General features: G+C 48.3%; 4 protein-coding genes across 6 annotated transcripts; 3 read left to right on the top strand and 1 right to left on the bottom strand.

Moving 5' to 3' along the window:
- The first annotated feature begins 10,660 nt into the window (after positions 1 to 10,660).
- On the top strand, positions 10,661 to 19,728 carry LOC144480404 (stereocilin-like). The gene is made up of 7 exons (XM_078199810.1): positions 10,661 to 10,798; positions 11,987 to 12,045; positions 12,409 to 12,532; positions 14,748 to 14,839; positions 15,972 to 16,107; positions 17,392 to 17,578; positions 19,634 to 19,728. Exons 1-7 carry the CDS (start codon positions 10,727 to 10,729, stop codon positions 19,726 to 19,728), a joined length of 765 nt encoding a protein of 254 aa, XP_078055936.1. The 5' UTR covers positions 10,661 to 10,726.
- LOC144480468 (stereocilin-like) lies at positions 19,571 to 42,478 on the top strand. The gene is made up of 9 exons (XM_078199920.1): positions 19,571 to 19,724; positions 23,100 to 23,277; positions 25,533 to 25,702; positions 30,091 to 30,246; positions 32,186 to 32,328; positions 34,901 to 35,049; positions 36,674 to 36,771; positions 40,424 to 40,571; positions 42,306 to 42,478. Exons 2-9 carry the CDS (start codon positions 23,127 to 23,129, stop codon positions 42,398 to 42,400), a joined length of 1,110 nt encoding a protein of 369 aa, XP_078056046.1. The 5' UTR covers positions 19,571 to 19,724; positions 23,100 to 23,126; the 3' UTR covers positions 42,401 to 42,478.
- Positions 42,479 to 51,550: 9,072 nt separating this feature from the next.
- Positions 51,551 to 66,449, top strand: LOC144480447 (putative G-protein coupled receptor No18). Its single transcript, XM_078199878.1, has 3 exons — positions 51,551 to 51,560; positions 59,607 to 60,812; positions 65,515 to 66,449. The coding sequence occupies exons 1-3, from the start codon at positions 51,551 to 51,553 to the stop codon at positions 65,646 to 65,648; spliced, it is 1,350 nt and encodes a 449-aa protein (XP_078056004.1). The 3' UTR covers positions 65,649 to 66,449.
- Positions 66,450 to 69,249: 2,800 nt separating this feature from the next.
- On the bottom strand, positions 69,250 to 115,897 carry LOC144480489 (creatine kinase U-type, mitochondrial-like). 3 transcript variants are annotated; one of them, XM_078199980.1, is made up of 11 exons: positions 115,548 to 115,897; positions 107,129 to 107,493; positions 103,673 to 103,843; positions 97,079 to 97,277; positions 90,526 to 90,621; positions 89,568 to 89,789; positions 88,024 to 88,109; positions 78,393 to 78,516; positions 75,719 to 75,853; positions 70,469 to 70,594; positions 69,250 to 69,487 (listed from the first exon to the last, which is right to left on the bottom strand). In XM_078199980.1, exons 2-11 carry the CDS (start codon positions 107,221 to 107,223, stop codon positions 69,371 to 69,373), a joined length of 1,371 nt encoding a protein of 456 aa, XP_078056106.1. In that variant the 5' UTR covers positions 107,224 to 107,493; positions 115,548 to 115,897; the 3' UTR covers positions 69,250 to 69,370. The 3 variants fall into 3 exon arrangements, with proteins under 3 accessions (XP_078056106.1, XP_078056104.1, XP_078056105.1); XM_078199978.1 differs by lacking the exon at positions 107,129 to 107,493; XM_078199979.1 differs by lacking the exons at positions 107,129 to 107,493; positions 115,548 to 115,897 and having other exon boundaries at positions 103,673 to 104,880.
- Positions 115,898 to 143,838: the final 27,941 nt, after the last annotated feature.

Here is a 143,838-nt window from a genome sequence, read left to right on the forward strand (position 1 = left end):
CCCTCCTCAGGTGCATCAGTGACGGGGTGATCGATACTCAGGGTGGGGTGAGTGACTTCTCCATGATCCTATCGATTGGCAGATTACAATGTCTTTGCCCCTTGACTGGGGCAGCGAGCACATCATTTATTCCAATGTTTTTCTCATTCACACTTGGTCTGTACAACCTCCCGCACTGGTTTTGGATCATCCTGGGAGACTACTTGCCTGTGAGGTCTCGACCTCATGCTGTGGCCATCGCAAGTCAGTCATGATGGACCAGCTGGCCCAAGCCTTATGTTTCTAAGTTTTAAACGCAGTATCAATGTAAGACACTCGTTACAAAAACAGAAAAATACTCAGCAGGTCTGGCAGTGTCTGTGGAGAGAGAAACAGAGTTATCAGTTTGAGTGCCCCTCTGAACAGGCTCTGAAAAACAGTCAAACAACGCAAAACATTAATTCTGTTTCTTCCCCATGGACGCTGCCAGACCTGCTGAGTCTTTCCAATAGTTTCGCTTTTTATTTCCAGCTTCCTCAGCATTTTGCTTTTGTATAAACCATTCAGTCGTCAGCTTGTAATTTGTTTATCAGTTGTCTTTAATTATATACAGGGAGAGGTGTTAATTGGGGTTTGACTTGAGCAGATCATAAGACATAGGAGCAGAATTAGGCCACTCGGCCCATCGAGTCTGCTCCGCCATTCAATCATGGCTGATATTTTTTCTCATCCCCATTCTCCTGCCTTTTCCCCATAACCCCTGATCCCCTTATTCATCAAGAACCTATCTATCTCTGTCTTAAAGACACTCAATGACCTGGCCTCCACAGCCTTCTGCGGCAAAGAGCTCCACAGATTCACCACTCACTGGCTGAAGGAATTCCTCCTCATCTCTGTTTTAAAGGATCGTCCCTTTTGCCTGAGGTTGTGCCCTCTGGTTCTAGTTTTTCCTACTAGTGGAAACATCCTCTCCATGTCCACTCTATCCAGGCCTCGCAGTATCCTGTAAGTTTCAGTAAGATCCCCCCTCATCCTTCTAAACTCCAACGAGTACAGACCCAGAGTCCTCGACCTTTCCTCATGCAACATACAGATATACAGAGATTTGCTGAAATTGGGATGTGGTGGGGTTAGGAGGTTTCTGCTTGCAATGTTTCACTCTGCAAATAAATGTAAGACTGAGTAAAGACTGACTCCAGTAGCATCCTTCATTAACTGGGTGGCACAGTGGTTAGCACTGTTGCCTCACAGCGCCAGGGACCCGGGTTCAATTCCTGGCTTGGGTCACTGTATGGAGTTTGCACATTGTCTCCGTGTCTACGTGGGTTTCCTCCGGGTGCTCCGGTTTCCTCCCACAGTCCAAAGATGTGCGGGTTAGGTGGATTGGCCATGATAAATTGCTCCTTAGTGTCAGGGAGACTAGCTAGTGTAAATGCATGGGGTTGTGGGAATAGGGCCTGGGTGGGATTGTAGTCGGTGCAGACTTGATGGGCCGAATGGCCTCCTTCTGCACGGTAGGGATTCTATGGTCTAACCGGCTTTTGGGAATAGAAAAATAGTCCGTGTGACGTTCCTCCTCGCCCCAAAACACAACCTCAAGAAAAACTACTCCCTCTGGTGGGGAGGAGCCAGAATAATATTAAATTAGGGCCCAGACTGTTCGGGTGTAATCTGGAAATCTTTCAATGAAAAATCTGAGGCTCAAGGTTATTTAGAAATTTGCAAAGCCAGGGTATTCAGGGAAGCAGGGCAGGTAGATGGAGTGAAGATACAGATCAGCCATGGCCTAGTTGAATGATGTGGAGTTGCCGGCGTTGGACTGGGATAGTCAGAGTAAATAGTCTCACAACACTAGGTTAAAGTAAGCGCTGCTCCGTAAGCTCATGCTACCAAATAAACCTGTTGGACTTTAAGCTGGTGTTGTGAGACTTCTTACTAGTTGAATGGAGATTGGGCTGAATGGTCTTCTCCTGTTCCTATCTCCTTCTCAGCAACTCCATGCAGAATAATACTGGTCCCTTTCCAATTCCCACACTCGTTGCTCGCACACCCTCCTTGTGAATGTTTACATTGTGCAAATTCTCAGGAATTGTGGAGTAGCAAATTCCACTCCTGATCTCCAAGGTGGATGTGCTTTGCAACCACTTGTACGTCTTTCCCAGAGATATTTTCACAAAGGCGCTGTCTAAGCGTGCCAGCTTGTGTCCTGTGCGCTCATTGTGCGACTAAAGCAGGTGGTGATGGCAGCAAAGTCCACGATAGAAGCATCAGGTTGTGATGGATGGGCTGAATGGCCATTTTTCACACCGCTTGTGTATGTTTTGTGATCAGGTTGCACATCTGTTGGCAACTCACCTCAGGAAACAGAACATGAGTGTCTGGATACCCCAGAATCTGGAAGCCCTGGGCGGAATCCTCTCTGTGCTCGGAGTCAACTTTCTACAGAACCTGTCAGCTCATCAAAGGTCGATCGTTGTCTCCAGTATTGACCCACTGTCATTATCCACGGCACAGGTAGGTTCGGGTATGGGCAGTGTGTGAATGAGTGAAGGTGGCAGCCCTTGGTAAGTGGACAGTTAAGAGTCATTAATAGCCACTCAAACACTTTATGATGTGTAATGTAGGAAATATTGTAGCATATTTGTGCACAGCAAGATCCCACTATGTTTATTGGTGACATTGATTAAGCAATAAATTTTGGCCCTTTTGCTCTTGTTTTAAATAGCGCCGTGGGTTCTTTTCTACCCACCTCACCAGGGGAACGAGGCCTCAGTTTAAAGCTTCATCATAAAAGTGGCACCAGGAGCGCCAGCCTGGGGTCACTCATCTGGAGTGAAGCTTGAAATGATGACCTTTGACTTGGAGGGGAAGGGGCTGGAACCGACTGAGCCATGGCTGACAATGTGCAGAGAACCCTCCCCGTGGGGCAGCTACTGAGGACAAAACGGAACACCCTTTCCATAACAGCTCGCATGTTAGTCCCTGGTGTGTGCTGAGTCCTTGTTCCTGACTGCTCTGATTGGGTGTGTGTGTGTGGGTATGTGTGTGTGTGTGTGGGCGGGCGTGGGTGTGTGTGTGTGGGCGGGCGTGGGTGAGTGTGGGCGTGGGTGAGTGTGGGCGTGGGTGAGTGTGGGCGTGGGTGAGTGTGGGCGTGGGTGAGTGTGTGTGTGTGGGCGTGGGTGTGTGGGCGTGGGTGTGTGTGTGTGTGTGGGCGTGTGTGTGTGGGCGTGGGTGAGCGTGTGTGTGTGGGCGTGGGTGAGCGTGTGTGTGTGGGCGTGGGTGAGCGTGTGTGTGTGGGCGTGGGTGAGCGTGTGTGTGTGGGCGTGGGTGAGCGTGTGTGTGTGGGCGTGGGTGAGCGTGTGTGTGTGGGCGTGGGTGAGCGTGTGTGTGTGGGCGTGGGTGAGCGTGTGTGTGTGGGCGTGGGTGAGTGTGTGGGCGTGGGTGAGAGTGTGTGTGTGTGGGCGTGGGTGAGTGTGTGTGTGTGGGCGTGGGTGAGTGTGTGTGTGTGGGCGTGGGTGAGTGTGTGTGTGGGCGTGGGTGAGTGTGTGTGTGTGGGCGTGGGTGAGTGTGTGTGTGGGCGTGGGTGAGTGTGTGTGTGGGCGTGGGTGAGTGTGTGTGTGGGCGTGGGTGAGTGTGTGTGTGGGCGTGGGTGAGTGTGTGTGTGGGCGAGTGTGTGTGTGGGCGTGGGTGAGTGTGTGTGTGGGCGTGGGTGAGTGTGTGTGTGGGCGTGGGTGAGTGTGTGTGTGGGCGTGGGTGAGTGCGTGTGTGGGCGTGGGTGAGTGCGTGTGTGGGCGTGGGTGAGTGCGTGTGTGGGCGTGGGTGAGTGCGTGTGTGGGCGTGGGTGAGTGCGCGTGTGGGCGTGGGTGAGTGCGCGTGTGGGCGTGGGTGAGTGCGCGTGTGGGCGTGGGTGAGTGCGTGTGTGGGCGTGGGTGAGTGTGTGTGTGGGCGTGGGTGAGTGTGTGGGCGTGGGTGAGTGTGTGGGCGTGGGTGAGTGTGTGGGCGTGGGTGAGTGTGTGGGCGTGGGTGAGTGTGTGGGCGTGGGTGAGTGTGTGGGCGTGGGTGAGTGTGTGGGCGTGGGTGAGTGTGGGCGTGGGTGAGTGTGTGGGCGTGGGTGAGTGTGTGGGCGTGGGTGAGTGTGTGGGCGTGGGTGAGTGTGTGGGCGTGGGTGAGTGTGTGGGCGTGGGTGAGTGTGTGGGCGTGGGTGAGTGTGTGGGCGTGGGTGAGTGTGTGGGCGTGGGTGAGTGTGTGGGCGTGGGTGAGTGTGTGGGCGTGGGTGAGTGTGTGGGCGTGGGTGAGTGTGTGGGCGTGGGTGAGTGTGTGGGCGTGGGTGTGTGGGCGTGGGTGAGTGTGTGTGGGCGTGGGTGAGTGTGTGTGGGCGGGTGTGCGTGAGCGTGTGTGGGTGAGTGGGTGAGCGTGTGTGGGCGTGGGTGAGCGTGTGTGGGCGTGGGTGAGCGTGTGTGTGGGCGTGGGTGAGCGTGTGTGTGGGCGTGGGTGAGCGTGTGTGTGGGCGTGGGTGAGCGTGTGTGTGGGCGTGGGTGAGCGTGTGTGTGGGCGTGGGTGAGCGTGTGTGTGGGCGTGGGTGAGCGTGTGTGTGGGCGTGGGTGAGCGTGTGTGTGGGCGTGGGTGAGCGTGTGTGTGGGCGTGGGTGAGCGTGTGTGTGGGCGTGGGTGAGCGTGTGTGTGGGCGTGGGTGAGCGTGTGTGTGGGCGTGGGTGAGCGTGTGTGTGGGCGTGGGTGGGCGTGTGTGTGGGCGTGTGTGGGCGAGTGTGTGTGGGCGAGTGTGTGTGGGCGAGTGTGTGTGGGCGAGTGTGTGTGTGTGGGGGCGAGTGTGTGTGGGCGAGTGTGTGTGTGTGGGCGAGTGTGTGTGTGTGGGCGAGTGTGTGTGTGTGGGCGTGGGTGAGTGTGTGTGGGCGTGGGTGAGTGTGTGTGGGCGTGGGTGAGGGCGGGTGTGGGCAAGTGTGTGGGCATAATGGGTAGTTGAGGGGTGGGTGCGTGTCTTTATATATAGAAGATAATGTTGCCATGATGTAATGCAGCTGGAATGGTGAAGTAGAGGGATTGGTAATAATTACAATCCAGCCTCTCTGATGAGCAATGATGACCCAATAAGTGTCACCACCTTGGAGGCAGAGAGATGAGGAAGGGCAGTTAAATATGATGACGAGACACCTCAATACTGACTCAAAAATGTTAAGTAGCAACGGAATACAAATCTTAACTATTCTTTATTAACCTTTTAAAGGTTCATCAACTTGTGTCGGACATGATCCTGGATATTAATGTAAGTATTTGTATCAATTTCCCATGAAACACTCCCAGGACAGGTACAGCACGGGGTTAGATACAGAGTAAAGCCCCCTCTACACTGTCCCCATCAAACACTCCCAGGACAGGTACAGCACGGAGTTAGATACAGAGTAAAGCTCCCACTACACTGTCCCCCATCAAACACTCCCAGGACAGGTACAGCACGGGGTTAGATACAGAGTAAAGCCCCCTCTACACTGTCCCCATCAAACACTCCCAGGACAGGTACCGCACGGGGTTAGATACAGAGTAAAGCTCCCACTACACTGTCTCCATCAAACACTCCCAGGACAGGTACAGCACGGGGTTAGATACAGAGTAAAGCTCCCTCTACACTGTCCCCATCAAACGCTCCCAGGACAGGTACAGCACAGGGTTAGATACAAAGTAAAGATGCCTCCACACTGACCCCATCAGACACTCCCAGGGTAAAGATAATTGATTTGATTTATTATTGTCACATGTATTAGTATACAGTGAAAAATATTGTTTCTTGTGCGCTATACAGACAAAACATACCGTTCATAGAGTACATGGGGAGAAGGAAAAGACAGTGCAGAATGCAATGTTACAGTAATAGCTCGGATGTAGAGAAAGATCAACTTAATATATATTCAAACGTCTGACGGCAGCAGGGAAGAAGCTGTTCTTGAGTCGGTTGGTACGTTTCCTCAGACTTTTGTATCTTTTTCCCGATGGAAGAAGGTGGAAGAGAGAATGTCCGGGGTGCGCGGGGTCCTTGATTATGCTGGCTGCTTTTCCGAGGCAGCGGGCAGTGTTGACAGAGTTAATGGATGGGAGGCTGGTTTGTGTGATGGACTGGGCTACACTCACAATCCTTTGTAGTTTTTTGCGGTCTTGGTCAGAGCAAGAGCTATACCAAGCTGTGGTGCGATCGGAAAGCATGCTTTCTGTGGTGCATCTGTAAAAGTTGGTGAGAATTGTAGCGGGCGTTCTGAATTTCCTCAGCCTTCTGAGAAAGTAGAGGCGTTGATCTGGGCACCTCGAAACTTGAAGCTCTCGACCATTTCCACTTCATCCCCGTTGATGCAGACAGGGGCATGTCCTCCTCTACACTTCCTGAAGTTGCCGATTGTCTCCTTTGTTTTAAGAATTGAATCAGAGATAATTCAATCCTCATTCAAGGTCACACAATCTGGTTAAAGTTTTCTCATTTATTAGTTGTTTTTTCTGTTAAGTTGGAAAATTAGCAGCAATTTGGGAAGCAGTGAATCAGATTCTCCAGGGCTGTGTGCCCAGGGAGTGTTACAGTTTCACCACAGTCTGAAGGCTGGGAATATAGTTGACATAACTATAGTTTATATAGTTTTATATATATATAGTTTACATAGATAAATATATAGTTTGCATAGTTTTATATTTCTATATATAATAGGGGAATATTAGGGGGGGCTTCTTCACGCAGAGAGTGGTGGGAGTGTGGAATGAGCTGCCAGATAAAGTGGTAAATGCGGGGTCACTTTTAACATTTAAGAAAAACTTGGACGGGTTCATGGGTGAGAGGGGTGTGGAGGGATATGGTCCAAGTGCAGGTCAGTGGGACTAGGCATAAAATGGTTCGGCACAGACAAGAAGGGCCAAAAGGCCTGTTTCTGAGCTGTAATTTTCTAATGGTTCTATGGTTTCTATATCTGTATATATAGTTTACCTGGGAATTTTCATTCTAAATGTGGGAAGGAATTTATAGGGAAAAGATCATTGCAAAGTAATGACCAAAGCACAGCGGCAGTCAGTGTGTGTGAACTGAAACTTCAGATATGGTAGTGATTATTTATTTGTGTCTTGTTGAATATTTCTAGATAACTGTGGATATCGTTTGCCAGCTTGCTCGTTTTCTGCCGGGATTCAGCCCCTCAGTCCTGAGGAATGTTCCTGCCTCGGTTATAGCCAGTGCTTGTCCCTGTTTCACTCCATTTCTGTCCCAGCTGACCGCGACTCAGAAAGCTGTAGTACTGGACGCTCTCCGGGTAAGAGCCTGCGCAAGTGTGCTTCCTGACTCTGCTCGACTCCATCTCCATCTCTGCTTGCTGGTGGAGGTGAGGGAGCAGAGTATTAATGAATTGGGATGTTAGTTACCTCCTTATATTCTAAATCGGTGTAGCTGTGGACCATTATAAATGGAGCGTAGAAAAGCCAGATGTTATTTAATGGAGAGAGATTGCAGAACTCGGTGGTCCAGAGGGATCTGGGTGTCCCGGTACATGAATCACAGAAAGTCTGTGTATGCAGGGAGAGCAAGTGGTAAAGAAGGTAAATCAAATGTTGGCTTTTATTGCAAGAGGCATGGAATATGAAAGTAGGGAAGTTGTACTGCAGCTGTACAAGGACATTGGTGAGACCACATCTGGAATACTCTGCGCAGTTCTGAAAAAAATATATAATTGCATTAGATGTGAGAGCCCTTGACATCAAGGCAGCACTTAACCACGTGTGGCATCAAGGAGCCCTCGCAAAACTGGAGTCAATGGGAATCAGGGGAAAACTCTCTGCTGGGTGCAGTCATACCTGGCACAAAGGAAGATGGTGATTGCAGGTCAATCATTTCAGTCCCAGGACATCACTGCAGGAGTTCCTCGGGGTAGTGTCCGAGGCCCAATCATCATCAATGACCTTCCATCCGTTAAAAGGTCAAAAATGGGGATGTTCGCTGATGACTGTCCAATGTTCAGCACCATTCGCCACTCCTCAGATACTGACGCAGTTCATATCCAAATACAGCAAGACCTGGACAATATCCAGGCTTGGGCTGACAAGTGGAAGGGAAAATGTGTGTCACACAAATGCCAGGCAACGACCATCTCCAACAAGAGAGGATCTAACCAGCTCCTCTTTGACATTCAATGGCATTACCATCGCTGAATCCCCTACTTTCAACATCCTGGGGATGACCAGAAACTGAACTAGACCAGCCACATAAATACTGCAGCTACCAGGAATACTGCGATGAGTAACTCACCTCCTGACTCCCCAAAGCCTGTTCACCATCAACAAGGCACAAGTCAGGAGTGTGATGGAATACTCTCCACTTGCCTGGATGGGTGCAGCTCCAACAACACTCAAGAAGCTTGACACCATCCAGGACAAAGCAGCCCCGCTTGATTAGCACCACATCTACAAACCTTCACTCCCTCCACCACTGATGCACAGTGGCAGCAGTGTGTACCATCTACAAGATGCACTGCAGGAACTCACCAAAGATCCTTAGACAGCACCTTCCAAACTCACGACCTCTACCATCTAGAAGGATAAGTGCAGCAACCACCTGGAGGTTCCCCTCCAAGTCACTCACCATCCTGACTTAGTAAGAAGTCTCACAACACCAGGTTAAAGTCCAACAGGTTTATTTGGTAGCACGAGCTTTTGGAGCGCTGCTCCTTCATCAGGTGAGTGGAGACCTGAAGAAGGAGCGAGACTCCGAAAGCTCGTGCTACCAAATAAACCTGTTGGAATTTTAACCTGGTGTTGTGAGACTTCTTCCTGTGCCCACCCCAGTCCAACGCCGGATTCTCCACATCATCCTGACTTGGAAATATATCGCTTTTCTTTCTCTGTCATTAGGTCAAAATCCTGGAACTCCCTCCCTAACAGCACTATGGGTGTACCTACACCTCAGAGACTGCAGTGATTCAAGAAGGCAGCTCATCACCACCTTCTGAAGGACAACCAGGGATGGGCAATAAATGCTAGCATAGCCAGTGATACCCACATCCTGTAAATTAATAAAAGATAAGAGAAGCTGTTTAGAGAAGATTCATTCGACTCATTCCTGGGAGGAATTGTTTATCTGTTATAATTCAGGTCAGAAACTCCAAAGTGTTTTCTGAAGTCCGCCTGGATCATAAGGTTTGCAGTTTGAATTTGGCTAGGGTGAATGTGAGATGTTTCACTCCAGGTATGATTCAACCGACCCACTCGGAACTTTTCGTAAAGTTTATTTAAGAATACAGTTAACAAGTATAGTAAGAAAATTAGCAATAACCTTTACCAATTACAATGATATTGTATAAACCTTAATAGCTAAATACCGTTCCAATCAAACAAATCCCAGAAACAAAACCCTTGCCACAGATTCAGCACAGAAAATACGACTGCTCACGTGATGCTGGAACTTAATCCTTTGGTTGAATGCTGCAGTTCGCTTGCGAAACACACAGACAAGCTTGAAGTCAAAACAGCTTCCCAAAACACCAGGGAGAGAGTGAGGGGCTCTAGGTACTAACTAACAAACCACCAACAGCAGAATTTTCACTCCAGGAAGGCAAGAAGCTTTGCTTCCAGCTAGCCAGCAGAATTTCAAAATACCAGGGAGAGAGAGGAAGACTCTAGGTACTAACTAACAAACTACCAACAGCTGAATTTTCCCTCCAGGGAGGTAAGAAGCTTTCAGCTAGCAAGCAGAATTTCCAATACCAGGGAGAGAGAGAACACTTTCTAAACTAAAACAAAGTAAATCATTGGATTCCTTTGTGGAGGAGCTACCTGACTTTGACTTGTCAATCAGTCTTCCCACAACACTTCAATAAACAGAACCCCATTTAAGCAGCAATATAAAGGACTTCTAACCAGACACCTCAGCAACAATGAAAAAACCCAAGTCTGCTTAACTGCAGAGAACATGATTTACAAAAAAATTTCTTAAAGGCACACTAGCGTCACATATCTTATGAAGAAAGTTTGAACAAGTTGGGGCAATACCCTTTGGAGTTTAGAAGAATGAAGTGTGATCTTACTGAAATGTACAAGATCCTGAGGGGCTTGGTGGGGGGAGAATGTTCCCATTTCTGAAGGAGACAAGAACAAGAGGGCATAGATTATGAATAAGAGGTCTCTCTCTCTGAGGGTCATTAGAAAGTGGTGGAGGCTGGGTCATTGAGTTTATTCCAGGCAGAGTTAGAAGATCTTTGATAGAAGGGGAGAGGGAAGCGGATGAGGGCGGCACGGTGACGCAGCGGTTAGCACTGCTGCCTCACACCTCCAGGGACCCGGGTTCGATTCCCAGCTTGGGTCACTGTCTGTGTGGAGTCTGCACGTTCTCCCCGTGTCTGCGTGGGTTTCCTCCGGGTGCTCCGGTTTCCTCCCACAGTCCAAAGATGTGCAGGTTAGGTGGATTGGCCATGATAAATTGCCCTTTAGTGTCAGAGGACTAGCAGGGTGAATAGGTGGGGTTACGGGAATAGGGCCTGGGTGGGATTGTTGTCGGTGCAGACTCGATGGGCCGAATGGCCTCCTTCTGCACTGTAGGGATTCTATGCCACATGGTTACCTCATACCGCGGGTATGCCGCGTATATTCACAGCAGCAACTAACTGCCTGCTCCTTTTAACGATCAGACTGGCCTTTTGTTGCAGACTGTGAAGAGTGATGATGGGCGACAGTTTGGCCGGCTTGGCTGCCTGATTCCATTTGTCCCGCTGAAGGACATGGTGTTTGATGCTGAATCTTTTCTGAGAAACCGCAGCCTCTTTCAGAATTGGAAGTGGTCACCACAGCAGGTCAGTGAGTCTGACAGCTTCCTTATCGCCCGAGGGTGAAGGAGATTCTTCCTGTACACTCTGCTCTCTGTCCCCCACTTTGCTTCATTTAGCACCATGTGACAGCAAAGGAGGAATGCTAATTATTTATCTATTGTGATTGTATCTCCATTTTATTCTCTCCCAGGAGATTCCTTGGTTTTTGCTTGGGATGGGCAGCATCCGAATGATGACCCTAGGGCACAATGGTTGGCACTGCTGCCTCACAGCACCAGGGACTCAGGTTCCAGGAAATTCGGCATGTCCGATACTCTCGCCAACTTTTACAGGTGCACCATAGAAAGCATTCTTTCTGGTTGTACCACAGCTTGGTATGGCTGCTGCTCTGCCCAAGACCCCAAGGAACTACAAAGGGTCATGAAAGTAGCCCAGTCCATCACTCAAACTGGTCTCCCATCCATTGACTCTGTCTATACTTCCCGCTGCCTCGGCAAAGCAGCCAGCATAATTAAGGACCCCACGCACCCCAGACATTCTCTCTTCCACCTTCTTCTGCCAGGGAAAATATATAAAAGTCTGAGGTCACGTACCGACTGACTGAAGAACAGATTCTTCCCTGTTGCTGTCAGACTTTTGAATGGACCTACCTCGCATTAAGTTGATCTTTCTCTACACCCTAGCTATTTCCTTCTCTATGAATGATATGCTTTGTCTGTATACCGCGCAAGTAACAATACTTTTTACTGTATACTAATACATGTGACAATAATAAATCAAATCAAATCAATTCCGGCCTTGGGTGTCAGTGTGGTGTTTGCACGTTCTCCCCATGTCTGCGTGGTTTTTTTTCCCAAGGCAGCGGGAAGTGTAGACAGAGTCAGTGTAGACAGAGGCTGGTTTGCGTGATGGATTAGGCTACTTTCACGACCTTTTGTAGTTCCTTGAGGTCTTGGGCAGAGCAGGAGCTATACCAAGCTGTGATACAACCAGAAAGAATGCTTTCAATGGTGCATCTGTAAAAATTGGTGAGAGTTGTAACGGACATGCCGAGTTTCCTGTCTGGGTCTGTTCTGTCAGAGAGTTGGTGCAGACACAATGGGCCGAATGGCCTCTTCCTGCACTGTAGGGGTTCTACAATTACTGTGTTGGGCTGGGTTAATGGGTCTTTTCCTGCAGAATAAACAGCCGGAGTTTTTCTCTTCATTCCAGGCCCAGTTTATTTTCAAGAAGATTCAAGCAACTTCAAATATAACCGAGCATTCCATCCAGTGAGTAGAGTTACTGTGAACGTTTATGAGAAGGATTTAATGATGTTTGATCATTTTCTGCGACCTTTCCCCATCATATTAAACATTCCGGGTTGCGGGGTCGGAGTGCACTTTGTTCAGACAGACTTGTGGCCCAAATGTTTGACTTTAGATGTCATGTCTGAAAGACGGCCCCTCTGGCAGTGCAGCACTCCCTCGGTGGTGTTCGTGTGGATTTTGTACTCTAGTGGTGTGCGATTTGAGGTGATATTCCCACCAGGGAGCAGGCCTCTGTCACAGGGGGGGTATCTGCTCCGCTCTCCTGGGGGTTGTTAATCAGGACTTTAATTTAATGCTTCTTTTTTCTCTCTCTTTTGTCCTCAGGGCTTTGGGAAATGTGGCCTTGGGTACAGACTGTGGAACTCTCCGGAAACGAACCCTCGATTTGGAATTTCTGGAGCTGGTCCATTTTCTCAGTGAACTCCGTGGGGAAATCAGGCAATCGCTGGTACGGTTAAAATCCCCCTCTGGGCTGCCCTGTTGCTATCCAATCACGTTATCACCCTGTCATATGGGAAGTGAGTTCTTCCAATTGGTTCAGTGGGTTATCAGACCATCCAATAAGATTCTGAGCCAAAGACCTTGGTGTGTCCAAACATTTGCCTTTGAGATATTTCTAGTTAAACCCAGACCATCAAAGTCTAGACAAATGTTCTGTGTTTATTCACTCACGGATTTGTCTTGTTTGAGTTTCAGGAGGCCTCCAGGTTTGCGAAGGGCTCCCTACTTGACTGGTGAGGCCACATCTGGAGTACTGTATACAGTTTTGGTCTCCTTACTTGAGAAAGGATGTCAGACACTGGAGGGGGTGCAGAGGAGATTCACTAGATTGATTCTGGAGTTGAGAGGGTTGGCTTATGAGGAGAGACTGAGTAGACTGGGGCTATACTCATTGGAATTCAGAAGAATGAGGGGAGATCTTATAGAAACATATAAGATTATGAAGGGAATAGATAAGATAGAAACAGGGAGGTTGTTTCCACTGGCGGGTGAAACTAGAACTAGGGGGCATGGCCTCAAAATAAAGGGGAGCAGATTTAAGATTGAGTTGAGGAGGAACTTCTTCACACAAAGGGTTGTGAATCTGTGGAATTTCCTGCTCAGTGAAACAGTTGAGGCTACCTCATTGAATGTTTTTAAGGCAAGGATAGATAGATTTTTGAACAGTAAAGGAATTAAGGGTTATGGTGAGCGGGTGGATAAGTGGAGCTGAGTCCACAAACAGATCAGCCATGATCTTATTGAATGGCGGAGCAGGCTTGAGGGGCCAAATGGCCTACTCCTGCTCCTAGTTCTTATGTTCCTATGTATGTTCTAGCAGGAGCAGGAGTAGACCATTTGGCCCATCGAGTCTGATCTGTCACAGTCATGGCTGATCTTGGGCTGCACCTCCATTTTCCCACCCACTCCCCATATCCCTTAATTCCTGAGTAATCAAAAATCTGTCTATCCCAATCTTCAATATATTCAACAATGGAGTAGCCACAACCCTCTGAGGGAGAGAATTCCAAAGATTCACAACCCTCAGAGTGAAGGAATTTCTTTCTCCTCATCTCAATCCCAAATGATCAGCCCCTTATCCTGAGACAGTGCCCCCCCGTGTTTTAGATTCCCTGACCAGTAGAAACAATCTCTGTGTCCAACCTATCAAACCCCTTCAGAATCTTGTACTTTTCAATGAGATCACCTCTCATCTTTCTAACCTCCAGAGAATATAAACCCAATTCACTCAGCCTCTCATCACGTGTCAACCCCCTCATCCTGGGAACCAGTTTAGTGAATCTTCAGCGAACTGCCTCCAACGTCATGACCAGGATGGTAAGAGTGTGCAGTTTCTCTAGTCCCCCAGTTCCCACCATTAGATTCAAAGTTTAATTCACTCACAAAATGGTCAATTATTTACCTTCGCTGCTGTTAGACCCAGAATACATGGATTCTTCCAATAAACTGAGAATGATTGGTTTATTATAAAACAAAATCTTTTTAAAACAAGTTGCAAGAACTGGCTGACGCATAATTGTAATCTGGAAGTATAACTATCTATTGCTTTTTAAAATACCCCAACATGCATAAACACGCACTGAAATCATGTGATTTCCCAGAAAAGATCATGCGGGCGGCATGGGGGCACAGTGGTTAGCACTGCTGCCTCAGCGCCAGGGACCCAGGTTCAATTCTGGCCTCGGGTCACTGTGCGGAGCGGAGTCTGCACTTTCTCCCCATGTCTACATGGGTTTCCTCCAGGTGCTCTGGTTTCCTCCCACAGTCTGAAAAATGTGCAGGTTAGGTGGATTGGCCGTGTTAAATTGCCCCTTGGTCTCCAAAGATGTGTAGGTTGGAGGGATTGGCCATGCTAAATTGTCCCTTATTATCCAAAGATGTGCAGGTTAGGAGGATTGGCCATGCTAAATTGCCCCTTAGTGTCCAAAGATGTGTAGGTTAGGGGGTTAGTTGGGTAAATGTTTGGGGTTATGGGAAAAGGGGCCTGGGTGGGATTCTCTGTTGGAGTGTCGGTGCAGACTCGATGAACCGAATGGCCTCTTTCTGCACTGTAGGGATTCTCGGATCTGTAACCTCCTCCCTGTCTCCAGGTGGGATTTCCAAAAATCCCTCTTTCCTCGTGGTGTCCCTTTTGAACTAAACGACATGCTTTATCTTTCCAGCGAAAGTGTATTGTCAAGGAGCTTGGACGCAGGCCGGGAATACTACACAACAATGTCCTCCTGCTGGGGCCAGAGATGATCGCCAATTTACCGTGAGTTTTTGTGCATTTTATCCTCGCCTCTCGATATCCTTTACGTCTCCACACATTTTCATTTCCATCTCGATGATCTTTCACACCCACGCTGGCTCCGAGCTCCCCAGTTAGTCTCTGCTCCCTTTAACCTTTCCTTCCCATCACATGCTGAGCTAACTCCCTCTTAGGCGCTGTGTGAGAATTGGTATCAATAGTCTCTTGTACTAAAGTGTTTACATTCTAGTAACCCTTTAGTGTGGGAGCAAAGCAAATTCCTCTAACCACCTCCTCTTTATTTCTTGAGCTATTTTATTCAATCCCCTCCATGATCCCCGCTTGTGGTAAAGGAGATGTAACATTTACTGTTCCATCCTCAGTGTAAGCACTGACATAGCTTCTGATTTGATGTTCGAAATTGGGGGTTAATGTGTTCCAGGGTGTGGGGAACACAGACTCTCTGTCTCCCTCCTGTGTGAGGTTACGGGGATAGGGCCTGGGTGGGATTGTTGTCAGTGCAGGCTCAATGGGTCGAATGGCCTCCTCTTGCGCTGTAGAGATTCTATAATTCTATGAATTTTGCTTGTTGGGCGTGACAAAACAGACTTGCGTTTACATAGCGCCCTTCACCACCTCAGGATGTCACATGATGCCAATGAGCTGCTTTCTGAAGTGTATGCAATGTTGTAGTCCAGGTAGTGGTCAATTTGTGCACAGCAAGATTCCACAAACAACAATGTGATGCTGACCAGATAATCTGTTTGTGGTGATGTTAGTGGAGGGGTAAATATTGGCCTCAGGACACTGGGCGAAGTCCCCTGTTCTTATCGGGGCCATTGGACCTTTTACATCCACCTGAGGGTGCAGACGAGATCTCAGTTTTACACCCCAGCTGAAAGATGACACCTCCAGAGGTGCACAGCCCCCTCAGCGCTGTCGCCGGGCATGTAAGGCTGGACTTTGTGCTTTAACACCCGGAGCCTCTGACTGAGGACACTGGCAAACCTTACAGATGGAGATTGCCCTGACGATTCGAGCTCAGCCTCAGCACTTGATTATTGCCTGCCTGGCGTGTACCACCCAGTGTACCGACTTACACATGTGCAGATTCCAATCTCCCATTACTGTTCTCTCTTTCTTTGTGTGGTTACAGCTTGAAGATGTTGAATAGTCTTCCGAATGACTCATTGCAAGCTATCCTGGATCACGTGACAAGACACACCGCATTTCTCCTAACACTGCTGCCCCATAAGCGCAGTTTCTTGGCGGAGAAGTCCCTCCAACTCCTGGTAGGTTTCTCCAATCGTTTCCTTCGTGAAAACTTTTTGACTCCTCCAGCCACTCTTCATTCTCCTTTTCCCCCCGCTCTCCTGGAGGCACTGACGCTTGCTGGAGTCCATTGGATAGCTCTTTCAAAGGAGCAGCATCGCCCCTTTGGGCCAAATGGCCTCTTACTATACTGCAAGATGCTATCACTCTCACAGCTGCCAATGGCCCTTTCATCTCATGAATGTCCCGCCTGGAGAGTTTCAGCCAGAGACAGGGTTCCTATAAGACCATAAGACATAGGAGCAGAATTAGGCCACTCGGCCCATCGAGTCTGCTCCGCCATTCAATCATGGCTGATATTTTTCTCATCCCCATTCTCCTGCCTTTTCCCCACAACCCCTGATCCCCTTAGTAATCAAGAACCTATCTATCTCTGTCTTAAAGACACTCAATGTCCTGGCCTCCACAGTCTTCTGCGGCAAAGAGTTCCACAGATTCACCACTCTCTGGCTGAAGAAATTCCTCCTCATCTCTGTTTTAAAGGATCGTCCCTTTAGCCTGAGGTTGTGCCCTCTGGTTCTAGTTTTTCCTGCTAGTGGAAACATCCTCTCCATGTCCACTCTATCCAGGCCTCGCAGTATCCTGTAAGTTTCAATAAGATCCCCCCTCATCCTTCTAAACTCCAACGAGTACAAACCCAGTTTCTGAGAGAGTGTCACCGGGCGGAGTGACTGAGGGTGCATGTTTTACCGGATTGTGAACACCAAACGCAAGAGTGTGAATTTAAATCTAAATCAAGACAAAAGATTGGAGGCAACCAGATTTCTCAACTGTGAGCTTTTTTAAAAAACAGATTAATGTTTAGATTCACTTCATTGGAAGAGAGCTGGACAGAGGGTGGTGGGTGCCTGGAACTCGCTGCCGGGGGAGGTAGTGGAAGCAGATACGATAGTGAGTTTTAAGAGGCATCTGGATAAATACATGGATAGGATGGGAATAGAGGGATATGGTCCCCGGATGAGTAGGGAGTTTTAGTTCAGTCGGGCAGCATGGTGGGTGCCGGCTTGGAGGGCCGAAGGGCCTGTTCCTGTGCTGTAATTTTCTTTGTTCTTTGTTTTAGAAGTTTGATTGGGAATGGGATTGGAGGTCGTAGCAAGTACATTAAATGGGTGGGGAGAGTCAGTGATGGGGGAGAGTGTACATGGGGATGTGGGAGGGGGTAAAATGGGTGTGGGATAACTCCATCTCATATTCCTACATCAATTGCTACATTTTGAATAAAATGTCTGCTTGCTTGTTGACAGGGGATTGGTCCAACGGATGAGATTTCAGGAGAGGCTTTGGATAATCTGGGACCACTCATTGCTTTTGTTGATGAACGTCTGGTCAGACAAATAAACCACCTGGAACTGCAGCTGAGGCTGGACGAGGTCAAGGGTTACTGCATTCCTGAGGAAAATAAGAACTCATTGGGTTGGATGTTGACCCGAGGTGATGTGCTAGGGTAGGAACAAAACATGCAATGGAAATGCGAATAATTACCAGAAGCATCCATCAGGATTACTGCACCTTATCCAGGGACATCGACAGGAAATTTTGAGTTAGACCTGCCTGGAATCCTCTCAATTAAATAGTCTGATACTCATCGAACTGTATCCCAGTACAGGTCACAGTTCATACGGAAGGAGAGGGGGTAAAGTGGCTAACGGAACCGCTAAAGTTGATTTGATTTATTATTGTCACATGTATTATTACACAGTGAAAAGTATTGTTTCTTGTACGCTATATAGACAAAGCATACTGCTCATAGAAACGGAAAGGAGAGAGTGCAGAATGTAGTGTTACAGTCATAGCTAGGGTGTAGAGAAAGATCAATTTAATGCGAGGTAACTCCATTCAAAAGTCTGACGGCAGCAGGGAAGAAGCTGTTCTTGAGTCGGTTAGTACGTGACCTCAGACTTTTGTATCTTTTTCCCGTCGGAAGAAGGTGGAAGAGAGAATCCAAAAGAGAAACATAGAAAACTACAGCACTAAACAGGCCCTTCGGCCCCACAAGTTGTGCCGAACATATCCCTACCTTTTAGGCTTACCTATAACCCTCCATCCTATTAAGTCCCATGTACTCATCCAGGAGTCTCTTAAAGGACCCTATTGAGTTTGCCTCCACCACCACTGACGGCAGCCGATTCCACTCGCTCACCACCCTCTGTGTGAAAAACTCCCCCCTAACATTTCCCCTGTACCTACCCCCCAGCACCTTAAACCTGTGTCCTTTCGTAGCAGCCATTTCCACCCTGGGAAAAAGCCTCTGAGAGTCCACCCGATCTATGCCTCTCAACATCTTATATACCTCTATTAGGTCTCCTCTCATCCTACGTCTCTCCAAGGAGAAAAGAGCGAGCTCCCTCAGCCTATCCTCATAAGGCATGCCACTCAATCCAGGCAACATCCTTGTAAATCGCCTCTGCACCCTTTCAATCTTTTCCACATCCTTCCTGTAATGAGGCAACCAGAACTGAGCACAGTACTCCAAGTGGGGTCTGACGAGGGTCTTATATAGCTGCACCATTATCCCCAGACTCCTAAACTCAATCCCTCGATTGATAAAGGCCAGCACACCATACGCCTTCTTAACCACCTCCTCCACCTGCAGGGCCGATTTTCGAGTCCTATGGACCCGGACCCCAAGAAAATGCTGGAAAATCTCAGCAGGAGCTGACGTTTTGAGTCCAGACGACCTTTGACAAAGGGTCATTTGGACTTGAAACGTCAGCTCTTTTCTCTCCTTACAGATGCTGCCAGACCTGCTGAGATTTTCCCGGGTTTTATCACTTGGTTTCAGATTCCAGCATCCGCAGTAATTTGCTTTTATGTGGAAGAGAGAATGTCCGGTGTGCGTGGGGTCCTTAATTATGCTGGCTGCTTTGCCGAGGCAGCGGGAAGTGTAGACAGAGTCAATGGATGGGAGGCTGGTTTGTGTGATGGATTGGGCTACATTCACGACCTTTTGTAGTTTCTTGCGGTCTTGGGCACAGCTTAAGCCATACCAAGCTGTGATACAACCAGAAAGAATGCTTTCTATGGTGCACCTGTAAAAGTTGGTGAGAGTCAAAGTTTGAAAGTGTAGAGTCACTCAGTCATTGATTTTCAAGTTAATAAACAAGACCAATACTACAACAACTTGCATTTGTATAGCACCTTTAACACAACGAAACGGCGCAAGGTGCTTCACATCTAATAAAACCTGACTCCAAGTTGCGTTTAGAGATATTAGGACAGGCGACCAAAAGGTTTGTCAGAGAGGTTTTAAGGAGCAATTTAAAATGAGGAGAGGCAGCGATGGAGGTTTAGGAAACAAATTCCAGAGCTTTAGGACCCAGGCAGCCAATGGTGGAGCGATTAAAATTGGGGATATTTAAAATCCTGGGATTGGAGGAGCGCTGGGATTGAGAGGGTTGGCGGGCTGCAAGAGATTGCAGAGGTATGGAGGGGCAAGGCCATGGAAGGACACACTTAATGAAATCTTAATGATTCCTTTGTCTGCAGGGACGCTTCAGGCTGGACTCTTCCTCAGCTGGAATACGTGGATAGACTGGTCTTCATCCTCGCAGCTGAAGATATTCACAAACTGTCAAAGGTAGAGATCACTCAGCCTGGCTCTGTGAGAAAATACAGAAGGATAATAATCATCGAATCCCTACAGTGCAGCAGGAGGCCATTCGGCCCATCGAGCCTGTACCGACAACAATCCCACCCAGGCCCTATCCTCGTAACCCCACATATTTGCAGTCTTAATCCCCATGACAATAAGGGGCAATTTATCATGGCCAATCCACTTAACCCGCACATCTTTGGATTGTGGGAGGAAACCGGAGCACCCGGAGGAAACCCACGCAGACACGGGGAGAATATGCAGACTCCGCACAGACAGTGACGCCCCCCCAAGGCTGGAATCAAACCCGGGCCCCTGGCGCTGTAAGGCAGCAGTGCTAACCACTGTGCCACCGTAATACTTGGATTCTGAGCTGTTCTATAACTCATTCAATAGATTTGTCCCTTCCACAACCTCAAACATACACTCCCTCCACCACCAATGCGCAGGAACAGCAGTGTGTACTATCTACAAGATGCACTGCAGCAACTCACCAAGGGCTCCTTAGACAGCACCTTCCAAACCCACGACCATTTCTATCTCGAAGGACAAGAGCAGTAGATACATGGGAACACCACCACCTGCAAGTTCCCCTCCAAGCCACTCACCATCCTAACTTGGAAATATATCACCATTCCTTCGCTGCTGCTGGGTCAAAATCCTGGAACTCTCTCCCTAACAGCACTGTGGGTGTACCTACACCACATGGACCGCAGTGGTTCAAGAAAGCAGCTCACTGCCACCTTCTCGAGGGCAATCAGGGATAGGCAGTAAATACTGGCTATGCCAGCATTGCCCTACATCCAAGAATTTAAAATTCTCATCCTTGTTTTCAAATCCCTCCCTAGATCCGTAACCTCCTCCAGCCCCGCAACACATTCAGATCTCTGCACTGCTCCAAGTTTAGCTTCTTGAATGCGACCATTCTTTCAGCTATCTGGACCCTACACTCTGGCATTCCCTCCCAGACCCACTCTGCTTCTCCACCTCCTTCAAGCTTTCCTCCTTCAAGATGTTTCTGAAGACTTACCTCTTTGACCAAGACTTTGGTTGCTGTCCTATTACCCCCAGGTGTTACTGTCAAATTCTGGTTGCTACGAAACGATGTTTCATTACATTTATGGTGCTATACAAATACAAGTGGATTTTTAAAATTTGTTCATGAGATGTGGGCGTCGCTGTCTGGGCCAGAATCCATTGCCCATCCCTGAGGGCATTTAAGAGTCAACCACATTGCTGTGACTCTGGAATCACATGTAGGCCAGACCGGGTAAGGACGGCAGATTTCCTTCCCTAAAGTGTGGGGAGAAGAATGAGGGGAGATCAAATTGAGGTGTACAAGATGATAAAAGGCTATGGATAAAGTCGACGTGGAGCTGATGCTTCCTCTTGTGGGGCATTCTAGAACAAGAGGTCATAGTCTTAGGATAAGGGGTCGCAAATTTAAAACAGAGTTGAGGAGAAACTACTTCTCCCAAAGGGTTGTGAATCTGTAGAATTCGCTACCCCAAAGTGCAGTGGGTGCTGGGACAGTGAGTAAATTTAATGAGGAGTTAGACAGATTTTTAATTGGGAATGGGTTGAAGGGTTCATAGAAATCATAGAAACCCTACAGTACAGAAAGAGGCCATTCGGCCCATCGAGTCTGCACTGAACACAATCCCACCCAGGCCCTACCCCCATATCCCTACATATTTTACCCACTAATCGCTCTAACCTACACATCTCAGGACACTAAAGGCAATTTTTAGCATGGCCAATCAACCTAACCCGCACATCTTTGGACTGTGGGAGGAAACCGGAGCACCCGGAGGAAACCCACGCAGACACGAGGAGAATGTGCAAACTCCACACAGACAGTGACCGAAGCCGGGAATCGAACCCAGGTCCCTGGAACTGTGAAGCAGCAGTGCTAACCACCGTGCTATCGTGCTGCCCCGGTTATGGGGAGAAGGCAGGAAAATGGGGATGGGGAGAAGGCAGAAAAATGGGGATGAGGAGCATATCAGCCATGATCGAATGGCGGAGCGGACTTGATGGGTCGAGTGGCCTAATTCTGCTCTTATATCAAATGAGCTTATGATTTTATGACCTAAAGGACATTAGTGAAGCAGATGGGTTTTTCCAACAATCAGCAATCGTTTCATGGGCATTAGTGGGTTTTTATTTAATGTTATTGAATGTTTATTTAATTAAAATTTCACCATCTGCCATGGCAGGATTTGAACCTGGGTCCCAGAACATTACCTTGGGTCTCTGGACTACTAGCCCAGTGACAATACACCTGTGCCACTGCCTCCTGCCTTGGCAATTAACTAATTTTAACAGCACCCTCAGTGACACTGGCACTGAGGGAGTGCCGCACTGTCAGAGGGTCAGTGCTGAGGGAGTGCCGCACTGTCAGAGGGTCAGTGCTGAGGGAGTGCCGCACTGTCAGAGGGTCAGTACTGAGGGAGTGCCGCACTGTCAGAGGGTCAGTGCTGAGGGAGTGCTGCACTGTCAGAGGGTCAGTGCTGAGGGAGTGCCGCACTGTCAGAGGGTCAGTGCTGAGGGAGTGCCGCACTGTCAGAGGGTCAGTGCTGAGGGAGTGCCGCACTGTCAGAGGGTCAGTGCTGAGGGAGTGCTGCACTGTCAGAGGGTCAGTGCTGAGGGAACGCCGCACTGTCAGTGGGTCAGTACTGAGGGAGTGCCGCACTGTCAGAGGGTCAGTACTGAGGGAGTGCCGCACTGTCAGAGGGTCAGTACTGAGGGAGTGCCGCACTGTCAGAGGGTCAGTGCTGAGGGAACGCCGCACTGTCAGAGGGTCAGTGCTGAGGGAACGCCGCATTGTCAGAGGGTCAGTGCTGAGGGAGTGCCGCACTGTCAGAGGGTCAGTGCTGAGGGAGTGCTGCACTGTCAGAGGGTCAGTACTGAGGGAGTGCTGCACTGTCAGAGGGTCAGTACTGAGGGGGCGCCGCACTGTTGGAGGGTCAGTGCTGAGGGAGTGCCGCACTGTCAGAGATACTGTGTTTTAGATGTGACATTAGAGTGAGCCCCCATCCTCCCTCTCTGGTGGATACAAGATATCCTTTAGCTCTTGTTTTGAACTGGTTGGGAGGGCTTGCCCCAATACAGACAGCTTCCCTGATCATTATCACCTTTGTGGGATCTTGCTGTGTAGAGATTGCCTGCTACGTTTCTTACATTGCAGCCGTGGGGTACACTTATAGAAGTACTTCATTGTGTGTAAAGCACTTTGGGATGTTCTGAGGTTATGAAAGGTATGCAAGTTCTTTGCGGTTTCCATAGTAACTGCTGGCACTATAATGGTACTGGAGTTTTATGTCAGTATCGCTGATGATTTTCACCCTTTCCCCACAGGATGTACTGAGCCCGGAGGTGGTAGAGATGATTCTCCGCAGTGAGGGGCGCTGGGGAGTGAGCCAGGTGGGCAGGGTGTGCCGAGTCCAGCAGGCCCGCTCTGCACACACCATCCTGCTCAGCAAGAAGCTCAGCTTGGCAATGAGAACAGTCAAGAACATCGTGAAGAAGCGCAGAGGTCAGTAACACCCGGTGCCCAGAGAACCTGAAACCGGGCAGTGTCTGTCCCCAAAAACCCCCCAAAACTAACATTGTGCCTGTACCCCAAAACCCCCAAACTGCCAGTGTCTGTCCCCAAAACCCCCCAAACTGACACAGTGCCTGTACCCCAAAACCCCCCAAACTGGCACTGTGCCTGTACCCCAAAACCCCAAACTGACAGTGTCTGCAACCCCAAAACCTTCCAATTGGCACACTGTCTGCACCCCAAAACCCACAAATTGCACTGTCTGTATCCCGAATGTGAAATTGGCACAGAGTCTCGGATGGAGAAAAGGGGAATAGAATCATAGAATCTCTACAGTGCAGGAGGAGGCCATTCGGCCCATCAAGTCTGCACCAACCACAATCCCACCCAGGCCCTAATCCCCATAACCCCATGCATTTACCCCAGCTAGTCCCCCTGACACTAAGGGGCAATTTAGCATGGCCAATCCACTAACCCACACATCTTTGGACTGTGGGAGGAAACCGGAGCACCCGGAGGAAACCCACGCAGACATGGGGAGAACGTGCAGACTCCGCACAGACAGTGACCCAAGCCTGGAATCGAACCCTGGTTCTGAGAGGCAGCAGTGCTAGCCACTGTGCCACCGTGCTGCCCTGGATACTGGCCTGGTTATTTGTACTGAATTTTGAGACATTTCTGCAGAAATTGGAAATGTGCGAATGAGAAGTTAGAAGAAAGCAGGGTGAGGGTCAGTGATTATATCCTCCACACACGGTGAAACTGCCTGCCAGCATCACTGAGAGTCACTACTCACCGAGTGAAACCTCAGATTGTACTTCCGCAGGAGAGAGTGTGTCAGGGAGAAAGCTCCGATAAAGTTGTTTCCAAATTTATGTTGACGTTCTGAGGGTATGGACATCGGTTGGCATTTGTTACTCTTGGGAAGGTGGTGGTGTGCCACCTTGACCCAGCACCATCCATGTGGTATAAAACCCTGGAATTGGCACACTGTATCCCTAAACTCTCATCAGGAGCCATGAGATAGAGTTGCCGGCGTTGGACAGGGATGGGCACAGTAAGAAGTCTCACAACAGGTTAAAGTCCAACAGGTTTATTTGGAATCACGAGCTTTCCTTCATCAGGTGGATGAATGAATGAAAGGGGCGGCACCGTGGCACAGTGGGTTAGCACTGCTGCCTCACTGCGCCAGGGACCCAGGTTCAATTCCGGCCTCAGGTCACTGTCTGTGCGGAGTCTGCACGTTCTCCCCGTGTCTGCGTGGGTTTCCTCAGGGTGCTCCGATTTCCTCCAACAGTCCAAAGATGTGCGGATTAGGTGGATTGGCCATACTAAATTGCCCCTTGTTGTCAGGGGGACTAGCTGGAGTAAATGTCTGGGGTTGTGGGGATAGGGATTGTGGTCGGTACAGTAAGAAGTTTAACAACACCAGGTTAAAGTCCAACAGGTTTATTTGGTAGCAAAAGCCACAAGCTTTTGGAGCCTTAAGCTCCTTCTTCAGGTGAGTGGGAATTCTGTTCACAAACAGGGCATATAAAGACACAAACTCAATTTACAGAATAATGGTTGGAATGCGAATACTTACAGCTAATCAAGTCTTAAAGGTACAGACAATGTGAGTGGAGAGAGCATTAAGACAGGTTAAAGAGATATGTATTGTCTCCAGACAGGACAGCCAGTGAGACTCTGCAAGTCCAGGCAAGCTGTGGGGATTACAGATAGTGTGACATGAACCCAATATCCCGGTTGAGGCCGTCCTCATGTGTGTGGAACTTGGCTATCAGTTTCTACTCAGTGACTCTGCGCTGTCGTGTGTCGTGAAGGCCGCCTTGGAGAATGCTTACCCGAATATCAGATGCCGAATGCCCATGACCGCTGAAGTGCCCGGTCGGTGCCAGACTCGATGGGCCAAATGGCCTCCTCCTGCATTGTGTGATTCTATGATGAAGGAGCAGCGCTCCGAAAGTTTGTGATTCCAAATAAACCGGTTGGACTTTAACCTGGTGTTGTGAGACTACTTATTGTCTTTTCGGGAGGGAGTTCCAGGATTTTGACCCAGCGACAGTGAAGGAACGGTGATATATTTCCAAGTCAGGACAGTGAGTGGCTTGGAAGGGAACTTGCAGGTGACAATGTTTCCATGTCTCTGCTGCCCTTGTCCTTCTAGATGGTGGTAGTTTGCAAGAAGTGCTGATAAATGAAGCAAAAAGATGCAGAATGTGACATTTCCTGTGCTTCCATTACAGAGGGCATCCCAAATTGCATTGATATCAAAGCCACTTTTCCCAGTGCCTGGAGCAGTGGCCAGCTGGCTGGAATGGCGGATTATGAATTTGCCGACTGTTTGGAAATTCTCACCGGCGATCGGGATCTGCCTGTAGAGTATCTGAAAATCCTGCTCACCAGGACCAAGCAGGTGAGTGGAGAAAGGTCAGAATATCCCAGCAGCTTAGCACGGGGTGGAGGGAGAGAGTTTGAGTGTGTGGTGGAGCCTGCAGTAGGGTGAGAGTGGAAATTGTAATCAAGCACAAAAGATCAAAGACTGCAGAGTGAGGAATCAAACAGCCAAGAGGAGTGTTAGTGAATGATACAGAACCTGAACTCAAATAGGGCACATGCCTTTTAGAAACTGCTCCATCAATAAGACCACAGTCATCCCACCAAACTCCCAATCACCCATTGGTCACAGAACCCACGTAAAGCATCAGTGATAGGTAACTGATGGAGGGTCAGAGCTGTGTCAGTGTGTGAGGGTCGGAGCTGTGTCTGAGAGGGTCTGTGTCTGTGCCTGTCAGGGTTGGGTCTGTGTCTGTGAGGGTCAGAGCTGTGTCAGTGTGTGAGGGTCGGAGCAGTGTCAGTGTGTGGGGGTCCGGTCTGTGTCAGTGTGTGAGGGTCGGAGCTGTGTCAGTGTGTGAGGGTCGGAGCTGTGTCAGTGTGTGGGGGTCCGGTCTGTGTCAGTGTGTGAGGGTCGGAGCTGTGTCAGTGTGTGAGGGTCGGAGCTGTGTCAGTGTGTGGGGGTCGGAGCTGTGTCAGTGTGTGTGGGTCGGAGCTGTGTCAGTGTGTGTGGGTCGGAGCTGTGTCAGTGTGTGTGGGTCGGAGCTGTGTCAGTGTGTGAGGGTCGGAGCTGTGTCAGTGTGTGAGGGTCGGAGCTGTGTGTGTGTGTGAGGGTCGGAGCTGTGTCAGTGTGTGGGGGTCCGGTCTGTGTCAGTGTGTGAGGGTCGGAGCTGTGTCAGTGTGTGAGGGTCGGAGCTGTGTCAGTGTGTGAGGGTCGGAGCTGTGTCAGTGTGTGAGGGTCGGAGCTGTGTCAGTGTGTGAGGGTCGGAGCTGTGTCAGTGTGTGAGGGTCGGAGCTGTGTCAGTGTGTGAGGGTCGGAGCTGTGTCAGTGTGTGAGGGTCGGAGCTGTGTCAGTGTGTGAGGGTCGGAGCTGTGTCAGTGTGTGAGGGTCGGAGCTGTGTCAGTGTGTGAGGGTCGGAGCTGTGTCAGTGTGTGAGGGTCGGAGCTGTGTCAGTGTGTGAGGGTCGGAGCTGTGTCAGTGTGTGAGGGTCGGAGCTGTGTCAGTGTGTGAGGGTCGGAGCTGTGTCAGTGTGTGAGGGTCGGAGCTGTGTCAGTGTGTGAGGGTCGGAGCTGTGTCAGTGTGTGAGGGTCGGAGCTGTGTCAGGGTGTGAGGGTCGGAGCTGTGTCAGTGTGTGAGGGTCGGAGCTGTGTCAGTGTGTGAGGGTCGGAGCTGTGTCTGTGTGTGAGGGTCGGAGCTGTGTCTGTGTGTGAGGGTCGGATCTGTGTCTGTGTGTGAGGGTCGGATCTGTGTCTGTGTGTGAGGGTCGGAGCTGTGTCAGTGTGTGAGGGTCGGAGCTGTGTCAGTGTGTGAGGGTCGGAGCTGTGTCAGTGTGTGAGGGTCGGAGCTGTGTCAGTGTGTGAGGGTCGGAGCTGTGTCAGTGTGTGAGGGTCGGAGCTGTGTCAGTGTGTGAGGGTCGGAGCTGTGTCAGTGTGTGAGGGTCGGAGCTGTGTCAGTGTGTGAGGGTCGGAGCTGTGTCAGTGTGTGAGGGTCGGAGCTGTGTCAGTGTGTGAGGGTCGGAGCTGTGTCAGTGTGTGAGGGTCGGAGCTGTGTCAGTGTGTGAGGGTCGGAGCTGTGTCAGTGTGTGAGGGTCGGAGCTGTGTCAGTGTGTGAGGGTCGGAGCTGTGTCAGTGTGTGAGGGTCGGAGCTGTGTCAGTGTGTGAGGGTCGGAGCTGTGTCTGTGTGAGGGTCGGGTCTGTGTCAGTGTGTGAGGGTCGGAGCTGTGTCAGTGTGTGAGGGTCGGAGCTGTGTCAGTGTGTCAGTGTGTGAGGGTCCAGTCTGTGTCTGTGTGTGAGGGTCGGAGCTGTGTCTTGAGGGTTGGGGGTTGTGTCTGTGTTAATTTGTGTTTTACTGTTCGTGCCATTTGCCCAATTTCTTGAAAGCAAAGCACAAATATTGACTTTGCAAAATGACAGGAAGTCCAATTTGGATCCATTACGCTGTGATTGTCGGTGATAATCTGGCCACTGGGAACCTCAGGAATGTACCGACTGGGGGTTAAGACAGTTACTTCCCTTTAAAGGAGTTCTGTTTATGAGACGTCAGTTCTGTTATTTGAGCAGCAGTGTGGAGCTGTGTGAAAAGGGATGGATTGACTGAGTGCTCAATGTGCTGCCCTGTTTTATATCTAACAAAGCTCATTCCAAAAATACTCTGTGTTCTTCACTAAGAAACAGCAGGTGCTCAGCTTTTAACAGCTGAGGCCTATTGGACTCTCAGTACAGCACGCACCCAAAATAGTCTCCGTGAAGCAGAGATCCAGCAATAGATAGTCAGTAAGCAATGTCACATTGAGGGAGGCTCGTGTTATCTGGCCCGGAGTAGCTGCATTGACAGTCACGGGGGAATCTTCATTCTTAGCCAGTCTGCTGCCTGTTACTGTCAGTCAGTCACGGGACACTGTGGACGTGATGCTGCAGTTTTACAGAGCCAGGCTCCTTCTCAAGTAACCGCGGTTACATAGAAACTAGAAGCAGGAGGAGGCCATTCGGCCCTTCGAGCCTGCTCCGCCATTCATTATGATCATGTCTGATCATCAAATTCAATATCCTGATTCCCCCCATATCCTTTGATCCCTTTCGCCCCAAGAGTGAAATCTAATTTCTTCTTGAAATCAGACAAAGTTTTGGCCTCAACTACATTCTATGGGAGTGAATTCCACACATTCACCACCCTCTGGGTGAAGAAATTTCTCCTCACCTCAGTTCTAAAAGGTTACCCCTTACCCTCAAACTATGACCCCTAGTTTTGGACTCCCCCACCATTGGGAACATTCTTTCTGAATCTACCCTGTCTAACCCTGTTAGAATTTTATAAGTTTCTATGAGATCCCCTCTCACTCTTCTGAACTCCAGCGAATATAATCCTAACCGACTTAGTCTCTCCTCATGTGACAGACCTGTCATCCCAGGAATCAGCCTGGTAAACCTTCGCTGTACTCCCTCTATAGCAAGGACATCCTTCCTCAGATAAGGACCCAAAAGTGTACATAATACTCCAGATGTGGCCTCACCAACGCCCTATACAATTGCAGCAAAACATCCCTATCCCTATACTCAAATCTTCTCGCTATGTAATAGGCACTTTTGTAACAGAAGCAGAAATTCCTGATAAACTCAACAGGTCTGGCAGCGTCTGTGGAGAGAGAAACAGAATGAATGTTTCAAGTTCATATGGCCCTTCGAGCAGCAGTTCTGTAGAAGAGTCATACAGACTTGAAACGTTAACTCTGTTTCTCTCTCCTCAGATGCTGCCAGACCTGCTGAGTTAATCCAGCACTTTCTGTTCTTATTTCAGTTTTGCTGCATCTGCAGTATTTTGCTTTGGTCCCCGCAGTGGGTTCTGGGCATCACAACTCAGGAAGGGTACATTGGCCTTTGAGAAGATGCACCACAGATTCATCAGAGGATAAAGGGTTAAATAATGAGGGCAGTTTGCATCGAGGGGGCTTGTGTTTCCTTGAATATAGAAGATTAAGGTTTGATCTCAGTGAGATGTTTTAAGTTATTAGGGTCGATGGTGAGAACCAATCCCCCCGATGGAGGAATCCAGGCCAGGGAGGGGGGCAAGAACCTTAAAATTGGAGCCTGGCTCTTCAGGGGGGATGTCAGATAGCACTTACTGACACACAGGGATGGAACTGTGTAATGATGTTGCAGCAGAGGCCATGGAACCAATTCTAGAGGGAATTAAGATCTGCCATGATCTCATTGTATGACCGAATGGATTTGAAGGATTGAATGTTCTTCTCCTCTATTTGTAAGACTAAGTTCTGGAATCAGGCCAGTTCCAGGATACTGGCCCAGTGACCAGTTCCTGGCCAAGTCTGGATGGTGAGTGACATGGAGCTGAAGGTTTTCCCATGCAGATGCTCCCCTTGTTTTTCGAGGTGATTGGGAAGTTTTAAGCTTTATTAGTATCACAAGTAGGTTTCCATTAACACTGCAGTGAAGTTACTGTGAAAATCCCCTAGTTGCCACACTCCAGCGCCTGTTCGGGGACACTGAGGGAGAATTTAGGACGGCCAATGCACCTAACCAGCACGTCTTTCAGACTGTGGGAGGAAACCGGAGCACCCGGAGGAAACCCACGCAGACACGGGAAGAACGTACAGACTCCACACAGACAGTGATCCAAGCCGGGAATTGAACCCGGGTCCCTGGCGCTGTGAGGCAGCAGTGCTAACCACCGTGCCGCCCTGAAGTGCTGTGGGAAAATTGTGATATTACATTGCCGCCTTTCTTTGTTCCCAGTTATACGGCTCTGTTAGATCGATGAAACCATGGCAGATCCTGCAGCTGGGCCGAGCAGTCACTCAACTCAGCGACCGAGATTTTCAAGATGTGGATGTGTCAGACCTGGGCGTTCTGTCCTTCCTGGGGTCAATGGGTGAATGGACTAAGAAACAGGTAACGCTGGCCTTCTCTTGCACACTTACACTCCTCTAATTGAACCCCCCCCCCTACCCTGGCCCCTAGCTTTCTACCTCACCTTGCTCCTGGCGGTGTTGGATGGCTATTTAACCAGGGAGGGCCTTATTTCTAAGCCCGGTCCCCTCTGCACGTACAGAGACTCTGGTTTCTGGCGCTAGTCCCTGGACAGTGATCAGTTAATGTATATTTTTGCTTCTGCCCTGAGGCAGGGGAAGTAATTGCTGTATCTGATAAGTGCCCTGGGTAAGATTTGAGTTAAGAATGGTGATTGAATCTGTCATCTGACATGTCCCCAGAAACACAGCCGGTGGTGCGCGTCCTCCCTGAGTTCGAGGAGCTGTCTTCTCTTTAAAAACTGAGAACTGAGGAGACTGAGGAGAAAGTTGAGCTATGATTGGAGTGAGATGTTGCACTGTCTGCCCCCCCACCAGATCCCACGACTAATATTGTGAAGAGGAGCAGGGGAGTTCTCTCTGATGCTCTGGCCAATATTAACCCCTCATTCCACATCACCTCTGCTCATGATCACATTAAGAACCCCACGCACCCCGGACATTCTCTCTTCCACCTTCTTCCGTCGGGAAAAAGATGCAAAACCTTGAGGTCATAGAATCATAGAATCCCTCCAGTGCAGAAGGAGGCCATTCGGCCCATCGAGTCTGCGCCAACCATAATCCCACCCAAGCCCTATTTCTGTAACTCCACATATTTACTCTGCTAAACCCCTGACACTAGGATCAATTTAGCATGGCCAATCAACCTAACCCACACATCTTTGGACTGTGGGAGGAAACCGGAGCATCCGGAGGAAACCCACGCAGACGCGGGGAGAATGTGCAAACTCCACACAGACAGTCACCCGAGGCTGGAATTGAACCCGGGTCCCTGGCACTGTGAGGCAGCAGTGCTAACCGCTGTGCCACCGTACCGACTCAAGAACAACTTCTTCCCTGCTGCCATCAGAATTTTGAATGGACCTACCTCGTGTTAAGTTGGTCTTTCTCTACACCCTAGCTACGACTGTAACACTACATTCTGCACTCTCTTCTTTCCTTCTTTATGAACGGTATGCTTTGCCTGTATGGCGCGCAAGAAACAATACTTTTCACTATATGCTAATACATGTGACAATAATAAATCAAATCAATCAAATCAAAATCATTGCTGTTTGTGGGATCTTGCTGTGTGTAAATTGGCTGTTACATTTCCTACAACAGGGACTACGCTTCAAAAAGACTTCATTGGCTGTAGAACACCTTTGGATGCTCTTGAAATGCAAGTTCGCTCTTTTTGGAGTCACTTTCTCCTTTTAAAGTTCTAAGTGTCTGGGAGACTGGCTAATTTGTCTGTCAACCCAACTCATTAAGGAACAGCCTTTCAGTCCAAGGATTTTGGGTTGAAGCTTTATTCCAGGACTTGAGAGCGTAATTGAGGGACTGCTGCACTGTCAGAGGTGCTGTGACCAGAGTGAGATATTAACCTCATAACCCTGCCCACCTGTTCAGCTCGGTGTTTGAGATTCTGCAGTGGGGGATGCACTTGGAGTTCCTGCCAATATTCCCTTCTCAAACCACAAATAACACGTTCGTTGGTCGTTCATTTCATCGCTGCTTGTGGGATCTCACTCTGCTCACAATGGCTGCTGCGTTTGCCAAAGCTCAGAGCCAAAGAATTATATTTGAAATGCTTTGAGACATTCCTGAGAGAGGGACAGAGGCGATAAGCTGCTGTTTCGATTCAAATTCCTTCTGTTGGCCCAGGGCCAGGAAAAGGAATCGGAGGAAATCCTCTGGGTTTTAAAAAAAGCCAAGTGGGCGCTCACCCTGTCAGAGACCCAAATTCCTCCCCGCCCTCCCTGTCTCGCGATGGGTCCATCAAAATGTCGATTCTGATTATTGTTCCTTGTGTCTTACAGAGGAAGGTGGCATTTGGCAGTTTCCTGCAGCAGAGCGGGCAGCCAGTGCCCAGGCTTGAGGCCACCACACTCACAGCCCTGGGACATTTGATCTGTGGAATGTCAGTCTCAGAGATGCAGAGGATCAATCCGGAGGAATTCAGGTCAGATATCCACCAAAACAGCCTCCGTCATGGTGATGGAGATGCATGAAGTCTGGTTCAGGGGCGGCACGGTGGCACAGTGGTTAGCACTGCTGCCTCACAGCGCCAGGGGCCCGGGTTCGATTCCGGGCTTGGGTCACTGTGCGGAGTCTGCACGTTCTCCCCGTGTCTGCATGGGTTTCCTCTGGGTGCTCCGGCTTCCTCCAACAGTCTGAAAGACGTGCTGGTTACGTGTGTTGGCCATGCTAAATTCTCCCTCAGTGTACCCGAACAGGCGCCGGAGTGTGACGACTAGGGGAATTTCGCAGGAACTCCATTGCAGTGTTAATGTAAGCCTTACTTGTGACTGATCAATAAACTTTACTTTACATTATTTCAACTTCAACTTCCTTCGTGAATGAAAGTCTCTTTGCCCCTTTTATGGTACTCTGTATCCCTAACAATAAAACCGAGGACTCTGCATGCTTTATTCATAGAATCATAGAATCCCTACAGTGCAGAAGGAGGCCATTCGGCCCATCGAGTCTGCACCGACCACAATCCCACCAGACCCTATCCCCGTAACCCCACATATATACCCTGCGAGTTTCCTTGACACTAAGGGGCAATTTTCCATGGCCAATCATGGAATGTGGGAGGAAACTGGAGCACCTGGAGGAAACCCACACAGACATGGGGAGAATGCGCAAAATCCACACAGACAGTGACCCAAGCCGGGAATTGAACCTGGATCCCTGGCGCTGTGAGGCAGCAGTGCTAACCACTGTGCCACCGTGCCGCCCCCTCTCTCAACCTGTTCTGTCACCTTCAATGAACATGTACACCAACGTTCCTCTGCTCCTTCACGCCCTTTATAATTGTGCCCTGCTATTTTTTAAATGATCTCCCCCCATTTTCTTCCGACCAAAATGAATTGCTTTACATTTCTCCGCATTGATCTTCCTCTAGCACCTGTCCATCTATTCCACCAGCTCATTGATATCCTTTTAAAGTTCAATACTGTCCACCTGTTCACAATCAATCCAAGTTTCCAATCATCTGCTAGTTTTGAATTGTGCTCAACACCATAAGATATTTGGGGAAATAAATATTGATGTCTTGAGGAGTATACATATGACAGAGAAGGAGGTGCTGGAAGTCTTAAAGCGCATCAAGGTAGATAAATCCCCGGGACCTGATGAAATGTATCCCAGGACGTTGTGGGAGGCTCGGGAGGAAATTGCGGGTCACCTAGCCGAGATATTTGAATCATCGATAGTCACAGGTGAGGTGCCTGAAGATTGGAGGGTGACAAATGTTGTGCCTTTGTTTAAGAAGGGCTGCAGGGAAAAGCCTGGGAACTACAGGCCGGTGAGCCTCACATCTATAGTGGGTAATTTGTGAGAAGGTGTTCTGAGAGCCAGGATCTACAGGCATTTAGAGAGCCAATGACTGATTAGAGTCAGTCAGCGTGGATTTGTGAGTGGAAAATTAGTCTAAAATTAGAGGGCTTAGGTTTAAGGTGAGAGGGGAGAGATACAAAAGTGTCCGGAGGGGAAATTCTTTCACACAGAGGGTGGTGAGTGTCTGGAACAAGCTGCCAGAGGCAGTAGTAGAGGCGGATAAAATTTAGTATTTTTAAAAGCATTTAGACAGTTACATGGGTAAGATGGGTATAGAGGGATATGGGCCAAACGTGGGCAATTGGGACTGACTAGCTTAGTGGTAAAAACTGGGCAGCATGGACAAGTTGGGCCGAAGGGCCTGTTTCCATGCTGTAAACCTCTCTGACTATATAGAAGCAGCATTAGGACATTTGGCCCTCAGCAGCCTGCAGTAAGAATCCTGTTGACAATATACTGGTCAGTGTCACTGTGAGCTAGTATACTTTCTCCAGTACACCAGCATCTATCTCATTCATGTATACCTACAGCAGAATAGCACGATGGCTGCAGCATCACAACCAGACTGTTCCCTCACACAATCCAAGAGTCCGAGACACACAGCCCCAAACTGAACCTGACAACAAACTATCGTCAGCCTGTGCGAAATCCCGACTGCAATAAGAGCAATGACATGAATTTGAGTATCAGGCACAGTGGGACTAGAATATCCAGTCCTGTGTTTAATGGGACAGTGTAGGGGAGCTTTACTCGGTATCTAACCCCGTGCTGTACCTGTCCTGGGAGTGTTTGATGAGGACAGTGTAGAGGGAACTTTACTCTGTACTTAACCCCGTGCTGTACCTGTCCTGGGAATGTTTGATGGGGGACAGTGTAGAGGGAGCTTTACTCTGTATCTAACCCCGTGCTGTACCTGTCCTGGGAGTGTTTGATGGGGACATTAGAACCAAGAATGTGAAGCTTTATTTTCACAACACTAAACTTGAATAATTCATAATCAAGTAAATAAAGTATGATGTCAGCGAGGTCTTTCCTTTGCTCAGTAAAACAGAAGAAGTTGTAACAGCTGACTTGCTTTGACACAATGCTGTTTCTACACTGTGTAATTGACTTTTCAATATTGTGCTGTTTACACACGATGTAACTGACTTGCTCTCACTGTTTACACATGTTTCTTCTTTCTGTTCCAGTAAGGCCGTCTTATTCATTGGTGCTTTGAGACTGAGATGCTCTGAAGTTCAGATGGAGGCACTGGCCCAGCTTACCACTCATCCCCAGGCCTTTGGACAGGTCAGCACGTGGGGAGCTGAAATCTTCACTGAAATTGGCTCGATTGCAGGTAACAAGGATTGGATTCTTATTCCCACAAAGAGTGGAATATTGGACACCATGTGACAGCTGTGACATCCCCTCCACATCACATTCCCTCAAAACCATCAATTCATTGTTCTCAGAGAAGAAACTGACCCATATTAACGTATGTTAGAGCTACGCTGTATCTATCCGTGGGCTGTACCTGTCCTGGGAGTGTTTAATGGGGGACAGTGTAGAGGGAGCTTTACCCTGTATCTAACCCCATGCTGTACTTGTCCTGGGAGTGTTTGATAGGGACAGTGTAGAGGGAGCTTTACTCTGTATCTAACCCTGTGCTGTACCTGTCCTGGGAGTGTTTGATGGGGACAGTGTAGAGGGTGCTTTACCCTGTATCTAACCCCGTGCTGTACCTGTCCTGGGAGTGTTTAATGGGGACAGTGTAGAGAGAGCTTTACTCTGTAACTAACCCCGTGCTGTACCTGTCCTGGGAGTGTTTAATGGGGACAGTGTAGAGAGAGCTTTACTCTGTAACTAACCCCGTGCTGTACCTGTCCTGGGAGTGTTTAATGGGGACAGTGTAGAGAGAGCTTTACTCTGTAACTAACCCCGTGCTGTACCTGTCCTGGGAGTGTTTAATGGGGACAGTGTAGAGAGAGCTTTACTCTGTATCTAGATCTTGCCTCGGACAGAGTTTGGTGAATATCAGTGGCAGGGTGAGTTGGGTGACCTTTCCCCGCAGCTATGCAATTTGTTTCTCTGGAGGAACAGAACAAAGCTGCCGGTCTCTGAGAAACGTCTTAGCGGAGATTTTGCAGAATTTAATGAGACATTTACCAGGATGGAGAATGTAATCGCTGAACAATACTGTCAGGGCAGTAGGGCAAATATGGAAGTAGGATAGGAAATATTTCTTTACACGGTGGGTGTGCCATTGGTTAACAGGTTCGTCGACCGCAATGGTGGCATGCTGATTGGCTAGTGGGATTGCGATCATGTGAGCTAGAGAGCCTGTTTTATCACAGGAAGTGGTCACGAAGTGGATAATTATTGGCCTCCTGAGGGCCGCGTTTGGGGTGAGGATGGGAAGGTCACCCGAGGCCTCACCTACCCCTCTTCAAATTGCAGGAAACATTGAGGCATGTGGAGGGTGATTCTGAGAGCATTATCCTCCCCTCACCCTTCCTGCTGGGGGCAGTAAAATTCTGCCCAAGTGTTCGTGACAGGAAGTACCATCAGCGCCAAGCTAGACAACAATGACAGGTCGATCGCACGGTCAATAGCACCTGTCGGAGTTTCACTGTCTCCTTTGAAACTTGCTGGGCAAATTTCAAATTCTGTTCCACTTCCCCAAGGCAAACATCAATTTCAAAAGATTTGAAGTTGGAAATAAAGGACCTTGAATTTCTATAGCGCCTCCCACATCCACAGGACCTTTCCCAGTGCTTTCCCCGCACACACGAATGTTGCATTCCAAATGGCTGTTGTTTTTGCGACAAGCAGATTGTGCACAGCAAGATCCCACAGCAACAGTGGACTGAGCTACAATGGCCACTGTCATCAGGCCAGCTGATTGGCTGCGCATTGGATGATGCTATGCAAGGTCAGAGGTCACTGCTTCTCGAACTCATTGGCTCTCTTTCCATTTACAGCCGGGTTACCCGATATCGCACTGTCGTCACTGGTGGAGCAACAAATTGAAGGGATCACGCCTTCAGCCATCTCTCTGGTCGTCCCCAGCAAATTAGCAGTAAGTCTTCAAATGGTAAACTCGTATTCTCATTGGAAATAGAACCGGGTTAAAAGACAGACTTTCATTTGTATAGCACCTTTCGTGACCTCAGGATGTCCCAGGGCACTTTGCAGCCAATGAAGTACTTTTGCGGTGCAGCCACTATTGTCGTGTGGAAAACACAGCAGCCGATTTGTGCACAGCAAGATCCCACAAACAGTAAAGTGCCAATGACAGGATCAGTTGTAGTGAGGTTCAGTCAGTTGGCATGAGGCTCCTTCCCTTGCACATGCTCTGCCTAGGTCACGCCAACCTTCAAACCCAATCATTCTCATCAGCGAACCTCCTGACTGTATTTGTGCCATTAATGTATTAAACTGTGCCATCAATGTCCTCAATAACTGAGCGTGCAAGGCTTTCTGGAGTATTGAACTCCAACGATTCCCAATCCACTCAGTGAAGAAACATCTCTTCTCACTCCTTGCTTATTAGTAAAGGAATCGGAGGACAGATAAGGATAGTTTTTTTTACCTTCAGTGAGTTGTGATCTGGAAAGCGCTCCCTGAAGGGCGGTGGCAGCAGATTCAACAGTAACTTTCAAATGGGAATTGGAGAAATAATTGATGGGGAAAAGTTTACAGGGCCATGGGGATAGAACCGGACAGGGAATGGAATTAATTCGATAGCTCGACCAACGGACTGGCATTGGCACAATGGGCCAAATGGCCTCTTTCTGTCTTGTATGATTCTAAGATTCTGACAATTGCCCAATCATCCAGGTCCCTTCCACTCTGACTGAAGGGGGTGAAAGGTTATCAGGGATAGGTGGGAATGTGGAGTTCGGGTTAATCAGATCAGCCACAATCTTATTGAAGGACAGAGTGGATTCTCAGAATCGCACAGTGCAGGAGAGACCCTTCAGCCCATCGAGTCTGCACCAACACAGGAGAAACACCTGACTTCCCACCTAATCCCACTTGCCAGCACATGGCCCATAGCCCTGAATGTTATGATGTGCCAAGAGCTCATCCAGATACTTTTTAAAGGATGTGAGGCAACCCGCCTCCACCACCCTACCAGGCAATCTCCTCTGCACCCTCTCCAGTGCAATCACATCCTTCCTATAATGTGGCCAGAACTGCACACAGTGCTCCAGCTGTGGCCTCACCAAAGTTCTATCCAACTCCAACATGACTTCCCTGTTTTTGTAATCTATGTCTCGATTGATAAAGGCAAGTCATAGGTCATAGAGGTTTACAGCCTGGAAACAGGCCCTTCAGCCCAACTTGTCCATGTCGCCCTTTTTTTAAAAAAACCCCTAAACTAATCCCAATTGCCCGCATTTGGCCCATATCCCTCTATACCCATCGTACCCATGTAACTGTCTAAATGCTTTTTAAAAGACAAAATTGTACCCACCTCTACTACTACCTCTGGCAGCTTGTTTCAGACACTCCACCCTGTGTGTGAAAAAACTGCCCCTCTGGACACTTTTGTATCTCTCCCCTCTCACCTTAAACCTATGCCCTCTAGTTTTAGACTCCCCTACCTTTGGGAAAAGATATTGACTATCTAGCTGATCTGTGTCCCTCATTATTTTATAGACCTCTATAAGATCACCCCTCAGCCTTCTACGCTCCAGAGAAAAAAGTCCCAGTCTATCCAGCCTCTCCTTATAACTCAATCCATCAAGTCTCGGTAGCATCCTAGTAAATCTTTTCTGCACTCTTTCTAGTTTAATAATATCCTTTCCATAATAGGATGACCAGAACTGTACACAGTATTCCAGGTGTGGCCTTACCAATGTCTTGTACAACTTCAAGACATTCCAACTCCTGTATTCAATGTTCTGACCGATGAAACCAAGCATGCTGAATGCCGCCTTCACCACTCTGTCCACCTGTGACTCCACTTTCAAGGAGCTATGAACATGTACCCCTAGATCTCTTTGTTCTAACTGAGTAAGTCCTGCCCTGGTTCAATCTACCAAAATGCATCACCTCGCATTTGTCTCAATTAAACTCCATCTGCCATTCGTCAGCCACAAGTGTCCCATATGCCTTATTCGCCACCCTACTAACAGGTCCTTCCATCTTCAGAGATCTGTGCACAAACACGCCAAGGTCCCTTTGTTCCACAGAACTTCCTAGAGTCATGCAATTCATTGAATACTTTCTTGTCAAATTACCCTTCCAAAGTGTTTCACCTCTCACTTTTCAGGGTTAAATTCCATCTGCTACTTGTCTGCCTATTTGACCATCCTGTCTGTATCTTCCTGTAGCCCAAGACAATCCGCCTCCCTGTTAATCACCCGACCAATCTTCGGATCATCCACAAACTTACGAGTCCTACCCACCACACAGTCATTTATGTTGTTTATATAAATGACGATTAATAGGGGGCCCAGCACAGATCCCTGTGGTACACCACAGGACAATGGTTTCCAGTCACTAAAGCAGCCTTCTGTCATCACCCTCTGCCTCCTACAACTGAGCCAATTTTGAATCCACTTTATCAAATTACCCTGAATCCCATGTGAATTTGTCTTTTTTATATGTCTCCCCTGTTGGACCTTATCAAAGGCTTTTGCTGAAATCCATATGAACTACATCGACTGTACTACCCTTGTCTACACGCCTGGTCACCTCCTCAAAAACTTCAATCAAATTTGTTAGGCCTCACCTCCCTCTGTTGAAGCCATGCTGACTATCCCTGATCAAACCTTGCCTTTCCCTGATGAAGCCTTGCCTTTCCCCGATCAAACCTTGCCTTTCCCTGATCAAAGCTTGCCTCTCCCAGATCAAAGCTTGCCTCTCCCAGATCAAAGCTTGCCTCTCCCAGATCAAAGCTTGCCTCTCCCAGATCAAAGCTTGCCTCTCCCAGATCAAAGCTTGCGTCTCCCAGATCAAAGCTTGCGTCTCCCAGATCAAAGCTTGCGTCTCCCAGATCAAAGCTTGCCTCTCCCAGATCAAAGCTTGCCTCTCCCAGATCAAAGCTTGCCTCTCCCAGATCAAAGCTTGCCTCTCCCAGATCAAAGCTTGCCTCTCCCAGATCAAAGCTTGCCTCTCCCAGATCAAAGCTTGCCTCTCCCAGATCAAAGCTTGCCTCTCCCAGATCAAAGCTTGCCTCTCCCAGATCAAAGCTTGCCTCTCCCAGATCAAAGCTTGCCTCTCCCAGATCAAAGCTTGCCTCTCCCAGATCAAAGCTTGCCTCTCCCAGATCAAAGCTTGCCTCTCCCAAATCAAACCCTGCCTCTCCCAAATCAAACCCTGCCTCTCCCAAATCAAACCCTGCCTCTCCCAGATCAAACCCTGCCTCTCCCAGATCAAACCCTGCCTCTCCCAGATCAAACCTTGCCTTTCCAAGTAGAGATAGATTCTCTCCTTCAGAATTTTCTCCAATAGTTTCCCTACTGCTGATGTGAGACTCACTGGTCTGTAGTTCCCTGGTTTACCTCTACAACACTTCTTAAATAGAGGAACCACATTAGCTGTTGGCCCACTCGAGGGGCCGAATGGCCTACTCCCGCTGCTATTCCAGTCTGATTACAAATTGCGAAAGAGGTTTCTCAGTTGCAAGACAATGGAAGGTGCTGTTTGGTCTCTAATATTCTGCTCTTGTCTCCTGCCCCCCCCCCCCCCCCGCCCCCCCCCACCCCCTCTCCCGGCAGGTTGTGTTCAGCACCAATCAGCTGTCCTCCTTCAGCAGCGCCCAGGCCTCGGCTGTAACCAGCAAGCAGTTTGAGAAGCTGAGTCTGGAGCAGAGGCGGGCAGTCAGCGCTGCACAGTATGATGGAGAAATTCATCAGGAACAGAGAGGTACGTGCGATACACCGATCCCCAGGGTTTGACCAGCTTGGGCACACTCTCAATGATCCATTCTCAGGATGTGGGCATGGCTGGCTCGACCAGCATTTATTGCCCATCCCTAATTACCTCTTGAGGAGGTGGTGGGTGAGCTGCCTTCTTGAACTGCTGTAGTCCATGTGGTGTAGGTACACCCACAGTGCTGTTAGGAATTTGACCCAGCGACAGTGAAGGAACAGTGATACGTTTCCAAGTGAGTGAATTGGAGGGGAACTGGCAGGTGGTGGTGTCCCCATCAGTCTGCTGCCCTTGACCCTACAGGGGGCAGAGGTCAGGGGTTTGGAAGGCGCTTTTGAAGCTTGTGTGGAATCTAAAATTCAGGAATCTGTCACTGGAGCCACATTGCATTGAAAATCAATTTCTGGATCCGATCTGAGGTTTACCACTGGTCCGTGTCCTGAGATATCCATCTGGGAATGTCGAAACTCATCCGCACAGCGCGGATATAAAGCCCACTTTTCTTTCACTTTGTGTCTCTTGCTGTAGAAGGTTTTGATGAATTAGCGTGGTGATTTAACAATGTAGACTGAGGGATAAATATTAGCCAGGACACGGAAGAGACCCTTCATTGAAGTAGTGATCTTTTACATCCAGATCTCAGACTAACATCGCTAGCTCCCGCAGCATTCCCTCAGTACTGCACTGTGGCGTCAGCATGGATTACGTACTCCAATCTCCAGGGTGAATCTTGAACCCACGCCCTCAGATTGTGTTGCTGACATTCACTGAGTCCACCAGGAAAATGGCCACTCCCAGGACAGATGGAAGGCAATAGGAGCTGGACTAGGCCTCAAGCCTGCTTCATCATACAGTCACCTTCGACTCCGCACCATATCCCCGTATGTTAGTGACCAAAAATCTATCACCCACAGTCTCGGTGACTGAACCATTTTGGATGGAGAATTCCAAACTTTCACCATCTTCTGAGTGAAGAAATCTCCTCTCATCTCAAATTTAAACGGCCTTGCCCTTATTCTAAAACTATGGCCTTTGGTTTCAGACATTCCAGTAAGAAGTCTCACAACACCAGGTTAAAGTCCAACAGGTTTATTTGGTAGCACAAACTTTCGGAGCGCTGCTCCTTCTTCAGGTGAGTGGGAGTTGTGTTCACAAACAGGGCATATAAAGGCACAAACTCAACTTACAAGATAATGGTTGAAATGCGAGTCTTTACAGGTAATCAAGTCTTAAAGGACAATGCGAGTGGAGAGAGGGTTAAGCACAGGTTAAAGAGATGTGTATTGTCTCCAGCCAGGACAGTTAGTGAGATTTTGCAAGCCCAGGCAAGTCGTGGGGGTTACAGACAGTGTGACATGAACCCAAGATCCCGGTTGAGGCCGTCCTCATGTCTGCGGAACTTGGCTATCAGTTTCTGCTCAGCGATTCTGCGTTGTCGTGTATCGTGAAGGCCGCCTTGGAGAACGCTTACCCGAAGATCAGAGACTGAATGTTCCCCGACAGGAAGGGAACACTCTTGCCTGGTGATTGTCGAGTGGTGTTCATTCATCTGTTGTCGTAGCGTCTGCATGGTCTCCCCAATGTACCATGCCTCGGACAATGTGCCATACCATTCAGACACTCCAGTCAGGGAATGCAGCCTCACCTTCTTCACCAATTGCTGAACCTTTTTGGGGGAGGAGAGGAACTGAATTTAATATTAAATATTATCTCTCTTTAAACTTACAGGCAAGAACCATGCAGCCCTATCCGCCTCGATCAAACTGGTTGCTTTGTTCCCGTGTCTGCCTATCACCTATTACCTTGCGGAGAGCTGGACCTGAAGTCCCTTAAAATGGATTGACATCAGTTTGGGATTCTAATATTTTATTTGTATTTGAAAGTAAATAAAAATTGGACTGAAATAGTTTTAGTAGTTGACTGTTTTCATGGGATGTGGGTGTCGCTGGCTAGGCCAGCATTTATTGCCCCCTCTTACTGGGAGTGAGCCGCCATCTTGAACCGCTGCACTCCATGTGGTGTAGGGACAGAATTCCAGGATTTTGGTCCAGCGACAGTGTCTTAACGACGATGTATTTCCAAGTCAGGATGGTGAGTGGCTCGGAGGAGAACTTGGAGGTGGTGGGTTCCCATGTGTCTGCTGCCCTCGTCCTTCTAGATGGTAAAGGTTGCAGGTTTGGAAGGTGCTGTCGCAGGAGCCTTGGTGAGTTGCTGCAGTGCATCTTGTAGATAGTACACACTGCTGCTACTGAGTGTCACTGGTGGAGGGATTGAACGTTTGTGGATGGGGTGCCAATCAAGCGGGCTGCTTTGTCCTGGATGGTGTCAAGCTTCTTGAGTGTTGATGGAGCTGCACCCATCCAGGAAAGTGGGGAGTATTCCATCACACTCCTGACTTGTCCCTTGTAGATGGTGGACAGACTTTGGGGAATCAGGAAATTAGGTACTTGCTGCAGAATTAGAACATGTAGAACAGTACAGCACAGAACAGGCCCTTCGGCCCATGATGTTGTGCCGAGCTTTATCTGAAACCAAGATCAAGCTATCCCACTCCCTATCATCCTGGTGTGCTCCATGTGCCTATCCAATAACCGCTTAAATGTTCCTAAAGTGTCTGACTCACTATCACTGCAGGCAGTCCATTCCACACCCCAACCACTCTCTGCGTAAAGAACCTACCTCTGATATCCTTCCTATATCTCCCACCACGAACCCTATAGTTATGCCCCCTTGTAATAGCTCCATCCACCCGAGGAAATAGTCTTTGAACGTTCACTCTATCTATCCCCTTCATCATTTTATAAACCTCTATTAAGTCTCCCCTCAGCCTCCTCCGCTCCAGAGAGAACAGCCCTAGCCCCCTCAACCTTTCCTCATAAGACCTATCCTCCAAACCAGGCAGCATCCTGGTAAATCTCCTCTGCACTCTTTCCAGCGCTTCCACATCCTTCTTATAGTGAGGTGACCAGAACTGCACACAATATTCCAAATGTGGTCTCACCAAGGTCCTGTACAGTTGCAGCATAACCCCACGGCTCCTAAACTCCAACCCCCTGTTAATAAAAGCTAACACACTATAGGCCTTCTTCACCGCTCTATCCACTTGAGTGGCAACCTTTAGAGATCTGTGGATATAGACCCCAAGATCTCTCTGTTCCTCCACAGTCTTCAGAACCCTACCTTTGGCCCTGCAATCCACATTTAAATTAGTCCTACCAAAATGAATCACCTCACATTTATCAGGGTTAAACTCCATTTGCCATTTTTCAGCCCAGCTTTGCATCCTATCTATGTCTCTTTGCAGCCTACAACAGCCCTCCACCTCATCCACTACTCCACCAATCTTGGTGTCATCAGCAAATTTACTGATCCACCCTTCAGCCCCCTCCTCTAAGTCATTAATAAAAATCACAAAGAGCAGAGGACCAAGCACTGATCCCTGTGGCACTCCGCTAGCAACCTGCCTCCAGTCCGAAAATTTTCCATCCACCACCACCCTCTGTCTTCGATCAGACAGCCAGTTACCTATCCAATCGGCCAACTTTCCTTCTATCCCACACCTCCTTACTTTCATCATAAGCCGACCATGGGGGACCTTATCAAACGCCTTACTAAAATCCATGTATATGACATCAACTGCCCTACCTTCATCAACACACTTAGTTACCTCCTCAAAAAATTCAATCAAATTTGTGAGGTACGACTTGCCCTTCACGAATCCGTGCTGACTATCCCGGATTAATCCGCATCTTTCTAAATGGTCGTAAGTCCCATCCCTAAGGACCTTTTCCATCAATTTACCAACCACCAAAGTAAGACTAACCGGTCTATAATTACCAGGGTCATTTCTATTCCCTTTCTTAAACAGAGGAACCACATTCGCCACTCTCCAGTCCTCTGGCACCATCCCCGTGGACAGTGAGGACCCAAAGATCAAAGCCAAAGGCTCTGCAATCTCATCCCTTGCCTCCCAAAGAATCCTAGGATACATTTCATCAGGCCCAGGGGACTTATCGACCTTCAGTTTATTCAAAACTGCCAATACATCCTCCCTCCGAACAACTATTTCCTCCAGCCTATTAGCCTGTAACACCTTCTCTTCCTCAAAAACATGGCCCTTCTCCTTGGTGAACACTGAAGAAAAGTATTCATTCATCACCTCGCCTATCTCTACTGACTCCATACACAAGTTCCCACTACTGTCCTTGACCGGCCCTAACCTCACCCTGGTCATTCTTTTATTCCTCACATAAGAGTAAAAAGCCTTGGGGTTTTCCTTGATCCGACCCGCCAAGGACTTCTCATGTCCCCTCCTAGCTCTCCTAAGCCCCTTTTTCAGCTCATTCCTTGCTAACTTGTAACCGTCAATCGAGCCATCTGAACCTTGTTTCCTCATCCCTACATAAGCTTCCCTCTTCCTTTTCACAAGACATTCCACCTCTTTCGTGAACCATGGTTCCCTCACTCGGCCATTTCCTCCCTGCCTGACAGGTATGTCCCTGATAGGTATGTCCCTATCAAGGACACCCAGTATTTGTTCCTTGAAAAAGTTCCACTTTTCATTAGTGCCTTTCCCTGACAGTTTCTGTTCCCATCTTATGCCCCCTAATTCTTGCCTAATCGCATCATAGTTACCTCTCCCCCAATTGTAGACCTTGCCCTGCCGTACGGCCCTATCCCTCTCCATTGCAATAACAAAAGACATCGAATTGTGGTCACTATCTCCAAAGTGCTCTCCCACAACCAAATCTAACACTTGGCCCGGTTCATTTCCCAGTACCAAATCCAATGTGGCCTCACCTCTTGTCGGCCTATCCACATATTGTGTCAGGAAACCCTCCTGTGCACACTGCACAAAAACTGCCCCATCCGAACTATTCGACCTACAAAGGTTCCAATCAATATTTGGAAAATTCCCAGCCTCTGACTGTTCTGGTCGCCAAAGTATTTATATGGCTGGGTCCAGTTGAGTTTCTGGTCAATGGTAACCCCCAGGATGTTGACAGTGGGGGATTCAGCGATGGTAATGACATTGAATGTTAAAGGGTGATAGTTAGAGTGTCTCTTGTTGGAGAAGCTCATTGCCTGGCACTTATGTCGCCCAAATATTACTTCTTAGTCTAAACCAGGTTGCCCAGGTCTTGCTCCATGTCACATCAACCACATCAGTATCTGAGGAGTCGCGAATGGTGCTGAACATTGTGCAATCATCTCCACTTCTGACCTTATGATAGAAGGAAGGTCATTGATGAAATAGTTGAAGATGGTTGGGTCCAGGACACTAACCCTGAGGAACTCCCGCAGTGATGTCCTGGAGCTGAGATGATCGACCTCCAACCACCACAACCATCTTCTTTTGTGCCAGGTATGATTCCGAGGGAGTTTTCCTCCTGATTCCCATTCTCCAGTTTTGCTGGGACTTTTTGATGCCACACTTGGTCAAATGCTTTTTCAATATCGAGGGATTTTTAAATTCATTCCTGGGACATGGGCGTCACTGGCTAGGCCAGCATTTATTGCCCATCCCTAGTTGACTTTGGAGGGCAATTGAGAGTCAACCACATTGCTGTGGCTCTGGAGTCACATGTAGGCCAGACCGGGTAAGGACGGCAGATTTCCTTCCCTAAAGGACATTAGTGAACCAGATGGGTTTTTCTGACAATCGACTCATGGTCATCAGTAAATTCTTAATTCCAGATTTGTTTTTATCAAATTCAAATTCCACCATCTGCCGTGGCGGGATTCGAACCCGGGTCCCCAGAACATTAGCTGAGTTTCTGGATTAATAGTCTGGCGATAAAACCACTGGGCCATCGCCTCCCCTGTGTCACTCTAAGCTCATCTGTGGTGTTCAGCTCTTTGGTCCATTGTAATGAGGTTAGGAGCTGGATTGACCCTGGAGGAACCCAATCTGAGCATCAGCGCGCAGTTTATTGCTGAGTAAGTGTCTCTTGATAGCACAGTTGACCCCTTCCATCGCTGTGCCGATGATGGAGTGCAGACTGCTGGGACGAAAACTGACTGGAATGGTTTGCTTTCTGTGGTCAGGATGTGTCTGGATGCCAATTTTGTAGCAGTACTGGAACAGTCTGGCTAGGGACATGCCTAGTGCAGGAGATGATGTGGAGGTGCCGGCGTTGAATTAATGCAGGAGTACAAGTCTTCAGCACAATTCCTGGGATGTTGCTGGGGCCCGTAGCCTTTGCTGTACATTTATTTGCCTTTACTTACATTTCAGACTGATTTGAAGCATTTAAAACTCCAGGACTGAAGGGTCAGTGTCCAAGCCATTCTCTTCAGAAGCTATTGGAATCTGCAGGTTTTCCACAGGAATTCCTGTTTTGTTCCCCTTAATTCTTAGCGTACGGTGAATTTTCTGTTTCAGTCGCTTTTGAGATTATTGTTCTTCCTCACAGCTGGTGACCTTGTTGTCTTTGTAACACAACTCCCAGGGTTCCCGCATGTGTTAGTCGCTGTTCAATAGCACAGGGCTGGGAAGTGACAGCAGCAGCAAGTTGTATTTTATATATAACCACAAAACATCCCAAAGCGTTTTACAAGAGCATAAATCAGCTAAAGTTCGACACCAAGCCACATATAGTGATGTTAGGATAGGTGGCCAAAGCTTTGGACAGGTGAATCATAGAAACCCTACAGTACAGAAAGAGGCCATTCGGCCCATTGAGTCTGCACCGACCACAATCCCACCCAGGCCCTACCCCCATATCCCTACATATTTTACCCGCTAATCCCTCTAATCTACACATCTCGGGACACTAAGGGGCAATTTTAGCATGGCCAATCAACCTAACCCGCACGTCTTTGGACTGTGGGAGGAAACCGGAGCACCCGGAGGAAACCCACGCAGACACGAGGAGAATGTGCAAACTCCACACAGACAGTGACCCAAGCCGGGAATCGGAGGGGGGGTGGGGAGTGTGGCTGGGCTGTTTCCAGAAAACAGAGAAATCTCCCCGCAGTCCCACAGGAAGCAGAGGAACCAAACAAACAGCCTCGCTGCTGATGGGAATGTCGCAATGCTCAACACAACATAATCTGCAAAATACATCGAGGCTCAGCGCTGCTAAACAACATCTTACATTAGAGAGTGTGAACACACGGATACACACACACACACCCAGAGGCACACCAATACATATATATACACAGACATACAATATACACACACATACATGTACACACATACACGCATGCACATCCATACATATCGATACATATGCATGCACATAGATACATATACACAGATATACACGCATGCACTGAAAAATACATATATTCAGATACACATGCACGCACACAGATACATATAAACAGACAAATGCATGTGCACAGGTACATATACACAGATACACACACATGGACATGCACACAAATACATACATATACACAGACACATGCACAGATACACATATACACAGATACTCTGGTATATACATATACACACATATATGTATAGACATATACAGACATACACAGGCACACCAATACACACACACATTATATATACATACAGGCAGAGACACAAACAGAAGCAATTGCAGATAGACACACATGCAGAAATACATACAGATGCATGCACACACGCACTGACATGGGGGGAGACAGTTGCATAGTGGTAATCGCATGGGTCCAGTAATCCAGTGTTAAGGTCAATGCTCCGGGGGACACGAGTTCAAATCCCACCACAGCAGCTGGTGGAATATAAACTCAATTTTAAAGCTGGAATTTAGAGCTATCACTGATTGTTACTCAGCAGCGCAGACACGAGAGGCCAGAGTTTATCCCGTATCCGCATCGCTGCCTCAGGAACTAGCCATTCCCTTGGGGTGAAGGGCACACTGTCTCTTCCACAGTCCCCATAACCAATCCTCTGCACACTGGCTGGGAGGCTGCAGAGGAACTGGCCCTGAGTTCAGGGAACATCCCGCCAAGCCTATGAGTTGTGCGCATTATTTAAAAAAATAAAGACAGGAGAAGTATGAAACAAGTGTTCACCTTAGAGGTAACGCCATAATAAATACACTGTGGGGGGAAAAACCCATCTGGTTCACTAATGTCCTTTTGGGAAGGAAATCTGCCACCCTTACCCGGTCTGGCCGACATGTGACTCCAGAGCCACAGCAATATGGTTGACTCTTAACTGCCCTGGCAAACCACTCAGTTCAAGGAATGGGCAGCAAATGCTGGCTTCACAGTGCCGCTTGCCTCTCGTGGACAAATACCTTTCAAAAAAAGGAGAGGCAGAGATGCACTCAGACACGTAGAGGAACAGATAGACAGTCAGACACACAGAGCAACAGAGACAGACAGCCCCAGATATGGATACACAGACAAAAACACGTGAAACTAAGTACGTGTTCAGAGATCCACACAGACACATACAGACACACAAATACACATTCAGATATACTGATGTATACATGAGGCAACAGGGCGGCACGGTGGCACAGTGGTTAGCACTGCTGCCCCACAGCACCAGGGACCCGGGTTCGATTCCCAGGTTGGGTCACTGTCTGTGTGGAGTTTGCACATTCTCCCCATGTCTGCGTGGGTTTCCTCCGGGTGCTCCGGTTTCCTCCCACAATCCAAAGATATGCGACTTAGGTGGATTGGCCGTGCTAAATTATCCCTTAGTAGCAGGGGGACTAGCCAGGGTAAATGCATGGGGTTTTGTGGGATTGGGGGCGGTGCAGACTCGATGGGCCGGGTGGTCGTCTTCTGCACTGTGGAAGTCTATGAAAAGCTCTATCTATGAGCTGCATGGGTGAACTTGTACACACACATGCCACACAGCCCCTTTAGACTTGTGCTGACTGTGCCAGGATAAAGACGTGTTAATAAAGTGTTCCAGTTTGTTCACTACCACTGACTTCATGGTTTATTATTAGTCCCAATAGCAGAGCTCATAAATAACAATCTTGAAGCATGGTCAGTTTGTGAAATCACTGGGTGAATTAGCCAGTTTTAATCCCATCATTGTCTCACATGCACCTTATCCAGTGGCAGGTCACTCGTTAATGACCAGGGAATGCGCACCCAGACTAATAGCTTTCAAACTCCTTCCTGAAAGTTGCAGGAAAGGAGAATTGGGAGCAGTTACTGGGTCAGACTTAGTTCGAAAGTTTCCAGTCCTCCAGCCACTCTTGCGGAGCTGATATCTACGCATTTCCTCTGGAGCTTTGAGTGTGTCTAACAAGTGAATTAATGTTAACAAACGCCGGAACTGCCTCACGTGACGCAGACTCGACTCCAATGCAAACTAATATTGTGAGCGAGGAACACAATTCCTGAGGAATTAATCATTTCACAGCCTCCTTGAGCCCAGTTGCCACCCCCTCACCTCCTTTCACTTAAACACTCTGCCTTATTCTACATTCCATTTGTACTTCTGTGTCTTACTTTTTCAAACTTTCTCACCCTCTTAATCTCTCTATCCATTCTCCTTGTGTTTGCTTTTCCCCTTGTCTCTCTCCAAAGATGTGTGAGTTAGATTGATTGGCCATGCTAAATTGATGTCAGGGGGATTAGCAGGGTAAGTAGGTGGGTTACGGGGATAGGGTATGGGTGGACTGAATGGCCTCCTTCTGCCATGTGAAGATTCTATGATTCTCTTTGTATTTCTCTCTTTTCTAAGTATCTCTGTGTGTTTGTCACTCTCTGTCTTGCTTCCTGTGTCTGTTTTACGTCCCCCCTCCGCCTGCTCTTTCTGTCTCGCCTTCCTTTCCCTTTCTTTATCACGCTTTGGTAAGTGCTGAGAGTGAAGTGGGGTGGTCCTAGGCGAGTGGGCTGGCTTGACAAAGGATAAGTGGGACAGGGACAGGAAACGTTCCACTTCCTTTACCAGGAGCAGTGGAATTGAGCCTAAAAAGACCGAAACCAGCCGAAAATGTCTCCGACAGAATGTCCCCTTTTTTGAAGAAAGGCTCAACAGCAACGCGGTGAGCTGTCCTGAGAGAAACTGAGAGGGAAACACGGGAATCCGAAAGGAGTGGAACAGAGATTCCAATCAAGCCAACTGAAGGTTAAATTCATGTGTTTTTTAGCGGTGGGGAATCTCAGTTGCTGAGTGGGGCTGATGCTGAACATTGGTGAGAGCACAAGTTAATTTAATCATTGAAGTAATTTCTTTAATCAGTTGAAGTGGTAGATGTGTTGTTGAAAATGGAGAATTCAGCAATCTTTCTCTGTTGGACTCGGTCTGTTTAATCAAATTGGCAGCAATGTCACTTTGAACAAAGCCTAGGTTCTGCGAAATGTCTAACAAATTCATTCAAAGTTATGTTTACTAAGGGGATCGTTTCCAATTCTTTTCAAAGGACAGATTTGTTTAGTCACCAGTGTCTTGATGTAAAGGGTTTGCGGAATAGGATCACATACAAATTAGGAGCAAGAGGAGGCCACTCAGCCCCTCGAGCCCTGCTCCGCCATTCAAGAAGATCATGGCTGATCTGAATGTAATCTCAACCCCACATTCCTGCTGACCCCCCAATAACCATTCAACCCCCTTTGCTTATCAAGAATCTATTTAACTCTGCCTTAACAACATTCAAAATTCTGCTCCTACTGCCTTTAGAGGAAGAAAGACTCACTACCCACTACAGATGGAGTTTAATCCGGATAAATGCGAAGTGATGCATTTTGGAAGAAATAATGTAGGGAGGAGTTATACAATAAATGGCAGAGTCATCAGGAGTATAGCAAGTCAGAGGGACCTAGGTGTGCAAGTCCACAAATCCTTGAAGGTGGCAACACAGGTGGAGAAGGTGGTGAAGAAGGCATATGGTATGCTTGCCTTTATAGGACGGGGTATAGAGTATAAAAGCTGGAGTCTGATGATGCAGCTGTATAGAATGCTGGTTAGGCCACATTTGGAGTACTGCGTCCAGTTCTGGTCGCCGCACTACCAGAAGGACGTGGAGGCGTTAGAGAGAGTGCAGAGAAGGTTTACCAGGATGTTGCCTGGTATGGAGGGTCTTAGCTATGAGGAGAGATTGGGTAAACTGGGGTTGTTCTCCCTGGAAAGACGGAGAATGAGGGGAGATCTAATAGAGGTGTACAAGATTATGAAGGGGATAGATAGGGTGAACAGTGGGAAGCTTTTTCCCAGGTCGGAGGTGACGATCACGAGGGGTCACGGGCTCAAGCTGAGAGGGGCGAAGTATAACTCGGATATCAGAGGGATGTTTTTTACACAGAGGGTGGTGGGGGCCTGGAATGCGCTGCCAAGTAGGGTGGTGGAGGCAGGCACGCTGACATCGTTTAAGACTTACCTGGATAGTCACATGAGCAGCCTGGGAATGGAGGGATACAAACGATTGGTCTAGTTGGACCAAGGAGCGGCACAGGCTTGGAGGGCCGAAGGGCCTGTTTCCTGTGCTGTACTGTTCTTTGTTCTTTGTACCCTCTGAGAGAAAAAAATTCTCCTCATCTCTGTCTTAATTGGGTGACCCCTTATTTTTAAACTGTGACCCCAAGTTCTGGATTATCCCACAAGAGGGAACATCCTCTCCACACCCACCCTGTCAATACCCCCTCAGGATCTGAAAGATTTTTGCTCAAATCGCCTCTTACTCTTCTAAACTCTTGCAGATACGGACCTAACCTCTCCAATCGCTCCCCATAAGACAACCCACCCATTCCTGGCATTAGTCTAGTAATGAAAGCAGAAAATGCTGGATAAACTCAGCAGGTCTCTGTGGAGAGAAACAGAGTTAACGTTTTGGGTCTAAATGATTCTTCGCCTGTTCTGTAGGAGATCCGAAACTTTAACTCTGTTTCTCTCTCCACAGAGGCTGCCAGACCTGCTGGATTTTTCCAGAATTTTCTGTTTTTAATTTCAGATGTCCAACATCCGCGGTATTTTGCTTTTATTCAGCTGCTAAACCTTCGCTGAACTAATCTTTCTCTAAATAAGGAGACCAATACCGTACACAATACTCCTGATGTGATCTCACCAATGCCCTGTACAACTGAAGCATAACCTCCCTACTTTTGTATTCAATTCCCCTCACAATAAACAATAACATTCTATTAGCTTTCCTAATTACCTGTATACTCGCCTTTTGTGATTCATGCACTAGGACACCCAGATCCCTCTGCACTTCAGAGCTCTGCAATTTCTCACCATTTAGATAATAAGCTTTATGATCTTGCCAAAATGGACAATTTCACATTAGTCCACACTATGCTCCATTTGCCACATTTTTACCCACTCACTTAACCTGTCCGTGTCTTTTTGTAGCCTCCTTACGTCCTCCTCGCAATTTACTTTCTTTTGCTCAGTCCTTCATTTCAATCTCTTCCATAGAGTCATAGAGTCATAGAGATTTACAGCATGGAAACAGGCCCTTCGGCCCAGCTTGTCCATGCCACCTTTTTTTAAAACCCCGAAGCTAGTCCCAATTGCCCGCATTTGGCCCATATCCCTCTATACCCATCTTATCCATGTAACTGTCTAAATGCTTTTTAAAAGATAAAATTGTACCCGCCTCTACTTCTGCCTCTGGCAGCTTGTTCCAAACACTCACCACCCTCTGTGTGAAAAAATTGCCCCTCTGGACACTTTTGTATCTCTCCCCTCTCACCTTAAACCTATGCCCTTTAGTTTTAGACTCCCCTACCTTTGGGAAAAGATGTTGACTATCTAGCTGATCTAAGCCCTTCATTATTTTAGAGATCTCTATAAGATCACCCCTCAGCCTCCTACGCTCCAGAGAAAAAATTCCCAGTCTATCCAGTCTCTCCTTATAACTCAAACTATCAAATCCCAGTAGCATCCTAGTAAATCTTTTCTGCACTCTTTCTAGTTTAATAATATCCTTTCTATAATAGGGTGACCAGAACTGTACCCAGTTCTCAAGAAATGAGTCCAAAAATTGCAGGTTAGGTGGATTGGCCATGCTAAATTGCCCCTCAGTGTCAGGGGGATTAGCAGAGTAAATACATGGGGTTATGGGAATAGGGGCTGGATGGGATTGTTGTCGGTGCAGACTCGATGGGCCGAATGGCCTCCTTCTGCACTGTAGGGATTCTATGATTTTAACCCTTTACATCCAGTAGGCTCTCTGTGGGGTTAAACTGACTCCAAGATGCCTGGTTTGATCTTGGAAGAATGGGACTAAGTTGGCATTCTTGTGGCAGATTCAGTAATCGGATCCCTGGCCCTGAAGGGTTGGCAGTGCTCCAGGGCAATGTTGATCATTAGCTAGCCTGCACGGTTCATTATTAGCTCTGCAGACATCGATTAGCAGCCTCCAGATATGGTTGTTGGCCAGTGTTTGAAAGGATTGTGTCGCTCTGCATGGACAGTCAGTGGGAAGTTGATCTGCCTGATAAACTATGCTGCTTTGACTGGTCCCTCTCGAGTATCATTGCTGCACTGCCAGAGGTAAGAAGTTTAACAACACCAGGTTAAAGTCCAACAGGTTTATTTGGTAGCAAAAGCCACACAAGCTTTCGGAGCTCCAAGCCCCTTCTTCAGGTGAGGAAGGGGATTTTTCACCTGAAGAAGGACCTCCGAAAGCTTGTGTGGCTTTTGCTACCAAATAAACCTGTTGGACTTTAACCTGGTGTTGTTAAACTTCTTACTGTGTTTAACCCAGTCCAACGCCGGCATCTCCACATCATGACTGCCAGAGGTACCAGACAAGAAGCCCGGGCACAACTGAAGGAAAAGCGTTTTTCTTCACTTCGCTTCTCAAGCAAGAAGGACGGCACAGTGGCACAGTGGTTAGCACTGCTGCCTCACAGCGCCAGGGACCCGGGTTCCATTCCAGCCTCGGGTCACTGTCCGTGTGAAGTTTGCATGTTCTCCCCGTTTCCTCCGGGTGCTCCGGTTTCTTCCCACACTCCAAGGGTGTGCAGGTTAGGTTGATTGGCCATGCTAAATTGTCCCTTTAATGTCAGGGCGGCTAGGAGGGTAAATTAATCCAGGAACTCAGCTAATGTCCTGGGGACCCGGGTTCGAATCCCGCCAGGGCAGATGGTGGAATTTGAATTCAATAAAAAATATCTGGAATTAAGAATCTACTGATGACCATGAAACCATTGTCGGAAAAACCCATGTGGTTCACTCATGTCCTTTAGGGAAGGAAATCTGTCGTCCTTACCCGGTCTGGCCTACATGTGACTCCAGAGCCACAGCAATGTGGTTGACTCTCAACTCTGAACAAGTGCAATAGGGATGGGCAATAAATGCTGGCCAGCCAGTGACACCAATGTCCCACGAATGAATAAAAAGTGGGCTTACAAGGATAGGACCTGGGTGGGATTGTTGTCGGTGCAGACTCGATGGGCCAAATGGCCTCCTTCTGCACTGTAGATTCTATGAAGTCAGACAAAACTGCAGTGAGGATCTTCACTGAAGATTACAATGGTGATCGGCTTTTGAGCTCATTCAGATATTTTATTGACCTCTGCAGTGTCTGGATCAAACATTGCAGTCCGGGGGGAGTGGGGAGGGGGGGGGGGGGGAGTGATAATTAAGAGGCAGTTGCAAAATTCTGAGCAGTAAGTGTCAAGGTGGGGATAGGGAGGGGGTGCAGTAAATATTCTTACATTCTGGCAGGTTTAGTTGTGGCGTCACTGTTAATAACATTGTTGAAGTTTGCACTCATGCCAAGTGGGTTCTGACGAGACATTACTGAGCGATGTGGGGCTGATAGAGCCTTGGGAATGATGCAATGTCTTCCTGGGGCTCTGACACCTGGGGTAGTTCCTTGTTGACGTCCTGTAAAGGCGAAGCTTCATGGCTGTAGAATTCTCTAGAATTCTCTGCCCAAACAGCAAATTGTCCCTTTGAGAAGTTTGGGATGAAGGGTCAAAGTTCACAATGATGGAAACACAAGCAGGAAAAGAAGATTGAGTAAATCCGACAGTTTGGCAAATCCTGTTTTTCTCAAACGCCTTGAGAGTGTATGACTGTAACATTACATTCCGCACCTTCTCCTTTCCTTCTCCCCTGTGTACTCTATGAACAGTATGCGTTGACTGTGTAGCACGTAAGAAACAATACTTTTCACTATATCCCGGGACATGTGACAATAATAAATCAAAGAGATTTTGGGGTTAATGGGAAGACAAGGTTTTAAGAGCATTAAAGGAAGGAATGAGTTCGAGAAAGAGATTTCAACCCAGAGGAATTGGGAAGAGACAAAAAATACAAAGTGGGGAATTTGGGCAAAGAGCAACATCCAGGATCGCGAAAAGAAATAAAGGTTGTGTGAGAGAGATTGGGAGGTGTTATAGTTGAAGACTAAGGAGAAGGTTTAGTATAAAGGGTTAATGGGTGGGATATGCTAATGTATGACGTTGATGATAATGTACCACTGGGACCAGTCAGTCAGAGGCGAGATTCTCAAGAGAGAGGTTGGAGACTGGAGTCATGCCCAAGAGCTCTGTTTAGATGTGGCACTGATAAACAAGCGTTACGCAGAATATGTCTATTGTCTGTCTACGAACCAAGCTCCATGAGCCCATGGCAGAGGGAGTTAACCTCAGATCAGCAGAGAAAGATCGCAGTTTAGATGACTAATTTAGATCATTCTCTCTCACACAAAGTGTTTGCTGCCCTGGATTATGAAGGTTTTTAGACAGTGTAACAGGCAATGGGTAACACTAGCCCTTTCCCATTCGTATCCCAGGAATATAGCTCCCTGTCATCATGGTATTACTCTTTAGAAGATATACAGTTTGATCATTCAGCATTGCCAAGCCTGAACCTGGCTTATCCTAAACCGGAACTGATAAAATAGCAGTAAGGAGCAGAAACCCAGTCTGGGTTTACCCATTTTTACAGGTGCACCATAGAAAGCATTCTTTCTGGTTGTATCACAGCTTGGTATGGGCTCCTGCTCTGCCCAAAACCGCAAGAGACTACAAAGGGGCGTGAATGTAGCCCAATCCATCACGCAAACCAGCCTCCCATCCATTGACTCTGTCTACACTTCCCGCTGCCTTGGAAAAGCAGCCAGCATAATCATCGCACCCCGGACATTCTCTCTTCCATCTTCTTCCATCGGGAAAAAGATACAAAAGTCTGAGGTCACGTATCAACCGACTCAAGAACAGCTTCTTCCCTGCTGCCATCAGACTTTAGAATGGACCTACCATATATTAAGTTGATCTTTCTCTACACCCTAGCTATGAGTGTAACACTACATTCTGCACTCTCTCTTTCCTTTTCTATGAACGGTATGCTTTGTCTGCATAGCGCGCAGGAAACAATACTTTTCACTGTATCCCAGTGACAATAATAAATCAAATCAAAAAAATCCCTCTCCAGCTCAGGAGATACCCGAGGGCAATTGTACCACATTTGATTGTTGCCAGGCTAATGGGCAGCAGGCCCTGGACTGAAACCTCCTGCCGTGTGTGGCTCGTTAGCACAGTGAGCAGTGCCTGCGAGGGGCAAATCTGTCCTCACGGCAGATACCAAATCAGACACAGTCTCCAGGCTGGGTGTTAATTGCCTGGAGCAAGAATCATAGAATCCCTACAGTACAGCAGGAGGTCGTTCGGCCCATCGAGTCTGTACCGACCACAATCCCACCCAGGGCCCTATCCCCACAACCCCACACATTTACCCTGCTAATCCCCCTGACACTAGGGGCAATTTATCATGGCCAATCAACCTAACCCGCACATTTTCTGTGGGACTGTGGGAGGAAACCAGAGCACCCGGAGGAAACCCACGCAGACACGGGGAGAAAGAGAGGAGTAATTTTACATTATCTTATTTCTCCTTATTGACTCTGGGTTATTTCATTTTTTTTGCCCCTTCCAGTCGATCACATGACTGATGAGAGGTTGAAGGGAGGTGCGGGGGGGGGTGGGTGGGGGGGAGATTAGTGGCAGTAGGTGGGGAATGGCATTGCCATCGCGCCAGCTATCGTGGGTCAGGCTTGATGGAATAGTACCCAATCATAGAATCCCACAGTGCAGAAATAAGCCATTCGGCCCATCGAGTCTGCACCAACCATAATCCCACCCAGGCCCTATTCCCGTAACCCCATATACTTACCCCGCTAATCCCTCTAACCTATGCATCCCGGGACACTAAGGGTCAATTTAGCACGGCCAATGCACCCTAACCAGCACGTCTTTCAGACTGTGGGAGGAAACCGGAGCACCCGGAGGAAACCCACGCAGACACGGGGAGAACGTGCAAACTCCACACAGACAGTGACCCAAGCCGGGAATTGAACCTGGGTCCCTGGCGCTGTGAGGCAGCGGCGCTAACCACTGTGCTACCGTGCTGCCCTAAGTTTGACATGTTTATATTACTGTAAGTATATATTCACAAAATGGAGTTTAACGCCATTTACTAGTTACTTAAGCTGACTTTCTATAAATGGTTATGGGATAAAAATATCTTCAAGTTTCTTTGTTCTGAACACAATGGATAAAGTTGTTGTGATATTAAACTTCTGAGACCGTGTTAATGTGGCAGCAATTTCACAAATTAGCAATTACATCGTTAAGCCAATTGCATTGGTAAAGACAAGTGATGCTCATTGGCTCAATTTCCAGGAGCATAAATGGGCAGAGGTTGTTATTGGGGGAACCATAAAGGGTTTGTACCTCTGTATGTAGAATAAACTTGCTGAAGGTAAAAGATAAGGGCCAGAATTCTCCGGCTGTTCACGCTGGTGGGATTCTCCAGTCCCGCCGGCAGCGCGCTCCCGCCCGTGGGTTTCCCGCCAGTGTGGGGTGATGTCAGTGGGAATTCCCATTGACAGCGGCGGGACCAGGGAATCCCGCCGTTAGAAAACAACGCGCCACCTCCTGCTGGCAGGAAATAGGCAGCTGGGAGGCGGAGAATCTCACCCAAGCCGGTTAGGTACACTGGCCATGCTAAATTCTAAATGCTAAAACGGGCAGCACGGTGGCACAGTGGTTAGCACTGCTGCCTCACAGCGCCAGGGACCTGGGTTTGATTCCCGGCTTGGGTCACTGTCTGTGTGGAGTTTGCACATTCTCCCCGTGTCTGCATGGGTTTCCTCGGGTGCTCCGGTTTTCTCCCGCAGTCTGAAAGATGTGCTGGTTAGGTACTAGATTCTCCCTCAGTGTACCCGAACAGGCGCCGGAGTGTGGCGACTAGGGGATTTTCACAGTAACTTCATTGCGGTGTTAATGTAAGCCTACTTGTGACACCAATAAAATATTTTTTTAAAGGCTGTATTATTCCTCCACCACTTACTATTGATAAGCCGTGTTCTTTGTATTTTTCCAGGCTGAACCAGAACTGACTCTCTCCCCTAACTGGCCATCAACTGCTTATACAAGTGAAGGTAAACCAGGATATTAATGGACAACCTGAAACCAGATTGACTGCTAGACGGGTTTGAAAGGTGTTGCCAGGGTGTGAGTGTCGAGTTCAGAGTCACAGATTCTGTCACTGCAAAAGGTTTTGGGGAAAAAAAACTTGTATTTCCATTGCGTTTTTTTTCATGTCCGTCAAATGTCTCAACATGGTTCGCCGTGACGTGTAATCACTGCTGTAATGCTCGAAACACGGCATCCAATTTACGCACAGCAAGATCCCACAAACTGCGATAGATAATGACCAGATAATCTGTTTTATCTGCGGTGTTGATTGAGGGATAAATATTGGCCAGAACACCAGGGGCTAACATCCCACGCTTCTTATCAGTGGACCCACGCAGGCCAACTGAGTTTAATCTCTCATCTGAAGGACAGCACCTCCAACAATGCCGCACTCCCTCAGTACTGCACTGGACTGTCAGCTCAGATCACACCTTGGAGTGGGACTTGAAGCCGGAACCCTGTGACTGAGAGGCGAGATTTTGACAAGTGATCTTTTTCCCTGTCCAATACAATTAATTATTTCTGCTTCCCAAGAGGCTGCAATTGGCCAAACAGCCACGCTGGATTACTGAGTATTAATCTCCCTCCAAGTGAGGCTGATGCTAAGGCTTGGGTTCGGAGGTCCTCGGGGAGTTGAATGAACGAGTGAAAGAATCCATTTGGAATTGAGTGCTTCCACAGTTCCGGTAAGAATGAGCAATCTTCAGAACTTGGACCCAGCAACATTGGGATCCAATAGCAGCGGACAAACACATCAACTGCTGGCACAGACCGCGGCCCAGGCAATTCTTTATCTGCTCATCTTAATCGTTGCTCTTCCATCGAACATCCTGGTCCTGGTTTTGGTTTACAAATGCCGGCCTCTGCGAAGCATCCCCAACATATTCGTGGCCTCCCTGGCCCTGGCTGATTTCCTCATCGCTCTGTTAGGCCTGCCTGCCATCGTCATAGCAACCGTCGCCCAGAGCTGGCCCTTTGGTGCGACCTTGTGCCAAACCTCGGGCTTCCTGACCTTCTCGCTGAGGAACGTTTCCATCCTGTCCGTGGCCGGGATCGCGGTGGACAGGTATTATGTCATCGCGAGGCCCTTTATACTGGTCGTGACGAGGGAGAAGGCGAAGAAGATAATTGTGTTCTTGTGGTGGAATGGGTTGCTCTGTGGAATCCCACCGCTCTTTGGCCTGGGCCTTTACAAGTTCTCCCCGACCAGGTGTTTGTGTGACTATAGCTGGTTGGATGGAGGCTCCAGTCTGGCCTATGGGATCTACATTTTTATTTGGATCTACGTGATGTCTTTGCTATTGGTCACCATCTCCTATTACTTCATATACCGAGTCACCCGTGAGCATGTGAAGCATAAATCCCAGCGTTTCACCAGCAGCCTGCCCCCTGAGCAGGAAGGCAGTTCCATCCCTATGGAATTCAGGTCCTTCAGACTCTTACAGTCCAGCCTTTCCAGAAAGTGGGCTAGCTTCATATCTTCCAACTCAAACTTCAACACGTGCAGCTCGTCCGATGTAGCAATGGAGTCGAAAACGACCAAAACCATCGTTGCCGTGGTGACAACCTACCTCGTGACCTGGGTGCCCTACTTCATTGTGAACTTTCACCCCGGCTCTGTGTACGGGAGGAAGGTCCCCAAGATGTTGGACTTCCTCGTCACCTGGCTGACCTTTGTGAACTGTGCTCTGAACCCAGTTCTCTACGCTGTCCTGAACCAACAGTTCAGACGCTGTCTGAAGGAAAACATCGGCCTGTGGTTTGGGGTGTCTGCGCAGCAAGCTTCAGAGGGGGCCCCAGGTCCAGCTGCCGTTGCCCAGAATGGGGGCATCAATAAGCGGCCAACAAGTAATGAGATCAGCCCGCCTCCCTTCTCTGTTATTCGAGGTACTCTCTTTCCCTTTCTTTAATTCTGAACTTGGGGAATTTAACCTTCAGGTTATTTATGTTTCCTGGCACCTGTGGAAAAGATCTTGCAGTTGATAAAGCGACATGTAGCTTCCTCATTCCAAAAATAGAAGCACGCGGGATCAAAGGGTTGGTGTTAACTTGGAATAAAGGATAAATTTTTATTTTATTCATAGAATGATAGAATCCTACAGTGCAGAAAGAGGCCATTTGGCCCATCGAGTCTGTACTAACCACAATCCCACCCAGGCCCTATTCCCGTAACCCCACATATTTACCCCGCCAATCCCCCTGACACCAGGGTCAATTTAGCATGGCCAATCCACCTAAACCGCACATCTTTGGAGTGTGGGAGAAAACCCACGCAGACACGGGGAGAATGTGCAAACCCCACACAGATAGTGAGAGGCCAGAATTGAACCCGGATCCCTGGTGCGGTGAGGCAGCAGTGCTAACTACTGTGCCACCGTGCCGCCTTATCATCTCCCATTCATCGGTGGGATATGTGTGTCACTGGCTGGGCCAGCATTTATTGCCCATCCCTGGTTACCCTTGAGAAGATGGTGGTGAGCTGCCTTCTTGAAGTGGTGATATAATCTGAGTGTCTCACTCGGCCATTTCAGAGGGCAGTTGAGAGTCAACCACATTGCTGTGGTTCTGGAGTCACATGTAGGCCAGACCGGGTAAGGACGGCAGATTTCCTTCCCTAAATGGCATTAGTGAAGCAGATGGGTTTTTCCGATAATCGACAATGGTTTCATGGTCATCAGTAGATTCTTAATTCCAGATATTTTTTACTGAATTCAAATTCCACCAGCTGCAATGGTGGGATTCGAACCTGGGTCTCCAGAACATTAGCTGAGTTTCTGGATTAATAGTCTAGCGATAATACCACCAGGCCAATACTTCCCTCTGTGAGCCTTTGATTCCTTAGGAAGCCAAATGGAATATTGTTGTTTATTGCAAGGGGAATGGAATATAAAAGTGGAGATGATTTGTTGCACAGAGCGTTGGTGAGATCATATCTGGAGTACAGTGTACAATCTGGTCACCTTATTTAAGAATTGATATAAATGCGTTCAAAGCAGTTCAGAGAAAGTTCACTTGACTGATTGTCAAAGCTGGACTCGAAACGTCAGCTCTTTTCTCTCCTTACAGATGCTTCCAGACCTGCTGAGATTTTCCAGCATTTTCTCTTTTGGTTTCAGATTCCAGCATCCGCAGTAATTTGCTTTTATCACTTGACTGATACCTGGGATGGGGGTTTGGTCTTATGAGAAAGGTTGGGCCTGTACACACTGCAGTTTAGGAAATTGAGAGACGAATTTTTTTTCTATTCATTCATGGGACATGGGTGTCACTGGCTAGGACAGCATTTATTGCCCATCCCTAATTGCCCCTACAAAAGGTGGTGATGAGCTGCCTTCTTGAACTGCTGTAGTCCATGTGGTGTAGGGACATCATGATGTGGAGATGCCGGCGTTGGACTGGGGTGGGCACAGTAAGAAGTCTCACAACACCAGGGTAAAGTCCAACAGGTTTATTTGGCAGCACTAGCTTTCAGAGCTTCAATCTCCTTCATCAGGTGAGTGGGAGTTGTGTTCACAAATAGGGCATATAAAGACACAAACTCTATTTACAAGATAATGGTTGGAATGCGAGTCTTTACAGGTAACCAAGTCTTTACAGGTGCAGACAATGTGAGTGGAGAGAGGGTTAAGCACAGGTTAAAGAGATGTGAATTGTCTCCAGCCAGGACAGTTAGTGAGATTTTGCAAGTCCAGGCAAGTCGTGGGGGTTACAGATAGTGTGACATGAACCCAAGATCCCGGTTGAGGCCGTCCTCATGTGTGCGGAACCTGGCTATCAGTCTCTGCTCAGCGACTCTGCGCTGCCGTGTGTCGTGAAGGCCGCCTTGGAGAATGCTTACCTGAAGATCAGAGGCTGAATGCCCGTGACTGCTGAAGTGTTCCCCGAGGGAGACCATGCAGACGCTATGACACTGAATGAATGAACACTGCTCGACAATCACCAGGCACGAGTGTTCCCTTCCAGTCGGGGTGGTGGTGTTCCCAGGTATCTGCTGCTCTTGTCCTTCTAGATGGGGTGGCCGTGGGTTTGGAAGATGCTGCTAAGTTGTTGCAGTGCAGCTTGTAGATGGTGTACACTGCTGGCACTGTGTGTCGATGTTCAAGGGAGTGAATGTTCGTGGAATGGGTAACAATCAAGCGGGGCTGCTTTGTCCTGGATGGTGTCAAGCTTCTTGAGTGTTGCTGGAGCTGCACCCATCCAGGCAAGTGGGGAGTATTCCATCACACTCCTGACTTGTGCCTCGTAGATGGTGAATAGGCTTTGGGGAGTCGGGAGGTGAGTTATTTACCTCAGGAATCTTAGCCTTTGATCTGCCCTTGTGGTCACAGTATTTGTATGGCTAGCCATGTTCAGTTTCTGGTCAATGGTAACCCCCAGGATGTTGATAGTGGGGGAATTCAGCCATGGCGATGCCATTGGATGAAAAAGGGAAATGGTTAGATTCTCTCTTGTTGGAGAGGGTCATTGCCTGGCATTTGTGTGGCATGAATGTTACTTGCCACCTATCAGCCCAAGCCTGGATAATTGTCCAGATCTTGCTGCGTTTGGACATGGACTGCTTCAGTATCTGAGGAGTCACGAATGGTGCTGAACATTGTGCAATCATCGGCGAACATCCCCACTTCTGATTTTATGATGCGGAGATGCCGGTGTTGGACTGGGGTGGGCACAGTAAAAAGTCTCACAACACCAAATTAAAGTCCAGCAGGTTTATTTGGAATCACGAGCTTTCGTAGCGCTGCTTCTTCATCAGGTGACTCACCTGATGAAGGAGCAGCGCTCTGAAAGCTCGTGATTCCAAATAAACCTGTTGGACTTTACCCTGGTGTTGTGAGACTTCTTATTCTGATTTTATGGAAGAAAGGTCATTGATGAAACATTTGGAGATGGTTGGGTCTAGGACACTAACCCTGAGGGACTCCTGCAGAGATGTCTTGGAACTGAGAGAATTGCCCTCTGATGATAGTGTGCAATTGATATATTTTATGTTTAAGGGGAATGTTTTAAGATTCAGCTTTTTGCTACAGGTAGTCGGTATGTCTGGAAGGAATGCAGCTCAGGTGTTGGGAGAGCAGGATAATTACTCGTTTTAGCCATGTCATTTTTACTTGGGATAGAGCTAATGGACTTTTATTTATAGATGAAGATATCCCCTCAAATTTTTGATTAGTTTGATTGATAGGGTCTTGTGATAATATGGCTAATGAGAGCAGGTCGGTTTATAGCAGAGAAACAGCTTTTGAGGACAACACCTCAGACCTGCTGAGATTTTCTAGCATTTTCTGTTTTTGTTTCAGATTCCAGCATCCACAGTATTTTGCTTTTATATTTGAGGGCAGCAATGTGGCACAGTGGTTAGCACTGCTGCCTCACAGCGCCAGGGACCCAGGTTCGATTCCCGGCTTGGGTCACTGTCTGTGCGGAGTTTGCACATTCTTCCCGTGTCTGCGAGGGTTTTCTCCGAGTGCTCCGGTTTCCTCCCAAAGTCTGAAGGACGTGCTGGTTAGGTGCATTGGCCATGCTATTTTTTCCCTCAGTGTACCCGAACAGGTGCTGGAGTGTGGCAACTAGGGGATTTTCACAGTAACTTCATTGCAATGTTAACGTAAGCCTACTTGTGACACTAATAAATAAACTTTAAACTTGGGGTTTGTTTAAAGACAGAAATCTGCAAGCTGCTCTGAAACTCAAAATCTCGCTGACAGCTTTGAGACTGTCTATACTCCTTATAGCAAGTATATTTATGGTTGCTAACTGTATTTAAAGTGGAATTTTGTGTCTGTAAGCGAATATTGCTTATTTGGAACTGAAACAGTGATAAGTTAGAAATTGAAGTTGTTTCCTTTCATTTTTTAACTATTATTCAGCTGTTTAGAGTTAAGCTGTTTCATGGGGCGGCACGGTAGCACAGTGGTTAGCACTGCTGCTTCACAGCTCCTGGGTCCCGGGTTCGATTCCCGGCTCGGGTCACTGTCTGTGTGGAGTTTGCACATTCTCCTCGTGTCTGCGTGGGTTTCCTCCGGGTGCTCTGGTTTCCTCCCACAGTCCAAAGATGTGCGGGTTAGGTTGATTGGCCAGGTTAAAAATTGCCCCTTAGAGTCCTGTGATGCGTAGGTTAGTGGGATTAGCGGGTAAATATGTGGGGGTAGGGCCTGGGTGGGATTGTGGTCGGTGCAGACTCGATGGGCCGAATGGCCTCCTTCTGCACTGCAGGGTTTCTATGATTTTATTAGAGTTATACTTAACCTGTGTTATTAAATAAATAAAAGCAAAATACTGCGGATGCTGGAATCTGAAACACAAACAGAAAATGCTGGAAAATCTCAGCAGGTCTGACAGCATCTGTGGAGAGAGAACAGAGCCAACATTTCGAGTCTGGATGACTTTTTGTCAAAGTTTCGTCAGCGGGGAGATTGGCCAACTGGTTACAACATTGAACTGACTGGAATTGGCTCAGGGCAGAGGGGGCGAGGTGGGGGGGGGGGAAGAGTGGGAGGAGGGGTGTGGTTAGAAATGTTTATTCACTCCAAACACAAAGTTATCGGAGAGTTGAAGCTGATGAAGATTGTTTCTTGTCTCTTGATTGCAGAGCTACAGAGATCAGTGTCACCGACATTCCTCGGGGATTCCTCACTTTACACAAACTCTCCGAGTCCACGTTCAGTTTTTTTCCAGCGGCGAGCCAGTCCTGCTCAGCGACCTCACAGCCACATCGCCGTGTGACATCGACACAGTCACAAACCTACTCTACACATGTACCCGGCAACAGGCAGGAATCCCTAACAATGGCTAATCACCTCAAGAATGACCAGTTACCCTCGGGAATGGCCAGTGACCCTCAGAAATGACCAGTGACCTTCGGAAATGGCTACTGACCCCTGGAAACGTCTAGTAACTCTCGGGAATAGCCAGTGACCCTTGGAAATGACCAGTGACCCCTGGAAATGGCTAGTGACCCTCAGGAGTGGCCAGTGACCCTCGGGAATGGACATTGCCCTCCTGCAATGGACACACCTCCCCCCCCCCGCCCCCCCCAACCCCGGGCAATGAAGAGTTAAAATCTTGGCTTTCCTCGATGAAATCTACAGGGATAATTTTAATTTCCAGGCAAACAAGAGATCATCGACATGGAAATACAACGAGCCTGGCTAATCAACGTGGCTCTCTCCCGGGAAATGAGGGATCTCTCCCCTCGAATGAAACACAAGGTTTGCCTCCTGGTTTTTCCAGGTCACTGAGTCTGAGGTTAAGGCACGAAGCTTCCTGCTTTCACTGGCCCCTCTCGGCTGATCTGAGAATAAGGATCTGCAATGAGGGAAATCCAACAGGAACAGTCCACCCGGACACAAAATATTCCCCTGCCCAGATCAACATCTGCATTGTTTGTATAACAGCTGGTCAGTGAAAAACTTACCTTTGACCCTCACTGACTTAACGACATGGAATGAAAGTTCCTGTAGATGACTGGGAATGTGGGGGAATGGGGCGGCTGTTCTCAGTGTTACTCCGAACTGGAACTTGGAGCTCAGGCTCCGAATCCGTGAGAAATGAAATAAATTATCCTCGGATTCAATAGGTGAAGTCAGGGTTTTGTTATAGCAATGTTTTGATGTTATAAATCTGTTCACTTGTCCTACTTGAGGCTAGAATGTTTGCTGCTTTATCTCTGGGCTGTTTTGGGATGTTGAGTACTTGGGGATGTTTCATTCAGCACTGCCTCTTCCCCAGGGACAGTCTCCCCGCTCAGCCGTTACATGACCTCATGAGTCTTGATGCTGAGAGTTAACATTGAATCATTCAATCCATACAGTGCCGAAGGAGGCCATTCAGCCCATCGAGTCTGCACCGACCACAATCCCACCCAGGCCCTATCCCCAAGTATTTACCCTAGATAGTCCCCCTGATACTAAGGGGCAATTTAGCACGGCCAATCCTCTTAACCCTCACATCTTTCAGACTGTGTGAGGAAACTGGAGCACCCGGAGGAAACCCACGCAGACACGGGGAGAACGTGCAGACTCCACACAGACAGTGACCCAAGCCGGGGATCGAACCCGTGTCCCTGGCGCTGTGAGGCAGCAGTGCTAACCACTGTGCCACTGTATCACCCCTTGTTGGCAATTTAACAGACCATGGGGGGCATCACATTCCCTCAGTGTCTCCCACACGGTGATGGGACAGGGGTCTGTGATTCCCCCTCACGGTGATGGGATGGGGGTCTGTGAATACCCCACACGGTGACGGGATGGGGCTCTGTGATTCCCCCACACGGTGATGGGACAGGGGTCTGTGAATACCCCACACGGTGATGGGATGGGGGTCTGTGAATACCCCACACGGTGATGGGACGGGGGTCTGTGAATACCCCACGCGGTGATGGGACGGGGGTCTGTGAATACCCCACACGGTGACGGCACGGGGGTCTGTGATCCCCCCACACGGTGATGGGACGGGGGTCTGTGATTCCCCCACACGGTGACGGGACGGGGGTCTGTGATTCCCCCACACGGTGATGGGACGGGGGTCTGTGATTCCCCCACACGGTGATGGGACGGGGGTCTGTGAATACCCCTCACGGTGACGGGATGGGGGTCTGTGATTCCCCCACACGGTGACGGGACGGGGGTCTGTGATTCCCCACACGGTGAGGGGACGGGGGTCTGTGAATACCCCACACGGTGATGGGACGGGGGGGTCTGTGATTCCCCCACACGGTGATGGGACGTGGATCTGTGTCGAATTCCCTCCAAAGGTTCCCTTGCCAGCCACAGGTGAGGTGCCTGAAGATTGGAGGGTGGCAAATGTTGTGTCTTTGTTTAAAAAGGGCTGCAGGGAAAAGCCTGGAAACTGCAGGCCGGCGAGCTTCACATCTGTAGTGGGTAAGTTGTTGGAAGATATTTTGAGAGACAGATCTACAGGCATTTAGAGATGCAAGGACTGATTAGGGACAGTCAGCATGGCTTTGTGAGTGGAAAATCATGTCTCACAAATTTGATTGAGTTTTTTGAAGGGGTAACCAAGAAGGTAGATGAGGGCAGTACAGTTGATGTTCTCTACATGGACTTTAGAAAGGCCTTTGACAAGGTACCGCATGGTACATTGTTGCATAAGATTAAATCTCACGGGGTTCAGGGTGAGGTAGCTAAATGGATACAAAATTGGCTTGATGACAGAAGACAGAGGGTGGTTGTAGACGGTTGTTTTTCAAACTGGAGGCCTGTGACCGGCGGTGTGCCTCGGGGATCGGTGCTGGGTCCACTGTTATTTGTCATTTATATTAATGATTTGGATGAGAATTTAGGAGGCATGGTTAGTAAGTTTGCAGATGACATCAAGATTGGTGGCATAGTGGACAGTAAAGAAGATTATCTTGGATTGCAACGGGATCTTGATCAATTGGGCCAGTGGGCTGACGATTGGCAGATGGAGTTTAATTTAGATAAATGCGAGGTAATGCATTTTGGTAAATCGAACCAGGGCTGGGCTTACTCAGTTAATGGTTGGGGAGAGTTATAGAACAAAGAGATCGAGGGGTACAGGTTCATAGCTCCTTGAAAGTAGAGTCACAGGTGGACAGAGTGGTGAAGAAGGCATTCAGCATGCTTGGTTTCATTGGTCAGAACATTGAATACAGGAGTTGGGGGCGTCTTGTTGAAGTTGTACAAGACATTGGTAAGGCCACACTTGGAATACTGTGTACAGTTCTGGTCACCCTATTATAGAGAGGATATTATTAAACTAGAAAGAGTGCAGAAAAGATTTACTAGGATGCTACCGGGACTTGATGGTTTGAGTTATGAGGAGAGGCTGGATAGACTGGGACTTTTTTCTCTGGAGCATAGGAGGCTGAGGGGGATCTTATAGAGGTCTATAAAATAATGAGGGGCATAGATCAGCTAGATAGTCAATATCTTTTCCCAAAGGTCTAAAACTAGGGGGCATAGGTTTAAGGTGAGAGGGGAGAGATACAAAAGGGTCCAGAGGGGCAATTCTTTCACACAGAGGGTGGTGAGTGTCTGGAACAAGCTGCCAGAGACAGTAGTAGAGGCGGGTACAATTTTGTCTTTTAAAAAGCATTTAGACAGTTACATGGGTATAGAGGGATATGGGCCAAATGAGGGCAATTGAGACTTGCTTAGTCGTTAAAAGGGCAGCATGGACAAGTTGGGCCGAAGGGCCTGTTTCCATGCTGTAAACCTCTATGACTCTAAAGTGATGGTGTGAAGATGAAGGGGAAATGTCCTCATGCAGCGATCGGACCTGAGCACAAGTCGTACTGATGATCCCATGACAAGGTTGACAAAGAGCTTACGAGTAGCCAGTATTTTGAGAGTTTAGAATGTCAGGAAGTTTAATTATTTGGTTCAAAAGTGTGATGGTTTCCAGACTTTTATCATGTCTAATGCAACATCACTTTCAGTTCTAACAGTTTGAATACAGAGGGATTAGCGTCGATTCTGGACCAGGGGCGCTGGGATTTTGATATCTTGCCCCTTCTGGAGTCTCTTCTCGCACTCAATTAAATAGTTCACTCCATCAACTACCAGTTGTACCAGCTCCACCTGGGGAAGGAAACAAGACGTTCAAGTTTACACCTGTACAATGGGGAGTCGGATTGTTAGACTATATTGTGATATAAACCCTTTCCTACCCCCTGCCCTTCCCTCCATTCTCCCACTCAGCCACCTCAACACCTTCCCTCCTTCCTCACAAGCCCCATCCCCAAAGAAATCCCTCTCTCATTGCAGCCCCTGTATTCCCAAGGGACCCCACCCCCATAACTGCCCCCTCTCCTCATCTATTACCCCTCCCTGAATTCCCCCTCCCTCCCTCAGCCATCTCCCCAAATAATCCAGTCCCCTGTCTCCCATTCTCCAATGAACACTCTCCATATTCCTGACTCCCTCACCAAAAAATCCCTTCTCTGTCCTCTCTTCCACCCTCTACCCCCTCCCCTGCCTCTCCTACCCTCTCTTCTAACCTTTAGCCCTGGAGCGCTAGGAGGCTGAGGGGTGATCTTATAGAGGTCTATAAAATAATGAGGGGCACAGATCAGCTAGATAGTCAATATCTTTTCCCAAAGGTAGGGGAGTCTAAAACTAGAGGGCATAGGTTTAAGGTAAGAGGGGAGCGATACAAAAGGGTCCAGAGGGGCAATTTTTTCACACAGAGGGTGGCGGGTGTCTGGAACAAGATGCCAGAGGTAGTAGTAGAGGCGGGTACAATTTTGTCTTTTAAAAAGCATTTAGACGGTTACATGGGTAAGATGGAGTATAGAGGGATATGGGCCAAACGTGGGCAATTGGGACAATGATTCTATTCTATATTCTTGCTCCTTGCAGTGCCTCTTCTGGCCACTGCAGCGCTGTGCCTGGAGGGATTGGAGAGTGGATTGAGCAATTGGGGCTAGCTTAGTGGTAAAAACTGCGCAGCTTGGACAAGTGGGCCAAAGGGCCTGTTTCCCTGCTGTAAACCTCTACGACTCTCTGCTACCCAGTCCCTCTGTCCGCTCTCCTCATTCCGCAGTAGCTGCGGTAACTAACCTCGGATTTTCCCAGACGGTCCAGGTTGGAGATGTCAAACACGCTGCCCACAGCCGCTGTGTCCACTCCCCCCGTCCCGCGTTTCTGCAAACGCAGGTTTTCCAGCATTTTGGAGAATCGGGGATCCTGAATCAGAAAGACAATTTACACGGCTGGTAAATCCCACCCAACAACTCCGTTCGAATCCAAACCACACACGTTACTCACCCATTGCATGATGGGTAGGAGTATGAACAAGCTGCTTTCTGATTGGTGTTTGGAAGCATTCAGGAAAGGAAAATGTGGTTTCTGCGGAACAGTTCACACCTCGCAAGGTGCAACGTTTTGTCTGGGAAAAAGGCCATTTGAAAGAAGGGTTGCCATCTCGAATTGGACAGATTCCTGGAGATTTCATCACATGACCTCTTGCCTTCAGTCAGCCCACCATTGGTCACTTGATGTCCATCTACACCATCCTGTCTCACCACCAATCAGAAATGATGTGGAGGTGCCGGCGTTGAACTGGGGTAAACACAGTAAGTAGTCTCACAACACCAGGTTAAAGTCCAACAGGTTTATTTGGTAGCACGAGCTTTCGGAGTGCTGCTCCTTCATCAGGTGAGTGTTGGATTTGTTTCACAAACAGGGCATATACAGACACAAACTCAATTACAAGATAATGATTGGAATGCGAGTCTCAACAGGCAACAGGATAGAGCTGTGAAGAAGGCCTATAGTGTGTTAGCTTTTATTAACAGGGTGTTGGAGTTTAAGAGCCGTGGGGTTATGCTGCAACTGTATAGGACCTTGGTGAGACCACATTTGGAATATTGTGTGCAGTTCTGGTCACCTCACTATAAGAAGGATGTGGAAGCGCTGGAAAGAGTGCAGAGGAGATTTACCAGGATGCTGCCTGGTTTGGAGGGTAGGTCTTATGAGGAAAGGTTGAGGGAGCTAGGGCTGTTCTCTCTGGAGCGGAGGAGTCTGAGGGGAGACTTAATAGAGGTTTATAAAATGATGAAGGGGATAGATAGAGTGAACGTTCAAAGACTATTTCCTCGGGTGGATGGAGCTATTACAAGGGGGCATAACTATAGGGTTCGTGGTGGGAGATATAGGAAGGATATCAGAGGTAGGTTCTTTACGCAGAGAGTGGTTGGGATGTGGAATGGACTGCCTGCAGTGATAGTGGAGTCAGACACTTTAGGAACATTTAAGCGGTTATTGGATAGGCACATGGAGCACACCTGGATGATAGGGAGTGGGATAGCTTGATCTTGGTTTCAGATAAAGCTCGGCACAACATCGTGGGCCGAAGGGCCTGTTCTGTGCTGTACTGTTCTATGTTCTATGTAATCAAGTCTTCACAGGTACAGACAATGTGAGTGGAGAGAGGGTTAAGCACAGGTTAAAGAGATGTGAATTGTCTCCAGCCAGGACAGTAGGTGAGATTTTGCAAGCCCAGGCAAGTCGTGGGGGTTACGGATAGTGACTCGGCCAACATTGTCTACCTGATACGCTGCAGGAAAGGATGTCCTGAGGCATGGTACATTGGGGAGACCATGCAGATGCTACGACAACGGATGAATAGACACCGCTCGACAATCACCAGGCAGGAGTGTTCCCTTCCTGTTGGGGAACACTTGAGCGGTCACGGGCAATCAGCCTCTGATCTTTGCGTAAGCGTTCTCCAAGGCGGCCTTCATGACACACGACAGTGCAGAGTCACTGAGCAGAAACTGATAGCCAAGTCCCGCACACATGAGGACGGCCTCAACCGGGATCTTGGATTCATGTCACACTATCTGTAATCCCCCCATGACTTGCCTGGGCTTGCAAAATCTCACTGACCGTCCTGGCTGGAGACAATACACACCTCTTTAACCTGTGCTTAACCCTCTCTCCACTCACACTACCTCCACCTGTAAAGACTTGATTACCTCTTAAGACTCTCATTCCAACCATTATCTTGTAATTGAGTTTGTGTCTGTATATGCCCTGCTTGTGAAACAAATCCTACACTCACCTGATGAAGGAGCGGCGCTCCGAAAGCTCGTGCTACCAAATAAACCAGATGTTGTGAGACTACTTACTGCACCAATCAGAAAGCGAACAGATTCTTCTAACCCAAAAGAAACAAAGAACTGGCTTCCTTTCACTTCGATTCCTTCCCCATTCACAATCAACGTAGCTCATTCCCACAACACACAAAGGCATGAGTCAGCTGAGTAAGGCCTCAGGTAGTTTTAGATAAGGCAATTACACAGAGATGATTATTCCTCTTTATTCCAACTAAACTCCCTGTATCTCAGTCACAGCAGCTACTTACTTCCTTATTCATGCGGATAATTGGTTAACTGGAAAAATTGAAGGGTGTTAATGAACGATGTGTGGCCCCGTGAGTCCTTCAGATTCTCAGAGTTTGTTTTTCCCCATGGTTCGTGTGTTTATTACAGCAAGAGGCCTCACTAACAGGAGCAGGAGCCGTATAGCAACTCCCAGGTAAATACGATGTGGGGTTAGATACAGAGTAAAGCTCCCTCTGCACTGTCCCCAACAAATACTCCCAGGACAGGTACAGCACAGGGTTAGATACAGAGTAAAGCTCCCTCTACACTGTCCCCCATCAAACACTCCCAGGACAGGTACAGCACAGGGTTAGATACAGAGTAAAGCTCCCTCTACACTGTCCCCCATCAAACACTCCCAGGACAGGTACAGCACGGGGTTAGATACAGAGTAAAGCTCCCTCTACACTGTCCCCAACAAATACTCCCAGGACAGGTACAGCACAGGGTTAGATACAGAGTAAAGCTCCCTCTACACTGTCCCCATCAAACACTCCCAGGACAGGTACAGCACGGGGTTAGATACAGAATAAAGCTCCCTCTACACTGTCCCCATCAAACACTCCCAGGACAAGGACCGCACGGGGTTAGATACAGAGTAAAGCTCCCTCTACACTGTCCCCCATCAAACACTCCCAGGACAGGTACAGCACGGGGTTAGATACAGAGTAAAGCTCCCTCTACACTGTCCCCATCAAACACTCCCAGGACAGGTACAGCACGGGGTTGGATACAGAGTAAAGCTCCCTCTACACTGTCCCCATCAAACACTCCCAGGACAAGGACCGCACGGGGTTAGATACAGAGTAAAGCTCCCTCTACACTGTCCCCCATCAAACACTCCCAGGACAGGTACAGCACGGGGTTAGATACAGAGTAATGCTCCCTCTACACCGTCCCCATCAAACACTCCCAGGACAGGTACAGCACGGGGTTAGATACAGAGTAAAGCTCCCTCTACACTGTCCCCCATCAAACACTCCCAGGACAGGTACAGCACGGGGTTAGATACAGAGTAAAGCTCCCTCTACACCGTCCCCATCAAACACTCCCAGGACAGGTACAGCACGGGGTTAGATACAGAGTAAAGCTCCCTCTACACTGTCCCCCATCAAACACTCCCAGGACAGGTACAGCACGGGGTTAGATACAGAGTAAAGCTCCCTCTACACCGTCCCCATCAAACACTCCCAGGACAGGTACAGCACGGGGTTAGATACAGAGTAAAGCTCCCTCCACACTGTCCCCATCAAACACTCCCAGGACAGGTACAGCACGGGGTTAGATACAGAGTAAAGCTCCCTCTACACTGTCCCCCATCAAACACTCCCAGGACAGGTACAGCACGGGGTTAGATACAGAGTAAAGCTCCCTCTACACTGTCCCCCATCAAACACTCCCAGGACAGGTACAGCACGGGGTTAGATACAGAGTAAAGCTCCCTCTACACCGTCCCCATCAAACACTCCCAGGACAGGTACAGCACGGGGTTAGATACAGAGTAAAGCTCCCTCCACACTGTCCCCATCAAACACTCCCAGGACAGGTACAGCACGGGGTTAGATACAGAGTAAAGCTCCCTCTACACTGTCCCCATCAAACACTCCCAGGACAGGTACAGCACGGGGTTAGATACAGAGTAAAGCTCCCTCCACACTGTCCCCATCAAACACTCCCAGGACAGGTACAGCACGGGGTTAGATACAGAGTAAAGCTCCCTCTACACTGTCCCCCATCAAACACTCCCAGGACAGGTACAGCACGGGGTTAGATACAGAGTAAAGCTCCCTCTACACTGTCCCCCATCAAACACTCCCAGGACAGGTACAGCACGGGGTTAGATACAGAGTAAAGCTCCCTCTACACCGTCCCCATCAAACACTCCCAGGACAGGTACAGCACGGGGTTAGATACAGAGTAAAGCTCCCTCCACACTGTCCCCATCAAACACTCCCAGGACAGGTACAGCACGGGGTTAGATACAGAGTAAAGCTCCCTCTACACTGTCCCCATCAAACACTCCCAGGACAGGTACAGCACGGGGTTAGATACAGAGTAAAGCTCCCTCCACACTGTCCCCATCAAACACTCCCAGGACAGGTACAGCACGGGGTTAGATACAGAGTAAAGCTCCCTCTACACTGTCCCCCATCAAACACTCCCAGGACAGGTACAGCACGGGGTTAGATACAGAGTAAAGCTCCCTCCACACTGTCCCCATCAAACACTCCCAGGACAGGTACAGCACGGGGTTAGATACAGAGTAAAGCTCCCTCTACACTGTCCCCCATCAAACACTCCCAGGACAGGTACAGCACAGGGTTAGATACAGAGTAAAGCTCCCTCTACACTGTCCCCATCAAACACTCCCAGGACAGGTACAGCACGGGGTTAGATACAGAGTAAAGCTCCCTCTACACTGTCCCCATCAAACACTCCCAGGACAGGTACAGCACGGGGTTAGATACAGAGTAAAGCTCCCTCTACACTGTCCCCATCAAACACTCCCAGGACAGGTACAGTATGGGTTAAAACTCAAGCTCTCTCCACATTGTCCGCATCTTAGCCTTGATCCCAGCGTCGCCTTCTATGGTGTCACTGTTGTCATTGCCTATATCTGTTACTTTTCAAGTCAGGTTCCGTTCAATCTTGTTCCATTTTCACAATTGGCCACACCAGCCTCAGTTTAATTCCTTGTCAGCATGAATCCTTTGTGTAATCGTTGAATGTTACTGAATTTCATACAGAGCTCTATCAGTATCTGGAAGAGAAAGGCTAGTCTCCTTTTCCCCTTCAGCGATACTCTGAGTGTTTCCAACGTTGTTTTCGAGCTTACTGTGCTTTTAACGCGTGTCTTTCAGTGTTAAACGCTGTTCAGAGTTTTGATATCCATTATACCTGGTCAATAAGATTGAGATGGTACCTTGCTAAGCATGGGTAGTTTGATGTGTACCCCAGCTCGGAGTCCAGTGCCCAGGTTTGATGGACATGCCAGGATGTATCCCAGTTTCTCGTTCCACATAAATTCCCAGCCTTTCTCAGCGATCAATCTCTCAACCTGGAAAAACATTGTCCGCATCAAAGCTTAGCGTTAGTATCCAGTTGTCCCAGAGTTGGGAAGAATGAATGGACACACAGAATTACATTGAATGTACAACATGGAAGCAGGACATTCGGCCCGATGGGTTGGTGCTGGTGTTTATTCTCCGTGCCTTACCCCATCAGATTATCTTTCTATTTCTTTCACTCGTTCATTTATCGAGCTTTCCCTTAAATGTATCAGATGGTAGTGAATGTTCCACGATCTCACCATCAGTGGTCAAATGTTAATCTTTCCTAAATGGTAATTGTTCAAAGACAAGCAAGAATAATGTTTCAATTCTGCTTAGTCAGTAACTATCCTCATCTCTGGGACACGATTTGCATCTTAAACCCCACATCAGGGGCTTGAGTGATAATCTGGGAGCAAGTCTGATGCAATACTGAGGCAGTGAACTCATAGAAACCCTACAATGCAGAAAGGAGGCCACTCGGCCCATCGAGTCTGCACCAACAAGTCATCCAGGCCCTATCCCCGTAATCCCACATATTTACCCCATTGATCCCTCTAACCTATGCATCCCGGGACACTAAGGGACAATTTAGCATAGCCAATCAACCTAACCCGCTCATCTTCGGAGTGTGGGAGGAAACCGGAGCACCCGGAGGAAACCCATGCAGACACGAGGAGAACGTGCAAACTCCACGCAGACAGTGACCCAAGCCGGGAATCGAACCCGGGTCCCTGGCGCTGTGAGGCAGCAGTGCTAACCACTGTGCCGCCGTGCCACCCTGAGTAACATTTGTTCTACTTTAGTTGGAAGGGAGACTAGGCCATGCTGATGAATTCATTACAAAAAGCACACTGTTGATCTGGACACCGACCCCTGACCTGCGTGAAGATCCCACAATGCACGGTCTATCCTCACCGCTGTTGCCCCCCAGTGTTCACAAAAGTAGGTGATGGAAAGGTCCTTATTGTGAAGCGCTGGGATTAATGGCAGGCAGAGTTTGTATAGGAGGGGGGGTTCAGTGAATGGAGTTCTCATTCATGGTTGCACAGAGCGAACTTTGATTGGAACAGCTTGCCTCCCATTTAAATTCAAGGGAGGTTGCGGAAAGTGGATTGCTCCATCTCCCTCCCCTCTCCTCGCCCTGGCCAGAGCAGCAATGAGGCGTACAAAAGACAGGACGGACTGGAAATCTGGATTCTGCCGCTGAAAAGGGGGAGGGGGTGGGGGAGAAAGCTGAAGAGGAAGTGTTCAAAACAAAGAACAACTTCTGAAAGCGAAGCGATCTGGAACCATAGAACCATAGAAAATTACAGCTCAGAAACAGGCCTTTTGGCCCTTCTTGTCTGTGCCGAACCATTTTATGCCTAGTCCCACTGACCTATAGAACAATAGAAAATTACAGCTCAACCGTTGGAGTGAATCTCACAGCACAGAAGGCGGTCACTGTGTTTGCGTCAGCACAACAAACTTTAATTAGCCGATTACTCTCACCTCTCTGGCTCTTTCCCCAAAGCTCTGCAAATTCCCCTGGCAAAAATTATTATTGAATCTGATTCCACTGTCCTTTCACATCAGAACAACTCATCGCATTAACAAACCTTCTCTCTGTCAATGATCTCAAACCTGTTTCCTCTGCAATTAGTTACTCCCTATTTACTCTATCGAAATTAGATAGAATCATAGAATCCTAGTGTAGAAGGAGACCATTCAGCCCATCGAGTCTGCACCGACCACAATCTCACCCAGGCCCTATCCCCATAACCCCATGCATTTACCCTAGCTAATCCCCCAGACGCTAAGGGGCGATTTAACATGGCCAATCCACCTAACCAGCACATCTTTGGAGTGTGGGAGGAAACCGGAGCACCCGGAGGAAACCCACGCAGACACGGGGAGAACGTGCAGACTCCACACAGACAGTCACCCAAGCCGGGAGGCAGCATTGCTAACAACTGTGTCACCATGCCGCCCCAAGTGTCTATCCCCAAGGATAGGTGCTTGAACAATGGTAGGGCTGTGTGGAGAGAGGGTGGGAGCAGTCGTGAATGTAGCCCAATCCATCACTCAAACCAGCCTCCCATCCATTGACTCTGTCTCCACTTCCCGCTGTCCTGGCAAAGCAGCCAGCATAATTAAGGACCCCACCCCGGACATTCTCTCTTCCATCTTCTTCCCTCGGGAAAAAGATACAAAAGTCTGAGGTCACGTACCAACCGACTCAAGAACAGCTTCTTCCCTGCTGCCGTCAGACTTTTGAATAGACCTACCTCACATTAAGTTGATCTTTCTCTACTCCCTAGCTATGACTATAACACTACATTCTGCACCCTCTCTTTTTGTTCTCTATGAACGGTATGCTCTGTCTGTATGGCGCGCTAGAAAAAATATCTTTCACTGTATGTTAATACATGTGACAATAATAAATCAAATCTTTTAAAGAGCCAGTACAGGCAGATTGGGCTGAATGGCCTCCTCCTGTACTGTATGATTCTACGAGAGTGGACAGGGGGTTCTGGTGGATGGGTTGTTGCTGGAACAATTTACCTCTTTGAGACCGCGGCAGAATTTCTCAAACACTCGCTTCATGTTGCCTCCCTTCTCCATGGAAATGATCCGTGTGTGGTCCTCCTCATTCACCCAGATTAAGAAAGTCTTCTCATTGTTGTGCCTGTAGAGCAAACACAAACACAACAGCTCATAGGATCCTAGAATCCCTACAGCGCAGGAGGAGGCCATTCGGTCCATCGAGGTCTGCACCGACCACAATCCCAACCAGACCCTATCCCCGTAAACCCCACACACTTACCCTGTAAATCCCCCTGAAACTGGGGTCAATTTATCATGGCCAATCAACCTAACCCGCATGTCTTTCAGACTGTGGGAGGAAACTGGAGCACCCGGAGGAAACCCACGCAGACATGGGGAGAACGTGCAGACTCCACACAGACAGTGACCCAAGCCGGGAATCGAACCCGGGTCCCTGGTGCTGTGAGGCAGCAGTGCTAACCACTGTGCCACCGTGCCACCCCTAACAATGGATAAAGAATCGATGAATATGGGATTCAAACCCATGTGTACAAAGCACAATGGATTAGCCGCCTTAACCCCTCGGCCACCTCGCCAAGCCCAGGCTCTGCTTAGACCCCATTTGGAGTATTGTGAGCAATTTTGGGCCCCGTATCTAAGGAAGAACGTGCTGGCCTTGGAGAGGGTCCAGAGGAAGTTCCAGACAATGAAAAACAAATGGACGCTGCAGAGTGGGGAGTGATGGGGTTGGGGGCCTTTCTAGATGACATTCTCCCTCAGACATCTCCTGTTGAAACTCTCACCAAGACCTTTGTTACTTCCAGACTTCACTATCATAACGCCCCTCCTAGCTGCCCTCCCCTTGTCCAAATCCCTGCTCCCACTCAGAGAGAGTTCACCCATCACCGCGTTCCTCACCAACACATACTGGCTCCCGGTCGAGAAATGACGTGAGGTTAAAATTCTTATCCTTGTTTTAAAATCTCCATGACCCAATCCCTCCTCATCTCCGTAACCTCCTCTGGCTCCTCCGAGATACCGGTGCTCCTCTATTTTTGACCTCTTGAACACCCAATTTTAGCTGCCTGGGCCCTAAACTCTCGAATCCCCCTCCCTCAACCTCCCTATCTCTCTTTTCTCCTTTAAGATGATCCTTAAAACCAACGTCTTTGGCCAAGATTTTGGCCGTCTACACAGATATCTCCCTTTGAGGTTCGTTGGTAAATCCTAGATTTAGTGTTAAAAAAAACAGATAATGCTGGAAAATCTCAGCAGGTCTGACAGCATCTGTGGAGAGAGAACAGAGCCAACGTTTTGAGTCTGGATGACCATCAGAGCTAAAGACAAAGAAAATAGGACAAGATTTATACTATGGAGGTGGGGGAGGGGTTTGTGGGGGTTGTATTAGGACAAAGGTAAAGTTAAAGCTTATTTATTAATCACAAGTAGGCTTACATTAACACTGCAATGAAGTTACTGTGAAAATGCCTGAGTCGCCACATTCCGGCGCCTGTTCGGGTACACTGAGGGAGAATTTAGCATGGCCAATGCATCCTAACCTGCACATTTTTGGACTGTGGGAGGAAACCGGAGCACCCGGAGGAAACCCACGCAGACACGGGGAGAACGTGCAAACTCCACACAGACAGTGACCCAAGCCAGGAATCGAACCCAGGTCCCTGGCGCTGTGAGGCAGCAGTGCTAACCACTGTGCCACTGTGCGTGATGATAAAGACTAGGAAAGGTGCTAAGAGCATCTATGAAGAGATTTAGTGTAGTTTTGTTGGTGCTGACTCGATGGGCCGAAGGGCCTCTTCTGAACTGTTTGACGCCATGGGTGGAATTTTTTCATCCTGCTCGCCACAGGAATCCTAGCGGGTGGGGTGGCAGGAGGAGGGGGGGGGGGGGGGACGATGCAAAGGTCCATTGACCTTGGGCGGGATTTTCCGATTTTGGGATGAGCATGGCCGGAAACTCCTGCCCTATGACTCTTTGTTAAAGTTTAGACTTCATGAATTCCCATTCAATGTCTGTTCACTTTCCCTTGCTGCCAGCCCCTGTAGTGACATACTCGCTACATACATTTACTACATGGCGTTGGGAAAATGGTTGTTTTGGCTTTTGGGCCGGTGTATATCCGATAGCCAGCTTGCTTCTTCAATGTTGAGAAAAAATCAGTAAGAAGTCTCACAACACCAGGTTAAAGTCCAACAGGTTTATTTGGTAGCACAAGACACAAGCTTTTGGAGCGTGCTGCCCCTTCATCAGGTGAGTGGGAGTTGTGTTCACACAAGGGGCAGTGCTCCGAAAGCTAGTGGCTCGTGCTACCAAATAAACCTGTTAGACTTTAACCTGGTGTTGTGAGACTTCTTACTGTGTTTACCCCAGTCCAACGCCGGCATCTCCACATCATGGCTACCATCGAGAAAAAATCAAACAGATTCCACTCTCCCAGCCCAATCCTGAGCCCCCGCTAATCTACGGCAGCCTGGGCAGTAATGGAGCTGCCACAGACCAGCCTTGGTCTGCAAAAGTCTGCAGTCTGTCATCTTGCCTGGAAAAGGTGCCCTGTAACTATGGAAACTGGGATGACTGATTATGCAAATGAATAAAGTCAGACTGGGGACTCTGTGGTGAGATTTGAAACATAGATATTCAGTCGAATCACAGCCAATTCGCAGTTTTAACCCACAATAAAGAATTCAAATCCAAATTGAGTGTCATTCTGGGTAAAGTGTGGGGGACAGTGCGGGGTACCGTGTGAGGTACAGTGTGGGGTACAGTGAGGTACAGTGTGGGGTACAGTGTGGGGTACAGTGCGGGGTACAGCGCGGGGTACAGTGTGGGGTACAGTGCGGGGTAAGTGTGAGGTATAGTGTAGGGTACAGTGTGGGGTACAGCGCGGGGTACAGTGTGGGGTACAGTGCGGGGTAAGTGTGAGGTATAGTGTAGGGTACAGTGTGGGGGACAGTGCGGGGTACAGTGCGGGGTACAGTGCGGGGTACCGTGTGGGGTACAGTGTGGGGTACAGCGTGGGGGACAGTGTGGGGTACAGTGTGGGGTACAGTGCGGGGTAAGTGTGAGGTATAGTGTAGGGTACAGTGCGGGGTACAGTGCGGGGTACAGTGCGGGGTACCGTGTGGGGTACAGTGCGGGGTACCATGTGGGGTACAGTGTGGGGTACAGTGTGGGGGACAGCGTGGGGTACAGCGTGGGGGACAGTGTGGGGGACAGTGCGGGGGACAGTGTGAGGGACAGCGTGAGGGACAGTGTGGGGTACAGTGTGGGGTACAGTGCGGGGTAAGTGTGAGGTATAGTGTAGGGTACAGTGCGGGGTACAGTGCGGGGTACAGTGCGGGGTACAGTGCGGGGTACCGTGTGGGGTACAGTGTGGCGTACAGTGTGGGGGACAGCGTGGGGTACAGTGTGGGGGACAGCGTGGGGGACAGCGTGGGGGACAGCGCGGGGGACAGTGTGGGATACAGTGCAGGGTACAGCGCGGGGTACAGCGCGGGGTACAGCGTGGGGTACAGTGTGGGGTACAGCGCGGGGTAGTGTGGGGTACAGCGTGGGGGACAGCATGGGGTACAGTGTGGGGTACAGCGCGGGGTACAGCGCAGGGTACAGCATGGGGTACAGTGTGGGGTACAGCGTGGGGTACAGCGCGGGGTACAGCGTGGGGTACAGCGTGGGGTACAGCGCGGGGGACAGCGCGGGGGACAGCGCGGGGGACAGTGTGGGGGACAGCGTGGGGGACAGTGTGGGGGACAGTGTGGGGGACAGTGTGGGGGACAGTGTGGGGGACAGTGTGGGGGACAGTGCGGGGGACAGTGCGGGGGACAGTGCGGGGGACAGTGTGGGGGACAGTGTGGGGGACAGTGTGGGGGACAGCGCGGGGGACAGCGCGGGGGACAGCGCGGGGGACAGCGCGGGGGACAGCGCGGGGGACAGCGCGGGGGACAGCGCGGGGGACAGCGCGGGGGACAGCGTGGGGGACAGCGCGGGGGACAGCGTGGGGGACAGCGCGGGGGACAGTGTGAGGGACAGCGCGGGGGACAGCGCGGGGGACAGCGTGGGGGACAGTGTGGGGGACAGTGTGGGGGACAGTGCGGGGGACAGTGCGGGGGACAGTGCGGGGGACAGTGTGGGGGACAGTGTGGGGGACAGTGTGGGGGACAGTGCGGGGGACAGTGTGGGGGACAGTGTAGGGTACAGCGTGGGGGACAGTGCGGGGGACAGTGTGGGGGACAGTGTGGGGGACAGTGTGGGGGACAGTGTGGGGGACAGTGCGAGGTACAGTGTGGGGGACAGTGTGGGGGACAGTGTGGGGGACAGCGCGGGGGACAGCGCGGGGGACAGTGCGGGGGACAGCGCGGGGGACAGCGTGGGGGACAGTGTAGGGTACAGTGTGGGGGACAGTGTGGGGGACAGTGTGGGGGACAGCGCGGGGGACAGCGCGGGGGACAGTGCGGGGGACAGTGCAGGGTACAGTGCGGGGTACCGTGTGGGGGACAGCGTGGGGGACAGCGCGGGGGACAGCGCGGGGGACAGCGCGGGGGACAGCGTGGGGGACAGTGTGGGGGACAGTGTGGGGGACAGCGCGGGGGACAGCGCGGGGGACAGCGCGGGGGACAGCGCGGGGGACAGCGTGGGGGACAGCGTGGGGGACAGCGCGGGGGACAGCGCGGGGGACAGCGCGGGGGACAGCGCGGGGGACAGCGCGGGGGACAGCGCGGGGGACAGCGCGGGGGACAGCGTGGGGGACAGTGCGGGGGACAGTGCGGGGGACAGTGTAGGGTACAGTGTGGGGGACAGTGTAGGGTACAGTGTGGGGGACAGTGTAGGGGACAGTGTGGGGGACAGTGTGGGGGACAGCGTGGGGGACAGCGTGGGGTACAGCGTGGGGGACAGCGCGGGGGACAGCGCGGGGGACAGTGTGGGGGACAGTGTGGGGGACAGTGTGGGGGACAGTGTGGGGGACAGTGCGGGGGACAGTGTGGGGGACAGTGTAGGGTACAGTGTGGGGGACAGTGTAGGGTACAGTGTGGGGGACAGTGTAGGGGACAGTGTGGGGGACAGCGCGGGGGACAGCGCGGGGGACAGCGCGGGGGACAGCGCGGGGGACAGCGCGGGGGACAGCGCGGGGGACAGTGTGGGGGACAGTGTGGGGGACAGTGTAGGGTACAGTGTGGGGGACAGTGTAGGGTACAGTGTGGGGGACAGTGTGGGGGACAGTGTGGGGGACAGTGTGGGGTACAGTGTGGGGGACAGTGTGGGGGACAGTGTGGGGGACAGTGTGGGGGACAGTGTGGGGGACAGTGTGGGGGACAGTGCGGGGGACAGTGTAGGGTACAGTGTGGGGGACAGTGCGGGGGACAGTGCGGGGGACAGTGTGGGGGACAGTGTAGGGTACAGTGTGGGGGACAGTGTAGGGTACAGTGTGCGGGACAGTGTGGGGGACAGTGTGGGGTACAGTGTGGGGGACAGTGTGGGGGACAGTGTGGGGGACAGTGTGGGGGACATTGCGGGGGACAGTGCGGGGTACAGTGTGGGGGACAGTGTGGGGGACAGTGTGGGGGACAGTGTGGGGGACAGTGTGGGGGACAGTGCGGGGGACAGTGCGGGGGACAGTGTAGGGTACAGTGTGGGGGACAGTGCGGGGGACAGTGCGGGGGACAGTGTGGGGGACAGTGTAGGGTACAGTGTGAGGGACAGTGTGGGGTACAGTGTGGGGGACAGTGTGGGGGACAGTGCGGGGGACAGTGTGGGGGACAGTGTAGGGTACAGTGTGGGGGACAGTGTAGGGTACAGTGTGTGGGACAGTGTAGGGTACAGTGTGGGGGACAGTGTGGGGGACAGTGTGGGAGACAGTGTGGGGGACAGTGTGGGATACAGTGCAGGGTACAGTGCGGGGGACAGTGCGGGGGACAGTGCGGGGGACAGTGCAGGGTACAGTGCGGGGGACAGTGTGGGGGACAGCGTGGGGGACAGCGTGGGGGACAGCGTGGGGGACAGTGTGGGGGACAGTGTGGGGGACAGTGTGGGGGACAGTGTGGGGGACAGTGTGGGGGACAGTGTGGGATACAGCACTGGGGACAGTGCGGGGTACAGCGTGGGGGACAGTGTGGGGGACAGTGCGGGGGACAGTGTGGGGTACAGTGTGGGGTACAGTGTGGGGTACAGTGTGGGGGACAGTGTGGGGGACAGTGTGGGGGACAGTGTGGGGGACAGTGTGGGGGACAGTGTGGGGGACAGTGTGGGGGACAGTGCGGGGTACAGTGCGGGGTACAGCGCGGGGGACAGTGTGGGGGACAGTGTGGGGGACAGTGTGGGGGACAGTGTGGGGGACAGTGTGGGGGACAGTGCGGGGGACAGTGCGGGGGACAGTGCGGGGGACAGTGCGGGGGACAGTGCGGGGGACAGTGCGGGGGACAGTGCGGGGGACAGTGCGGGGGACAGTGCGAGGTACAGCGCGGGGGACAGCGCGGGGGACAGTGTGGGGGACAGTGTAGGGGACAGTGCGGGGGACAGTGCGGGGTACAGTGCGGGGGACAGTGCGGGGGACAGTGCGGGGGACAGTGCGGGGGACAGTACGGGGGACAGTATGGGTGACAGTGCGGGGTACAGTGTGGGGTACAGCGCAGGGGACAGTGCGGGGTACAGTGTGGGGTACAGCGCAGGGGACAGTGCGGGGTACAGTGCGGGGGACAGTATCGAGGTTGGTTTCTGTCATCCCGGTGTATTTTTGCTGGTGATTTTGCAACAACAGCCACAAAAAGGAAATGCTACAAAAGCTCGGAGGTTTCCATGAACAGGTGAACTGAGTAATTCAGCGTGGGGCGGGGGGTGTGGGTGGGGGTGTTGGGGTGAAAACTGGGGGTCAGAGGTCAGGGGAGGAGAAACCTATTGCCGCTGTAACTCTCGGCGGATGGTAAATATTGAGCCCGAGAGCCGCTCCATTCTCCCACCCTCCTGCTGGGATACCAAACGCCCGGATCCCACACCCCTCCACATCCACCTACCTGTCTCAGTTCTGTAGCCCAACCATAGCCTCGGCTAACAAATAACCATCAACCTCAGTTTACAATATTCAATTGATCCCTACTGTCCTCCCCCTTCCCCCTTCCCACCCTCCAGTGTACCCCCCTCCCCTCCACATATCCCAGCATCCTCCCCTCCCCCTGCTCCACCCCCCAGTGTCCACCCCGCTCCCCCACAGCGTCCTCCTATTTTTCATCAACATCTTTTGATCTCTTTTGCTCCGGGCATCACACCCGACTGGAGCCTATCAGGCTGGGAATAGGAATAGGAATGGGATGTGAGTGTGGGATTGATCGGGATGGGAATGGGAATGGGATGTGAGTGTGGGATTGATCGGGATGGGAATGGGATGTGAGTGTGGGATTGATTGGGATGGGAATGGGATGTGAGTGTGGGATTGATTGGGATGGGAATGGGATGTGAGTGTGGGATTGGTCGGGATGGGAATGGGAATGGGATGTGAGTGTGGGATTGATCGGGATGGGAATGGGATGTGAGTGTGGGATTCATTGGGATGGGAATGGGATGTGAGTGTGGGATTGATCGGGATGGTAATGGGAATGGGATGTGAGTGTGGGATTGATCGGGATGGGAATGGGAATGGGAATGGGATGTGAGTGTGGGATTGATTGGGATGGGAATGGGATGTGAGTGTGGGATTGAATGGGAATGGGAATGGGATGTGAGTGTGGGATTGATTGGGATGGGAATGGGATGTGAGTGTGGGATTGATTGGGATGGGAATGGGATGTGAGTGTGGGATTGAATGGGAATGGGAATGGGATGTGAGTGTGGGATTGATTGGGATGGGAATGGGATGTGAGTGTGGGATTGATTGGGATGGGAATGGGATGTGAGTGTGGGATTGATTGGGATGGGAATGGGAATGGAATGTGAGTGTGGGATTGATTGGGATGGGAATGGGATGTGAGTGTGGGATTGATTGGGATGGGAATGGGATGTGAGTGTGGGATTGATTGGGATGGGAATGGGAATGGAATGTGAGTGTGGGATTGATTGGGATGGGAATGGGATGTGAGTGTGGGATTGATTGGGATGGGAATGGGACGTGAGTGTGGGATTGATCGGGATGGGAATGGGATGTGAGTTGGGATTGATTGGGATGGGAATGGGATGTGAGTGTGGGATTGATTGGGATGGGAATGGGAATGGGACGTGAGTGTGGGATTGATTGGGATGGGAATGGGATGTGAGTGTGGGATTGATTGGGATGGGAATGGGAATGGGACGTGAGTGTGGGATTGATCGGGATGGGAATGGGAATGGGATGTGAGTGTGGGATTGATCGGGATGGGAATGGGATGTGAGTGTGGGATTGATTGGGATGGGAATGGGAATGGAATGTGAGTGTGGGATTGATTGGGATGGGAATGGGATGTGAGTGTGGGATTGATTGGGATGGGAATGGGATGTGAGTGTGGGATTGATTGGGATGGGAATGGGAATGGAATGTGAGTGTGGGATTGATTGGGATGGGAATGGGATGTGAGTGTGGGATTGATTGGGATGGGAATGGGAATGGGACGTGAGTGTGGGATTGATCGGGATGGGAATGGGAATGGGATGTGAGTTGGGATTGATTGGGATGGGAATGGGAATGGGACGTGAGTGTGGGATTGATCGGGATGGAAATGGGAATGGGACGTGAGTGTGGGATTGATCGGGATGGGAATGGGATGTGAGTGTGGGATTGATCGGGATGGGAATGGGATGTGAGTTGGGATTGATCGGGATGGGAATGGGATGTGAGTTGGGATTGATCGGGATGGGAATGGGAATGGGATGTGAGTTGGGATTGATCGGGATGGGAATGGGAATGGGATGTGAGTTGGGATTGATCGGGATGGGAATGGGAATGGGATGTGAGTTGGGATTGATCGGGTTGGGAATGGGAATGGGATGTGAGTTGGGATTGATCGGGATGGGAATGGGAATGGGATGTGAGTTGGGATTGATCGGGATGGGAATGGGAATGGGATGTGAGTTGGGATTGATCGGGATGGGAATGGGAATGGGATGTGAGTTGGGATTGATCGGGATGGGAATGGGAATGGGACGTGAGTGTGGGATTGATCGGGATGGGAATGGGACGTGAGTGTGGGATTGATCGGGATGGGAATGGGATGTGAGTTGGGATTGATCGGGATGGGAATGGGATGTGAGTTGGGATTGATCGGGATGGGAATGGGATGTGAGTTGGGATTGATCGGGATGGGAATGGGATGTGAGTTGGGATTGATCGGGATGGGAATGGGAATGGGATGTGAGTTGGGATTGATCGGGATGGGAATGGGAATGGGATGTGAGTTGGGATTGATCGGGATGGGAATGGGATGTGAGTGTGGGATTGATCGGGATGGGAATGGGAATGGGATGTGAGTTGGGATTGATCGGGATGGGAATGGGAATGGGATGTGAGTTGGGATTGATCGGGATGGGAATGGGATGTGAGTTGGGATTGATCGGGATGGGAATGGGAATGGGATGTGAGTTGGGATTGATCGGGATGGGAATGGGAATGGGATGTGAGTTGGGATTGATCGGGATGGGAATGGGATGTGAGTTGGGACAGGACTGATGCACTCACCATATGCCTCGAGCATCCGGCCAATCTCTGGCCATTCCAGCTGAAGTCAGTAAAGGTGAGACCGGTTTGTCAAACAGGAAGTGATCCTGTGGAAAGAAATGGTTGTATTTGTTAACCTTGTTACTGAGAGACTGGAGAATGTTAGAAACAAAACTTTCCACTGACAGCAACTGTCAGCCCGAGCTCAGTAACAACACGTGTCTCAGAGAGTGGTTGTTTCAAGTCCCACTCCTGAGGCTTGAGTACATAATTTACACTGACCCCATCAAACACTCCATTTCCACTCCATCTGACGAAGGAGCAGCACTCCAAAAGCTTATGGTATTTGCTACCAAATAAATCTGTTGGACTTTAACCTGGTGTTGTGAGACTTCTTACTGTCCCCATCAAACACTCCCAGGACAGGCACAGCACGGGGTTAGATACAGAGTAAAGCTCCCTCGACACTGTCCCCATCAAACACTCCCAGGACAGGTACAGCACGGGGTTAGATACAGAGTACAGCTCCCTCGACACTGTCCCCATCAAACACTCCCAGGACAGGTACAGCACGGGGTTAGATACAGAGTAAAACTCCCTCTACACTGTCTCCATCAAACACTCCCAGGACAGGTACAGCACGGGGTTAGATACAGAGTAAAACTCCTTCTACACTGTCCCCATCAAACACTCCCAGGACAGGTACAGCACGGGGTTAGATACAGAGTAAAGCTCCCTCGACACTGTCCCCATCAAACACTCCCAGGACAGGTACAGCACGGGGTTAGATACAGAGTAAAGCTCCCTCTACACTGCCCCCATCAAACACTCCCAGGACAGGTATAGCACGGGGTTAGATACAGAGTAAAGCTCCCTCTACACTGTCCCCATCAAACACTCCCAGGACAGGTACAGCACGGGGTTAGATACAGAGTAAAGCTCCCTCTACACTGTCCCCCATTAAACACTCCCAGGACAGGTACAGCACGGGGTTAGATACAGAGTAAAGCTCCCTCTACACTGTCCCCATCAAACACTCCCAGGACAGGTATAGCACGGGGTTAGATACAGAGTAAAGCCCCCTCTACACTGTCCCCATCAAACACTCCCAGGACAGGTACAGCACGGGGTTAGATACAGAGTAAAGCTCCCTCTACACTGTCCCCATCAAACACTCCCAGGACAGGTACAGCACGGGGTTAGATACAGAGTAAAGCTCCCTCTACACTGTCCCCATCAAACACTCCCAGGACAGGTACAGCACGGGGTTAGATACAGAGTAAAGCTCCCTCTACACTGACCAACAATGTCCTTCTATTAAATGGGGGAAGAGAGCTCCCATCACAAAAGATGGTGTCCTCTGAATATGATTCTCAATTAGCATTAAAGAAGAGACATTGTGATATTATGGATGGAGGAAGTCTTTCAAATGCGAAGCTTTACAGACACACGAGACTTTCTTCCCAGAATCTGGGTTAGATTTGAGTCTAGTTTGGAAATGTTAGCATCAAAGTGCCCCGGCCAACCCCCAATAACTGCGATTAAATGTGAGTTTGATGACCTACGTCGATGAGTTGCTGCTGCTCCTGCTCCGTCATGGTGGTCAGGCTGTAGTATTTTCCAGCGAGGTCTCCCTTCAATCCGGCCAGTGCATCGACAGTCACCTTCTCCACCTCTCTCCTCTCAGCCCGAGTGCAGGCAGGCGGCATACTGAGCCCTCGGATACTCCGCCCGGTCCTCACTCGAGAGGAGAGAACGTATTTGTCATCAAACACTCCGTTCCGAATCTGGAAAGAGAACATTGCGGGATGCTCTTTACATCAGAGTGGGTTTAATAAAGCCTTCATAGTCTTTAGCAGCTTAACTGTAAGTCTTTGTTAGCGACTGGAACGATTTACAAATATACAGTAAAGGATCCAAGCTCATTGCTGTCTCCACGCTTGTTTCTACGCACGTCTCAGTCCAATACTACACTGACCCTTGGGTGTGGGTCCCCATCTCTTATATCACTGTGTGAGCGGTGCTCCGTTACGTCCCACATTAACCCTTTTACCACAGAGAACGACAGTAAGAGACTAATTTAACATCTATGGCTGGGTGAGTCGCTTTGTGGCAGCAATTGCTCTCTCAGTGTTGAGCCTGCAATCGTCACGAAGTGTCTTGGAACTGGGATGTGTTAGACGTTGACTTTATGTGTTAATTACAGGAATGATATGAGCAGGAGTAGGCCATTCAGCCCATCGAGCTTGCTCTGCTGTTCAGCATGATTATGGCTGATTATCCACATCAATGCCTTTTTCACCCACACTATCTTCAAATGTAAAACTAACAAGCGTGAGTCAGCAGCTATTATTATCTCTCCTTATTTTATATCCTTTACACACTCATTTAATTCCCTTCCAGGTACCCAACCTGGGAAACACCTGGGAACATATTACCACATTAAAGATGAATAAATTCAGTGCAAGTTGTCACTCTGATTATGTTTCTATACTTTCACAGTAACGCACATCTCCTACTCACTTTACTTGCGTCCAGATCTGTCGGATGTTTCATTGTCTTTGGATCATATCCATTGTGCCTCTCCATAATCACGGGGTCAAATATGTCAGCAAAGACCTACACCACAGGAGGAGACACCGTTGGAGGTGGAGTTAAGCTAATCAAACAGCTCAGTACAACAATGAGAATCAGACCTCATCACCCGGTGAACATCATAGACAATCACAGGGCAACTCAATAAGAACACTTTACTGTTTAGGCTGGCACGCTGGCACAGTGGTTAGCACTGCTGCCTCACAGCGCCAGGGAGCCGGGTTCGATTCCCAGCTTGGGTCACTGTCTGTGTGGAGTCTGCACGTTCTCCCCGCGTCTGCATGGGTTTCCTCCGGGTGCTCCGGTTTCCTCCCACACTCCAAAGATCTGCAGATTAGGTGTATTGGCCATGATAACTTATCCCTTAGTGTCCATTAGTGTAGATTAGATGGATTGGCCTTATTAAATTGCTCCTAAGTGTCCAAAGATATGTGGGTTAGGTGGATTGGCCATGCTAAATTGCTCCTTAGTGTCAGGATGACTAGCTAGGATAGGTGCATAGGGTGTTGGGGATAGGGTCTGGGTGGGATTGTGGTCAGTGCAGAATTTATGGGCTGAATGGCCTCCTTCTGCACTGTAGGGATTCAATGATCCTATGATTCTGGAATGGCTACGATCAAAACTCTCCTTCACACTTGCAGAACGTTTGCTGATTGTTCTAAAGCAAGCTGCTGAAAAATAATAAGACTTCTGGTTTCAATAATCTTCTGGCAAGATAATGAGTCCAGGAATGGTAAATACTGCCAGGCCAGCGTTTCCATGGTAGAATACAGAGTAAAGCTCCCTCTGCACTGTCCCCATCAAACACAGTAAGAAGTTTAACAACACCAGGTTAAAGTCCAACAGGTTTATTTGCTAGCAAAAGCCACTAGCTTTCGGAGCAAGGCTCAGAAAGCTAGTGGCTTTTGCTACCAAATAAACCTGTTGGACTTTAACCTGGTGTTGTTAAACTTCTTACTGTGTTTATCCCAGTCCAACGCCGGCAGCTCCACATCATGCCTCCCATCACACACTCCCAGGACACGTACAGCACGGGGTTAGATACAGAGTAAAGCTCCCTCTCCACTGTCCCCATCAAACACTGTAAGAAGTTTAACAACACCAGGTTAAAGTCCAACAGGTATCTCCACATCATGCCCATCAAACACTCCCAGGACAGGTACAGCACGGGGTTAGATACAGAGTAAAGCTCCATCCACACTGTCCCCCATCAAACACTCCCAGGACAGGTACAGCACGGGGTTAGATACAGAGTAAAGCTCCCTCTACACTGTCCCCATCAAACACTCCCAGGACAGGTACAGCACGGGGTTAGATACAGAGTAAAGCTCCCTCTCCACTGTCCCCATCAAACACTGTAAGAAGTTTAACAACACCAGGTTAAAGTCCAACAGGTATCTCCACATCATGCCCATCAAACACTCCCAGGACAGGTACAGCACGGGGTTAGATACAGAGTAAAGCTCCATCCACACTGTCCCCCATCAAACACTCCCAGGACAGGTACAGCACGGGGTTAGATACAGAGTAAAGCTCCCTCTACACTGTCCCCATCAAACACTCCCAGGACAGGTACAGCACGGGGTTAGATACAGAGTAAAGCTCCCTCTACACTGTCCCAGCAAATACTTTGACATTGAGATTACTGGCAGTGATTGCACGTGCAAGTTTCACCTTGCAGTTGGAGGCGTCCTTGATGCCATCAGTCTCTTCTGGACGTGACCCACGGCACGGAAATGGAAAATCAATTTCTGATTTAATATGTCCAGCCCCTCCCCATTCTGTTAATGTTCCCCATTCACATTTAAACCTAACGCCGTGTGGTATGTCTGTTCTCCTTCTGACACAGCGTGTCAATGCCCTCATATGATGCGTGTGATTCCATTCTCGGTTTACAACCTTGGAAAGTGCGACAGATCAATGTCAGGGCTGTTAAATCGGTTCAGCTGCTGAAATATTGAATGTCGCTAGGAATAGTGACGTGTTCCATTCAGTATGTAACTGATTAACCACGCTGAGGTATAAATTATACTCTAACATTTCATTCTGAATCTCTTTGGGCGTTAAGCACCTATCAACTCATCAGTAAACAGTGCAAATTGCGACGACTGTTTGTTTAATTCCTGCTTATGTTAATCATTTGTTCATTTTATTCGTTTTAATCTGCCTTCAGTTTTTGATCTGTAAACTGTAGGTCGGTGTTGCACTGACACACCCCTGCTCACACTCCAAACCTCTTCATATCTGAGATTTCAAATAATGATTTATCCCCCGTTTACTTCTCGAACCTGCTGTGTCGTGTGACCCCCACCCACTCTGTGGGATTGGCTTATCTTTTCCATGCAGGTGTGATAGAGATTGGCAGTGAGCTCATTTCCTGTCGTTCAGTTTCCCCTCCAAGGACTCCGAGACGAAAAGAAATGTCTCATATTCTGCACAGTGTGGAGTGCACTCCATGAGATTGTAAGAAATAGGGAGAGGAGTAGGCCGTTTGGCCCTTTGAGTCTGCTCCATCATTCAATAGGATCGTGGCTGATCCGACATTCTTCACATCCACCTTCCTGCCCTTACCCTTGATTCCCTTAGTGATCAAAAATCTATTTCAACCTTAAATAGACACAAGGACTCTGCCCCCACAGCTCTCTGTAGCAAAGAGTTCCAAAGACTCACAACCCTTTGAGAGAAGAAAATTCCTCCTTATCTCAGTCTTAATTGGCACCCCTTTATTCTGAGACTGTGCCCTCTGGTCCTAGACTCTCCCATGAGGGGAAACATCCTCTCAGCATCTACCCTGCCAAACCCTTTAAGAATCCTATACGTTTCAATAAGATTACCTCTCATTCTTCCAATGAGTAGAGTCCCAACCTGTTTCCTCATAGGACAATCCCTCCATACTGGGGATCATCCTTCTCTGAACTGCCTCTGATGAAACAATGGGCAGGATTTTATGGCTTCGCTTGTCCCAAAACCATAAAATCCCACCTGAGGTCAATAGAACATAGAACATAGAACATTACAGCGCAGAACAGGCCCTTCGGCCCACGATGTTGCACCGACCAGTTAAAAAAAAAAAAACTGTGACCCTCCAACCTAAACCAATTTCTTTTCGTCCATGAACCTATCTACGGATCTCTTAAACGCCCCCAAACTAGGCGCATTTACTACTGATGCTGGCAGGGCATTCCAATCCCTCACCACCCTCTGGGTAAAGAACCTACCCCTGACATCGGTTCTATAACTACCCCCCCTCAATTTAAAGCCATGCCCCCTCGTGCTGGATTTCTCCATCAGAGGAAAAAGGCTATCACTATCCACCCTATCTAAACCTCTAATCATCTTATATGTTTCAATAAGATCCCCTCTTAGCCGCCGCCTTTCCAGCGAAAACAATCCCAAATCCCTCAGCCTCTCCTCATAGGATCTCCCCTCCATACCAGGCAACATCCTGGTAAACCTCCTCTGCACCCTCTCCAAAGCCTCCACATCCTTCCTGTAATGTGGGGACCAGAACTGCACACAGTACTCCAAGTGCGGCCGCACCAGAGTTGTGTACAGTTGCAACATAACGCTACGACTCCTAAATTCAATCCCCCTACCAATAAACGCCAAGACACCATATGCCTTCTTAACAACCTTATCTACTTGATTCCCAACTTTCAGGGATCTATGCACACATACACCTAGATCCCTCTGCTCCTCCACACTATTCAAAGTCCTCCCGTTAGCCCTATACTCAACACATCTGTTATTCCTACCAAAGTGAATTACCTCACACTTCTCCGCATTAAACTCCATCCGCCACCTCTCGGCCCAACTTTGCAACCTGTCTAAGTCTTCCTGCAAACTACGACACCCTTCCTCACTGTCTACCACACCACCGACTTTGGTGTCATCAGCAAATTTGCTAATCCACCCAACTATACCCTCATCCAGATCATTAATAAATATTACAAACAGCAGTGGCCCCAAAACAGATCCCTGAGGTACACCACTTGTAACCGCACTCCATGATGAATATTTACTATCAACCACCACCCTCTGTTTCCTATCCGCTAGCCAATTCCTGATCCAATTTCCTAGATCACCCCCAATCCCATACATCTGCATTTTCTGCAGAAGCCTACCATGGTGAACCTTATCAAACGCCTTACTAAAATCCATATATACCACGTCCACTGCCTTGCCCCCATCCACCTCCTTGGTCACTTTCTCAAAAAACTCAATAAGGTTAGTAAGGCACGACCTACCTGCCACAAAACCATGCTGACTATCACCTATCAATTCATTACTCTCCAAATAACTATAAATCCTATCCCTTATAATTTTTTCCAACATCTTGCCGACAACAGAAGTGAGACTCACCGGTCTATAATTCCCGGGGAAGTCTCTGTTCCCCTTCTTAAACAATGGGACAACATTCGCTAACCTCCAATCTTCTGGTACTATACCAGAGGCCAACGACGACCTGAAGATCAGAGCCAGAGGCTCTGCAATCACTTCTCTTGCCTCCCAGAGAATCCTTGGATAAATCCCATCCGGACCAGGGGATTTATCTATTTTCAGACCCTCCAGAATATCCTGCACATCCTCCTTATCAACTGTAATACTGTCTATTCTACTCCCTTGCAACCCAGTGTCCTCCTCAGCTATATTCATGTCCCCTTGCGTGAACACCGAAGAGAAATATTGGTTCAATGCTTCACCAATCTCCTCCGGTTCCACACATAACTTCCCTCTGCCATCTATAACTGGCCCTAAACTTGCCCTAACCAACCTTCTGTTCTTGAGCTTTCCATTGTGCGCCCCTTGCCCGCTCCGATTCCCGTGGCGGGCGGGATGGTAAAATTCCAGCCAATATCTTTCCTTAAATAAGGGGACCAAAACGGCTCGCAGTGCTCCAGATGTGGCCTCACCAGTACCTTGTACAGTTGCAGCAAGACTTCCCTACTCTTACACTCCAAACCCCTTGGACTAAGGGCCAACATTCCATTCACCTTCCTGATTACCTGCTGTACCTGTGTGCCAGCTTTCTGTGTTTTGTGTACAAGTAACCCCAGTCCCTTTGTGTTGCAGCTTTCTGCAGCTTTTCTCCGTTTAAGTAACACTCTGTTCTTTTGTTCTCCCTTCCAAAATAAACTTCACATTTTCCCACATTATACTCCATTTGCCAACTTTCTGCCCACTTACTTAACCTATCGATATCTCTTTGTGAACTGTTTCTATCCCTCTTGCAACTTGCCTTTCCACCTATTTTTGTGTCATCTGCAAATCTGGCTATGGTACAATCACTTTCTTCCTCCAGCTCATTAATTTAAACAGTTGTGATCCCAGCGTTGATCCCTATGGAAGCTCACTGGTTACACGTCACCAATCTGAAGAAGAACCCTTTATCTCCACTCACTGTTTCCTGCCCATTAGCCAATTCTCCATCCAATACTACCTCCAGTTGTCAACTTTGGATGTTCATAAGTTCCCTCAGAACCCTGAGGGAAGGATGGAATGTCCTACTTCAGAGTAACACAGATCAAAAAGAGTGTGAGAGAGATCAAGGTAAGTGAAGCAGTCATGGTTGATTGACACAAGCCTGGGTTTTAAAAGCCTGCGGGGCTACAGGGATAGGGCCTGCGTGGGATTGTGGTCGGTGCAGACTCGATGGGCCAAATGGCCTCCTTCTGCACCGTAGGGGTTCTATGAACAAAGCTTAATTCTGCTGAAAAGAGACATGTTACCAAAGCTTTTCATCTTGCATTCATCAGGACAAACACAAGAATGCCAAATTTCAAACAATCACAACAATTTATACTGCAGGAGAATAGGGTGCAGAATGTTGGCAAGTTAACTCTGATAGGCTGAGGTTTTGCCATGGAGAAAAGAATGGGGAACTATAGGCTCCCCAAGCTCCCAAGTAATTCAAAAGAGGTGCCAGGCTTGATCATATTCCTTTTGCTTGCAGAATGAATGTATGTTATTGCTCGAAAGTGTTAGTTATTAGCTTGACTGATTATCTTAAATTAGATGTTAGTGCAGCTATTAAAGTTTAAAGTTTATTTATTAGTCACAAGTAAGGCTTACATTAACGATGCAATAAGTTACCGTGAAATTTCCCTAGTCGCCACACTTCGGTGCCTGTTCGGGTCAATGCACCCTAACCAGCACGTCTTTCAGACTGTGGGAGGAAACCGGAGCACCCGGAGGAAACCCACGCAGACACGGGGAGAACGTGCAGACTCCACACAGACAGTGACCCGAGCCGGGAATCGAACCCAGGTCCTGTGAGGCAGCAGTGCTAACCACTGCCAGCGTGCCACCCACTCAGGTAACGAGCCCATATTATGGGCCATGGGTTTTAGCCCAGTCAGATAATGTCAGTACTTCACGGATACTTGGCAATGCTATACCTGCATTAGACTCAATAACAGTTTATTGTGCTTTAAGTGAGTTCTTTCCTCTTTGTCCGTATTCACTGTACAGTTATCCTTACCTCGTAGGATTCCTCATCCCCTGCCACCATGCCCACGGTCTTGATGAAAGGGTGCCCAGGATTGTCCACTCCGGTCTGGATGCACTGATCCAGTGTCCAGCCACTGGGTGTAACCTTATCGCGAAGTCTGGCGTATATACCAGGGGTCAGACAAGAGGACATGCAGTTGTTGTGCTTTCGGAGGTCAGGGTAGTCTGCACTGAGAAGGTAAAGCAGAATGAGTATACAATCACAACAATGTGTGCATTTCTATTGGGCCTCCAAATTTAAAAAAATGACACATAATCAGCGCAGGAAGTGACATCAAGCTAAAGAAGGAGACATGCGGCTGGGTGCTGGAGGACTTGCTCACACTGGTAGGGTTTAAGCAGTGTTTGAAGGGAAGATGTGGAGTCTGACTAGACTAAGCATGGTTACGAGAATTGACCCGACTGGAAAATGAACTGTTCTCTGACCCACACCAGAGTCTGGTGACATTGCGGGCAACTATCTCATGAATTTACCCCAGAGTCTGGTATTCGCAGTAAGAAGTCTCACAACACCAGGTTAAAGTCCAACAGGTTTATTTGGTAGCATGAGCTTTCGGAGCGCCGCTCCTTCATCAGGTGAGTTACTCTCACCTGATGAGTCCCACTCACCTGATGAAGGAGCAGCGCTCCGAAAACTCGTGCTACCAAATAAACCTGAAGGACTTCAACCTGGTGTTGTGAGACTTCTTACTGTGCCTACCCCAGTCCAACGCCGGCATCTCCACATCTGGTATTCACAGACTGAGTGCTGAGTTACTGGATGATAAACAAGGTCAGAACCCATGGGTGATATTCCCCCTCAGAGACAGCGGGTGCAGACAGTAGGAGGGTTGGAGTTGGATATGTTAGAAATACTTCTACTCATTCAAGTACCATACCTGAACTTTGATATCAGCAGCTGTACTGATGGAGCAGGTAATCTTTATCATTTTTTAAAGATTTACATCTGTGACTTTGCTCAGGAAGAATAGTTTGTGTAAAGGTTAAAGTTTATTTATTAGTGTCGCAAGTACATTTACAATAACACTGTAATGAAGTTACTGTGAAGGTCCTTCAATGATGCCAAATTAGCTTTTTAATTTACTGAAGGAGTTGAGTGGGCAGCAGTGATCTTTACATCTGCCAAAAAACAGGATTAACAATTAATGTTTTTATTCATGATCCCAAAAAATCTTCCTGAATTGAATTAACTTCATAGAATTCCTAAAGTGCAGAAGGAGGCCACCCGGCCCATCGAGTCTGCACCGACCACAATCCCACCCTGGCCCTATCCCAGTAACCCCACATATTTACTCTGCTAATCCCCTAACACTAGGGTCAATTTAGCCTGGCCAATCAACCTACCCCGCACATCTTTGGACTGTGGGAGGAAACGGGAGCACCCGGAGGAAACCCAAGCAGACACGGGGAGAACAGGGAGGCTGGATGGATTGGGACGTTTTTCTCTGGAGCGTAGAAGGCTGAGGGGTGATCTTATAGAGGTCTATAAAATAATGAGGGACATATTTCAGCGAGATAGACAATATATTTTCCCAAAGGTAGGGGAGCCTAAAACTAGAGGGCATTGGTTTAAGGTGAGAGGGAAGAGATACAAAAGTGTCCACAGGGGCACTTTTTTCACACAGAAGGCCATGAGTGTGTGGAACAAGCTGCCAAGAGGTAGTAGTAGAGGCGGGTACAATTTTGTCTTTTAAAAAGCATTTAGACAGTTACATGGGTACGATGGGATATGGGCCAAATACAGGCAATTGGGACTAGCTTCAGGGTTTCAATAAAGAGTGGCATGGACAAGCTGGGCCGAAGGGTCTGTTTCCATGCTGTAAACCTCTATGCAAACTCCACACAGAGAATGACCCGAGGCCAGAATCGAAGCCAGGTCCCTGGCGCAGTGAGGCAGCAGTGCTAACCACCGTGCTGCCCATTGTGTTCAATCTGTGAAGCCAAAATTCAAAGCTGTTTCAAGCTCCAGGACTGCCCACACCCTGCAGTTAATTTCACTGGCCCCAGCCTCGGCTTTCTGTTGTATAACAGCAGGTGAGTATTAGGTCTGAGGTTGGCACTCACACCTGAATCATAGGGCAATGGGTTCAAGTCCTACTCTGAGCACGAGCAGATAATCTAGAGTGACACGGCCAGAGCAGTACTGAGGAAGTGCTGTCAAAGGCATCGTCTTTCAAATGAGGCATTTAACTCTCTTTCATCCGTCATATTATATGACCTCGGTGCAAACAATAAAGTCCTCTTTACACAGCAACAGCTGAATCACTACACCTTCATCTTCTAATAGGGAATGATGATCTTGTTTATTTTGTTTCTTTAAAGATGCAATCACTCCAATGTTCACACAAATTGATCCAACTTCCATCACCTCTTGTAATTGATGGTTTTACCATGAAGAATTTATAGTTATGGCTTCACAATGTTTTTGATCTCAAACACAATCCCCACTATTAAAGGGCAGCACGGTGGCACAGTGGTTAGCACTGCTACCTCACAGTGCCACGGACCCGGGTTCAATTCCGGCCTCAGGTGACTGTCTGTGCAGAGTCTACATGTTCTCCCTGTGTCTGCGTGGGTTTCCTCCGGGTGCTCTGGTTTCCTCCCACACTCCAAAGATGTGCAGGTTAGGTGGATTAGCCATGCTAAATTGCCCCTTAGTGTCCCAAGCTGTGCAGGTTAGGTGGATTAGTCATAGTAAGTGTGTGGGACTTCAGGGATAGGATGGGGAGAGGACCTGGTTAAAAAAAAAGTTTATTTATTAGTCACAAGTAGGCTTACATTCACACTGCAATGAAGTTACTGTGAAAATCCCCCAGTCGCCACACTCTGGCGCCTGTTCGGGTGCACTGAAGGAGAATTTAGCATGGCCAATGCACTAACTGGCACGTCTTTGGACTGTGGGAGGAAACTGGAGCACCTGGAGGAAACCCACGCAGACATGGGGAAAACGTGCAGACTCCACACAGACAATGGCCCTAGCTGGGAATTGAACCCGGGTCCCTGGCGCTGTGAGGCAGCAGTGCTAACTACCGTGCCGCCGGTGAAGATACAGTGTCAGAGAGTCGGTGCAGGCCTGATGGGCTGAATGGCCTTCTTCTGCACTGTAGGGATTCTGATTCTATTCTATGATAAAACTGGCATAAAATAGTTCTGTTTTCTACTTTCTTAACCAAATACTAGTAATCCAGGGACTCCAATTAATTCTCTTGGGGTGGGCAGGCACAAGTTCAAATCCCACCATGGCAGCTGGTGGAATTTAAGTTCAATTAATAAAATCTGGAATTAAAAGCTAGTCTCAGTAATAGTGACCATAAAGCTATCATCGATTCTTGTAAAAACCCATCTGGTTCAGTAATGCCCCTTTAGGGAAGGAAATCTGCCATCCTTACCTGGTCTGGCCTACATGTGACTCCAGAGCCCCAGCAATGTGGTTGACTCTTAACTGCCCTGTGACCTAGTACGCCACTCAGTTCAAGGACAATTAGGGATGTGCCACAAATGGCCAACAACGGCCACATCCGATGAAAGAATTAATGAAAACCCTCCTTCCTCTATTCTCCATAAAATCAAAACTTTAAAAAATTCATTCTATGCAATTTTAGAGAGTCACATGTCAGCCAGACCAGGTAAGGATGGCAGATTTCTTTTGCTGAAGCATATTAGTGAGCCAGATGGATTTGTACAACAATTCATCATGGTTATTCACTTTCAGTTTCACACTTATTAATTTAAGTTCTAATGTCTGCCATGGTGGGATTTGAACTCATATCCCCCAGAGCATTAGCGTGGATTACTAGCCCACTGATACCTCCACGCCACCATCTCACTTCTAAATTTTACCTAATCTTTTCCTGTTTCCTCCTTCAGTGCAGGCCTGAAATGTGCATCTTATCACTTCACCTGGCGTTTCCGATAAAACGGAATTGGAACAGAGCCAATTATACATTGAGTAACGCACTAACCTCTGGATGACCGCTTGCTAATCTGCTTAACTGATTTACCAACTAGCAACCTACTGTGGCAGATTATAATCCACATGCTGAATGTCTGAGTTTACTGTAGTTTAATGTCTGTATCTCTTGAGCAGTTGTATGAATGGCCAAGACAAATTGATATTGAATCACTAATATATCCTGAAGCAACCCTTGATCGTGGTTGTAATGGTATTTTTCTGTCAAGACTCAGAAACTGGACATTAGCTCCAACTTGCGTTTCAGTAACACGTAATGGTGAGGTTGCGAAATGTCACACTTTTCAACCGAATTGTCAAAAACACCTTGTGATGCAATTCTAGACTGTACTCTGTGAATCATGCGTTAAGTTTGGAGAGCTGCGTTGTCACTGGGGTGAGAGACAGGTGTACCGTTGGTGGGGGGATTAATTTGAAAAGATGTGTGAAAAGTACCGAGCAGTTTTATATCTGAGTGGACTGCCTGTAACTCCCGCCCTCCCAGCAATTGGGTGGATAAATCCCAAGACAATTCGTCAGCCATGTTCAATTTTCTGCACCTGAGTGACAATTATAGCTGTAACCCAGGCCCAAGAATTATTGTGGATTAGAGGGGTTAATACCAGGTTAATGCTGGCTAGACCACAGATGTGGATTTAACAGCAGATGGCCAGAATGTAAATAATTGATTCTCTCGAATATTTCTATCTCTTGCACTTTCTGACAATATTGTGATGTGAGACATTCTTCACTTTTCCTATATTCCATAATATAAAATTTCAGCCTTTTTAAGTATTGTAGAACCTTTAATCCTTAATGACCGTGCTGTGGGTGGCACGGTGGCACAGTGGTTAGCACTGCTGCCTCAGAGCATCAAGGACCTGGGTTCAATTCCTGGCTTGGGTCACTGTCTGTGTGGAATTTGTACATTCTCCCTGTGTCTGCGTGGGTTTCCTCCGGGTGCTCTGGTTTTTTCCCACAGTCTGAAAGATGTGTGGGTTAGGTGCATTGACCTGAACAGGTGCTTGAGTGTGGCGACTAGGGGATTTTCACAGTAACTTCATTGCAGTGTTAATGTCATAGAAATCATAGAAGCCCTACAGTACAGAAAGAGGCCATTCGGCCCATCGAGTCTGCACCGACCACAATCCCACCCAGGCCCTACCCCCATATCCCTACATATTTTACCCGCTAATCCCTCTAACCTACGCATCTCAGGACACTAAGGTGCAATTTTTTAGCATGGCCAATTAACCTAACCTGCACATCTTTGGACTGTGGGAGGAAACTGGAGCACCTGGAGGAAACCCACGCAGACACGAGGAGAATGTGCAAACTCCACACAGACAGTGACCCAAGCCGGGAATCGAACCCAGGTCCCTGGAGCTGTGAAGCAGCAGTGCTAACCACTGTGCTACCATGCCGCCCTGTAAGCCTTACTTGTGACTAATAAATAAACTTTGGGTAGTTCGGTTAAGTGTGTTGATGTTATTCATGCATATTTTCTGTCTCTTCCCGAATCTCAGGAGGTATCCTAACTATATAAAGCATGAGATTTTAAGACTCCAGAGATGGTGGGACTGATGTATGAGGAGAGATTGACTAGGTTAGGATTGTTTTCGCTGGAGTTCAGATGAATGATGGGGGGGATCTCATAGAGACTTATAAAATTCTAACAGGACTAGACAGGGTGGATGCAGGGAGGATGTTCCCGATGGTGGGGGAGTCCAGAACCAGGGGTCACAGTCTGAGGATTCACTATATAGGATGGAGATGAGGAGACATTTCTTTACCCAAAGAGTGGTGAGCCTGTGGAATTCATTACCACAGGAAGTAGTTGATGCCAAAACATTGAATGTATTCAAGAGGCGGCTGGATGTGGCACTTGGGGCGAATGGGATCAAAGGTTATGGGGAGAAAGCAGGATTAGGCTATTGAGATGGATGATCAGCCATGGTCGTGATGAATGGCGGAGCAGGCTCGAAGGGCCGAATGGCCTCCTCCTGCTCCTATCTCCTATGTTACAGGCATTTGTGAAGGTTCCCCACAACAACATAGTGAATCAAGGGAAGATTCTTTGAACTGAATCCACACAGGGCAAGATCTTTACACTTTTGCTTTAGCAGCCAGTGGCATGTTAGCAGCTTTGTATGGAGTTGGGATTAGTGTTTGAGCTTGTGCTTTCATCCACATTGTGGCACAGCGATTCTTTGCTAAGGTTTTGGGAAAGAGTTAAGTATTTCTGGAGCCCAAAGGTCACCTAACCTTGCCTCACCCCGACAGAGGAAAGTTCCTCTTTGTGAAATTAGACCCTGGATGTTCCCCAGAGTTGGATGTCTGTGTTGATGTAAATAGTGGGGAGAGGGTGGTTTGGTACACACAGGGTTGCTACATTATTGGTCTGACCTTGGGGTCACCCCTTTAACTTAAGGATTGCATAAAGAGAGAGTCTACAAGGATATAAACCAGACAAAGCACAAACCCAGTTAGCCAATAATCAACTATCGACCAAGAGTGAATTATTTTACCAATAGTGCCGATTTTGAATGATGGATAACAGGCTGGAGCTGATTACTCTCTCCAGCTCCGAGGAATGTAGTTAGATTTGCCTCTTACCTGGCAGGGTACAGTCTCCTCTGTTCACTCTGGGCTTTGACATGGTTCCTGGTGAGGAGGAGCCCGGCTGCCAGGGAACCGGCTCCCACCACCGTGAGGATGCGGCTGGCTTTTCTGCTGCTCCAGAACCGGGAGAGAGTGCTGGCCATTTTCACAGCGAGTCCCAGGAACCTGTAGGGGGGGGGGGGCGAAAAAAAGCGGCAGCGAGAGAGGATTGAGGGCAGAAGGAGAGGACGTGATGTGAATGTACAGGAAGCTGGAGCGTGTGGCAAGGCGATTACAGCAACGTGCGCATTGAAAATGCCGCAGTGAACGCATTCTTGAGACACTGACTGATTCAATCAAACAGGACTGGCACATACTGTCATTCAATCCCCCAAATAAACACACACAGGCAACCCTTCCCAAATCCTCATTTCTCCAGCCTATTTGTATATTCCAAGCTCTGAGCACATTATAAACTAATATCACTAAGTGCCCTTTGCACAAACCCCTTTTCTGATTATCAATGCCCCTCAACCACCCCACCCACAGCAATCTCATTATTTCCCCCCCCCCCCCACCTGTTTGTGTGTAACAAGTTATTGTCAGCGTCATTTACAAAGCCATTTTAATTTGAATGTTGGATTGTTTGCCCAGTAGATGATGATGCCAGCACATTCCCAAACTGCTTTGTGCAGTGGGAGGTTTGAACAGTGAGGGGAGGGTGGCGGTGGAGCAGGGGTACATACATTTACACTGCACACAGGCTGAGCTCCCAGTTTCAGCACCACTGTACGTGGACAGCGCCCAGCGCTACCAGCCTCTGGGGCTGAGACTGGAGACCTGGTACAGATCCAAGGGGGGCTCTCAGTGGATGGGATAATAAAATGGGTTAATGAATCCCCTGTTTTTTTTAACTAAGGGTGTCAGGATTACCATGCCCGCGAATATTGCCGAGAATGTTCTTTATGCCATTACACACATACACACACTCCTCACATCCCAATTCAAACAAACCCCTATTATTAATCTGCCTCTAATCGACATGCAACACATTCCAGACCCAGCAAATCCCAGACAAACTCATTCAATCTCCAGCCATCATCTCCCTGCCAAGGCAATGCAGTAAAGTGGCAGCTCCCTGCACACAGCACTCTGCATTCACCCCAGCTCTCCCTCTCTGGCTCTGGGCCACAGCATTAACAACACACACCGGACACCCTCAATCCCCAAACGTTTACACCTCACCAGCAGGTTTTCCGCTTGCAAGCAGCGGCCCCGCCGCTTTCCGCTTCCCTGTAAAACATGGACCATCTATCCAAACGCCTCAACACACACGGATCTCTCCAGCTCTTTAAGCAGCACTACAGATATAGAATAGTGATTCCCCCCCGCTAACAAAACTACATCATTTACCATCACCCCTCTCCCCCGAATGTCCTACAACAAGCTAGTATCCCTCCTCCCCGAATCTACCACCCCATCCCTCCCCGACCACCTCAACAAGAGACTCTCCTTACACAGAGTAGAGAGAATGAGGAACTCACTGCCGTGTGGACTAGTTGAGGCTAAAAGCTTTGATACATTCAGGAGGAATCGAGATAAACGCGCGAGGGCGAAGGAGGCTGGGTTTAGATGAAGGAGGGGAACTGGGAGGACATTCGTGAGGAGCTTAAAAGCTAGCATGGACAAGTAGGACCGAATGGCCTGCTTCTGTGCTGTCTAGGGGATTTTCACAGTAACTTCATTGCAATGTTAATGTAAGCCTAGTTGTGACACGAATAAATAAACATTTAAAACCATTCCGTGTAATTTTATGGACCCTAATATATGCAGCTCCCCTTTGGCACAGTGGTTAGCACTGCTGCCTCACAGCACCAGGGACCCGGGTTCGATTCCTGGCTTGGGTCACTGTCTGAGTGGAGTTTGCCCATTCTCCCTGTGTCTGTGTGGGTTTGCTCCGGTTTCCTCCCACAGTCTGAAAGATGTGCTGGTTAGGGTGCATTGACCCGAACAGGTGCCGGAATGTGGCGACCAGGGGATTTTCACAGTAACTTCATTGCAGTGTTAATGTCAGCCTTACTTGTGACTAATAAATAAATTTTATGTATCTTTCCGAGCTAAACACCACTATAGAAATCCCTCAATCCATAGGCCAAACAGAATGAAGGATCTTCAAGTACACTGTAACACTTACAACATTTCAGAGCTTCACCCACCCCAATTACCCCCCATTTCCCCTGTTCAGTCCGACTATGGCACACAACAGACTTTCTATCCAAATAGGACAGATCACAGTCGTAAGGTTTCTCCTGCTAAATATCCTAATTCCCTTCCTCCAAACAATGATGGTCCAATCACCCATTCAACATCTCATAGCTTCTTCATCCAGATACCTTATCTGTGCTCCCATTATTCAAACACATCCATGTACTGACGTGCCCTCCAAACAAATACAACTACTACTTGCACTGATATTTCCCTTTAACCTAATAATACATCCCAAGGTGCTTCACATGAGCATTATAAAACAATAATAGACCCTGAACCATATAAGAGGACATTAGGGCAGAGGGGAAAATTTTTGGTCAAGGAAACAGGTTAGAAAGAGTATCTTAAAGGAAGAAGGGAAGGTAAGTTTTTTTGACAGAGCCATAGAGGTTTACAACATGGAAACAGGCCCTATGGCCCAACTGGTCCATGACGCTCCTTTTTTTTAACCACTAAGCTGGTCCCAATTGCCTGCATTTGGCCCATACTCCTCTATACCCATCTTATCCATGTAACTGTCTAAACACTTTTAGAAAGACAAAATTGTACCTGCCTCTACTACTAGCTCTGGCAGCTTGTTCCAGACACTTACCACCCTCTGTGTGAAATAATTGTCCCTCTGGACACTTTTGTATCTCTCCCCTCTCACCTTAAACCTATGCCCTCTAGTTTTAGACTCCCCTACCTTTGGGAAAAGATATTGACTATCTAGCTGATCTATGCCCCTTATTATTTTATAGACCTCTATAAGATCACCCCTAAGCCTTCTACGCTCCAGAGAAAAATGTCCCAGTCTATCCAGCCTCTCCTTTTAACTCAAACCATCAAGGCCCAGTAGCATCCTAGTAAATCTTTTCTGCACTCTTTCTAGTTTAATAATCTCCTTTCTTTAATAGGGTGACCAGAACTGTACACAGTATTTCAAGTAATATGATTTATTATTGTCACATGTTCATAGTTCATAGAATCTTTACAGTGCAGAAAGAGGCCATTTGGCCCATTGAGTCTGCTCTGATCACAATCCCACCCAGGCCCTATCCCCATAACCCCACTTATTTACCCTCCTAACTTCCTGACTATGGGGCAATTTAGCATAGCCAATCAACCTAACTCACACATCTTTGGAGTGTATTGGAGTGTATTGACATGTATTGGGATATAGTGAAAAGTATTGTTTCTTGCGCGTATACAGACAAAGCATACCGTTCATAGAGAAGGACTCGAGTGGGTGAAGAATGTGGTGTTACAGTAATAGCTAGGGTGTAGAGAAAGATCAACTTAATATAAGGTAGGTCCATTCAAATGTCAGATGACAGCAGGGAAGAGGCTGTTCTTGAGTTGGTTGGTACGTGATCTCAGACTTTTGTATCTTTTTCCCAGCGGAAGAAGATGGAAGAGAGAATGTCCGGGATGCGTGGGGTCCTTAATTATGCTGGCTGCTCTTCCGAGGCAACAGGAAGTGTAGACAGAGTCAATGGATGGGAGGCTGGTTTGTGTTGTGGATTGGGCTTCGTTCACAACCCTTTGTAGTTTCTTGCGGTCTTGGGCAGAGCAGGAGCCATACCAAGCTGTGATACAACCAGAAAGGATGTTTTCTATGGCACATCTGTAAAAGTTGGTGAGAGTCGTAGCTGACATGCCAAATTTCCTTAGCCCCCTGAGAAAGTAGAGGCGCTGGTGGGCTTCCTTAACCATAGCATCAGATGGAAGTTTAGGGAATTCCAGAGCCAGAGCCCACGTCACCAATGATGGAGCGGTTAAAGTCAGAAATGTTCAGGAGATCCAGAATTAGATGAGTGTAGGGATCTTGGAGAGTTGTGGGGCTGGAGGAGATTATAGAGATACAGGCGGGTGAGGCCATGGAAAGATTTGAAACTAGGATGAGATTTCTAGAGTCAAGGTAAGAAACACTTGTGGGATTGGTGTACATGCCCTCTAACAGTAACCAAATGAATAGGACAGAACATAAAGGAGAAAATAATGGGAGCTTGGAAAACTCTGGCAATAGCCATGGGGTATATGGGTGGCACGGTGGCACAGTGGTTAGCACTGCTGCCTCACAGCACCAGAGACTAGGGTTCAATTCCTGGCTTGGGTCACTGTCTGTGTAGAGTTTGCACGTTCTCCCCGTGTCTGCGTGGGTTTCCTCCGGGTGCTCCGTTTTCCTCCCACAGTCCGAAAGACGTGCTGGTTAGGGCATGCTAAATTCTCGCTCAGTGTACCCGAACAGGCACCGAAGTGTGGCGACTTGGGGATTTTCATAGTAACTTCACTGCAGTGTTAATGTAAGCCTACTTGTGACTAATAAATAAATAAACTTTTTACTGTATTTAATCTACATATAGACTGGAGAAATCCAACAGGCAAAAGTTGATGAGGAATTCATAGACTGTTTTGGGATAGTTCTTTAGAGCAGAATGGAGCCAATCGAGAGCAGGCTATACTCGACCTCCTATCGTGCAACAGGATAGGATTAATTAACAACCTCAAAGTGAAGATGCAGCTCGGTAGCAGCAATCATAATATGATTGAGTTTTACATTCAGTTTGAGGGAAAGAAGAGTGGGTCAAAGACTAGTATTTTAAACTTAAGCCAGGGCAATTATGAGGACATGAAAGCAGAGCTAGCTAATGTTAACTGGCCGATTAGGTTAAGGAACAGGTCGATAGAGATGCAATGGCAGACATTTAAGAATATGCAGAATAGACACATTTCAATGAGGAAGAAAAATTCTAAGGTGAGGATCCACCATATGTGCTTAATTATAAAGAAAATGAAAGATGGGCCAAATGGCCTCTTTCAGCACCGGAACCATTCTGTTACTCTGTGACAGTGCCAAACTGAAAGAAAAAGCGTGTCATTGTGCAGAGCTGGTTGGCAGGTCAGAAATTGGACATAGCATAATAAACAGAATATAGCTAAAAGATTGAGAAGGAAGGAAAACTTAGAGTATGAGAGAAAGCTAGTTAGAAATACAAAGACAGATTGTAAGAGTTTCCACAGAGATAAAAGGAAAAGAGTTAAGAAAGTGAGCATTGATCCTATAGAACGTAAGTCTGCAGAATTAATAGTGGAAAATAAGAAGATGGCGAATGAATTGAACAGGTATTTTGCATCATTCTTCACTATGGAAAAGTAAAGTTTATTTATTAGTCACAAGTAGGCTTACATTAACACTGCAATGAAGTTACTGTGAAAATCCCCTAGTCGCCACACTCCGGTGCCTATTTGGGTACACTGAGGGATAATTTAGCATGGCCAATCAACCTAACTAGCCCATCTTTGGACTCTGGGAGGAAACCGGAGCACCCTGAGGAAACCCACGCAGACACGGTGAGAATGTGCAAACTCCACACAGACAGTGACCCAAGCCGGGTCCCTGGCACTGTGAGGCAGCAGTGCTAACCACTGTGCCACCGTGCTGCCCCATAGGATACAAGTAACATCCCATAAATAGCTGTAAGTCAGGAAATGAAAGGGAAGAAAGAACTCAAGGAAATGACAAGCACCAGGGAAGCAGTAATGAGAAAACTGTTGTAGTTCTTACTTTCCTTAGAACTAAAAAATACTTAAATGTCTACACAGTGGCACAATGGTGAACCCTACAGCCTCACAGCACCAGGAACCCGAGTTCAATTCCCGGCTTGGGTCACTGTCTGTGCGGAGTCTGCATGTTCTCCAACTGAACCATGTTGGGACCAATGTTCTTGCAAAACACATAACGAGGAAAATAGAGAGGGCTTTAAACTAAATAGTGAGGGGCTGGTTCTGTAGCAGGGATATATAGGCTTACAAAGCAAAAAGATAGTGGGTGCACTGGTAGTAATCTTCCAAGAATCCTTAAATTCTGGAGAAGTCCCAGAGGATTGGAAAACTGCCAACGTAACACCTTTATTCAAAAAAGGAGGAAGACAAACAATAACTAACTATAGGCCAGTCAGCTTAACTTCAGTCATTGGGAAAATATTAGAGTCCATTATAAAGGCTGTAATAGCAGAGCATTTAGAAATGCATTATATTATCAAGCAAAGTCAGCAAGGCTCCCTGAAGAGGAAATCATGCTTGACAAACTTATTAGAATTCTTTTGAGATGGTAACAAGCAGGATAGATAAAGGGGAACCAGTAGATGTAATATACTTGGATTTCCAAAAAGTGTTCAATAAGGTACAGCACAAAAGACTACTTAATACAATAAGAGCCCCTGGTGTTGGGGGTAGTATATTAGCATGGATAGAGGATTGGCTAACTGATAGAAAACAGAGAGGAGGGATAAGAGGGGCATTTTCAGAATGGCAAACTGTAACTAGTGGAGTGCCACAGGGATCAGTGCTGGGGCCACGATTAATTATAATATATATTAATGACTTGGAAGAGGGCAGTGAATGTACTAGTGCCATGTTTGCGACTGACACAAAAATAGGTGGGAAGGCAAGTGGTGAGGATGACACAAAGAGTCGACAGAGGGATATAGACAGGTTAGGTGAGTGGGCAAAAACTTGGCAGATGGAATATAATGTAGGAAAATGTGAAGTTACGCAATTTGATAGGAAGCCCAGAGACAGTCCTGAGAAGGTTCACTAGGTTGATCCCGGGTATGGAGGGATTTTCTTATGAGGAGAGGTTGAGTGGGTTGGGCCTGTACTCATTGGAGTTTAGAAGAATGAGAGGTGACCTTATTGAGACATATCGGATTCTCAGGGGACTTGACAGGGTTGATGCTGAGAGGTTGTTTCCCCTTGTGGGTGAGTCTAGGACCAGAGGACACATTCTCAGAGTGAGGGGGTCACCCATTTAAGATAGAGATGAGGAGGAATTTGAGGGTGGGGACTCTGTGGTATTCTTTACTGCAGAGGGCTGTAGAGGCTGGGTGGTTTAGAATGTTCAAGGCCGAGATAGACAGATTTTGGATCAGTAAGGGAATCAAAGGTTATGGAGATAAGGCGAGAAAATGGAGTTGAGGATTATATCAGATCAGCAATGATCTCATTGAATGGCAGAACAGACTCGATGGGCCGAATAGCCTACTTCTGCTCCTATGTCTTATGGTCTTATGATAGACTTCATCTTAGGGTCTTAAAGCAAGTGGTTAGTGAGATAATTGATGTGTTCTTTTTAATTTTCTAAAATTCCCTAGATTTGGGCAGTGTTCCATTGGGAGATTGGGAAATAGCAAATGTAAATTCCTTGTTCAAAAAGGGAGGGAGACAGAGCTGGGAACGCCCGGCCAGTTAGCTTAACATCTGTCATAGGGAAAATGCTAGAAGCTGTTATTAAAGACTTTAATCCTGGAAAAATTCAAGGTAATCAGTGTTAGAAGCTAGAAATAGTTTTGAGTAATTTATATTTATGGGTGTTAGGAATCAGCTTTAGCTTTAAGTTTAATTTATTTTTATTTTAAAATGTGAAGCCTGGAGTTTGCGACCAGCTCAGAATGGAGACAGCAGGCCTGGGAATGATTTTGTCTAGTTGTATTTTTATGAGGTTTTCTGACCTTTGGATTGGAGAACTCTTTGCTTAATTCATTTATGGGACGTGGGCGTCGCTGGCGAGACCAGTATTTATTGCCCATCCCTCGTTGCCCTTGGGACAGAACGGGTATCACAGTGGTTAGCACTGCTGCTTCACAGCGCCAGGGACCCAGGTTCGATTCCCGGCTTGGGTCACTCTCTGTGCGGAGTCTGCACGTTCTCCCCGTGTCTGCGTGGGTTTCCTCCAGGTGCTCCAGTTTCCTCCCACAGTCCCGAAGACATGCTGGTTAGGGTGCATTGGCCGTGCTAAATTCTCCCTCAGTGTACCCGAACAGGCGCCGGGGCGTGGCGACTAGGGGAATTTCACAGTAACTTCATTGCAGTGTTAATTAATGTAAGCCGACTTTGACACTAAAAAAAACAGTAAACCCTCGAGAAGGTGGTGGTGAGCTGCCTTCCTGAACTGCTGCAGTCCCTGAAGTTCACCCAGTGCGATGCCAGGTAATCTGTCTGGTGTCATTCCCTTTAGTTCCATTTGTTCTGGTTAAATACAACTGAGTGTCTCACTCAGCTATTTTAGAGTCAACCACATTGCTGTGCGTCTGGAGCCACACGTAGGCCAGACCCGATAAGGACAGCAGATTTCCCTCCCTTAAGGACATTGGTGAGCACACTAGAGAGCTGTGTCATCAAAGCAGTTAGTGGTTTAGGGAAATTAAAACATAACTGCTGTTGCCTAGCAACATGAGACCCATAGAGACACCAGGAAAGCAGAAACACAGTGTGGGTTCAGTTACTATGTGAATACTGCAGGTTAACAAAGCTGGACACAGGAGAGGGAAGTGCCCTTGGGCAGTGCCACCTGGCAATGCCAGCCAGGCACCCTAGCACTGCCCACTGCACACCAGGCAGCGCCAAGGGGGCAGCCCCCGAGGGGGACAAGGCTGATTGGTGGTGGTGGTGGGGACCTGCTGCCGCACTGCTTTAGGGATCGGTGGGGACGGGAGGGAGGAGGATGATCGGGGCTGTCCACGTGGAGGGGGAGGGGGGGGGGCGTCGGGGCTGAACATTGGGAGGGGGGGGGTTCAGGGCTGAAATTGTGCAGGGGGGGGGTCAGGGCTGGTCATTGGGAGGGAGTGGGTCGGGGCTGTCCATGTGCAGGGGGTGCTCAGGGCTGTCCATGTGGAGGGGCGGTTGGGGCTGTCCATGTGAAGGAGGGGGGGTCGGGGCTGTCCATGTGGACGGGGGGGTCGGGGCTGTCCATGTGGAGGGGGCGTTGCGGCTGACCACGTGGAGGGGGGGTCGGGGCTGTCCATGTGGAAGTGGGGTCGGGGCTGTCCATGTGGAGGGGGGATCGGGGCTGTCCATGTGGGGGGGAGGGGGTCTGGGCTGTCCATGTGGAGGGAGGGGGTCAGGGCTGTCCATGTGGAGAGAGGAAGCAGGCAATCAGGAGGCCAGTGATTGGGGGGGTGGAGTGGGGGGGGGGGGGGGGGGGGGGGTGGCCAGTGTGCATGCATCGACCTCCCCATTGACAGATCGGCACATACACAGTGGCCCGCTCAGCGCGCTGCTGCCAGCCTCTCGGGCGGGATCAGGCCCCTTCCCCCTTCTTACTAATCTTTCCCGATGGGGCAATCCTGTCACTCTTCAGTCAAGGGGGCAAATTTTCCCCTCCCGCCCGTCACAGGAATCTTAGCGGGCGGGACACGGGCCGTGCAAAGGTCCGTTGACCTCGGGTGGGATTTCAGGATGAGCGCGGATGGAAAATCCCGCCCCTTAAGGTCTGGACTCTGAGATAAACTTTACCACCCTCACACTGTGTCACACGTGACTCCCAGGCCTCTTCCATAGAATCATAGAATCCCTACAGTGCAGAAGGAGGCCATTTGGCCCATCGAGTCTACACCGACCACAATCCCACCCAGACCCTATCCCCATAACCCCTTGCATTTACCCTAGCGAGTCCCCCTGACACTAAGTGGCAACTTAGAATGGCCAATCCACCTAATCTGCACGTCTTGGTCTGTGACTACACTGACTCTCTGACAGAGTATCGTAACTTCTCCCGACTCTATCCTTGTAACCCCACACACTTACCATGGCTAATCCATCTAACCTACACATCATGAGACACTAATGTGCAATTTAGCATGGCCAATCAAGGGGTGAAGGAGGAAACCGGAACACACGGAGGAAACCCACGCAGACACGGGGAGAACGTGCAGACTCCACACAGACAGTGACCTGAGGCTGAAATCAAACCCGGGTCCCTGGCGCTGTGAGGCAGCAGGGCTAACCACTGTGCCACCCGTGCCGCCCATTTTAAATGCATGAAGCACATTGAGGCCATTGTACGCAATGAGACATTTTTAGAATGATCGGCAAATGTAAAAATGAAGCAGTGCACATGGGCCAAGGAAGCATAAATCACCCATAACAACCGTAACCATGGTGACTTAGACTTCCCTTTGCGAGTGCTGTGCCTTGGTGGCCCCAACACCACCCCCTGCTGGATTGGAGGCAGCCTGCTGCCGCTGATGCCCCATTGGACTTGGTGACCTTGGTGGCCATCCTCTGGTTGGTGAACCTGTGCAGGCCCTGGGCAGGAGGATCCAGCACCGTGGCTGGGTTGGCCCCCAGTCATTGCAGTCTCAGCAGGTGCGACGGACACGGCTATACATAACTTCATGGCAGTTGTTAAACACATAAGGAAGCAAATAGCTGAAGGTTACCCTGACAGTGAGATCCAGAAGGGTGGGAGGAGTCTTGTGTGAAACAGAAACACTAACATAGACCGGGATGGGCCGAATGGCCTGTTTCTGTAAAGCTGCCAGCCAGAATTGCAAGCACAATGGTCTGAATTTTCAGTGTGGGATGCCAGTGTGATCAGCAGAGCTGGACACAGTTGTGAAATTCACTTTCATCCGCCATCCACTGTAGAACTCTGGTCAGCCAATTAACTGCAGGCCAGTGGGAGATGCACGCTGGGCGGGGCAGGGGCAGGAAGAGGGAGGGAGCCGGGAGCAGGAAGAGTGCGGGCAGGGGGTTTAAACGCAACAAGATTCTTTCTCAATCCTTTGATCCCAGAACCATGGGTTCTGAAAATTCAACATGGACTCCAATGGCGGAATTTTACCAGCACGTCCGCCCACGGTTCGCACAGTCCCGCCCGCGGCCAACAGAGAATGTCGTTCTCCGAGCCTCGCCTGCTCCCTGGAATCGGGGCGGGCGTGCCGGTAAAATTCCGGCCTACACCTCCATTTTCTAGCAGCAGGCATTTGATTGGGAGCTGAAACGGGAATTCTCCGACCTCGTCCGCGGCTGGGATTCTCCAGTCCCGCTGCTATGAATGGAGATTTAGCTGAACGCCAGATTCTCCGTGCCCACTGGCGGCAGGGCTGGATGACATGGGAGAATTCCAGCCTCGCTGTTTTACGTTTAGTTGCTGCGGCTAAAAGATGCCAAAATGCCAGGAAAGGGTATATCCCCGGGGGGGCTTTGTGGGCACCTTCAGGAGTTTTGTATAAGAGAGATTCACTACAGGAAAATTACAAAAGGCAGCATAGACTCTGAATCACCAGGATACAATCACCATTTCAAAAGTGCAATCTGAGGGAGTGGCAAATTAAACAAAAACCTTCTGGATTCTGGCCATCCACAGTCACAAGGAAGAGATTACCAGTTTTTCAATCCTTTGCGTGAAGGAAAATGTGATTTAAAAATGCAATTAAAAATCTATATATTTTAAGATAAATGATCAAAACTTTGGGTAGTTTAAGCTTAATGTCAAATAAACAGAATTCAAAAGAGAATATATTAAATGGATTTTGTATTTAATGTTACGTAAATGTATCTGGAATTATAATGTCTTAAAATCCTTCACAATTAAAGCTTATATGAATTAATAATCCAGTATTGATATAATAGACGTCTCTCTTTCCGATGGTGTTTGAATATCAGGTAAAATTGTGCTGAATTAGAAAGATAAGGTAACACAGTAAATGAGGAAGTTTCATTTCATGGCAGGCTGAAAGCGATATAATGAGGATTAAATGAATATGGAAATAAAACTGCTTCGATAAGAGCGCAACACACAATAAGAAGGTATTTTACATTTAAAAGAGTCACCCACTTAACGAAGAAAACCTCTTACCGTCAGAGCTGCTGAGCCTCAACCCTGCTGAGCTGCAGACTGGAAAGAACAGCGGGGAAAGGAAGCAGGCTAGTGTTCCAAATACTTTGCTGGGATCTGATTGGAGGCGGGATGACCTACATTGCCAGATCTGCTCCCGACAACAGTGGATCTCTCTCGTTTAGACTTTATTTGTCTTTCAACAACTTCTGCTCGTTGAGACAGGCAAATCATCACTCACTGCTCTCGGTGACTGTGGGGAGGTTCCAAGTAAAAGATTTTCTGTTTCCCAGTGAGAATAGTATAACAATATCCTTTCCAACCTTCTTTATGGAAACTCCAGATGCCAAACTCTCCCTGCTGCAATCCGTTGTATGACTCAACCATTCTGTTGGAAACTTAATATTGTAAAACTCTCCAATTCCAGATGCATCACCACAGCACGGACTTCAAAAACAACTTAACAGATGTCCGCTTTTGAATTCTGTTGAGTTAACACTATGCTTAGACTATCTAAAACTTTACTAATTTTCTTTAAAAAGGCATATTTAACTGAATTCTAAAGCAGATTGCTCCTCTGAACTTTCATTCTGTGTTTTTTTTTCTCAGATCCCCTGAGTCCAGGAATTTGTGTGTATTTCCCTTGGAATAGAACCAAGACAATACAATGAAGGCTTAGTATGAACCTCAGAAAGTGTGCAGTTTGGGGAGTTCGCTAAATTGACCTAGTAAAATTGCAAAATGATTTGTCCTCGAGAGACTTCACCATCACTCCTCCCAAAAACGGAACATGACAGGAGCATGAGGTGGTCTTGTTGTGCAGTGAATATTATCCCTGCCACTAGGGCAGGAGCTGCAGGTTCAAGTCCCAGATGGCCATAGAGGCTGCGTTCATAGTTTGGCCAGACACGTTGATTAGCAGCCTGTAGATCCATCCGATACGCCAGATGGCCGGCAGTGAGAGTGGCAGAGTTTCCTGGTCAGTCACACTGCAGAAGGCCACAGCAAGGTTTTCACTGGAAAGATGGCGGCTGAGAGGAAACCTGATAGAAGTTTACAAAATTAGGAGAGGCATAGACAGGGTGGATAGTCAGAGGCTTTTCCCCCGGGGTGGAATTGTCAATTGCAAGGGGGCACAGGTTCAAGGTGAGAGGGGGAAAGTTTAAGGGAGATGTGCGGGGGATGTTTTTCACACAGAGAGTGGTGGGTGCCTGGAACGCGCTGCCAGAGGTGGTGGTGGAAGCAGGCACATTAGCAACAGTTAAGAGGCACCTGGATGGGTACATGAATAGGGAGGGAATAGAGGGATACGGACCGAGTAAGGACAGAAGGATTTTGTTTTAGTTTAGTTAGGGCATCATGATCAGCATGGGCTTGAAGGATCGAAGGAACCTGTTCCTGTGCTGTACTGTTCTTTGTTCAGACAACTGCAGTAGTTTGCCAGTATAATCATGGACCAATCCAATGGAAGTCCATTGTTGCCTTTGCCCCCTTAGAGCCTGGCACCTGGAGGAGGAGGAAGACAGAAGCGTTCCATGAAAAACCTCATATTTAAATAAGTTTATTCCATTGGTAATGGCTATAGTTTGTGCCCTTTACAAAAATTTGGACCTTTATTCTCCTAATGTTCTTCCTCCTTACGCCTGAAAGCATCGTAGAAGCAGAATCATCATAACTTTCAAAAAGGAGTTGGATAAATACTTGAAAAGGAAAAAAGTCACTGTGGAAAGTGCAGGGAGTGAGACTGAGACTGGTAAGGCAAGATTTTAGGGCCTCGCTCGGGCAGACTGGAAATCCCCGCCCGAGGTCAATGGAGATTTCTGTTGGCGGACCCTCGCCCGCTCCGATTCCATGAGGTGGTAGAGCTCCGGCCATTGAGCCATTCTATCAAAGAGCTGGTACAGGCTCAATGGGCTGAATGGCCTCCTTCCATGTTGTAAGAGGGCACTCCAAGACCAGAAGTTCTCACCCAAACTCAACAGACCGTTCAATGGTCTGTCAATGACCCGTCCCGCCCGCGATGATTCCTGTGGAAGGCGCAGGACCAGAAAATTTACCCCTAAGTCTTTCCTTCTTTCTTTCTCTGCTTGCTCAGGGGTTCAGAGTTCAAGTGTCACACCTGGACCACCACTACAGGCGGGGTTGACTAACTCTCCATTGGTCAGAGATTGAACCCTTTGATTTCAGTACTACAGCTCGCATTGCAAATACCCACAGAAACCACCAAGGCCCTGAAACGTACATGAAACTGAGAAATCCTTCAATAGGTTAATATCTAGATGAATAAATCCATTCAGATAAGGTGTGGCTTTTATAGCGTGTTTGCAAAGCAGGAGAAGTTGTATTAATTAGTAACACTCTTTACATATAATCTGTACTTTGAAACTGGCAACATTTTCACCCATGATTCAGGCATCGGAATAATCAATTTCATTGTGAGCATGTCTCCTTTCCGAGCTTTTACTGTTTGTTAACGATGCAAATCAAACCCTAGATCACCCCCTCCCCCCCATCAGAGGAGAAAGTGCGAGAGATCAGAGAAGAGTATTTTAAGATTAATACTAAAACAACGTCCCATACAGTCATGATTAATCTGTTTGCCTAAGGGCTGGAAGTGTATATTTCACTTCAAAGATTGTGGCAATTTCCTTCTCAAGCTGCCTCACGGGTTGCAAGCTTTATTACACGTATGATCCATAAATGACTACTGTATAGCTGAAATTGCTAATAATCGTGTCAGCTATTTCATGTTGGGTTTGAAGGTTTTATGTTCAGAGTGCCCTTGTTATTTCGAACCCAGAAGGATTTGATTTGATTTGATTTATTATTGTCACATGTATTAACATACAGTGAAAAGTATTGTTTCTTGCGCGCTTTACAGACAAAACATACCATTCATAGAGAAGGAAACGAGAGAGTGCAGAATGTAGTGTTACAGTCATAGCTAGGGTGCAGAGAAAGCTCAACTTAATGCGAAGCAGGTCCATTCAAAAGTCTGACAGCAGCAGGGAAGAAGCTGTTCTTGAGTCGGTTGGTACGTGACCTCAGACTTTTTCCCGAAGGAAGAAAGTGGAAGAGAGAATGTCCGGGTTGCGTGGTGTCCTTAATTATGTGGCTGCTTTGCTGAGGCAGCGGGAAGTGTAGACAGAGTCAATGGATGGGAGGCTGGTTTGCGTGATGGATTGGGCTACATTCACGACCTTTTGTAGTTCCTTGTGGTCTTGGGCAGAGCAGGAGCCCATACCAAGCTGTGATACAACCAGAAAGAATGCTTTCTATGGTGCATCTGTAAAAGTTGGTGAGAGTCGTAGTGGACATGCCAAATTTCCTTAGTCGTCTGAGAAAGTAGAGGCGTTGGTGGACTGGATTGTCATTTGTCTGCTGATGTTAGCAGCGAAGTGGAATAGCGGTGAAGCATTGCCAGCGAGTGGACTACCCAACTATGATTCCTACTGCGCAAAGGATTTCTGCATCTAAAAATGACTTTACAAAACTGTCCCAAAATACAATTAAACTTTTTACACCGTGAAAATAAAACTCATGCAGAATGATACAAGGGCAAAGTTAAAACAGAATTGAGGAGAAACTAATTCTCCCAAAGGGTTGTGAATCTGTGGAATTCGCTACCCCAAAGTGCGGTGGACGCTGAGACAGAGAGTAAATTTAAGGAGGAGTTAGACAGATTTTTAATTGGGAATGGGGTTGAAGAGTTATGGGGAGAAGGCAGGAAAATGGGGATGAGGAGCATATCAGCTGTGATCGAATGGCGGAGCAGACTTGATGGGCCGAATGGCCTAATTCTGCTCCTATATCTTATGAACTTATGATACAGCCTGGATGATAATTGTCAAGGGGATTGTTTAACCCCAGATGGTGGAATTTGAATTCAATTTTTTAAAATCTGGAATTAAGAATCTACTCATGACCATGAAACCTTTGTCGATTGTCGGAAAAACCCATCTGGTTCACTAATGTCCCTTTAGGGAAGGAAATCTGCCATCCTTATCCAGTCTGGCCTACATGTGACTCCAGAGCCACAACAATGTGGTTGACTCTCAACTGCCCTCCAAGGGCAACTAGGGATGGGCAATAAATGCTGGCCCAGCCAGCGACACCCATGTCCCATGAATGAATAAAAAAAGCCCAGGTCAAAGTAGGAGCCATGTTGAAAGGTGGCTCTGATTTCAAGGGATTGCTACATCAGTGACAGAAGTGAATGATGGGGTGTGATTTTCTGCCCCATGGATTGGATGTGTTGAGTGGACATTCCAATGCAGCAGGAAGTGAGTCCGCTGGAATGGAGTAGTTCCTTCAATGTGACAGGGGAAGGTTGCTTGGGCAGGCCCGAGCTGAGGAGAGGGAGAGCTTGTAGTGTGACTGAGTTATGGCATTTGACTGAGAGAGATGTCATAGAATCGAATCATAGAATCCCTACAGTGCAGAAGGAGGCCATTCAGCCCATCGAGCCCGCATCGATAATATTCCCACCCAGGATTGAACTGGGGACCTTCTGCGTGTGAGGCGAATGTGGTAACCACTACACTATGGAAACTCCGGTAAATGTGCCTTCCTGTCATTGAATCCTTTAATATCACAGGTTTCTAAACTATGAGTTTTGATCCTTTTAGTAAGCTGCAAATGATGGGGTGGCACAGTGGTTAGCCCTGCTGCCTCACAGCGCCAGGGACCCAGGTTCGATTCCCGGCTTGGGTCACTGTCTGTGTGGAGTTTGCACATTCTCCCCATGTCTGCATGGGTTTCCTCCGGGTGCTCCGGTTTCCTCTCACACTCCAAAGATATGCGGTTGATTGGTCATGATAAATTGACCCTAGTGTCAGGGGGATTAGCAGGGTAAATATGAGGAGTTACGGGGAATAGGGCCTAGGTGGAATTGTGGTCATTGCAGACTCAATGGGCCGAATGGCCTCCTTCTGTAGGGATTCTATTCTGTTCTAAAACCAAGACTTTGTCTGACCAAGAGACATGGGGGAATTGTAGAAATGGTACTCGGAGTGAATTAAGGCATGGGCTGCTGAGTTTTGGATCATCCCAAGTTTACAGAGAACAGAATGTGGGAGAGGAGCCAGAAATGCATCGGAATGGTTATGTCTCGAGGTAACAAAGGCAAGAGTGAGAGTTTCAGCAGCAGCTGAGCTGAGACAGAGACAGAGTCAGCTGACGTTACGGAGATGGACATCAACAGTCTTTGAGATGGCATGAATATAAGGTCAGAAGCTCATCTCAGGGCCAAATGTGACACCAAAGTGACAGATAGGATTAATCGCTGACCCTTCCAGGAAGAGGGATGGTGTTGGTCACTCAGGAATAGAGTTGGGAATAGGGACAGAAGACCGGAAAAATAACCAAGTCGGGAATACCGGAATTATTTCTGAAGCATTGGGATGCTGCAATGAATGGAACATTGGAATCTTTCTGAATAAATAAACTAAGACGGACAGAATGTCTTCACACTATTATTTTGTGATCTCTTAAAGAGGCTAGAATTGGGCAGGATTTTCCAGCCGCGCTTGCCCCGAGACCGGAAAATCCCGCCTGAGGTCAACGGACCTTTGCATGGTCCTGTCCTGCCCGCTACGACTCACGTGGTGGACGCAACGGGAAAATTCCGCATGAGTTTAATGCCTTGGTGATGTTCATGACGTCCACCGGTGACAAAGATTTGGGTATTTTTTCCATCTAACTTTCTTTTTCTCTCTCTCCTGAAGGTGATAATTGTTGTTGGAGTGCAGTTCCATAAGTGCTGGCTGCTGCTCCGGAATCTTGTTCAAATGTGCACTTTCCAAGTGTGAGACTAGAAAGTAAGGAGGAGAATATTCAGAGGGTAGGAATTCCCTGGTATTAGGTAGAATGCTGGTTTTGCACACTGTTCTATATTGGTTTTCATTGACATCAGTGGGGGTAGTAGCTGGTGGAGGGTCAAACCAGTGTTTCAGCTGATCCCATCAATTTCTCGGTGGGCAACTTAAGTTAAATTAGAATGTCAGTGGAGCACTGGGGTTGAGGGTTTCAAAGGCAAATGCAACACTTTCCTCACTTGGCATTGCCAGCTGGGGCATTGCCCATGACAGATATAAGGTGCAGGGGCGCAGGTTGATATATTTTCTCTCTCACTAAACCAGGCGTAGGCTCTTGGTGACACCAGTCAACCATTTCTCCAAGGGGAGATATCAGGCAGCTGAACTGTATCTTTCTATGTAAAGCTGTTTGTCCAGTTTAATCAGCTCTGATCAGAGTCTAACCGGTTCTCATGTTATCGGAGTAGGGTAGGGCTGCAGTTTGTTTGAGTGTTCCATAGAAACATGGTTCTGAATGACTGAACTTTGTAACTGGCAATGTGCTACACAATGAAACCGGGGAATGCATCATTCATCAAGTGTGCCAAACACCAAGACCATAATTTAGGATCCTTTCATTAAACATTCCCAACCTCTGAAAATGAGGTTGCATTCTAACATCACTAAAGGCCATTGACTCTGTCTACACTTCCCGCTGCCTCAGCAAAGCAGCCAGCATAATCAAGGACCCCATGCACCCCGGACATTCTCTCTTCCATCTTCTTCCGTCGGGAAAAAGATACAAAAGTCTGAGGTCACGTACCAACCGACTCAAGAACAGCTTCTTCCCTGCTGCCGTCAGACTTTTGAATGGACTTACCTTGCATTAAGAAACAGAACAAATGTTAGTTGAGGGTTGTATAAAGACACCCAAACTGTGGTGGTGATGTTGGGGATGGCATTAAACAGGAATTTAGAGGTGCATATGATAAAGGAACATCTGTAATTACGGGTAACATTAATAGAGACATAGAGGTTTACAGCATGGAAACGTGCTCTTTGGCCCAACTTGTCCATACCGCCCCTTTGTTTTTAACCACTAATCTGAATATAGATTGGGAAAATCAGATTAGTCACAGTACTGTAAAGGAGGAAGTCCTGGAGTGTATATGGAATGGTTTTCTGGACCAATACATTGAGGAACCAAATAGAGAACAAGCCATCCTAGACTGGGTGGTTTTTAAAATTCATCTGTGGGACATGGGTGTCGCTGGCTGGGCCAGTATTTACTGTCCATCCTCAGTTGCCCTTGGAGGGCATTTGAGAGTCAACCACATTGCTGTGGCTCTGGACTCACATGTAGGCCAGACCGGGTAAGGACGGCAGATTTCCTTCCCTCAAGAACATTAATGAACCGGATGGGTTTTTCCCACAATCGACAATGGTTTCATGGTCATCAGTAGATTCTTAATTCCAGAATTTTTTTTATTGAATTCAAATTCCACGGGATTCAAATCCGGGTCCCCAGAACATTAGCTGAGTTTCTGGATTAATAGTCTAGCCATAAGACCACTAGGCCATCGCCTCCCCCACCAATGAGAATGAGAAAGGGATAATTGGCAACCTAGTTGTGTGAAACTCCTTGATGATGAGCAACCATAGTTTGATTGAATTCTTCTTCAAAATGGACAGTGATGTAGTTGATTCAAAGACCAGGCTCCTGAATCTTAATAAAAGAAATCTTACAGAAATCTGGCTATGATGGATTGGGAAACGTTCCTTAAAGGGATGGTGGTGGATGGGCAACGGCAAGCATTCAAAGACTGCATGGGTGAACTGGAACAATTGTTTATTCCTGTCTGGCGCAAAACTGAATTTGGGAGCCGAACCATGGTTTCCAAGGGAAATTAGAGATAGTATTAGATCCAAGGAAGAGACATACACATTGACCAGAAAAAACAGCAGACCTGAGGATTGGGAGTAGTTTAGAATTCAGCAAAGGAGGACCAAAGAACTGATTAAGAAGGGGAAAATAGGGGCCGGAATTTTACCGGCACATCCGCCCCGATTCCGGGGACGGGCGAGGCTCAGAGAACCTCATTCTCCATTGGCCTCGGGCAGGATTGTACAAACCTTGGGCGGACGTGCCGGTAAAATTCCGCCCAGAGTATTAGAGCAAGTTTGTGGGAAATATAAAAACTGACTGTAAAGGTGAATGTGAAGAGAAAAAGATTGGTGAAGACAAATGGAGGTCCCTTACAGTCAGAAACAGGGGGAGATGTAATGGGGAACAAAGAAATGGCTGACCGACTAAATACATACTTTGGTTCTGTCTTCACAAAGGAGGACACAAATAATGCGCCAGAAATGTTGGGGAACACCGGGTTTAGTGAGAGGGAGGGATTGAAGGAAATTACTATTAGCAGAGAAATAGGGAAATTGATGGGATTGAAGGTTGTAAGTCCCCAGGGCCTGATAATCTACATCCAAGAGTACTTAAGGAAGTGGCCCTGGAAATAGTGGATGCATTGGTGGTCATCTTCCAAGATTGTATAGATTCTGGAATGGTTCCTACAGATTGGAGGGTAGCTAATGTAACCACACGATTTAAAAAGGGAGGTAGAGAAAAAACAGGGAATTATAGACCAGTCAGTCTGAGGTCGGCAGTGGGGAAAATTCTAGAGTCCATATCATGGATTTTATAGCAGAGCACTTGGAAAACAATGGCAGGATCGGACAGAGTCAGCATGGATTTATAAAAGGGAAATCATGCTTGACAAATCGACTGGAATTCTTCAAGGATGTAACTAGTAGAATTGATGAGGGGAAGCCAGTGGATGTGGTTTATTTGGACTTTCGGAAGGCTTTCGATGAAGCTGGATGATCAGCCATGATCATAATGAATGGCAGAGCAGACTCGAAGGGCTGAATGGCCTCCTCCTGCTCCTATTTTCCATGTTGCTATCACCCCATCCTCATGCGGATTGAAAGCGAATGGGGAACCCCCTTGCAGCTGTCAGTTCAATCAGTAAAATATTTAAATTGATCTTGGGGAATGGTTTAAACTCTCAGTTCTGGATGTAAGAGCCTGGACACCCGTTTCCACCCTGTCAGCACGTTGCCACGGTCACCGGGATTCCTGAACACCTTCTCCAATTAAACTGACAGGCTTTGATCGATTACACTGAACAGCCTCCACCATGGCCGGGTGAAAGGTCACTGTGCAAAGCACTTCCTCACTCAGAGAATGCTATCAGATGTCAGCTAATTAGCGTCATGGAGTCATAGAGGTTTACAGCGTGGAAACAGACCCTTCGGCCCAACTTGTCCATGCCGCCCAGTTTTTATCACCAAGCTAGTCCCAATTGCCCGCATTTGGCCCATATCGCTCTATACAGATCTTACCCATGTAACTGTCTAAATGTTTTTTAAAAGACAAAATTGTACCCGCCTCTACTACTACCTCTGGCAGCTTGTTCCAGACACTCACCACGCTCTGAGTGAAAAAATTGCCCCTCTGGACACTTTTGTATCTCTCCGCTCTCACCTTAAACCTATGCCCTCTAGAACAAAGAACAAAGAACAATACAGCACAGGAACAGGCCCTTCGGCCCTCCAAGCCCGTGCCGCTCCCTGATCCAAACTAGACCATTCTTTTGTATCCCTCCATTCCCACTCCGTTCATATGGCTTTAAACTCCCCTGCCTTTGGGAAAAGATGTTGACTATCTAGCTGATCTATGCTCCTCATTATTTTATAGACCTCAATAAGAATTGTCAAATTCTTGGAAAGCATTTCTCCTGCCTTTTAGCTGCAGTTCCCTGCTGCTGACTTTCACCACAGCACGTTAGCAGCTTATGCAACTCTGCGTCCACCCCTGCAGAGAGCCAAGCTTCTGTCGTCATGGTCACCCTTCCCCTTCACACTGCAGCCGGGGTGGAAGGGAATAGACTCTGAACACAGGAGCCACACACAGGCAGAGAACCAGCTTTCTCCAACAAAGCCACATGGCTTCTGATCGTCCCACTCCCCGGCCCACCCAGCGAGGAGAGGTGCGAGTTATAAAACCGCTGTCACACACAAGGAGGTCTTTTGGCCCATTGAGACGGTCTGTGTGGAGTTTGCACATTCTCCCCGTGTCTGCGTGGGTTTCCTCCGGGTGCTCTGGTTTCCTCCCACACTCCAAAGACGTGCTGGTTAGGTCTGATTGGCCATGCTAAATTGCCTCTTTATGTCAGGGGGATTAGCGAGGGTAATTGCATGGGGTTATGGGGATAGGGCCTGGGTGGGATTGTGGTCAGTGCAGACGTGATGGGCTGAATGGCCTTCTTCTGCACTGTAGCATTCTATGATTCTATCACACCACGTCATTTCAGGCTCCTACAGGGCACAGCCTTGCTGCAATGATAGCTGGAGACTGCGGCTATAGATTGATGTTACAATGTTACATTTGAACCTTTGTGAATAACAATCAGATGGAAGCAGATAGAGTTGGAGTTTATTTATTTGTCACAAGTAGGCTTACATTAACACTGCAATGAAGTTACTGTGAAAATCCCCTAGTCACCACACTCCGGCACCTGTTCGGGTAACACTGAGGGAGAATTTAGCACGGCCAATGCACCTAACCAGCACGTCTTTCAGGCTGTGGGAGGAAACCGGAGCACCCGGAGGAAACCCACGCAGACACGGGGAGAATGTGCAGACTCCACGCAGACAGTGACCCAAGCCGGGAATTGAACCCGGGTCCCTGGCGCTGTGAGGCAGCAGCGCTAACCCACTGTGCCACCGTGCCGCCCCATGGACTCAGTCAGGCAATTAGATAATACTGTCATTTCATTCCTGCCTCTCTCCGGGTGCTCCGGTTTCCTCCCACACGCCAAAGATGTGCGGGTTAGGTGGATTGGCCATGCTAAGTTGCCCCTTAGTGTCAGGGGGACTAGCAGGGTAAATGCATGGGGATAGGGCCTGGGTGGGATTGTGGTTGGTGCAGGCTCGATGGGCTGGATGGCCTCCTTCTGCAATGGAGGATTCTATGATGCTATGTTATTCCACTCTTGTCTCCAAACCACAGAAACATTTTAAACTTTCTTCTTTTCTTCAGCAGCCCCTGAGGATGGAGGATAACTTGCTTCTATTCCCGTTCTCCGATGTCCAATGAAAGATCGGCTGACTCTGCCACCTGCTGGGCAGATGGTGATTGAAGGGTTTGTGTTGTTGGGTAGTTTAGCCGTTTTCCCTCTAATGTCTCAACTTCCGTGCATTCCTGACGAAGTCTTTCGATGTCTTCCCAGAAGAGTCTTCGCCGGTTTGCTCCGTCTTAAGCCAGGGTCTCCCATGAGCTGGCTGAGATGTTTGAATTCTTCAGCGATGCTTCAAGGAATCCCTAAATCCCTAAAAGACTTCCACAGGCCTCCTGGGAATCTCCTACAGTGACCGCATTCGGAGTGGAGCAGTTAGTTTGGGAGTGCGGTGTCGAACATACAATGACAATGAATGATGGAGCTTTTGGTAGGACTAATTTAAATGTGGGTTACAAGGTCAAAGGTAGGGTTCTGAAGACTGTGGAGGAACAGAGAGATCTTGGGGTCCATATCCACAGATCTCTAAAGGTTGCCACTCAAGTGGATAGAGCGGTGAAGAAGGCCTGTAGTGTGTTAGCTTTTATTAACAGGGGGTTGGAGTTTAGGAGCCGTGGGGTTATGCTGCAACTGTACAGGACCTTGGTGAGACCACATTTGGAATATTGTGTGCAGTTCTGGTCACCTCACTATAAGAAGGATGTGGAAGCGCTGGAAAGAGTGCAGTGGAGATTTACCAAGATGCTGCCTGGTTTGGAGGGTAGGTCTTATGAGGAAAGGTTGAGGGAGCTAGGAATGTTCTCTCTGGAGCGGAGGAGGCTGAGGGGAGACTTAATAGAGGTTTATAAAATGATGAAGGGGATAGATAGAGTGAACGTTCAAAGACTATTTCCTCGGGTGGATGGAGCTATTACAAGGGGGCATAACTATAGGGTTCATGGTGGGAGATATAGGAAGGATATCAGAGGTAGGTTCTTTACGCAGAGAGTGGTTGGGGTGTGGAATGGACTGCCTGCAGTGACAGTGGAGTCAGACACTTTAGGAACATTTAAGCGGTTATTGGATAGGCACATGGAGCACACCAGGATGATAGGGAGTGGGATAGCTTGATCTTGGTTTCAGATAAAGCTCGGCACAACATCGTGGGCCGAAGGGCCTGTTCTGTGCTGTACTGTTCTGTGTTCTATGTTCTATGACATGACCCAGCCAGTGGAAATGGTTATGAGTGATTAACGACTCGATACTGGTCTTGTTGGTTAAGGAGAGGATGTTGCTGTTGGATTATCTTTCTTACCACCAGATTGGGAGGAGATTGCGAAGGCACTGCCGGTGGCACTTCCCCAGTGCTTTGAGATGCTTGCAGTAGGTTGTCCAAGACTCCAAAGCACTTAGTAACATGGGGATCTCTCCTGCACAATAAACCATGACCTTAGTCTTGGGTTTGAGATGCTGCTCCTCACATAAACTGAAATATAATAGAATCATAGAATCACTACAGTGCAGAAGGAAGCCATTCGGCCCATCGAGTCTGCACTGGCCACAATCCCACCCTGCCCCTATACACATCTTGTCAGCTGTTAACTTGTTGATGTCATATACAGTCGTATGTACAACAGCTGACAGTACAAAATGCACTAAAAGATACCTCTATTGTTGTCTAAGAATAACGCACCAAGCAAACATTGTCATCCACAAGTCATAGAATCCCTACAGTACAGAAGGAGGCCATTCAGCCCATCGAGTCTATACTGACCACAATCCCACCCAGGCCCCATTACTGTAACCCCACGCATTTACCCTGCTTGTCCCCCTGACACTAAGGGGCAATTTAGCATGGCCAATCAACCTAACCAGCACATCTTTGGACTGTGGGAGGAAACCGGAGCACCCGGAGGAAACTCACGCAGACATGGGGTGAACGTGCAAACTCCACACAGGCAGTGACCCAAGGCCAGAATTGAACCTGGGACCCTGGCGCTGTGAGGCAGCAGTGCTAACCACTGTACCACCACGAAGGAGTCTTAAGGAGTCTAACAGTTGCAAACAAACGTTGTTTGATTTTTGACAGAAAATGTTAAGTTCTCCTATCTGGAGGAAGCGCCTTAGGAAGCTGGCAACAAATAGAATTACGTTAATATTGTGCAAAAAGGGCACTTAAAAGCAGGTTGAGATAATTCATGTGGGAACCTCTGCCTTGCTCAAAATAAGCTTAACCCCAGCAGAGACAACACAATTCCTTATTAGCCTGTGCTGGTCTGGCACATGGGATTAATATAATCTTCTGACCAGCGGAAAGATAAAGCTGGCACACCAGTCCAGGGTACCTTACCCAAGAGTGACGCTTGATGTGAGTATGGACGGTGAGCTCAGTAAATTCAATGGTCCAAAGTTCCTTCCAAAGCTCCAAAGGGAAGAGCTGACTGCCTGATGCGGCCCCTTCGCTCCCATGAACTGTGGGGGGATGGTCTTGGTAAATGGACAACATGAGTGCAAAATCATCGCTGAAAGGATTAGAAGTTTCCTTACGTCTTTGGACAAGGAGACAAAACAGAATCCGTGACAGGTTTTAAAAAAGAAACGGATAAATGTAGAAGAAAGGAAAAGGAATGAGAAGGGAATGGGACTTTCGGGCAGACCGTTTACAGAGCTGGCATAGGTGCCGTGGGCCGAATGGCCTTGTTCTGTGCTGTAAAATGTTTTGGTTCTGAACTTGTTTTCCCCAGTGCTTTGGTGCAGCACAAAACTCAACAATATATCCCTCCACTGGCTTGCCGTCTCGCAGAATCACCTTAATGCCTTTTTCAAAACTGCTACATTAACTATTGGCAATCGCCCGAGCTGTAGCACACTGACGGATGAATCATTGTGTTGTACGGTAACCCTGCCTGCTAGGCAGCCCTCCCTCTATTTGCCAAACTAATACGTATAATTATCATCTATTGTCTGGAGCAAACTCATTTCCATGGCGACCGCGAGTTTCCCAATCATTTTGAGAAGCTTCGGTGGATAAATTTAATTAAGTGCTTCTGAAAGGTTAAATCAATTGAGGCAACAGTGCGCACTGAGCGAGGAGGGTGTGCATTGGCCGTGCTTAGTCAAGTTGGCAGTTTGGCCACCACGATACCTTTGGAATGGAGAATGATGAAATCCAGCTGGAGTTATTGTTGCTGATTGCTGCTAAGAGGGCTTGGTTGGAAAATGTTCATGTAAACACTATCTTGGCTGATTAAGATTCCTTCAGACGGAGCCTCGGTCAATTAGTTGACTCATGACTTGGCCATTTAGTTGTGGATGAGCTTCCTTGCCCAGCTGTTGCGTGGCAATGTTGGTCCATAAGGTGAAATTGTCTGACATACAGTACCAGGTGTTTGAGAGGTTTACCTGTGCAAATTACATGTTGATGATACATTCCATCGTAAATGGTTTCAAGTTTTTAAGTGTCCAGATCACCAACAACCTGTCCTAGTCCCCCATGCTGACACTATAGTTAAGAAAGCTCACCTATCTACTTTCCTAGCCTACTTTTTCAGAAGACTGAGGAAATTTGACATGTCCGCTACGACTCACCAACTTTCACAGATGCACCATAGAAAGCATTCTTTCTGGTTGTATCATAGCTATGATGTGAAGATACCAGCGTTGGACTGGGGTGGGCACAGTACGAAGTCTCACAACACCAGGTTAAAGTCCAACAGGCTTATTTGGAATCACGAGCTTTTGGAGCACAGCTCCTTCATCATGTGTATCACAGCTTGGTATGACTACTGCTCTGACCAAGACCACAAGAAACTTTAAAAAGTCGTGAATGCAGCCCAATCCATCACGCAAACCAGCCTCCCATCCATTGACTCTGTCTACACTTCCCGCTGGCAAAGCAGCCAGCATAATTAAGGATCCCAAGCACCCCGGACGTTCTCTCTTCCACCTTCTTTCGTCGGGAAAACGATACAAAAGTCTGAGGTCACGTACCAACTGGCTCAAGAACAGCTTCTTCCCTGCTGCCATTAGACCTTTGAATGGTCCTACCTCGCACTGAGTTAATCTTTCCCTACACCCTAGCTATGACTGTAACACTACATTCTGCACTCTCTCCTTTCCTTCTCTATGAATGGTATGCTTTGTCTGTATAGCGCACAAGAAACAATATTTTTCACTGTATCCCAATACATGTGACAATAATAAATCAAATCAAATCAAATCAGCTTTTGTTCACAGCTGTCGCAATTGAGTTATGAACTTGGGGAATTTTCAGTTACCTAGGAAACTAATCATCTATTCCTCCAAAATGGAGATATGAAGATCGGATTCCACCTGAACCTTAATGCTTAATTCCTTTAGAAAAGGAAATCTGCTATTCTTACCCGGTCTGGCCTGCATGTGAATCCAGTTCAACAATGTGGTTGATTCTTAAATGCTCTCTGCAATGCCCAGCAAGCCACTCCGTTCAAGGGCAATTAGAGATGGAAAATAAATGCTGGCCCAGCCAATGACTCCCACATCCCATAAATTAATAATTATCTTTCTGTTCCTGGGAGTAGTGGGATTCAGGGAAACAATCCATTTTGAAGTGGCCTTATATTGTTGTAGGATGTTGTGTGTAGCTTGGGTAAGTCTCATGAAGAAGTTCTGAATCTTATATGTTTGAACTATAAGTGTTTATTAACTATTAATAACTATATACAAATATGCAATATAAGATCTAAGCTAGGAACATCTCCATGCTTACCTCTACACATGTCTCTGTCCAATACAAGATTGCCCTCTAGACTCAGATCATGTGTTCCTTTACATACAGTGTGGGCAGTACCGTACTCAGTGCCAGACTCTTATACCACACATGGGCAACCCAGGCTAATGTGTGGGCCGCATGAGTGGCCCTCCTTCATCTCAGTGGGCCACAAGATTGAACTGAGGCTTGTTCACTCATCATGACACCGTGAATAAGATTTAATACATGCCAATTTTTCAAAAATTCATTTGTGGGACACGGGCGTCGCTGGCTGGCCAGCATTTATTGCCCATCCCTTGTTGCCCAAGGGCAGCTGAGAATCAACCACATTGCTGTGGCTCTGGAGTCACATGTAGGCCAGACCGGGTAAGGACGGCAGATTTCCTTCCCTAAAGGACACTAGTGAACCAGATGGGTTTTTCCGACAGTGGTTTCATGGTCATCAGTAGATTCTTAATTCCAGATATATTTTATTGAATTCAAATTCCACCATCTGCCATGGCGGGATTCAAACCTGGGTCCCCAGAATATTAGCTGAGTTTCTGGATTAATAGTCTAGCACTAATACCACTAGGCCATCGCCTCCCCATGGGCGGGGGAAGAGGGCCTGGGAAAGATACTCTGTCAAAACGTTGATGCAGACTCGATGGGCAGAATGGTCTCTTCTGCGCTGTAGGGATTCTATGTTTCCATGAAATGGTGAAGCAGGCTTGAGGGGCTGAATGGCCTACTCTTGTTCATTGTTCTTATGTCTCACTAATGCTCTGTAAAAAATGAAGCATAACCTTCCTACTTTTGTATTCAATTCCCCTCATGATAACTGGTAACATTCTAGTAGCTTCCCTAATTACTTGCTGTATCTGCATACTAACCTTTTGCATTCATGCACTCGGACACTCAGATCCCTCTGCATCTTAGAGCTCTGCAATCTCTCATCATTTAGATAATGTGGTGGACCTCAGTTGTGCCTTTGTCCTATATGGACCACCGTTGTGTGTGCTTGTCATACCTGGACACATCCCCTTCCAGTTTGGTTCCTCCCCTCGGCACCTAGTATAAAGGTGGCTGTCTCCTCCCCCTTGTTCAGTCCAGGTTGGTTATATGTTGGGATCTGCTCCTGATTCTGTTGTGAATAAAAGCCTACACTTATATTGGCATATCGGTAGTCTTTCGCCTTATTGATAGCACATCAGATAATATGCTTTTTTATTTCTCTGGTCCAAAAAAAATCATATGTTCCCACATTCTAGGACCATGCCAGGCCTTTGCCCACTCACGCAACCTTTCTATATCCCTTTGTAGCCTACTTATGTCCTCTTCACAACTTACTTTCAAAGAACAAAGAGCAGTTCAGCACAGGAACAGGTCCTTCGGCCCACCAAGTCTGCGCCGATCACGTTGTCCTATCCCTCTATTCCCCACCTGTTCATGTGTCTATCCAGGCAAGTTTTAAATGGCACTAACGTGTCTGCCTCAACCACCTCACTTGGCAGTGCATCCCAGGCCCCCACCACCCTCTGTGTAAAAAACTTACCCCCCCACCCAACATCTCCACTGAACCTTTCCCCCTTTGCCTTGAACTTGTGCCCACTTGTAATTGTCATTTTTTTTATTCGTTCGTGGAACATGGGCGTCGCTGGCTGGGCCAGCATTTGTTGCCCATCCCTAGATGCCCCTTGGACTGAATGTCTTGCTCAGCCCTTTCAGGGGGTATTTAAGAGTCAACCACATTGCTATGGGTCTGGAGTCACATGTAGGCCAGACCAGGTAACGATGGCAGATTTCCTTCCCTAAAGGAGAATAGTGAACCAGATGGGTTTTTCCAACAATCAACATGATTAGACATTTAATTTCAGATTTTTATTGAATTTCACCATCTGCCGTGGTGGGATTCAAACGCCGGTCCCCAGAGCATTACACTGGGTCTCTGGATTACTAGTCCATACCATTATGCCACTGCCCTGTCAACTGTTCACCTTATCTATGCCCCTCATAATTTTATAAACTTCTATCAGGTCACCCCCTCAGCCTCCGTCTTTCCAGGGAGAACAATCCCAGTTTATTCAATCACTCCTCATAGCTAATATCCTCCATACCAGGCAACATCCTGGTAAACCTTTTCTGTACCCTCTCCAAAGCCTCCACATCCTTCTGGTAGTGTGGCGACCAGAATTGGACGCAGTATTCCAAATGTGGCCTAACCAACGTTTTATATATCTGTAACATAATTTACCAGCTTTTATACTCGATGCCCCAAATGATGAAGACAAGCGTGCCATATTCTTTCGTCACCACCTTTTCCACCTGTGCTGCCACTTTTAAGGATCTGTGGACCTGTACTCCCAGATCTCTCTGTGTGTCCATGCTCCTGATGGTTCTGCCATTTATTTTGTAGCTCCTACTTGAATTGGATCAACCAAAATGCATCACCTCGCATTTGTCCAGATTGAATTTCATCTTCCATTTCTCCGCCCAATCCTCCAGCTTATCTATATCCTGCTGTATTTTTGACAATCTTTATCACTATCCGCAACTCCAGCAATCTTAGTATCATCCGCAAACTTGTTAATCGGACCAACTACGTTTTCTTCCAAGTCATTTATACATATTACAAACAGAGGTCCTCGCACTGATCCCTGCGGAACACCACTAGTTACAGATCTCCATTCAGAAAAACACCCTTCCACCGCTACACTCTGTCTTCTATGGCCATGCCAGTTCTGAATCCATCTAGCTAGTTCACCCTTGATCCTGTGTGGTTTAACATTTTGCATCAGCCTGCCATGAGGGACCTTGTCAAATGCTTTACTAAAGTTCATGTAGACAACATTAATGGCTCTTCCCTTGTCAATCATTTTTGTCACCTCCTCAAAAAACTCAATTTAATTAGTGAGACATGACCTCCCTTGTACTAAACCACGCTGTCGGTTGCTAATAATACCATTCGGTTCCAAATATGTATAGATCCTATCCCTAAGAATCTTTTCCAACAATTTTACTATCACTGTCGTCAAGCTCACTGGCCTATAATTACCCGGGTTATCCTTGCTACCCTTCTTAAATAATTCCAATCCTCTGGGACCTCACCTGTTGCCAATGAGGAAACAAAGATTTCTGTTAGAGGCCCAGCAATTTCCTCTCTTGTCTCCTTCAGTAATCTGGGATAGATGCCATCTGGCCCTGGGACTTTGTCTACCTTAATGCTTTTTAATTCACCTAACACTTCCTCCCTCGTAATGATGACTTGTTCTAAAGAGTTTACACACCGCTCCGAGACACCATCGATCGATGTGTCCCTCTCCTTTGTGAATACCGATGCAAAGTATTAATTAAGGACCTCACCCACTTCCTTTGGTTCTACGTATAATTTCCCTTCTTTGTCCTTGAGTGGACCAACTCTTTCTCTTGCTACCCTCTTGTTCCTAATATATGTATAAAATGCTTTGGGATTCTCCTTAATCCTGTCTGCCAAGGACATTTTGTGACCCCTTTTTGCCCTCCTAACTCCCTGTTTGAGTTCTTTTCCACTTTCCCTGTATTCTTCAAATGCTTCATCTGTTTTTAGTTCCCAGACCTCATGTATTTTCTTTCTGACTAGATTCGCAATTTCCCTGGTCATTCACGGTTCCTGAATCCTGTCCTTCCTTTTCACAGGCACTTGCCTGTCCTGTACTCTGATCAACTGCTCCTTAAAAGACTCTCACATTCCAGATATGGATTTACCCTCAAACAGCCTCTCCCAAAAAACAGCCTCCAAATCCTGCCTAATCCAGTTGTAGTTAGCCTTCCTCCAATTTAGCATCTTAACCCTCGGACAACACTCGTCCTTTTCCATGAGTATCCAAAAGCTTACTGAATTGTGATCACTGTTTGCCACATGTTCCCCCAATGCAATTTTGATGACCTGGCTGGGCTCATTCTTGAGTACCAGGTCCTGTATAGTCCCCTCTCTAGTCGGACTATCTACATATTGTTCCAAAAAACCTTCCTGGACACACTTAACAAATTCCTCACCATCTGAACCCCTAGCCTTAAGGGATTTCCAGTCAATATGAGGAAAATTAAAGTCTCTCACTCCAACAACTCTATTATTTCTACATCTGTCCAGAATCTGCTTACATATCCGTTCTTCAACTTCCTGTGGGCCGTTGGGAGGCCTGTAATACACCCCCATCATAGTGACTGCCCCCTCCCTGTTTCTGAACGTTACCCACAGTGCCTCGTTAAGTTTAAACCCACCTGAACCACACTAGTAAGCCTCCCAGCCAGGACATTGATGCCTCTCCAGTTCAGGTGTAACCCGTCCTTCTTGTACAGGCCCCACCTTCCCTGGAAGACATCCCAATGAACCATAAGTCTGAGGCCCTCCCTCCTGCACCAGTTCTTTAGCCACGTGTTCACCTGCACTATCTCCCTGTTCCTCGCCTCACTAGCATGTGGTACGGGGAGTAATCTTGAGATTACTACCCTAGAGGTCTTGCTTTTTAATCTTCTACCTAACTCCCTAAATTACCGTTGCAGGGCCTCGCTGCACTTTCTGCCTATATCATTTGTGCCAATGTGGACAATGAAGTAAAAGTAAAGTTTATTTATTAGTCACAAGTAAAGCTTACATTAACACTGCAATGAAGTTATTGTGAAATTCCCCTAGTCACCACACTCCAGCGCGTGTTCAGGTACACTGAGGGAGAATTTAGCACGGCCAATGCACCCTAACCAGCATGTCTTTGGACTGTGGGAGGAAACCGGAGCACCCGGAGGAAACCCACGCAGACACGGGGAGAACGTGCAAACTCCGCACAGACAGTGACCCAAGCCGGGAATCGAATTCGGGTCCCTGCTGCTGTGAAGAAGCAGTGCCACCGTGCCACCCATCTGTCATCTGTCTGATTTGTGGTAAACCACTGTTAGCTTGTTGCCTGTGTGTGTGTGTGACATGCCTGGACATGCCCCTGCCAGCCCTGCCTGGTGCTCCTCCCCCCCTGGTCCAGGTATAAAGGCGACTGGTCCCCACCCCCTGCCTCAGTCTCTGGACCAGTTCATCGGCATGGGTGTGCTCCAAGTCTTTTGCTAATAAAAGCCTATTTGTCCTTGCATACAAACTAGTCTTTGCTTGATTGATAGTGCACCATGATTTCCCTCCCGTTTTAGGATGCTTTGTACCCGCTCAGAGACATCCAGGACCCTGGCACCAGGGAGGCAAGCTACCATCCTGGAGTCCCTTTTGTGGCCACAGAAGCGCCTATCTGTGCCCCTGACTATTGAATCCCCTTTCCTACCTACCTTTGTGTCATTTATGCACTGGTTACTGCAGACAGTCTGATTTGACATGTATCTGATCCATACTAGCCATGCAGCCATTACCACAACCACCCCTTATCCCATCTCCCCACGCCCCCCCCCCCCCCCCCCCATTCCTTCAAACCCCTCTACCTCCATGTGTCCCTGTTACTGTTGCAATTTTACATGCATGTTTTAGCCAGGAGTTAAGGATAGGGATGGTAGAGGCTCCAATTACTTTCCATCACATGGCTGGCCAGGTATCATTCCAACTCTTACCACAATCCATTGGTGTGTTTGGAAGGACCTACAGGTTGCTACTCAACCTGTTTGATCATAGAAATCTTACAGTGCAGAAGGAGGCCATTCGAGTCTGCACCGACAACAAGCCCATCCCAAGTCCTATCCCCACAACCCCACACATTTACCCCACTAATCCCTCTAACCTACACATCTCAGGACACTATGGGCAATTTAGCACAGCCAATGCACCTAACCCACACATCTTTGGACTGTGGGAGGAAACCGGAGGACCCGGAGGAAACCCACGCAGACACGGGGAGAACGTGCAGACTCCCCACAGACAGTGACGCATGCCGGGAATCGAACCCAGGTTCCTGGAGGTGTGAGGCAGCAGTGCTAACCAGTGTGCCACCATTCCGCCCACATATTAATGCACCATCCTTTCCCATCAAGTCTTGGGAGTGGGAGTTGAATCCAGACCTTGTGGCTCAGAGGGTGGGACGATTCCCGCTCCACGACAAGAACTCCTCGCTCATTTATACAGGCCTCGTTAGCACATTGCATTCCCAGCATCAAACTCAGGAAATATTGCTGTCAGGTCACTTGTATTCATTGGCATATTTTGGGACCTTTTGAGAGGGTCTTGCACAGTGCGTGTGAGACTCTGCTGTACAGAAATTCCTGCCTGCAGAAGATTGTGTGCATTAAGCATGAAAGGGGGCTTAATGTTACCGGCCTGATTTCCCAATCCACACCTGTTCCACTGAGACAGTGATTTGGAAAATCCACACAATTCTTTAATGTTAAATTGAGTTGCCACAGCTCCTCCATTGCGAAGGCTGCTTCGTACCGTTCAATTTTGTACTTTCTGCCAACTTGATACAACAGACTCATAGATGGTCGGTTCAAGCCTCATTTCAGAATTGAGCATGTAATCTAAGCCAGTGCAGTACTGAGGGAATGTTGCATTGTCTGAGGCATCATCTCTTATGTGAAGTTCACAGAGTCATAGGGTGGCACGGTGGCACAGTGGTTAGCACTGCTGCCTCACAGCGCCAGGGATCCGGGTTCGATTCCGGCCTCGGGTCGCTGTCTGTGTGGAGTTTGCACATTCTGCCTGTGTCTGCATGGGTTTCCTCTGGGTGCTCCGGTTTCCTCCTACAGTCCAAAGATGTGCGGGTTGGGTTGATTGGCTATGCTAAATTGACCCTATTGTCAGGGGGATTAACAGGGTAAATGCATGGGGTTACGGGAATAGGGCCTGGGGGAGGGGGTTGGTGGAAATTGTGGTCGGTACAGACCCGATGGGCCGAATGGCCTCCTTCTGTATAATCATAGAGCAACATGACAACACAGTGGTCAGCACTGCTGCCTCTCAGCGCCAGGGACCCAGGTTCAATCCTGGCGTCGGGTGACTGTCTGTGTGGAGTCTGCACGCTCTCCCCGTGTCTGCGTGGGTTTCCTCTGGGTGCTCCAGTTTCCTCCCACAGTGCAAAGATGTGTGGGTTAGATGGATTGTCCATGCTGAATTGACTGTAGTATCAGGGGGACTAGCAGGGTAAATGCGTGGGGTTACAGGATAGGGTCTGGGTGGGATTGTGGTTGGTGCAGGCTCGATGGGCCAAATGGGCTCCTTTTGCACTGTAGGATTCATATGTTTTATGTTAAATTGAGGTCTTTTTCTACTCTTGTTCACGCAGATGTTAATAATCTTATGGGAAATTGGACGAGGTTCAAGGAGTTTGACATTCTTCCCTCTCTCAACACCACCAAAGCTAGATGATCTCATTTGTGGTTTTTGGAATCTTGCAGTGCATAAATTCACTGCCATGTTTGCCTCGAAAACAACACTCACTACATTTGAAAAGTAGTTCATTGGCTGTGAATAGTGGGGCTAACTCCAGTTGGATGTATTCCTCGAGATTTGTTCACGTGATCTCACAGTCCATCCACACCTCTCCATGCCCAATGCCACTACCGGTTGTCCGACACATTCATCCTCGAAGCACGCTGCCTTACGTAGACCAGTGGCGAAATTATTTCAACTTTTCATTACCCAGTTGGATGAGTCTTGGCCCATTGTCAAATAGACCAAATTCCAATGCAATAAAAGTGTTTAACGAGAATAAAAGAGACAGTTTTTTTTTATTTTTAATGCCACGGGGAGTTTTCTTTTGAGCAGTATCCCTTCAATGTAAGGTTGCCATGTTTGATTAAAAGTACTCCTGAAGGTTTCAGCACATGACTTGTCCACATGTTTAAGCCATTAGTTGGCCAACACATCCATCCCTGTGACACACTGCTTGCTAATGCCAATTGGAAAGCAAAAACATACAGTTGGCTGTCATTCAAGCATCCTTTATTTTCCCAATTTCAATATTTTTATATCTGGTAGAGAGAAATGGCCCAGGAAAATGATACAAATAACATTTTTTTTTCCTATTGGCTTTTCTCCAAGGTTGTACACAGCATTCTCCTGGGGATTATTCTTCAAATCTTCGACACTCCTGCTATTAAACTAATAAGGGTGCCAAAAAAAAAAGATTTACACAGACGTTACTGGGACTGGGTGGTTTAAATTATAGGGAGAGGTTGGATAGGCCGGGACTTTTTTCCCTGGAGCGTAAGAGGATGAGGGGTGTCCTTATAGATGTTTATAAAATCATGAGGGGTATAGATAAGGTGAATAGCCAAGGTCTTTTCCCCAGGGCAGGGGGAGTCCAAAATTGGAGGGCGTAGGTTTAAGGTGAGAGGGGCAAGATTTAAAAGGGGCCTGAGGGGAAACTTTTTCACACACGGGGTGGTGCATACGTAGAATGAGCTGCCAAAGGAGGTGGTAAAGGCAGGTACAATTATATTTAAAATACATTTGGACGAGTACATGGATGGGAAAGATTTAGAGGGATATGGGCCAAACGGAGGCAAATGGGATTAGTTCAGTTTAGGAAACCTGGTCAGCATGAATGAGTTGGGCTGAAGGGCCTGTTTCCTTGCTGTATATCTCTATGACTCTATGACTCTCTTTCATGGGGTGGCATTGTGGCAAGCACTGCTGTCTCACAGCGCCAGGGACCCAAGTTCGATTCCTGGCTTGGGTCACTGTCTGTGTGGAGTTTGCACATTCTCCCTGTGTCTGCGTGGGTTTCCTCCCAGTGCTCCGGTTACCTCCCACACTCCAAAGATGTGCGAGTTAGGTGGATTGGCCATGCTAAATCGCCCCTTAGTGTCAATGGGACTAGCTAGGGTAAACGCGTGGGGTTATGGAGAGAGGGTCTGGGTGGGATTGAGGTTGGTGCAGAGATGGGCTGAATGGCCTCCTTCTGCACTGTGTGATTCTATGGGTGGACTTTACGGCCTCGCTCAAGCGAGACCGGAAATTCTCACCCGAGGTCAACAGACATTTCCGTTGTCCACGCCTGCTCTGACCCCATGGTGGGTGAGGCGGTAGCATTCTGGCGTATGATTCTATGAGTGGTTAACAACAACAACGTACATTTATGAGCTGTGACAAAGAGTCACCTGGACTCGAAACGTCAGCTCTTTTCTCTCCCCACAGATGCTGCCAGACCTGCTGAGATTTTCCAGCGTTTTCTCTTTTGGTTTCAGATTCCAGCATCCGCAGTAATTTGCTTTTATCCACAGGGAAATATTAGGTCAGACGATTAAAAGCTTGGTTAAAGAGGTAGGTTTAAACAATGCCTTAAATGAGGAAAGAGAGTTAGAGAGGTGTAGGGAGAGTTGGGAACTCTGTCGGTGATGCAGTGTATCTTTTGAAGGGTGCTATGAAAATGCAAGTTCTTATGGACACTATCAGATTCATGCCTGCAACTATGGCTCTGGGTATTGCCAGGTGTGTGGGTGAGTTTGGGACACAGGGGTGGGGACAGGTGTGTGGGTGTGTTTGGGTCACTGGGATGGGGACAGGTGTGTGGGTGAGTTTGGGACACTGGGTTGGTGCCAGGTGTGTGGGTGTGTTTGGGTCACTGGGATGGGGACAGGTGTGTGGGTGAGTTTGGGACACTGGGTTGGTGCCAGGTGCGTGGGTGAGTTTGGGACACTGGGTTGGTGCCAGGTGTGTGGGTGTGTTTGGGTCACTGGGATGGGGACAGGTGTGTGGGTGAGTTTGGGACACTGGGTTGGTGCCATGTGTTTGGGTCACTGGGGTGGGGACAGGTGTATGGGTGAGTTTGGGACACTGGGATGGGACAGGTGTGTGGGTGAGTTTGGGACACTGGGTTGGTGCCAGGTGTGTGGGTGAGTTTGGGACACTGGGTTGGTGCCAGGTGTGTGGGTGAGTTTGGGACACTGGGTTGGTGCCATGCGTTTGGGTGTGTTTGGGACACTGGGATGGGGACAGGTGTATGGGTGAGTTTGGGACACTGGGGTGGGGACAGGTGTATGGGTGAGTTTGGGACACTGGGTTGGTGCCAGGTGTGTGGGTGTGTTTGGGACACTGAGTTGGTGCCAGGTGTGTGGGTGAGTTTGGGACACTGGGTTGGTGCCATGTGTTTGGGACACTGGGGTGGGGACAGGTGTGTGGGTGAGTTTGGGACACTGTGTTGGTGCCGGGTGTGTGGGTGAGTTTGGGACACTGGGTGTAGCTGGCCAGATGTGTAGCTAAGGTGGGGATTCTAGGACAACTTCTGGAGGTGCAGTTACACCTCCAAGCCACCGAGCGTTGAGCTGGCGCTGTGTGGGGAAGACCCTGCAGGTGACTTTGCGGCTCTGAGTGACAGATGACGTCACGGGACAGCCCCGCCCCCCCGGGTCAGTGCGCTCCGGCCGCTAGCAGGTTAGGATGTCAGTCATGAGGCAGGCAACTTCCGCTGGCAGGTTAGGTTAGCCGGGAGGTTGCTAGGGGCGTTTCTAATCGGGGCCTAAATATTGAGTGAAGCCAGAAACATGGAGGTTGTCCAGAGTGAAGAAAACTTCACTCAGAAATGAGGCTGAAGGACTGTTATGTGTATTGAAGATTTAGAAATTAGTGTAGATTTACTTTTTACTTTGATGCAGCTGGAAGTATTTTGAAATGTGAGGATAATGTTAAATTTTAACAGATTGGAATGACTGGACATGTTGGAGATAACTTTCACACTAGTATCCACATTCACTCCGCAACGCAGCAGTTAGCACTGCTGCTTTACAGCACCAGGGACCTGGGTTTGATTCCCGGCTTGGGTCACTGTCTGTGCGGAGTCTGCATGTGTCTGTGTGGGTTTCTTCCCACAGTCTGAAAGACGTGCTGGTTAGGGTGCATCGGCCGTGCTAAATTCTCCCTCAGTGTACCCGAACAGGTGCCAGAATGTGGCGACTAGGGGATTTTCACAGTAACTTCATTGCAGTGTTAATGTAAACCTACTAATGAAAAACCTTTAAACTCAGTGATGCTCAGAGCTGTGTTTACTGGAGAGTGACTTGGAGACTGTTTTGTCCTTGATGAAGATCAAAAATGAAAGGGCTTTGTCTCGCTATGAATCACAGAATGGCCTCCTGTGTCTGCGACCATTCAACCCATCTTGTCTGCATTGGTTCTCAGATTGAGCAATTCACCTAGTGCCGCTCCACCACCTTCTCCCCATGGGCCTGCATGTTCTTCCTTTTTCCGATAATCGCCTTTCGAAGGCCTCGATTGGGTCTGCCTCCACCACACACCTTGCAGTACATACTTTTCCAACTTCTTCTGTCGGGAAAAAGATACAAAAGTCTGAAAACACATACCAACCGACTCAAGAACAGCTTCTTCCCTGCTGCTCAGACTTTTGAATAGTCCCACCATGTATTAAGCTGATCTTTCTCTACACCCTAGCTATGACTGTAACACTATATTCTGCACCCTCTGCTTTCCTTCCCTATGTACTCCATGAATGGTATGTTTTGTCTGTATAGTGCGCAAGAAACAATACTTTTCAAATGTATCTGAATACATGTGATAAATCAAATCAACCAATGCATCCCTGATTCTACAACCACTTGCTATGGGAGAACATTTCTCCTCATGTCACCGTTGCTTCTTTTGCCAATGCCCCCTTGTTTTCAGTTTTTCCATCAATGAAAACAGTTTCTCCCAATCTACCCTGTCCAGATCCCTCATGGTTTTGAATACCTCGATCAAATCTTCATTTAAGCTTCCTTTTTGTAAGGAAAACAGTCCCAACTTCTCCACTCTATCCACATAAATGCAGCCCGTCATACCTAGAACCATTCTCGTGAATCTTTTCTGCATTCTCTCTCTAACATCTCTCTTGAAGTGTGGTGCCCAAAACTGGATGCAATACTATAGTTGAGGCTGAACCAGTGTTTTATAAGAGTTTAACATAATCTTCTTGCTCCTGTATCTGTTAATAAGGTGTAGGATACTTTATGTTTTATTAACTGCACTCTCAACCTGAGGGAGTGAATGTTTAAGGGGGCGGCTGGGGTATTATTCAAGCAGCTGCTTTGTCCTGGATGTCTTGAGTGTTGTTGGAGCTGCACCCATCCAGGCAAGTGGAGTGTATACCATCACACTCCTGACTTGTGCTTTGTAGATTGTGGACAGGCTTTGGGGAGTCTGCCACTCTGCCTGAAAAGGTGGTGGATGCAGAAACCCTCGTAACTTTTAAGAAGTATTTAGATGTGCACTTACAATGACAAGACATACAAGGCTATAGGCCAAGTGCTGGAAAATGGGATTGGAATAGTTAGATGGTTTGTCTTTGACCAGTACAGCTGCGATAGGCCAAATGGTCTTTTGCTGTGCTGTATACCTTTATAAAACTAAGTAGTTAAACTAGTTAATCAATAACTTTGTAATATAGCGCTTATATTTCCTTGGTACAATTTTAAATGACTGCCCAGTTTAGAGAAAAAAGAAACCTAACAAAATCATCTACCTGATCACCTGCCACTTGCTCCATATCTTAAACCACTCCTTGTTCTGTAAAAGACCAGAAACAGCACCTCATCCCTCACTGTGCTGAACTCTACTTTCTCAGAAGACTAAGGAAATTTGGCATGTCAGCTACGACTTTCAGCATTTTTTACAGATGCACCATAGAAAGCATTCTTTCTGGTTGTATCACAGGTTGGTATGGCTCCTGCTCTGCTCAAGACCGCAAGGAACCACAAAAGGTCATGAATGTAGCCCAATCCATCACGCAAACCAGCCTCCCATCCATCGACTCTGTCTATACTTCCTGCTGCCT

This window comes from Mustelus asterias, chromosome 29 (assembly GCF_964213995.1).
Source record: "Mustelus asterias chromosome 29, sMusAst1.hap1.1, whole genome shotgun sequence".
Taxonomy (NCBI): Eukaryota; Metazoa; Chordata; class Chondrichthyes; order Carcharhiniformes; family Triakidae; genus Mustelus; species Mustelus asterias.

What these genes read in the sequence shown, in the direction of transcription:
- LOC144480404 (XM_078199810.1), top strand. Translation starts at nt 10,727, where the DNA reads ATGGTGTTTGATGCTGAATCTTTTCTGAGAAACCGCAGCCTCTTTCAG. An exon ending in GGAAGTGGTCACCACAGCAG is followed by an intron (nt 10,799 to 11,986) that starts GTCAGTGAGTCT and finishes TCTTCATTCCAG; the next exon opens with GCCCAGTTTATTTTCAAGAA. An exon ending in GAGATGATCGCCAATTTACC is followed by an intron (nt 14,840 to 15,971) that starts GTGAGTTTTTGT and finishes GTGTGGTTACAG; the next exon opens with CTTGAAGATGTTGAATAGTC.
- LOC144480468 (XM_078199920.1), top strand. Translation starts at nt 23,127, where the DNA reads ATGATTCTCCGCAGTGAGGGGCGCTGGGGAGTGAGCCAGGTGGGCAGG. An exon ending in TGAAATTGGCTCGATTGCAG is followed by an intron (nt 35,050 to 36,673) that starts GTAACAAGGATT and finishes TTCCATTTACAG; the next exon opens with CCGGGTTACCCGATATCGCA. An exon ending in TCGTCCCCAGCAAATTAGCA is followed by an intron (nt 36,772 to 40,423) that starts GTAAGTCTTCAA and finishes CTCTCCCGGCAG; the next exon opens with GTTGTGTTCAGCACCAATCA.
- LOC144480447 (XM_078199878.1), top strand. An exon ending in TCCCTTCTCTGTTATTCGAG is followed by an intron (nt 60,813 to 65,514) that starts GTACTCTCTTTC and finishes TCTTGATTGCAG; the next exon opens with AGCTACAGAGATCAGTGTCA.
- LOC144480489 (XM_078199980.1), bottom strand. Translation starts at nt 107,223, where the DNA reads ATGGACCTACCTTATATTAAGTTGATCTTTCTCTACACCCTAGCTATT. An exon ending in AGGAGACTGTACCCTGCCAG is followed by an intron (nt 97,278 to 103,672) that starts GTAAGAGGCAAA and finishes TTACCTTCTCAG; the next exon opens with TGCAGACTACCCTGACCTCC. An exon ending in AACTACCCATGCTTAGCAAG is followed by an intron (nt 70,595 to 75,718) that starts GTACCATCTCAA and finishes TTTCTGATTCAG; the next exon opens with GATCCCCGATTCTCCAAAAT.